At 33.6% G+C, this 144,179-nt stretch overlaps 5 protein-coding genes and 4 long non-coding RNA genes across 15 annotated transcripts; 5 read left to right on the forward strand and 4 right to left on the reverse strand.

Moving 5' to 3' along the window:
* Positions 1-1,848: 1,848 nt before the first annotated feature.
* Positions 1,849-2,357, forward strand: LOC142229377 (uncharacterized). Its single transcript, XR_012720394.1, has 2 exons — positions 1,849-2,086; positions 2,144-2,357. It is a non-coding gene; the product is annotated as an uncharacterized LOC142229377 (long non-coding RNA).
* A 5,346-nt stretch (positions 2,358-7,703) lies between these two features.
* sl (small wing phospholipase C gamma 1) lies at positions 7,704-13,326 on the forward strand. Its single transcript, XM_075302837.1, has 4 exons — positions 7,704-8,355; positions 8,412-9,817; positions 10,873-11,726; positions 11,786-13,326. The coding sequence occupies exons 1-4, from the start codon at positions 8,012-8,014 to the stop codon at positions 12,890-12,892; spliced, it is 3,711 nt and encodes a 1,236-aa protein (XP_075158952.1). The 5' UTR covers positions 7,704-8,011; the 3' UTR covers positions 12,893-13,326.
* Positions 13,327-16,151: 2,825 nt separating this feature from the next.
* LOC142232123 (protein groucho-like) lies at positions 16,152-17,904 on the reverse strand. Of its 5 annotated transcripts, none has more exons than XR_012721034.1 (5): positions 17,751-17,891; positions 17,340-17,580; positions 16,950-17,266; positions 16,569-16,774; positions 16,152-16,494 (listed from the first exon to the last, which is right to left on the reverse strand). XR_012721034.1 is itself a non-coding variant. In XM_075302839.1 (5 exons), exons 3-4 carry the CDS (start codon positions 17,058-17,060, stop codon positions 16,604-16,606), a joined length of 282 nt encoding a protein of 93 aa, XP_075158954.1. In that variant the 5' UTR covers positions 17,061-17,266; positions 17,340-17,634; positions 17,751-17,904; the 3' UTR covers positions 16,152-16,494; positions 16,569-16,603. The 5 variants fall into 5 exon arrangements, 2 of the variants coding, with proteins under 2 accessions (XP_075158954.1, XP_075158953.1); XR_012721033.1 differs by having other exon boundaries at positions 16,152-16,498; XR_012721035.1 differs by having other exon boundaries at positions 16,152-16,498; positions 17,340-17,670; positions 17,751-17,885.
* A 3,659-nt stretch (positions 17,905-21,563) lies between these two features.
* On the forward strand, positions 21,564-24,146 carry LOC142228237 (27 kDa hemolymph protein). Its single transcript, XM_075298620.1, has one exon. It carries the CDS (start codon positions 21,954-21,956, stop codon positions 22,854-22,856), a length of 903 nt encoding a protein of 300 aa, XP_075154735.1. The 5' UTR covers positions 21,564-21,953; the 3' UTR covers positions 22,857-24,146.
* Positions 24,147-59,172: 35,026 nt separating this feature from the next.
* LOC142229268 (uncharacterized) lies at positions 59,173-59,556 on the reverse strand. Its single transcript, XR_012720372.1, has 2 exons — positions 59,431-59,556; positions 59,173-59,368 (listed from the first exon to the last, which is right to left on the reverse strand). It is a non-coding gene; the product is annotated as an uncharacterized LOC142229268 (long non-coding RNA).
* A 7,069-nt stretch (positions 59,557-66,625) lies between these two features.
* Positions 66,626-99,854, reverse strand: gbb (TGF-beta family member glass bottom boat). 3 transcript variants are annotated; one of them, XM_075299215.1, is made up of 6 exons: positions 99,731-99,854; positions 98,020-99,648; positions 88,739-88,920; positions 79,498-79,940; positions 79,279-79,443; positions 66,626-66,963 (listed from the first exon to the last, which is right to left on the reverse strand). In XM_075299215.1, exons 2-6 carry the CDS (start codon positions 98,289-98,291, stop codon positions 66,703-66,705), a joined length of 1,323 nt encoding a protein of 440 aa, XP_075155330.1. In that variant the 5' UTR covers positions 98,292-99,648; positions 99,731-99,854; the 3' UTR covers positions 66,626-66,702. The 3 variants fall into 3 exon arrangements, with proteins under 3 accessions (XP_075155330.1, XP_075155331.1, XP_075155329.1); XM_075299216.1 differs by having other exon boundaries at positions 98,020-98,446; positions 98,520-99,777; XM_075299214.1 differs by having other exon boundaries at positions 98,020-99,777.
* Positions 74,050-75,611, reverse strand: LOC142228719 (uncharacterized). The gene is made up of 3 exons (XR_012720251.1): positions 75,409-75,611; positions 74,596-75,331; positions 74,050-74,208 (listed from the first exon to the last, which is right to left on the reverse strand). It is a non-coding gene; the product is annotated as an uncharacterized LOC142228719 (long non-coding RNA).
* LOC142228902 (uncharacterized) lies at positions 82,425-84,272 on the forward strand. The gene is made up of 3 exons (XM_075299432.1): positions 82,425-82,536; positions 83,849-83,970; positions 84,031-84,272. Exons 1-3 carry the CDS (start codon positions 82,425-82,427, stop codon positions 84,121-84,123), a joined length of 327 nt encoding a protein of 108 aa, XP_075155547.1. The 3' UTR covers positions 84,124-84,272.
* A 4,554-nt stretch (positions 99,855-104,408) lies between the features above and the next one.
* Positions 104,409-104,839, forward strand: LOC142231734 (uncharacterized). The gene is made up of 2 exons (XR_012720890.1): positions 104,409-104,631; positions 104,696-104,839. It is a non-coding gene; the product is annotated as an uncharacterized LOC142231734 (long non-coding RNA).
* The last annotated feature ends 39,340 nt before the right edge of the window (positions 104,840-144,179 follow it).

Raw genomic sequence — 144,179 nt, forward strand, 5'->3', positions numbered from 1 at the left:
TCCAAACATATTATATGTTCACATAATAACATATTGTTTTTTGGAAGACAACATTATTGAATTTGGATGCAAAAATACAAAATGTTTGGAACTTAGACTGCCCAAACATATATTATTTAGACCAATATGCTTTCAAACATATTATATATTTGAAGAGATCAAACATATAAATGTTTGGGCAATACCCAAAAATGTATATGCTTGAAGCAAAATATGTTTGGGAGCATATGTTACAGAAGCGATTTTTTGTGAGCGTGTGGACACTAATAATTGTTAAGAATAAAACGCCAGCCGCTCTACTCCTGGTATCTTACCACATTCGGCAACAGCTTTAACGACATGTGGTACATTGTCGTCTTCTTCAGCTTTTCCAAATGGATACCGTCAATTTGTAACGCCCATCTAACAAACATATAATTCCGGTGTTATGCTAACTTTTACATCATGCGCAGCAATGGACTCATTCATCAACAAACTTAATTCGTTGGTGTCCACAATATCTACAGAATCGCATTGCAATACCAGCGGACAAGAGTGTACTTATGCCCATGCTGTTGCCGCCTCACTAGCAATTTCAAATCCAGTGGTCACCACCACGGTTCCCACAAAGGATAATAACGCTATTTCATTTGCCAATGTTGTTACCACGCGGGGGGGGGGGGGTGGGGACAACATCATGGGGTGACCAGTTAAAACACGTACACCATACAATAGCTATAGTCAAAGTGAAACTTTTTGTTCAATCAACATAAGCCTATAACTCACGTTCAAAGGTAGTTCCTAAGCAAAAGTCACTGTTCCCGACTTATATTTCGCAAGATAATTCGTCACAAAGGGATGTTAGTGTTCTATACCAGGAACTCTTCGTTGACTGAAATTAATACATTGAGATGCAAAGTGGTTGGTTTACTGAAGAATGTTTCTTGTTATACTCTCCCAATGTATAATTTGATAACTATTTCAGTCACGTTATAAAACCAGTGTTTTGAATCGATAAAATGCAAGATATATGCATAATTAATTTTTACATTTTATTTTTGGAACATAGCATTTTATTCTTGTGATTCCATTCGTAGCTACCATAGTACTGCAACATCAATCGCATTGCCTTCTTTATAATTACGATGCACGGCCAGCATTTGTGTTTATTATCCCTATACCCAGTAAAAAAACGATTGTAAAATGAAATTCACTAAATAGAACTTTATTTTGTTAACACTTCTATAAATGTCATGTTATGTACATTATTTCTATTCTATCATGTAGTAGGGAGTAGAGATGTGCACGTGACACGAAATTGTCGTGACTCACGAAAATTTTCGTGATTCGTGCGTGAGTCGTGAGTCACGTTCATGACAACAGCGTGAGTGTGCGTGAGCGTGATTAACAAACCAAAATGTCGTGCGTGAGCGTGAGTTACGAAAATAATATCTTCGTGAGTGTGCGTGAGTAACGAATTACACTCACGAAAATATTTCTGCTCAACAACATAAAACGCTTAAGAGTTAAATTCAATAACAATTTTAGTGACACCTGGGATGTTAAGAGTTTAATAACACTCTCGATTTTAATAATGCTCATGTTTTCAGACACTTCGGTAAGGTAAATTAATCATAAAATTATTCGTGAGTCACGATATTTTTCGTGAATCACGATATTTTTCGTGAGTCACGGTATTTTTCGACGTTTTCGTGCGTGAGTGTGCGTGAGTACAAATTTTCTTTTCGTGAGTGTGCGTGAGCGTGAGTCCTACCAAAAAAGTTCGTGCGTGAGTGTGCGTGAGTATGATTTTTCAGTCGTGAGTGTGCGTGAGCGTGAGTAAAATATTACTCACGTGCACACCTCTACCCTGCCAGCATTTCAAAGTTCCATTTCAACCTCATCGTTACCACAGACTCGTAAATGTCACTTCAACCATCATGAAAAGGTACATCAAAAAGTACATGCAAGTAATTTGCCATCCCTACTGTTAAAAAAGCCATTTTTTTTGTGAAACGCCAAGCGCAACCAGCTTGTTATATTTTAATTAAATAAAAACGAAAATAAAGTTCTGAAAACATAGATTATACGCTTAAAATTGTGAAAGGTATATTGGTGAACAATTTGGTGATTTTCCAAATGGAATAAAGTGATTGTTTTTCAGATATTTTACAGACACGCTGCCTCCATGGAATAAAAACACTGGTTGATAGACGCAGCAACATGTAACTCGCTACTTGTAACTCAACATCATCATTAATGCCAAAAATTATGTTAAATGTAATGTGATAGTGGTATAAATGTTATATTTTTAAGAATTAGTAATTGTTTAATCAAATTAATAAATATCTAAACAAACGTGTTTTACTCGACCACAATGATTCTTTTACAACTATCTTAAAATGCACTTTTTCTGATTGTTTGGAGGGTCCCTTATTGGCGTCGTTCTAAATTGATCTATAAAGGCACCTAATAATTGCACTCATGCGAAACATTTTTGTAGTAACTTGGCGTGGTACAACTTCTCAATAGTGACGGCGCTTTTCCGACGAGTTTTTGATGTCGTATATGATTGTTTTCGACGTAGTGGGGATTCTCAAAAGAGTCCCCAAATTCAAAAAATGTTGGCAGGGTAGTAGGGAGCCGTTAGATGGTGGCTTTATTACGAAAACACCACTCCAAGTTATTTTTATTTTGTCAATCGATCTTATTGCATTTTTAAATAAAGGCCGGTACTCTGTTCGGTTTTCGCGTTGAAACTCCATACAAAACCAAAAAATGCGAAAATTTTGCGAAATTTTTTCCATTTGTGATACTTTGTTTTTTCGTGTTGAAAAACTGACGTTTATAGCACGGCGCCATTTGCAATGTGAATTAAGAAATAATTTATTTATTAAAAACTATTTGTGCGGGTTTATAAATCAAACACGGACCATATTTTTGTTCCGAAACTATACAAAGGATCAAAGGAATAGCAGATCAATTGCCCAAGGAAAAATAAAATGTTATATTGTAAAAACAAGCAACAACCACCAACTTAATCCAATTACGCTCCCTGTAAAATAGCGCTCCAAGCTACCTAAAAAAACGCCGCTTTCTATGTGCGAAATAATGGTTTCCATAAAAATTTTTCGCAAGAATGAACATAGCAAATTGTTATGCAAAGAGCATATTAACCAACACGGTTACAGATGACATGTACCAAAAAATTATGGACAAAGAGAATGCCTATGAAACATGGGTGGCATTGAAGAACATTTTCGAGGCAACTTCAAAGGATCAATTATTTAAAATTTGTTCGGACATGTTTTCATTTGGATGGCAAGATAATCTAGACTCATCAACACATATTGCAAAACTAAGAGGCCTATGGGAATGCTGGTTTACGATTGATAGGGCAAAATATATTACCAGATATGCTATTGATCTGCAAAATACTCCACATTCTTCCTCCATCCCATGAAATGTTCCGGTCTAGTTGGATGATGCTCACGAGGGATACAGACAAATCCATAGACGAGCTAATAATGCAAATCTGTCTTTTTGAGAGAAAATTTAAGAAAAATATTCAAGATTCAAATAACAATCCAGAAGCTTTAATGGTGAAATCTAAGAAAAATTACAAGCAAAAAGTAAGAAGCAATGTGTCAAAGAAGGAGGACGTGTGCCATTATTGCAAAAAGAAGGGACATTGGCTGAAAGATTGCCGAAAATGGATTGAAGATGGAAAACCGTCCAAAAAGACTGCCACCACAAATATCAATCTGACATTAAATACTGAAAGCAATGTGGAACGTGCCTCAGTGTCTACAGAAGTTTGGTGGATTGACAATGAAGCTATGATACATGTAGCAAATTCGTATGAATTCTTTTCTGAATTTAATAGTTTCAAAGGGCCTCATGTTATTCAAGCAGCAGGAACAGAATAAATTAAAGCATATTGTACAGGAACTATCCAAATAATTACGCTGAGAATGGAGCTCAGAGATGTTTGGTATGTACTTGATATATCAATAAATTTGTTTTCTGTACTTGCAACACAAGATAGAAATCCAAACAGTAGTTTCAACTCAACAGTAACGGAATGCTGGCTATCAGTAAATAATCAAACCGTACTCTATGGGAGCCGTTCAAGAAATGGAAGCCTTTATAAAGCCTACATGCAACCAATAATACCAAAGGTGAAATAAAATATTTGTTTGGCAGTATCAGACAGCTCTATGCTTCAGCTTTATCATGAAAGATGGGGACACCAAGATATACGCCATGTGAAAGAAAAGTTGGAAAAGGATTTTCATACACAAGTCAAAATGAAACAAGAAAAATCCGACGTGGTAGATACACTTAGAGAAATGTTAGTTCACACAAAAACACAAGGTCATATTGTGAAAACTTTTCTAAGTGACAATGGGTTGGAATTTAATAATAAAGAAGTGAATAGAATTTTAAAAGGTTTTGGCATAACTCACAAGTTAACGGCACCATATACTCCAGAGCAAAATGGTCGGTGTGAAAGAGATAATAGGACTATAGTTGAAATGGCAAGAACGTTTAAATATGCGAATTTAGAAGCAAATTTTCCCGATTCTATGTGGGCAGAATTGGTAAAATCGGCGATATATTTTGAACAGGACTTCGAAATCCTCTATTCCTGGTATAAGTCCTTATAAGAAAAAACTTCACAAACAAAATGGAAATAAATTGTTACTTGCCCTATAGTCGACGACGGATTAGTTGCCGCCACAGACAAAGAACAATTAAACGAATTCATAGAGAATTTAAAGAAATAATTCAAAATAGTAGCAAAAGAAGCTAGTTACTTTATCGGCTTAGAAATTGAAAGAACACAAGATTTTATCAAAATAAATCAATCATCCTATGCAAATCGAATTTTACAAAAGTTCAATTTTTCAGAATGTAAAGGTGAGTACTATGGTCGGGTTTTTCACCAAAACACTAAATTAAAAGTATAAAAATATTTATGAAGACTATTGTATTTTTATCAAGTCTTATCAAATAATGGATTGAAAAGATCCAATGAATTGATTGATTATATTATATTTCTAAATTAATTAATTAAGAAAAGTAAACGTGAAAAAAGCATGTTTTCATCTTGAAAGCTGAACATAGTACTCAGCTTAAGGCTGTTTCTACGCCTATGGAGAAATCGAAAGTCAGTTCTAAAGCTGAGTACTATGTTCAGTTTTCAAGCTGAAAATCTGCTTGTTTTCACGGTTACTTTTCTTTATTAATTAATTTAGAAATATAAAAGTATTTGCAATCAATTCCTTGGATCTTTTCCATCCATTATTTGGCAAGACTTGATTGAAATATAATCGTCTTCATAAATATATTTGTACTTTAACTTTGGGGTTTTGGTGAAAAAACAGAACATAGTACTCACCTTAAAGGTGGGTATTAAGTTCGAGTTTAGCCGCTAAAAACATGATTTTTTCACGATTACTTTTCTTTAATAATCCATTTTAAGGAATACAAACTTTGTGAAAATTTGCTTTGGGCTTTTCCCCATCAAGTTATAATAAAATTTGCAACAAATATGTATAATTTCATGCATTTTTCTTACTGATTTAGTTTTCACTTTAGCGATTTTAGCGGCTAAACTCGAACTTAATACTCACCTTAAAGCAAAAAATCCTGTAACCGATTTTCCATACAGACAGGCTGTGGGAGCCTTAATGTATCTAATGGTTGGAACAAGACCTGACCTATCCTACAATGTTGGTTATTTATCAAGACATCTGGAAAATCCAACTCAAGAAGATGTTACTAAGTTAATAAGGGTACTTAGATATATTTTTTGAACAAAAACAAAAACATATTACTTACGAAAGAAAAGGACAAAATGTATTGAAATGTTATAGTGATACAGACTTCGGAGGGTGTACGGAGACAGGAAGGTCTACTTCGGGTGTTGTATCAGTCTATGCTGGTGGAGCATTTCAAAGTTCCATTTCATCCTCATCGCTACCACAGACTCGTAAATGTCACCACAACCATCGCGAACTGTGATGGGGGAAGCATATCAAAAAGAACAAAATGTACATGAAAGTATTTTGCCATCACTACTGTTAGAAGAGCCATTTTATTTTTTGTGAAACGCCAAGCGCAACCAGCTTGTTATATTTTATTTAAATAAAAACGAAAATAAAGTTCTGAAAACATAGATATTACGCTTAAAATTGTGAAAGGTATATGGTGAACAATTTTCGACTTTCCAAATAGAATGAAGTGATCGTTTTTCAAATATTTTTCCAGGCACGCTGTCTCCAACGAAAATAAACAAACTGGCTGATAGACGCTGCAATATGTAACTTGCTACTTAAAACTCAACATCATTCTTTTATTAATGCAAAAAATTATGTTAAATGTGATGAGATAAACCGAAAACTGTTATATTTATAAGAAATTATAAATGTTTAATCAAATCAATAAACATCTAGACAATCGTGTTTTACTTGACCACAATGATTCTTCTACAATTACCTTAAAATGCACTTTTTCTGATAGTTTGCAGGGGTTCTTATTGGCGTCCTTCGAAATTGATGTAAATAGGCACCTAATAATTGCACTGATGAGAAACTTTTTCGAAGTAACTTGGCGTGGTACAACTTCTCAATAGTGACGGCGCTTTTCCGACGAGTTTTTGATGTCGTATATGATTGTTTTCGACGTAGTGGGGATTCTAAGAAGCGCCCCCAAATTCAAAAAATGTTGGCAGGGTTATAGCTGCAAATGAAGCGTGCAAAGAATTAATTTGGCTTAGACGATTGTTTAAAGAAATAACAAATTTAGAAGATATACCTGTATTATATATTGACAATAACGCTGCATTACACTTAACTCAAAATCCAGAATATCACCAAAGAACCAAACACATCTCTATCAAGCACTTTTTCATCAGAACTATCAGTTATTCCGGACGGAATGTCGGTGTTTGTAAAGAATCTTACAGTGTGGCGTATAGATACGACTTGTCGGCGATGACTAAATAATCGGTAAATGTATTATCGATCACATAAACATGCAGCAGTATCGATTATGCCTTCGGACTTAACTTATAATGTGGCAAATATATGGGATATGTTCGACACGAGTACTGTCGTCCGGAATAACTGATAGTCTGTAATGCGCTTTACAGACTATCAGTTATTCCGGAGGGAATGTAGGTTTTTGTAAAGAATCTTACAGTGTGTCGGAACGACACGACTTGTCTGCCATGACTAAATAATCGGTAAATGTGTTATCGATCCCATGAACATGCAGCTGTATCGATTATGCCTTCGGACTTAACTTAAAATATGCACAATATATGGGATAGGTTCGACATGAGCACTGTCGTCCGGAATAACTGATAGTCTGTAATAGCGCATAATGCGCTTTACAGACTATCAGTTATTCCGGACGGAATGTCGGTGTTTGTAAAGAATTTTACAATGTGTCGGATCGATACGACTTGTCGGCGATGACTAAATAATCGGTAAATGTGTTATCGATCCCATAAACATGCAGCAGTATCGATTATGCCGTCGGACTTAAATTATAATGTGCACAATATATGGGATATGTTCGACACGAGCACTGTCGTCCGGAATAACTGATAGTCTGTAAAGCGCATAAGACGCATTAGTGTGATAATACCGGCTTGAAGAGGAAGTGGCAACACTGCACTGGATGCAATCAGATAATAAGAAGAAGAATTCATTCGTCTGTTTTTATTTCGTTGTTTTTTTACTTTCTTTTTTCCAGACTGATCATTTTATTAAATTGAGTGCCTTATAGTTTTACAAAATGCAGTCTAGAACAATCGTTAAATACTAAAAGCCTATTTTTTTTAATTATGAAGCAAAAGGCAACACGTTAAAGTTAATTTTGTTAAATTGTTGACATATGTAACCGATCATTTCACTTGTTGCTTGTGACAAACAGGAAATACATTTTTTTTTGAGATAGAGTTGTTTGTTATTACACCGAAACAGTTGTTTAATATTTGAAATTTAGCACATTCAACGCAATGAACTTCTTTAGCTCTCTAAGTATCCCAACTTTAGGGGAAATGGAGCAAACCATATGTATGTTGGAAAGAGGCACAATTGTAACTAAACTATACAGCAAGCAGAGGAGGCCAGAGCAGAGAAGACTTATGTTGATAAGAGAGACACGGCAACTACTGTGGTCTCAAGTTACAGCAAACACAAGAGTGGACTACGAAGGATCCTTAGAGTTGAGAGAAATCAAAGAAATTCGTGTTGGGAAAAATTCGAAAGAATTTCGCAATTGCCCAGATGATGCAAAAAGATTTGAATCCGGCAAATGTTTTGTGGTTCTACACGGCAGCTCGTTCAAACTTAAAACTTGGTGAGTACATACAAGGCATGGAACAAATTTCAACAATTAATTTTTCCCTTTTTTAGTTCTTTGGTTGCCCTATCGGAGCACGAAGCAGAAAATTGGGTGAAAGGCCTACGTTATATGGTGCAGGACACTATAAATGCCTCATACCCGCTGCAAGTAGAACGTTGGCTGCGAAGAGAATATTATGCGCTTGAAAATTCCAGTTCACAGTCATCCAAGGATGGAGGTCAAGTGACTGTGAAAGACTTCAAATCATTCCTGGGTAGTATTAGTTGTAAAATGACCACATCCAAACTGATGGATTGTTTTACGGAAGAAGACATACGAAGGAAAAATGATTTACGTTTCGACGATTTTGCACGTCTATATAGAAAGTTGATCCAACCAGCAGGATTTTTGGAAGACTTATTTCACAGTTTACCTGGAGGAGAATTTGCCTATTCGAAAGATGGGCAAATTGTAACGTTGCGCGAGTTCGAAATGTTCTTACAAAAAGAGCAGGGTGAAGTAATAGGACCGGATAGCGCAACTGTATCAAATTTTATAAGGGAATTCCTACAAGATATTGAACGTGAAGTGCACGATCCGTATTTTACAGTAAGCGAATTCTTGGACTATCTATTTTCGAAACATAATGACTTGTGGGACAAAGATTGCGATCGCATCTACATGGATATGAAACAACCGCTTTCGAACTATTGGATAGCTTCGTCCCATAATACTTATCTAACAGGAGATCAGTTCTCTTCAGAATCCTCCTGTGAAGCATATGCCAGAGCCTTACGGATGGGTTGCAGGTGTATCGAATTAGATTGTTGGAATGGGCCCGACAATTTACCTCACATTTTTCATGGTCACACTATAACATCAAAGATAAAGTTTAAAGATGTCATAAAAACAATAAAAGAGCATGCGTTTGTAACATCAGAGTACCCTGTCATATTGTCTATAGAACAGAATTGTTCTTTGGAGCAACAACGAAACATGGCACATGCTCTTTGCGAGGTTTTCGGAGATATGTTGCTCACACAACGTTGTGATCGTGCTGAGACCCAATTGCCATCGCCGTATCAATTAAGGCGGAAGATTATACTAAAACACAAAAAGTTGCCGGAGTTTGAAGAGTCTGGTTCGTCAAATTCATCTACTTTACTTACATCATCGGGAAGTCGTGGTTCAATTTCTGGATCGGATGATCAGGGTGATGGTTTACGCAATGTTTTGAAGGAGGGCTCATTGTATTTCAAAGATCCCATTGATAAAGCTTGGAATTTGTATCATTTTGTTTTGACACAACAAGAGTTAATTTATACCTCAAAAACTGAAGACACCAATTCGGGCGGAGGTGATGATGATGATAATACTGTGACGTCTTCTACTAATATTTTAATGCCAAAGGCCAAAGATAACTTCATCAATGATGAATTACATTTCGGAGAGAATTGGTTCCATGGGAAATTAGAAGGTGAGTTTGATAGCATAATAACTTTAATATTGACGAATATGTTGTAAAAAATTAGATTTTCGCACAGAGCAATACTTTTGACTGTCTTATCCAAGAAAACTGTATGGCTTTATATACATATATGAGCTAAGTTATGGTCTATAATAAATATGGTTTCGGATAAGTAAAATGTATTTTGAAAGAAAAGCGTGTTCAGCGGATTTATATCAATCAATTAATAAGTTCTGAAAATCTGGAATATATTAACACAACACACTTTTAGAACTCGACAAAATAAAGACTAAAACAGCAGGAGTGTTTTTTTGTAGCAACTGGCAGAAGCTGAGGCCCTTAAGCTCTAGCGAAATTTCGTTTGCGTGCCAGTAACACAGTTTTGCCGTGTATTTCATAGCAAAATGTTAACATTCGATAAAAACGCCTCGGGAAATTTTCGTTACATGTAGATTTCCAAAAATCGGATAATAAATGAGGATAAAGATTCTAAAGTCGGGTGCCTACTAATCAGCTCAAACCTACTAAAACATCAATCGTATATGCTGTTATATTTGTAATTCTTAGTCTATCGCACAACAGCAAACATTTGAAAAAAATTCAAATGTGTTAAGCAAATATATGGCATATTCTTAATAAGTATATTGCTTTTATTGTGTTGCAGTAGGTCAAACGTGCTACATTTTCGAAATTGGTTGCAATATATAAACAGCTTTGACAAATCTTTTGCACTTAAGAATCCTCACGATATTATGAACTGATGATAGCATTAGAACGACCTCATCATTTTTAAAGAAAGACAACGAGGCAAAGGTAGTGTAACACTAGGGCAACACTTTTTCACAGAAACAAAATCGCCATAAAATTTCAAAACTTAGAACGTTTAGATGTATTTAAGTAGAACACCTATTGCTAGATGTGATGATCTATTTTCACAATATTTTTATAGAAATCGGGCAAAAGAAATACCAAAGCTGAATTTTCGTAGTGTTCAATTCTTTTTGTTCTGCAATTTCTAAAATATTGTAAGCATATTTGCTACAATTTTGGGGTTTCCTTTCCAGGTGGTCGCAGTGAGGCCGACCAACTTTTGGAAGCATATAAACATCTAGGCGATGGCACATTTCTGGTACGAGAGTCTGCCACATTTGTTGGTGATTATAGTCTGTCCTTTTGGAGACGGGGGCCAAACCATTGTCGTATTAAGTTAAAACATGAAAATGGAACTACGAAATATTATTTGGTCGACAACTTTGTATTTGACTCCTTGTATTCTCTGATCGTTTACTATCGTAAAAACATGCTAAGGAGTGCTGAGTTTTCAATAACACTGAAAGAACCAGTGCCGCAGCCAAAGAAACACGAGTCGCAAGAATGGTTTCATCCCCATACGACTAAGGAACAAGCAGAACAAGTTTTGATTAAGATGGATGTTGGCTCATTTTTGGTGAGACCATCCGTGCAAAGTGCAAACGCTTTTGTAATATCCTTCACAATTAATCGAAAAATAAAGCACTGCCGTATTATGCAAGAAGGACGATTGTTTGTAGTGGACACCCAGCAACATGAGTCGTTAGTATCGTTGGTGAAACATTATATGCGCAATCCTCTGTATCGCAACGTAAAGCTAGTCTATCCAGTTTCTCAAGAGTTACTAAAACAAACACTTTTGGCTTCTCAAGCTTCGATGGAACATCATGGAAATGGTGATTTCAATGATGCTTCAAGCTATATGGACCCCAGTCTCGAGGATACAGTTACATGTAAAGCTTTATACAGCTATAAAGCTGATAAATCCGATGAACTTTCCTTCCCCAAACATGCAATAATAACAAATGTTCAAAGAAACAATACTATGTGGTGGAAGGGAGATTATGGAGGCATGAAGCAACGACATTTTCCAGCAAATTATGTGAAGGCAAGTTAATGAAGTTTTTGATATATCTTAGATACCAAAAATTGTTACTATATTTTTAGGTCATCGATTCGGTTTGCGACGATTACAACACATTCAATGATGAGTCAACAAATGAACAATTTTCCCGTACAGATTCCATAGAAATACACGGAGCCGTGGCCTCTTTGTTTGAATGTAGTGAACCAGGTATATTGCTGAAGCTACAAATCCAAACACCAACAATGCAAAATTCATTTGTGGTGGGTTTTGACAATCAAGAGCAAGCCTACGATTGGTTCAAAGCCATACAGGAAGCAGCTGTAATAGCCAACCAGTTAGCATCTGAAAGGAGGAAAAAGGAGCGTTCAGCTAGAGTCGCCAAAGAGATGTCCGATTTGATTATTTACTTCCGCAGTGTTCCTTTCAGAGAACATTCCTGGGTCTTTTATGAAATGTCAAGTTTTCCCGAAACAAAAGCTGAAAAGCAATTTGTTCAACAGAACACTCTGCTCTTCATTGCTTATCATCGCCATCAAATTAGTCGCGTGTACCCCAAGGGACAACGTTTGGATTCGTCGAATTTCAATCCAGTGCCATTTTGGAATGTCGGCTCACAAATGATTGCTTTAAACTATCAAACTGGCGATAAAGCCATGCAGCTGAACCAAGCTAAATTTCGAGATAATGGAATGTGTGGTTATCTATTAAAGCCTACATTTATGCAGCATGAAGGTTTTGATCCCAATAACCCACTAACAATTAGCCCTCTGGAGGAGAAGATAGTCACCATTCGTATCATTGCTGCACGACATCTCTTTCGAGCAGGTAAATGCAGTAATCCCTTGGTTGTAGTGGAAATAGCTGGCGCCAGTTTCGATACCGGTATTAAGCATCGTACCAAGTTATGCGAGAACGGGTTTAATCCAGTGTGGAACGAGATGTGTGAGTTTTCGGTACGAAATCCACACTTTGCCCTATTACGTTTCGAAATCCAAGACGAGGATATTTTTGCCGAAACGCACTTCATAGCTCAAGCATGCTATCCCCTAAATTGTATTAGATCCGGATACCGCAGTGTTACATTGCGAAATAAATTTAGCGAAGAGTTAGAATTGTCTTCCTTACTGATACATGTCGACATTAAACAAGCTACGACCACTGAACCACACGCCGTATTGGAAATTTAAATGTGTAACTTGTCACAACGAAATAAAAACACAAGCATGAGTATTTTAAGCTCGACATTTAGTCGTAGTGCATAGGTTTACATTATTGAGCACAATAATGCACAAATATTGTAATGTGTTATCTGTACCACGTTTCTTGTAAACTAATTAACTCGAAAGACTTATTTTTATTTAATTGTATTTTTAGTCCATACTATATTGCATTTTAAATACTTATTTCTATCCTGAAGCCAATTTAACAATTTTTTTTAGCAAATTTTCTCAAATGCTTCCAAAGTTGAAAACACAGCAAGAGCTATATAAAACATAAGCATATTTAATTGCATTTTTTGTGTCTAACATTTCCGCCATATATTGAAATAATCAATATTCCATAAGAAAATGTGTCTATTAAACAATAACCGATTTATTAAATAATATGCATATAATAATAATTGTACTGTGAAGTGTTTATTTCCGCAAGAAATTTATATGTTATTATTCAAAAGTGCTTGTGTGTAAATGACACCCAATTTTTCAAAACAAATTGAATTTTTACATCTTTTTCCATATGCTCTGCATCGAAGTCGGCATGAAGTGCATTGTATTTGGAAATAGAAGAACCAAAATCTATTTCCTATCGTCTAAAATACGAAAGAAAGCTTTAGTATGGGATAGGGGAAAGGGCATAACAAATTCATCGAAGTTAATTAAGTAACTTTCTATGGGGACCTTCTGAAGAACATTCGGACAATACTTGTTCTAATTCCCAGAATCTTTTTCGTCTGGCATCACTTCCTTTCTATACTTAGGCAATATTAAAAAAGAGGATACAATGTCCTTACGATTATTGCCTACATTGAAGCCAGAACGACGTCAATGTGAACTTAAGAATTATCGCCAGATTATCGGACATCTCTTCTGCTAACTACTACAACAACAACGTAAAGACAAAGTGAATCTTTGCAATTGTCAATAGATATAGCAAAACCCCATTTTCATCTTAATTGTACACATTTTCGTCTGTGAGAATTTGACTGATAACACTTACATAGAAAGGAATAGAAATGGCGTCAACAAGGACGAAGCGTTTATTAGCCTACGGAATTGAAACCATGATCAACTTTGTGCAAACAGGATGTTCTAATTATTATACCGGAAGTTCCTGTGATGAGTATACAATTGTATCCCATTTGTTAAAGCCGGTATGTACCTCTAGCGTAAAATTTCGCACCCATAAGAAATGCATTGCTATTTATGCTAACGTAATTTTCAGTAGCGTTCAATTTCGTAAGCTGGTGCGCTCCTAATGAAAATTTTTGTTCATAACAGATTGTCAAAAGCATATTTCGGAGCGATGTTGACAACTCATGGCAGCAAATATTTAATTTATTACAATCATGTCTAAAAGTTTTAAGAGGTCTGTAAATAATCAACAATTTATTTGAGGATTATTTGGAACAAATTGTTTGGATAATCAATTAATTCTTTTGATACTAATTTATTTACAAAAATATTCTTCCTTATATACACTTACAAACTAAACTGCCTGTGCATCAGACCAACTGATCGTAGCACACAACTATCTCTTATCTACTTTGTTACATTAAGATCCTAAGTACACATATGCGCTCTTATCAGCTAGTGCAATGATTTTATTGCGAATGCGTCCCTAATCTCTATCTAATGATAGGGACCAATCCTAAGATATTTTTATTGTTGCCGTTATCGCATTCATGTTCAAAAGATATTTATTTTGAACACAAATATTATGCACCTCTCGCAAAATTTTCGGTAGCAAAAATTTATCCAAGTTAAATTTTTTCTTCAATTTGAAATAGAATAAATTATACCCACCACCATAGAATGGTATAAAAAGTTTATCATTCCGTTTGTAACTCATGGAAATAATAATAATATGATATGAAAATGAAAAATATGCCAATTGAAATTTGAAATCTATTATTATTGGCATACCCCTTGGGGGTCATGGGCTTCTTGAAACCTTAGTTTCGTCCGATTTGCTGAAATTGGAATTCTAGTGGTATCTACTCAATAAACACAAGTATTGGAGAAATGTTTATACTCAATACACTTTCAAACTTTTTTTTCAAAGAATTAGCTTAGAATTCAATTTGAAAAATTGTTGAGAAAATGGCGTTCTCAACAAAAAACAGGCCTCAATAGTAGAATTCAAGGCATATTAAAGAGGTAAAGTCATGCAATCAGGTGACTAATATCGACACTCATCTTGTCAAAAGCTTTGTTTACGTTTAGTAGGTTTGTTTACTTTCTTTGTTTACATACATATTGTTTATTATACACATTGTGTTATTTGTATGGGGTTGGTTTTATAAAAGAATTTTCTTAAAAAAACTTTTATTTATATATTCTATGTTCCCAAAAAACCGAATTCAAAGTACACAAAATTACAATTACATATTGAATCGAAGCATTAAGGAATCAAAGAGATGCAATAAATCATATGGGACTTCTGGCAAATCTTAGTGATCTCATACAAGGTATATCAGCCGTTTATTTGGATCAGGAACGACCCAACATACAAAAGGATTCATTGTTATTCTTAGATGTTTTGCTAATACGCATATACACCCTAGTGGCGACTCATAAAGCAAACATTTTACAAAATTGTCTATAAATGATATATCGAGTTAGGGCCAAAGGTGACAAAGCTGGTCGAATGTTAACAAAAATATGGACCAAAAGCAGAAAAGTATAAATAGCGTTCCAAGGTATTGCAGCATTTAAAACAAATGCTTGAAACATTGACCGTATTCAAGCTTAAGCAATAAGATGACTTGAAATCTGTATTAAAAACAGCAATAGCGAATCCATAGTTATGTACAATACGAAATCCCAACATTATGGAATAAAACGTTTATTTTACCAAATTTACTGCTAAAACCCTCGGTGAATATATACTGCCTGCTAGCCATGAGTTAATTGGGCGAACAACAAAATATGATTTTCATCAGTGCACTTAAGAATGTCCTCTACAAGTAACGTTGCTGAATCAAAAATAACAGATAAAAGGATTGCAGGTTACTGCAAAAGAGAAATGAGTGCGCCAAATTAGCAATAGTTTTTCACGATAGTAAATTGATATCTCACCATAGTAAATAGTTTCAGTTTTAAACAGGCCCCAAGTGTTGCTCGCAGTTGTAATCTAATTTAATACAAATTTGACCTAGTTTTACGTTTATGTACTTTAAATTTTTGTCTTATATATACTCACATGACCACAAAGAACAAAGATTGATTCTGACTTACTTAATATTTTGAACATTTATATTACAGTTATTGGTATATTTTAACACTTTAATTAAATTCTTAAATTTAATAAAATAAAAACAAAAATAAAATAAAAATAGTTTCTTTTTGCTGTAGCTAAAGAAAGAAATAAAAAGGAAAAATATGCGGAAGTGTGAACTTCCATAAGGCGGATCAGAGGGTGGTCTCTGGTAAGGATCACCTGGTCGCTGGTATGGAGATGCTGAATAGCCATCTGGCGGTGGGCCACCTTGTGGCATTATTTGCTTGGGACTAACACCTGAGCTGAGGTGTGGGAGTTCGAGCTTTGGCTCCCGTTGTGCCAGGTTTATCTAACTTTTCGAAAAAAGAAACATAATTTTAAATCTTACATACAAAACAATTCGATTTGAAAAGCTATTCTTACATCTTTTGTATTAAGGCTGGGAGTTGATCTTGATCTCAAATCGTTCTCCATTTAGACTTTTCCTGTCCCGACCTTCCATAGACATAGTTCGCCATTTGGTCGAGGTGAATGTGATTCCTACAACAATAACAAAAAAGAAAAACCTCTATGCCGAGGGAAGAGCGTGTACGGTATTTTTCACGATCTGTTGGAGAAACGGAGTTGCGCTAAAATGAAAAAAACATAGTTAAAATGAAATCAAAACATTACAAAAGCATTCAATTAGCAGCTCTCAATCAAACGCTATGTGTGACAAACATTAAAAACTAATAGAAAATATAACGAATAATCCGGTAATTACATTGATGTTTTCCACACATATCTTCCAACATATGAACTTACTATTCGTTCTTCTGCACACGCTGGACCTTCCAAGCCTGTTGGCTTTATATCGGGTCTATGGAGCTCCGGTGGGGCTTTTAACAGACCCTGTGGTCCATAGGGTAAACCCATGGAAGCACCCAATGCACCAAATGGTCCTCCTAGTGGTCCTAAACCAGTCTATAGGGCTTTGCCCAAATAAATTTGACAAAAATTCTTTTCCTCTGTTTGTTAAGCTACACAAAAGTTTAAAGCGGAAATCAACAACAACAAATAAGATTCCGTCCTCGTCATAACTTCGCCATCTACCTACACTACAGTAAAATGTAGCAATTATCCTAGAGTTGAAGAAATGTTTAAATTAGTTCAAGATTGCATTGTGCAACATGTAAAAAATTACTTGTTACTTACATAATACGGAAACAAAATGCGCTTTTTGTGGTCCTGATAGATTTTTCGTTGGATGCTGATTCCAATAAATGAGTAATGCCCAAGATATTACCCTTGAAGTCCAGCTGAGTGAATGCTTTGTGGGGTTGGCTTTCAATTGGCCATCTGCTATTGTCGTCTTGTCGGGCAGCAATATTTCCGCCAGTCAGTACAGAAGAATGTTTATTCTTACTCTTAAGGATGGCTTTAAGATAGAGTTTAGCTGCCAAAATCACCAGTTTTCTAGTATTAATTTTCTTTTATAATCCATTTTAATCTTTGTGAAAAGTTTAAAAAGATATAATAAAATTTGCTTCACACAGGTTTAATTTTATACTGGTTTTTACATATTTATTTTTGATTTTGGGGGTTAAAGTCAAACTTGGCACTCACCTTTATCCATCATCAGTCCATATCCATTTCATCCATCCATTATCGATATAAATCAAAAAAATTGGGCTCTTAATTACTTGATATTTAATGTAATGTCGTTCAACAATACAACAACACTACACATACACAAAATGTCAACTTAAGTGATGTCATTTTAGTTTGACTTTATAAATATCATGGGGTGTACACACGTTTGCTCGTGACTTTACCTTTAATTAATATGCCTTGAGTAGAATTGAACACGTTAGCTACAATTTCTCAACATATTAGCAACAACTTTTCAAACTAAATTTCATTTTAATGCTTCAAACCTATTTGAAAATTTGTTGAAGGCAAGCAATTTGCAAGGCCATTTGAATTGATGATGAAGAAAAATGCCAATGAAAAATGCTCATCCTTGTGTTTGTTGGGTAGGGACCACAAACGGGTGTGCCGAGTATGGTGCATATCGTCCATGGTTTGGTATAGCCCCGTTATAGACCGATCCCTGAGTTGACTTCTTGGGCTTCCAGAATCCGTAATTTGTATCCGATTTGACTGAAATTGAAAATCTGGAGGTATTTTAGGGTCACAAATAGGTATAACGAGTTTGTGTGCATCAGTCCATGCTTTGGTATAGCCCTTATATAGACCGATTTCCCGATTATACTTCTTGAGCTTCTAGAAACCGTAGTTATTAACCAATTTGCCTGAAATTTTAAATCTGCAGATTTTTCAGAACCACCGTGGTGCAATGGTTAGCAAGGCCGCCTTGCATACACAGTTTCGTGGGTTCAAACCCTGTTTCGACCAAACACCAAAAAGTTCAGCCGTGGATTATTCCACCTCAGTAATGCTGGTGACATTTCTGAGTGTTTCAAAGCTTCTCTAAGTGGTTTCACTGCAATGTGGAACGCCGTTCGGAGTCGCTTATACCCTGCCAGCATTTCAAAGTTCCATTTCATCCTCATCGCTACCACAGACTCGTAAATGTCACCACAACCATCGTGAACTGTGATGGGGAAGCATATCAAAAAGTACAAAATGTACATGAAAGTATTATGTCATCACTACTGTTAGAAGAGCCATTTTATTTTTTGTGAAACGCCAAGCGCAACCAGCTTGTTATATTTTATTTAAATAAAAACGAAAGTAAAGTTGTGAAAACATAGATATTACGCTTAAAATTGTGAAAGGTATATGGTGAACAATTTTCGACTTTCCAAATAGAATAAAGTGATCGCTTTTCAAATATTTTTCCAGGCACTGGCTGATAGACGCTGCAATATGTAACTTACAACTTGTAACTCAACATCAATCTCTTATTAATGCATAAAAATGTGTTAAATGTGATGTGATAACCGTATAAATGTTATATTTATGATGTTTCTTATTAAATGTCTTATTAAATGTTTCATAAAATTAATAAACATCTAAAGAATCGTGTTTTACTTGACCACAATGATTCTTTTACAACTATCTTAAAATGCACTTTGTCTGATTGTTTGAAGGGGCTCTTATTGGCGTCCTTCTAATTGTATACAGAAGGGCTCCTAATAATTGCACTCATGCGATACTTTTTTGTAGTAACTTGGCGTGGTACAACTTCTCAATAGTGACGGCGCTTTTCCGAGGAGTTTTGGATATGGTATACGACTGTTTTCGACGTAGTGGGGATTCTCTGAAGCGCCCCCAAATTCAAAAAATGTTGGCAGGGTTGCTTTAGGATATTCCCCATCAAATTTTTCATCAAAGAGTTACAATTTTATACTATTTTTACTGATTTAATTTCGGTTTTAAGGTAGGTACTATGTTCGGTTTTCGAGTTGTAGTGCTTACCTTTAGCGGCTAATGCTTAGTACTAAGTTCGATTATGCGAAAAACGAATATCTTCATCTATCTCCGTAAATAGGGTCTCAAACCCAGGGATGTTAACTTCCCTGCCAGCATTTCAAATTTCCATTTCATCCTCATCGCTACCACAGACTCGTAAATGTCACCAAAACCATCGCGAACTGTGATGGGGGAAGCATATCAAAAAGTACAAAATGTACACGAAAGTATTTTGCCATCACTACTGTTAGAACAGCCATTTTATTTTTTGTGAAACGCCAAGCGCCACCAGCTTGTTATATTTTATTTAAATAAAAACGAAAATAAAGTGGTGAACAATTTTCGACTTTCCAAATAGAATAAATTGATCGTTTTTCATATATTTTTCCAGACACGCTGTCTCCATCGAAAATAAACAAACTTGTTGATAGACGCTGCAATATGTAACTTGCTACTTAAAACTCAACATCATTCTTTTATTAATGCAAAAAATTATGTTAAATGAGATGAGATAAACCGAAATATGTTATATTTATAAGAAATTATAAATGTTTAATCAAATCAATAAACATCTACACAATCGTGTTTTACTTGACCACAATGATTCTTCTACAATTACCTTAAAATGTACTTTTTCTGATAGTTTGCAGGGGTTCTTATTGGCGTCCTTCGAAATTGATCTAAATAGGCACCTAATAATTACACTGATGAGAAACTTTTTCGTAGTAACTTTGCGTGGTACAACTTCTCAATAGTGACGGCGCTTTTCCGACGAGTTTTTGATGTCGTATATGATTGTTTTCGACGTAGTGGGGATTCTCAGAAGCGCCCCCAAATTCAAAAAATGTTGGCAGGGTTATTTACGCGAAATAATATGCCTGCCCATTTTTTCGTGCGAAAAATCCAGGGTTGTATAAATATGTGTCTGAAAATGCGCAAAACAAAGATTTCGCATTTATTCCGCGCTAACGTTTTTTATATGGAGGATAACAGGTTTTCGTGCGAAGACGTGATCTTAGTACTAGGCTTAAACTCGAACTTAGTACTCACCTATATGCGAAAAATCGACAGATATGTAATTGAAACTGAATGTGGTTGATTGGAAACATACCAACGATAGCGGGGATGAGCGAAATAATGATTGAATTCCTGAAGAGTATGAGATATGGACTGTATTTTTGTATAGGCCAATTTATTATTTCTCAAATTAATGAGAAATAAAAAATTAAAATCCAAAAGGAAAATTAGCAATGAACAATAGAAAATAAACTTAAGGCCGGTATGCACCTCTAGCGAAATTTTCGGTAGCAAAAATTTATTTAAGTCTACAACAAAAAAAGAGGGCTGTGTACAACAAATTTTAAACCAGCTAATCGCTTTTAAAAATTGTTAATATATGTTCCAAATATTCCTCAAATAAATTGTTTATTATTTACAGACCTTTTAAAACTTGTACGCACACAATGATTGTAATAAATTAAATGTTTGCTGCCAAAATATGCTTTTGACTACCCTGTTATTTTCATTAGAGGTGCGTACCAGCTTACGAAATTGAACGCTACCGAAAATTTCGTTAGCATAAATAGCAATGCATTTCTTATGGGAATGAAATTTTTCGCTAGAGGTGCATACCGGCCTTTAAAACCAACTAACTTAGTGTACTAAATTTTAACTTGCAATAATTCATCATAGATTTTAATTCGGCAATTTGACAATTCAAAATATTAATTTAATTATGATTTTATGAAAAGTTACTGTTGAGACTAATGTCTGTTTATTGAGAACGCGATTTTCTCCACTTGAATATTCCCTAGTGGTTTGAAAAAGGTTTGAAAAACTGTTGAATTCTAACATTTTGCAAACGTTTATTGGGATGTTATTGAAGATATTGAGTACTCATTTAATAGTTAGGAGAACTCAAAAAATTAGTCAATACTTGTAATCAAATACTCGTTACTTTCCCAACACTACAATGGCTGAGGTGCTGAGTTAAAGAAGTCCATAAAACACTAGTAGTAACTGATTCATTAGCTAACGAAAACATTGTAATTTAATTAACGGTAGTGGTAGTGTATCAGAATTCCAACGTTAGAGTGTAAAGAGGGGGCGCTTTGTGGTTTAGTATCAGTCGTCGTTCATTCAATCGCAGACGGCAGCTATAGAGAGACAGAACAAAAGTCAGACCACAAAACTAATAATCGAGCTGAGCAGCCGTTTTCAGTTCTTCAACAGCACTGAAGTGAGTAGCTGAATTGCACTGCTTTCGCAAAATCCTACTGTTCCTCAAGTCAGCAAATTGCGAAACGGGTTCCGTATAAACAACAAAAGCCAGTTGTGTGTGTCACACATATATTATATATAGAAATCAAAGGTTCATCAAAGCCTACAAATATGAAGGTGTTAGCGGTTTTAGTGATTTTTTCTGTTGTGTGTACCACAATTCTTGCTGAGTTGGATTTAAGCAACATTAACGTGAATGAACTGCAAAGTCAATTGCCCGGAGAACTGCCAAAAACCAATCTTACCTTTGAGGATGCGAAAACATTGATTAAGGATAAATGTATTAACCAGGCCGGCGAGAAAAAGGGTACCGAGGCATATCTCAAAGTGGAAGAATCGACGATCACATTAGCTGAATGCCTTAATGGCATCATTAACTTCACGGCCATACAGCAGGAGATCGCTGTTGCCTCTCCCAATGGAGATCTTGATAGTGTATTCAACAAGTACTGTGCCAAGAAACCCGAAGCCGTTGCCTGCGTTGAAAAATTCAGTGACAATTTAACCCCATGCTTGGACGAAGAGGAGCGCGAAAGCCAGATCGTTGCAATGCGCATAGTGAAAAGCCTATTGAACTTTGTGTGTCATAAAGATGGAGATCAAATCGCACTTTTCATAGCGGAAAAGGGACCTGAATGCTTGGAGGCCAATAAGGACGGAATACAGAACTGCATCAATAGCACATTCTCCGGATATTTACCAGCTGAGGGCATAGACAACATTAAAACTTTACCTAAGCTTGTCATTGGTATGCAACAATGCGATGATATTGAACAATTGGAATCCTGTATTGTCAAGAAATTGGAAACCTGCAATGATACAACACCCGCCAATATTGCTGAATCCATGTTTAGATTTATCAAAAACGAAACCATTTGTCGTACAGCAAAGGCCCACAAACAGACGGGCACCGGAGCCACCAATGGTGCTGGAGTATTAAGCTTGCAATCGATTTTCGTCATATTGTTCATACAGATAGTAACGTATTTGCAGCGTAAACAGATGCTGGCTTAATAAGTAGATTTTATTACCCTTTCGAAAACAAATTCCTTCGTTTTTTGGTTTTGTAGCCTATACTCAATTTTCGTAATTTCAGGATTAGATAACGGTTAATAGTACTAATAGTTTATAAAAAAGTTAAGAAGATCGCAAGTAAGTGTGAGTTAGTAGAAAGACGGGTGGGCTCGAGAATGTAACGGTCGTTTGGTTTTGATAAAAGCTAATATCGAAAATAGCTATGCTCATGCAAACCTCTGGTGTAACGTTGTAGTTTTTTAATGATTTAAAAATAAGTTCCGCTTAAAGTCAATTAAATCCAATAGTAATCGCTAAGAGCTTACTTAACGGAAATATTAATAATTTATACTTGTTCGTACTTGAAATTGAATTGCATAAAATTTCATTTCGTTAAGAACTTTGCTAGAGTTTATCACCACAGAATTATAAAATATGCACTCGTGATTTATTGATGTATACATTCAAGTCGCCAACATGTTTAGGCACCAAGTCCAAGTATATGGTAGATTTCCAAATTTTAATAATATTTTATTGGCAATCAAAACCGACCTTGCACCTCTGTACAAATATCGCAGCAGCTTTGAGCGAGAGCATAGAGAGCCCATCAGACTGATGTTTTTATTGTGACCAAAACTCACACCTTCTTCCGTCTGTTCACATTAGGACACATAAAAATAATTAAAGTAGAATAAGTATCAAAGTTTACTTAATTTAAATAGATATCAAATAAGACATTTCTACGTCGTAAAAAAAAACATGAAATGCTAGAATAATACAAATATTTGTAGTTGATAGTTAATATTAACCACATTGTAGAGTAACAATTCAAGTTTTAAATTAGTTTTCCTTTACTCTTCCAAGAATCTGAGAATTTCAAATGTTTAAAAGTAGAAACGAAACAAAAACATTTTTTTTATTTTATTTCTATATATACATATATATGCATAGTGAATGAAATCTCCTTATCAATTAAATTCTCTTTATGTTTCACAATTATAATCTCGAATATTTCCTTTAATGAAAGTAATAGCATATGTCAAGCATTCAACGGTCATTCTTTTGTTGAAGCTGATGCTTTGTTTTACGACAGAATTGTAATGACTAATACCAGCTGGGCTGTATCAGCTAATCGAATATACATTGAATCACTGTTTTAAGATAATTATTTGCGCTAAAATGTATTCTTACAATCTATTGATTTTTTATATATTTATAAATAATTTCAATTATTTTTGGTATTATGTATTTGAAAATAGAATTCTTGAATAAATTGAAGTTAAAAGATAATTATGAATTTACCAAGTTTTGTCTTTTTTGGCTATTTAATATAAGTTGAGCGAGTGATGTTGACAGGCAACAAATTTGCTTATTGCATTTTAAATTGTTTCACCACAATACGATTTCAAATAAATCCAGAAATCCAGTATTAGATATTTTGTTCTGTTTATTATACCCACCACCATAGAATGGTGACGGGGGTATAATAAGTTTGTCATTCCGTTTGTAACACATCGAAATATCGATTTCCGACTATATAAAGTATATATATCAGGGAGAAATTATAAGACGATATAACGATGTCCGTCTGTCTGTCTGTTGTAATCACGCTACAGTCTTCAATAATGAGTCAATCGTGCTGAAATTTTGCACAAACTCGTCTTTTGTCTGCAGGCAGGTCAAGTTCGAAGATGGGCTATATCGGTCCAGGTTTTGATATAGTCCCCATATAAACCGACCTCCCGATTTGGGGTCTTGGGCTTATAGAAATCGTAGTTTTTATCCAATTTGCCTGAAATTTGAAATCTAGGGGTATTTTATGACCATAAAGAGGTGTGCCAAAAATGGTGAGTAGCGGTCCATGTTTTGGTATAGCCCCCATATAGACCGATCTTCCGATTTTACTTCTTGGGCTTATAGAAACCGCAGTTTTTATTCAATTTACCTGAAATTGGAAATCTAGAGGTATTGTAGGACCACAAATACGTGTGCCAAAAATTGTGAGTATCGGTCCATATTTTGGTATAGCCCCCATATAGACCGATCTCCCGATTTTACTTCTTGGGCTTATAGAAACCGCAGTTGTTATTCAATTTACCTGAAATTGGAAATCTAGAGGTATTGTAGGACCACAAATACGTGTCAAAAATTGTGAGTATCGGTCCATGTTTTGGTATGGTCCCCATATGAAACGACCTCCCGATTTGGGGTCTTGGGCTTATAGAAACCGTAGTTTTTATCCAATTTGCCTGAAATTGGAAATCTAGAGGTATTTTAGGACCATAAAGAGGTGTGCCGAAAATGGTGAGTATCGGTCCATATTTTGGTATAGCCCCCATAAAAACGATCTCCCGATTTAACTCCTTGGGTTTCTAGAAACCGTAGTTTTTATCTGATTTGCCTGAAATTGTAAATATTGTGGTATTTTAGGCTCACAAAAACGTGTATCGGATTAAGTTTTTATCGGTCCATTTGGTAATGCCTTCATATAGACCGACTTCACTTCTTGAGGGTGTAGAAGGCGCACTGATCATAAAATTTGCTTGAAACTCAATGTAAAATTTCCAGATTTTACTTCTACAGATTTAAGATTTCAAATCAAGACGTTATTTTATAATTTTCTTGCACACTTACAAGAGATGTTAATGATTCCTCTAAAACTCAAACAAAAATGGTTCTTATAAATCCAGAATCTTTAAATTTATCTTCGGAAAGTGTCCTCAAGCCCTCCTGAAATTTCAAAGGAAACCCTAATATTTGGTTCATGGTGGTGGGTATTTAAGATTCGGCCCGGCCGAACTTAGTGCTGTATATACTTGTTTTTTTTTTTTTTTAATTTTACTCCTTTACTTTATTATGCTTATACATTGACCCACAAAAGTATTCGTTTTTGCTTTCTTGAAATCAAATGTAATTTTTTGTAAACCGTGTAACATTTTTATTAAATAGTTTTTTGAAATGTTTTCATGGACATACATAAAAGCAAAACGTAAATAAAAAATCAAGAAATTATATTTTTTGCTTTGAACGGTCCCATCGACCACTTTCCCGCCCCTTCCGACCGTGAGGGCATCGTCCCCATGACGTTAGAAAGATATTTTAGAGAAAAACAAAAAACACCAAAATTTTTAAAATCTTTTATCTTTACTTTTAATCCAAAGTACATACATATGTACAAAATTTTTTCTTCTAAAATACGTATCCGCCTGCTAGGTAAGGTTAAAGTGGCAGCCCGCTCACTTAGACTATTCAGTCCATTGTTATACCACATTTACTAAAAGTACCTATTACATATGGGCACTTCTAGTTTTAACCGCTGAACCTTCTCGATTATATTCTTCTGTTGAACCAACCCGATTGTTCCAAAAACATTAGCAGACTGCTTAAATTAACGTTTTCAAGGTCCGCCAGTAATCTAAAGCTATATGCCCCTAAAACTTGCTTACGCCCTACACAAAATGCAGGACACTCACACAAGAGGTGTTTGATTTCTTTTCCTCCCCATCATGACAGCTCATACAATAGTCATTAACATATACTTCGTGCCAATAGTTTTTGCAAAATCGCCTATCAGGCAGCGATAAGTTATAGCAGATATTAATAGTGATATATGACGTCTCGAGAACACTAGGTTAGGTTAGGTTAGGTTATGTGGCAGCCCGATGTATCAGGCTCACTTAGACTATTCAGTCCATTGTGATACCACAGTGGTGAACTTCTCTCTTATCACTGAGTGCTGCCCGATTCCATGTTAAGCTCAATGACAAGGGACCTCCTTTTTATAGCCGAGTCCGAACGACGTTCCACATTCCAGTGAAACCACTTAGAGAAGCTTTGAAACCCTCAGAAATATCACCAGCATTACTGAGGTGGGATAATCCACCGCTGAAAAACTTTTTGGTGTTCGGTCGTAGCAGGAATCGAACCCACGATCTTGTGTATGCAAGGCGGGCATGCTAACCATTGCACCACGGTGGCTCCCTGGAGGAGAACACTAGCATATCTAGTGTGCGGTTTAAGTTTAAATGGCATCATATTTGCTTGGTGTCGTTACAACCCTTGCAATTCTCCAATTGCACATTTGCCATCATAACAGCCTTCTCACACAGTATGAGCTTGCAGGTAGCCCTGGCTACCTGCAAGCCCCTGCAATATGGGAGTGCCCCTAGCCTTGCTAACTCATCCGCTTCGCAGTTCCCCGGTATGTTCCTATGGACAGGCACCCATATTAGGTGAATATTGTGCTGCTCAGCCATCTCATAGAGAGATTTGCGGCAGTCTATGGCCGTTTTCGGGTTAAGGAACACAGAGTCCAAGGATTTTATTGCAGGTTGTCTGTCTGAGTATATATTAATGTCAACATTTTTGGAACATTACTTCTCAGTCAATTCGCCACCTCTCTTATTGCTAATATTTCAGCCTGATAAACACTACAGTGATTAGTTAATCCTTATACTCATTATTATAATCCTTATTAATCCTTAGTTAATCCTTATAATTCCCAACAATGAGGCACCACGCCACATTGTTGGGAATTAGAGTTTCAAACTTTTGGTAGGAAAGTGGTTTCGCCAGAGTGTAATCCACTACGTTTGGCAAATCAGGCATTATTTTGAGAACCGAACTGTAGCCTTACCTTTTTTCTGAATGGGCGTGAGATACACCTGAGTGGAGTTAGTGGATGCTAGTACCTTCAGTAGTCTGGAAGCCTCAGCTGTATTTTAATCATTCAAGAGTTATGCTGAGCCTTTCTTAGTTCTCGCTGGTATCCTCTCAGATTCTTCTTGTAAGCGTTCCAATCCTCCGGAGCTCTGATGGACTTTGCTTTTTTAAAGAGCTTCCTGCACGATTTCCTCATATTACTTAACTCCGTAGACCACCATGGCGGTCGAATTTTCCCCCTTGGCTTCCCTCTAGGGAATGCTTTCAGTGAGATGTTGAAGGCCTTAGTAATCCTCTCCCCTGCGTGTTCGATATCTTGCACAGTGCTCATATTGGTCTCTGGTATTTCCGGTATCATCATATTGAACGATTCCCTATACCTATTCCAATCAGCTTTCCTAACATTTGCCGGAAATGTGGTCTTGGTCGTATGAACATCAAATTTGAAACTGATGTAGCAATGATCTGAGAAGCTATGTTCACTTAAAACCTGCCACATCAGCCGTTTCAATCGAGTCATCCAGAATGTCCTCTTCACAGATCTCGGTGACTCTCGCAATAACCATCGGTTCAACTCTGGTGAGTTTTGAGGCAGTAGAAACCTCCTCTCGCTTACTGTGTCCATCCATGTCTTTGGTATCTCCCTCGACTTCGCACAAATGTCTGCTTATTTCTGATTCAGACAGGAGCTTGTAGATTTCTGAATCCTCTAGCTGATCGTTTTTATATACCTTCATTTGGATACAATGAAAGCCATAACATATACGGCCCTGGGACTTTGCCAAATGTGGCAAAGACTAAGTGTTCAATATAAACACTGCATGTCGTCTTGGTCCATCCAAACGGTCAACCTTCCAATCAGCTGTTGGAAGATCTGGATTGCATTGTTTCAGTCTATTTAAAATAGTTAACATAGATTCAGGGTCAGGAGGGTTGGCAGGTATCCACGCATGTGCCCTAGGTGTGTTTGCGAAGCAAATTGGGTTGGGAAGCTCTGGTCTAGTCGGTATGTCTTTATTCTCGACTAACTCTAGAGCACCTCCTTCCCAAACTTCACCAATTAGTATCAACGCAGTTTTAAGACCGTTCTATAGACCTCTGGTCCTCAAATGCGACTAGCTTAAATCGTCCTTGATACCAACCAGCCTCTTGGTGTCGAGGATCTGGGCCAGGGAACTTTTCTAACGCAAGACAAAGCATTCTCAATTTTCCCCCACTTGTGATTTGGAACAATACCGTCCACTACTCCCCTGTTAACAATCACCATCACAAGACTGTTTTTTGCCACTGAGGCAAACGATTTTTGATTTCTTTTGGAAGATGGCAGTTCATACGGCGATCTTTCCCCCTTTCCAGCTTCAAGAATTCTTTGCGCCCATTTTAAGGAATTGCTAATCCTAATTTCTTTAGGATGAACAAGGCATTTCTGCGTTCCTTAAATCTTTTTCTTGAGGGATTACCTCCTTTTGATGTCGTTACCTTAGGAAAGGTTCGACTTGTCATATTATCGCAACCTGTCGACCCGTCTGCAGTTCGACTAATTGGGCCTAACTCTTGGTCATTGCCCAAATTTATAACTTCAGTCGATACCAGTCCACTGTGACCTGAAGTTACCAACCCAGTGGATGACTTTGAATTTCGGTGCATGGTGGCTTAATTTACCACCACACTTACTTATTACGATGAAATAATCCGCTTTAAAAAAAAAGTCCCCACTTTCTAAAAATTTCATACACCCGAAGTGATTAACTTTCAACGTCTATGGGGCAGCCCATGGATCTATTAAAACACCGTAGCTTTCACGCAAAGCATGTGAATATCTTTATCCGTTCAAAAGTTACAGAATTATTTCCAAACAGTGATTTGGAACCATCGCGAATCAATCAACACCATCTTAAAAATTGTCCAGATTATTTTTACAATTACAAATAACTAAAACTAAAATAGAGAGAATAGCACCATTTGCCTAAAAACTGAAAAAATTATTCAACCTAATTTTCAGGACTAGGGGAAAAACATTAAAATAATGCCAAAAGTATTAACCATAGCAGATAATATTTTAACGAAACCCAAAATTCCATCGTCCTTACCACACACCCTGCATACGCTGTTGTTGGGTACTTCTATTCTGCTCAAATGTGACCTGATGATTGCCTTCCTCATGCTGCAAGTAATTTTGCCTACAAGCCCGAAAATTATTACAAAGAAAATGACAGTAATGCGAATGATGATTTACCCAATGGTACTAAAGATAATGTTTTTGTAGAAAAGAAAACTTCCCGGAAATTCCCGCACTTAATTCCCGGGAAAGCGTGAGCGAAAAATAGCGAATTCCCGGGAACGGGATCCCGAAAAAACCCTAATTATGGTTAGACCCAAAGATTATTGAGATATTGGACTTGTTCTTGCTTTTTCTTCAAAAACCAGAGATTAGTACCATACACGTTCCATGAGAGGTTTCAACATTTTTTCAAGTTTCACTTTTCATTTTGCACTCGTAACATGATTTATTTAACTAATTTAAGGGTGTGAAGTTAAGTTGTTTTCTAAAGTTGTTTTAGCGAAGACAATAATTTAAATTTTTGTTGCGAATTTAAGACTTTTTGGCAAGAATTTACATATATTTTGCTTCATTACACATTTTTTGAATCCAAATGCGTGTATTCTTAACATGATTTTGAGAAAAAAGTTATTTTGAGTAATATAGATGCCATTCAGAAAATATGGAAAGAGGGATTTTACATTCACTAGACTTTTTCGGGCATTTGCAAGGAGAGTTAAAAAGCAAAAGTGGGTATGGCGCATTAGCTCGGAGATGGGAGAACACCCCGTAAAGAGGGCAGAGGCGTAGGTCATCTAATTAACGAGATAAAGAGGGGCAAATTCATGTAAATTCTAATAATCATAAAAAGTTTCTGGGCACAGTTAAAAAAAAAACATTAATTGATTCCATTAGCTTTAAGGACGTAGAAGACTATTCTGGAGATTCCATGAGCGTAAGTCTGAGGGGGGGTCAATTATATTTAGGCATATTTTATGGGTCGATTTTCGGGCATTTATAGGAAGAGTTAAAAGGCAAAAGTGGTTATAGCACATTAGCCCCAAGCTAGGAGAATCCTATCCCCCAAACGCCAGAGGCGTAGGTCATCTAGTTAAATAGATAAAAAGGGGGAAATTAATTTATTGTCTACAACCCAAAAATCATTGATGGGACACAGTTAAAAAAAATGTAATTGAATCTATTAGCTTTAAGGGCGTAGAAGACTATTCTGGAGATTCTATGAGCGTAGCTGGGCGTTATGTCTGAGGGGGGTTACTTATATTTAGGCATATTTTGTAGGTCGATTTTCGGGCATTTGTAGGAAGAGTTAAACGGCAAAAGTGGGTATGGGATATTAGCCCCAAGCTGCAAGAACCCTATCCCCCAAACGCTAGAGGCGTAGGTCATCTAGTTAACGAGATAAAAAGGGGGAAATTAATGCATTTTCTAAGAGCTAGAAAATACATTATTGTCCACTTTTGCCTTTTAACTCTTCCTAGAAATGCCCGAAAATCGGCCCACAAAATATGCCTAAATATATTTATGCCTCATTAACGCCCAGCTACGCTCATGGAATCTCCAGAATAGTCTTTTACGTCCTTAAAGCTAATAGAATCAATTAATGTTTTTTTAAAAACTGTGCCCTAGGAAGGTTTTATGGTTATTAGAATTTACATGAATTTGCCCCCCTTTATCTCATTTACTAGATGGCCTACGCCTCTCCCCGCTTTACGGGGGTGTTCTCCCATCTCCGAGCTAATGCGCTATACCCACTTTTGCTTTTTAACTCTCCTTGCAAATGCCCGAAAAAGTATAATTAATGTAAAATATCTCTTTCCATATTTTATGAATGGCATCTATATTACTCAAAAAAACTTTTTGCTCAAAATTATATTAAGAATACACGCAGTTGTGTTCAAAAAATGTATAATGAAGCAAAATATATTTAATTTATTGCCAACAAGTCTTAAATTCGCAACAAAAATTTAAATTTTCAAAATATGTAAAGTGGTTTGTGTCTTCGCTAAAACAACTTTAACTTCACTCCCTTTACTTTTCTTTCAAATAAACTTCCTTGATAGCTTCATTATTGAAGGCAGTAGCGTGAATCGATATTTCGTTGTAACACGTCGAACTGAGTGGCAAACTTATTATACATCTAACACCATTATCGTTCTCTTACATTCTAGTTTGCGTTCATGCTTTATTTAAGAAAACTATAATTGGGTTGGTTTTACATTAAAAGCTGGTCTATATGTAATTGGGCCTGAATGCCTAGGTGAGACTGAAGTAACGGACTCAGGTTATAGTAACTTAACCAACCATCCTTTGTACCAAAAACTCATCTAAGCCAAATTTCATTTCAATGCTATGATATTTGTGATCTATATCGTGCGGACAAAAAATATATGGAGACACGGAGGAATGTATGGCCAGGACTGGATAAACTGCTGTTTTGGATCAATATTTAAGACAAACATGCGTGTTATCAATTAAATTAAAGAAAATTTCATATTTCTTAAATCTCATGTTATCCTCATTTCTGTGTGACAATTTAAGAAAATGTTCATGAACAATTTTGTAGCGAATATACAAAAAAAGTATCCAGACATAATGATACTTTAATAGACCCGATTTACGATGATTGTTGTTATTGATAGTCAGACATATCTATCATTTAGAACCGTAGCAATGAGTAACTATGGTTCAAACAATGAGTAATTACAAGTTCAAAGTCCACTCCGACTGTTTGTAGGGGCGTTAAGAGAAGGCTTTGTTAAAGCGCCGCGTAATTTTCCAAACAAAAGAAAATTCTTAGTAATTGTGAATATTGTTGCATACTTTCGCACCCATAACAGTATACACTCGAACAAATTTGTTAGTACTTCGAAAACATTTTCACAAATACTACACCCAGAAAAAAAGTGACCCCTTCCTTAAGTTAAAATGAACTAATTGTGAAGAAAGTTGAACTTCGTATAGCTCCAAAGACATTTTTATTTTTTTGAACGATGTGATTTTCGTTGAAATTAGGTAGAATGCATTCCATATATTAATTAACATTTTCCTATATTTATGTATCTTTATACTACAGAATGAAAAAAATAACTGAATTGAATTCATATATGGAATGATTTTATTGAACTTTTTTCATTCATTGGGTACAAATCTTACATATTTGTGGTAAACACTATTTCCAATTTCCATTAAATGTTAACAACTGTAAACCGCATTTTTTCTTCTTCTTATACCTTTCACTTTTAATAAGTTGCTTCGTAACGATTTTGTCCTCCTTTTACAATTTCAATACCTACAAATATAAAAAATCATAAACCAATTTTTTCCAAAAGGTTAGCGTCACTGAATGTTACCTGTTAATTGAAGATTCCAAAATGAAGACGAACTTAATTTTTTTCTCACTAATTTAAAATAACAAATATTTTATATATTTTATTTTTATTTATTATATTATTCTACTATATTATTTTTCAACAATCCCTTCGTATACCATAACAACGCGATTCCAACTAGAGGTGTGCACGTGAGTAATATTTTGCTCACGCTCATGCACACTCACGAAGGAGAAATCTTATTCACGCACACTCACGCACGATATTTTTTGTTGGGACTCACGCTCACGAAAAGAAAATTTGTACTCACGCACGAAAATCTTTTAAATGTCGTGACTCACGAAAAATATCGTGACTAATGAAAAATGTCGTGACTCACGAAAAACCTCGTGACTCACGAATAATTTTATGAGTAATTTACCTACAGAACCTGACTGACAACATGAGTATGATTAAAATCGAGAGCGTTATAAAACTCTTAACACATAGGATATCACAAAAATTATAAATGAATTCAACTCCTAAGCATTTCATGTTCGTAAGCGGGATTATTTTCGTGAGCGTGTTTTTCCGAAATTCGTTACTCACGCAAGCCCACGAATATATTATTTTCGTGAATCACGCTCATGCACGACATTTGGTTGGTTAATCACGCACACCCACGCCGTTTCCCTTAGCGTGACTCACGACTCTCGCGTGAGTCACGAAAATGTTCGTGAGTCACGAAAATGTTCGTGAGTCACGTGCACCTAGTGGGTCACAGCCTAAAGGTGAGTATTAAGTTCGAGTTTGGCGGCTAAAATCGCCATTCTTTCACGATTACTTTTCTTTAATAATACTTTTTAAGGAATATAAACTTTGCGAAAACTTGCTATAGGCTATTCCCCATCAAGTTATAATAAAATCTGCAACAAATATGTATAATTGTATACCTTTTTTTACTGATTTAGTTTTCACTTCAGTGAAAAAACTCGAACTTAATACCCACCTTAAAGGAAAAAAAAGATGCGGTCACCCCCCAGTTTTGTAGCATATTCGAAGACAATTTCAGAACACCCAAACTTTTTTTCCGTGCACCCTACGACCCCCCGAAATACAATTTATTGTGCTGTGTCGTCATTTGCAGTCCGATCGAAAAGAAACGCATATCGTTGTTCGTGGTTGATCAGGGGCTATATTTCGTGCATTGGTCATTTTTGACTCCGACGTCAAATTTGGTTTTTAATTTTTATACCCACCACCATAGAATGGTGACGGGGGTATAATAAGTTTGTCATTCCGTTTGTAACACATCGAAATATCGATTTCCGACTATATAAAGTATATATATTCTTGATCAGGGAGAAATTATAAGACGATATAACGATGTCCGTCTGTCTGTCTGTTGTAATCACGCTACAGTCTTCAATAATGAATCAATCGTGCTGAAATTTTGCACAAACTCGTCTTTTGTCTGCAGGCAGGTCAAGTTCGAAGATGGGCTATATCGGTCTAGGTTTTGGGGTCTTGGGCTTATAGAAATCGTAGTTTTCATCCAATTTGCCTGAAATTTGAAATCTAGGGGTATTTTATGACCATAAAGAGGTGTGCCAAAAATTGTGAGTAGCGGTCCATGTTTTGGTATAGCCCCCATATAGACCGATCTTCCGATTTTACTTCTTGGGCTTATAGAAACCGCAGTTTTTATTCAATTTACCTGAAATTGGAAATCTAGAGGTATTGTAGGACCACAAATACGTGTCAAAAATTGTGAGTATCGGTCCATGTTTTGGTATGGTCCCCATATAAAACGACCTCCCGATTTGGGGTCTTGGGGCTTATAGAAACCGTAGTTTTTATCCAATTTGCCTGAAATTGGAAATCTAGAGGTATTTTATAAAGAGGTGTGCCGAAAATGGTGAGTATCGGTCCATATTTTGGTATAGCCCCCATAAAAACGATCTCCCGATTTAACTCCTTGGGTTTCTAGAAACCGTAGTTTTTATCTGATTTGCCTGAAATTGTAAATATTGTGGTATTTTAGGCTCACAAAAACGTGTATCGGATTAAGTTTTTATCGGTCCATTTGGTAATGCCTTCATATAGACCGACTTCACTTCTTGAGGGTGTAGAAGGCGCACTGATCGTGAAACTTGCTTGAAACTCAATGTAAAATTTCCAGATTTTACTTCTACAGATTTAAGATTTCAAATCAAGACGTTATTTTATAATTTTCTTGCACACTTACAAGAGATGTTAATGATTCCTCTAAAACTCAAACAAAAATGGTTCTTATAAATAAATCCAGAATCTTTAAATTTATCTTCGGGAAGTGTCCTCAAGCCCTCCTGAAATTTCGAAGGAAACCCTAATATTTGGTTCATGGTGGTGGGTATTTAAGATTCGGCCCGGCCGAACTTAGTGCTGTATATACTTGTTACGAAATTTAATTGTCCAAATCTTAAATTTTCCATTAACACCGCCTAATTCTCTACTTTTTAAGACTTGTTTTATTTCGCTTCGTATACCCTTATGATGCCCATTTCTGATAACCATTATAAAGATCTTAACAAAGTATGAAACTTTTGCTTTTGAAGTATTTACTTATATTCATAAACAAAAAAGTTACAGAGATTTTAAAACAGCGTCATTTTTGGTTGAGCAGGTTTTGTATCATTAAGGGCCAGTTTCTCAATGTCTTGTTAATATTTATCGTGTCGATAAAACAGCTGATCCCATACAAAAAATTTACTAACCGTAGGTCTATCCACCGGTTAAAATTAATCGGAGGATAAGAAACTGGCCATTAATTTGTTAAAACAACACTAATTGTTAAGTTCAACAAAACATCAATAATATACTACAAAAATGCATACATACCATTCGTACATTTCGAAATTTTCATTTATAACCACAGTGAGAGAACAATAAAAGTTACATGCAATTCTATAATTTGTGGTAGGTTTTCCATTATTAGTCGTTCACTTTATTTGCAAGAGCTAAATTTCTTGCTAAAATATCAGAACCAGTACCCACTTTTGTATTCACACATTTTAAAAATTTTGAAACCATTTTCGTCACTTTTAGACATAAAGTCAAAATATCTGTCTTGCCTTCATGTTGAAACTGATTTAAGGCGTACTTTATCAGTAATAGTACCAAATATTAAAAATCTAGCTAATGAAAGGAACAATTGCCAAATGTTCCACTAATTATATTATTATTATTATTATTCATATTATTATTCCTTAACATTTTTATTTTTAATTATTAAATTAGTTATTGTTGATCATATTTTCAGCTTTAGTTAATTGAAACGAAATTGATACATTTTTGGGGGGCGCGAAGCAAATTGGGTTGGGAAGCTCTGGTATAAAAGATGGGTACTAAGTTCGAGTTTATCCGTTAAATCGCCATTTTTCACGATTACTAATATTCCATTTAAAGAGTATAAACTTTATGAAAAAATCTGCTTTGGGCTATTCCCCATTTAGTTATATTGAAATTTGCATCAAAGACGTATTATGTTATACTTTTTTGCTGATTTATTTTTGATTTTAGCGGCTAAACTCCAACATTAGGAAAAAAGAGATTCAAAAAGGTGTTTTCATCTCCAACCTGTGATTCAGATGTATAGTAAATATAGATCATCCTATTACCACTCATTATGTATATTTTTCATGTAAATCAATTTTAAATCCGCACTAATTTTAAACTATTAACAGAAATATACTGATCCTTAATCTGTGATTTGTTTTTGAGATATTTATTTTTTATCTATATAAAGCGTTTTTGTTTTATTTAACATCACACCATTCACTTCTCAGTTTTTAAAACGCAAGCAAAATTTTGCAAAATTAAAACCACGTGTACACTTCATAAATACATCAACAGAACAGAATGTAGCAATAAAACTCAAAGACACAAATAGTCATCAAAGGACACATACCTGCCGTAAAGAAACAAAAGCAGCAAGAAAAACAACAACTCCACACATACGATCCCTTTCTGATCTCGCTATGGCAACAAAACAACAAACAAATATACCAACAACACACAAGGAACATTCCAGAAATTCATCCACACTGTCTCTAGAATCAAAACAACCAACACCAGCATAAAAGACGCAATAACAAACACAAACAAGTAAAGGGTGATTCTTTTGAGGTTAGGATTTTCATGCATTAGTATTTGACAGATCACGTGGGATTTCAGACATGGTGTCAAAGAGAAAGATGCTCAGTATGCTTGACATTTCATCATGAATAGACTTATTAACGAGCAACGCTTGCAAATCATTGAATTTTATTACCAAAATCAGTGGCAGAAAATCCGCTTTTTTATCGACAAATTTTGTTCAGCGATGAGGCTCATTTCTGGTTGAATGGCTACGTAAATAAGCAAAATTGCCGCATTTGGAGTGAAGAGCAACCAGAAGCCGTTCAAGAACTGCCCATGCATCCCGAAAAATGCACTGTTTGGTGTGGTTTGTACGCTGGTGGAATCATTGGACCGTATTTTTTCAAAGATGCTGTTGGACGCAACGTTACGGTGAATGGCGATCGCTATCGTTCGATGCTAACAAACTTTTTGTTGCCAAAAATGGAAGAACTGAACTTGGTTGACATGTGGTTTCAACAAGATGGCGCTACATGCCACACAGCTCGCGATTCTATGGCCATTTTGAGGGAAAACTTCGGAGAACAATTCATCTCAAGAAATGGACCGGTAAGTTGGCCACCAAGATCATGCGATTTGACGCCTTTAGACTATTTTTTGTGGGGCTACGTCAAGTCTAAAGTCTACAGAAATAAGCCAGCAACTATTCCAGCTTTGGAAGACAACATTTCCGAAGAAATTCGGGCTATTCCGGCCGAAATGCTCGAAAAAGTTGCCCAAAATTGGACTTTCCGAATGGACCACCTAAGACGCAGCCGCGGTCAACATTTAAATGAAATTATCTTCAAAAAGTAAATGTCATGGACCAATCTAACGTTTCAAATAAAGAACCGATGAGATTTTGCAAATTTTATGCGTTTTTTTTTAAAAAAAAGTTATCAAGATCTTAACAAATCACCCTTTATATACGGCCGTAAGTTCGGCCAGGCCGAAGCTTATGTACCCTCCACCATGGATTGCGTAGAAACTTCTACTGAAGCCGATGGCTAGGTATCTTAAAACTTCCTAACACCGTAATATATACCACATAGTCCATACGTGGTATATATTAAACTAAAAAAAGGTCGATTAAATACGTATATAATTATGTTTAAAGTTTCTATAGAAATAAAATTTTGACAAAATAAAATGTTGACAACATTTTCTATAGAAGTAAAATTTTGACAAAATTTTCTAAAGAAATAAAATTTGGAAAAATTTTTGACAAAATTTTCTATAGAAATAAAATTTTGTCAAAATTTTCTATAGAAATAAAATTTTGACAAAATTTTCTATAGAAATACAATTTTGACAAAATTTTCTATAGAAATAACATTTTGGCAATGTTTTCTATAAAAATAAAATTTTGGTAGATTATTTTTGGCTCGAGTGGCAACCATGATTATGAACCGATATGGACCAATTTTTGTGTGATTGGGTATCGGCTATGTATAACTATAGACCTATAGACTTATACTAACACCACGTTGCAAATTTCAACCGGATCGGATGAATTTTGCTCCTCCAAGAGGCTCCGGAGGACAAATCTGGGGATAGATTTATATGGGGCTATATATAATTATGGACCGATATGGACCAATTCTTGCATGGTTTTTAGAGACCATATACTAACACCACGTACCAAATTTTAACCGGATCGGATGAATTTTGCTCCTCTAAGTGGCTCCGGAGGTCAAATCTGGGGATCGGCTTATATGGGGGCTATATATAGTTATGGGTCGATGTGGACCAATTTTGGCATGGTTGTTAAAGACAATATACTAACACCACGGACAAAATTTCAATCGGATCGGATGACTTTTGCTCCTCTTAGAGGCTCCGGAGTTCAAATCTGGGGATCGGTTTATATGGGGGCTATATATAATTATGGGCCGATGTGAACCAATTTTTGCATGGTTGTTAGAGACCATATACTAACACCATTTACCAAATTTCAGCCGGATCGGATGAAATTTGCTTCTCTTAGAGGCTCCGCAAGCCAAATCAGGGGATCGGTTTATATGGGGGCTATATATAATTATGGACCGATGTGGACCAATTTGTGCATGGTTGTTAGAGACCATATACTAACACCATGTACCAAATTTCAGCCGGATCGGATGAAATTTGCTTCTCTTAGAGCAATCGCAAGCCAAATTTGGGGGTCAGTTTATATGGGGGCTATACGTAAAAGTGGGCCGATATGGACCAATTTTTGCATGGTTATTAGAGACCATATACTAACACCATGTACCAAATTTCAGTGGAACGATATGGCCCATTTGCAATACCATCCGATCTACATCAATACTACTTGCGCCAAGTTTCAAGTCGATAGCTTGTTTCGTTCGGAAGTTAGCGTGATTTCAACAGACGGACGGACGGACATGCTCAGATCGACTCAGAATTTCACCACGACCCATAATATATATACTTTATAGGGTCTTAGAGCAATATTTCGATGTGTTACAAACGGAATGACAAAGTTAATATACCCCCATCCTATGGTGGAGGGTATAACAATCATACGATATATTCACAAAATGTCTCTACAAACTCCCTCACATGATGCAATGATTTCATTACTGTCTTCTTACTTCATTTTCCAGTAGCACGTTTATTGATTAGTTGGTATTCTATCTATAGGATAAGGTAAAATATATTCCAAATTTACGAGGAATCTATAAAAATCACGTACACCCCTCAAGGATTATATTAACTACTTTTTATTCTACTTTATCAAAAATTTTCAATGTGAGGAAAAATACTTCAACTTATAATAAAAAGGGGAATAAGCTGTAGGAAGCCATCATACGAATCGGTGGTGTGGTTAAGTTAATTTTTACTACAAAAATTTTTCTTAGTAAATTGTCCACATTTCGTAGTAAGTTTTTTATATTGCCTATGTATTTTTATAATACAACCCACGATGCATTAAATTTAGAAATTTAATTAAGGAAAAATCCTTCCCATTTCGTAGTTTTCGTAATTTTCGTTGTGGTTACGAAAAATTAACTATATTACAGTAAATTTTTTTAACTGGTGGAAGTTAAAATGGTCTGTAAATTTACAAGACACATTTTTTTCTGTGTATAGACAATTTCTTTTATATTTCCAAACAAATATTTTTTGTTCATTATGAACATGGCATTTTTAATCAAAATTTCTTTAAGGAATCATAAATATTGTTCGCTTTAAGTATAAATTGTAATTGTTAATTTCAAGAATAATTATTGAGGTACGTTATAAATGTGTTCGACTGTATTTGAAAATTAAATAAGATCGGTTAATACGTTAGGGTAATATACCCACATGAAGAGACGGACGGATAGCACATTTGCACGTTTGTCAAAGTTAGTTCATCCTGATCAATTTGGTGGATTAGAGCATTTGTCAAAATTAAAACAAACAATATTTGTAAAGGTTTCCTGAGATAAAATTAAAAACACGTTTAATGGGAAACATTACTTAAAAGTCTAGTTTGCTTTCTTTTTAAAATTTCCCTAAAATTTCACTCATTCTATAAAAACTTTGTAGCTATATAACTTAAGTGAAAGAAAGAATTAATAATATAATTTTTTAAATTGTGTATAGAAAGTAAAGAAAGTCATAAAAAACACAACACCACATTTATGCTCTATTTTCACATAGAGAATTATTGTTTATAAGAAGAAATAACATGTTACATATGTATGTATATAAGAAACTTCTTTTCTATAGTTTATAAAGTTTCGGATTGGGAATGAAAATAAAAAAAGGAAAATAGGGGTAAAAATAAAGTTGCACTTTTCGAAGTAGTTAGTTTCGTAATTGTTCCCTAGGGTTTAGAATATCCTTTCATTGAACGAATAATATATCTATCTTATATACATTTCTTTTCAAATTTGAAACAATCTTTCTTCATCAGATTTCTGTTTGTAAAAATGCAGTTGAAAGAAAACAGTCCATAGTTGCCGTGGGTGATTGCCAAAGTTATCAACTTTTTCTTATATGAAACATATTTCCAACCAAAAATGCCAAAGGCGTATTGTTTTGTTATACGTTCATTTGTGTTTTTGTTTTCTTATATGAGATGTGCTTACTGTTATGGAATGCGATCTAGAAGTTTCTGAACGATTTAAATTTAAGGTTAGCCTTGATATTATTTAATTATAATACCATGCCCGCCTAGCACACAAAGCGTCCTGGGTTCAATCCCAATTGCCACCGAAGACCAAAAAAAATTTTCAGTGGCATGATGATAATTCTGAGCATTTCAAAGTAGTGTTTCTCTAAGTGTTTTAATTGTAATTTGAAACGCCGGTCTTACTCGGCTATGAAAAAGAGGTACCTTGTCATTGAGCTAAACATGGAATCGGGCAGAGGGCTGCCACTATACCTAACCTTCCAGACTAACTTTTTGATAAAAGTTTCTAAAAACCTAACATTTATTTACATAATCAATGTTTTCGATTTCATTAAATAATTGATTGATATTTGTCGCATAATTAGAATAAATCAATTAAACTAATAAATACCTTTTGTGCCAAAAGTTGACTGATTTTGGTATAAAATTCGTCTAATTGAAAAAATATTATGTTTTCACTACATTGGTGATTGCAAATATAAATTTTGTAATTGTAATTACAGCATTTTTTTAATTAAAAAATAACTTGGTAAATTATTTTCCGGAGGAAAGTATTTTTTCTTTGGTTGTAGAAGTAGAATATTCTGATTTAGAACATTTTGCTTGACATATGTGCTAAATCTTGGTTATTTTGACTGTAATTTCGAAAAAAAAATCGCTGTTTTATAAAATTTAACAAGCTTCTTTCTAAAATTTTTATAATACGTGTTGTAAGAATTGCGTAGGTTGAGGGAAAATTTTAATTTTTTATAACAACCTGTAAGTGTTGAACTAACTTGAAGTTCAAAGTGTACACATTACACATAAAATCCACATTTTCGAGATTTGAAATCGTTTTTATAGGGCATATGACAGTTGAAATCGAGTGAAAGCCGATTTGGAAAGTGTAATGTGAATGTCATATAAAATGGTGGAGGGTGGTGGATGTCGGGTTTTGTTATCATTTTATTTTTCGATCAATTGACACAGGTAACAATGTAGTTTAAATATTAACTGGTATTACTGAATTATTCTGTGAGGGTATAATATAGAATGAAAAATTCAAAACTACTGGAATAAGTATTTGTCCGTATTATAAGGTTTAGATAGCAAACAAATGAGTTATCGAAGAATGAACGTAGTTAGAATATTTAATTATTTGCTCTAACTTTTTTTCTATGTTACTCATGAGCTAATTTATTAGGTTAGAGAGAAAAGAAATCTTTAAAAAATTAATCTATGTAATTGATAATTAAGGTTACACCCAACCAAATAATTCTTTCCTCCCAAACGAAATTTTAGACAAACAAATATCGTTTCCTGTTCGCTCTTCGCTGTAAGGAAGTTTGTTTGGAAGAAAAGCATATAATTTTTGTAATAAACGCCGATGCGTTTATAGGATGTAAAAGCAATTTCATAAAGACTAACTCAAAAAGGAGAGAGGTTTCTCAACCGTCGAACTGAACGGACGTGTTTTTTAATAGCGGATTATTTCATAGTAATAGGTACTTATTACGAATTTCACGTGTGGTGGAAAATTAAACCACCATACAGCGAAATTCAAAGTCATCCACTGGGGTTGCTAACTTCAGGGTACAGTGGACGGGTATCGACTGAAGTTATCAATTTGGGCAGTGACCACGAGTCAGGCCCAATTAGTCGACCTGTAGACGGGTCGACAGGTGGCGACACTTTGGAAAGTCGCACCTTTTCTAAGGTAACGACATCAAAAGGAGGTAATCCCTCACGAAAGAGATTCAAAGAACGCAGAAATGCTTTGTTTATCCTAAAGAAATTAGGATCTGTCGACCCAAGCACGTTGTCGGCTAAGCAAAGCGATTCCTTAAAATGGGCTCAAGGAATTCTTGAAGCTGGCAAAAGGGAGCGATCACCGGATGAACTGCCATCCTCTAAACGGGATCAAGGATCGTTTGCCTCAATTGCAAGAGAAAGCCTTGTGATGGCTATCATTAATAAAAGAGCATTGGACGGTATGGTTCCAAAGACAAAAATGGGGGAAAATTGAGAACGCGATGTCTGGTGTCTACTCAGAGGTGTGAAAAAAGTTTCCCGTACCAAGTCCTCGACGGCAAGATGCTGGATGGTATCAAGGACGATATAAGTTAATAGCATTTGCGGGATCAGAGGTCCGCATTAAATTGCTTTAAAGCTGCTTTGATGCTAATTGGTGAAGTTTGGGAAGGAGCCGCTTTGGAGTTAGTCGATAGAAAAGACATATCGGCTAAACCTAGAGCACATGCATGGATACCTGCAAATCCTCCTGATCCTGAGTCAATACTAAACAGACTAAAGGAATGTAACCCAGATCTTCCAACCGCCGATTGGAAGGATGGTCGTTTGGATGAGGTGGATGTACAAAGACGAGATGCGGTATTTATATTGAACATTGAGTCGCTGCCACATCTAGCCCAGACCCAAGGACGTGTAAGTTATGGCTTTCATGATATCCATATGAAGGTATACAAAAGCGATCAGCCAAAGGATTCCGAAACGAAAAAGCCTCCGGCAGAGTTAGAAGAAGAAAAATCTTGCGAAGCCGAAGAAGACATAAAAACTGCAGACATTGACGAACATCATATGCGGGAAGTTCCTACAGGCTCAAACCTCACCAAAGCTGAACCGCGGGTTGTGCGAGAGTCACCGAGATCTGTGAAGAGGAAGCCCTTGATGACTCCATTGAAGCGGCTGATGTGACGGTGGTTGAAAATTTGGATGATTCTACGGTTCCTCCAGATAAATCTTCACCATTGTAAGGCCGCTTGTGCTGCCTTAAAGGTTCTCCTGATTAAAGGAGACATAGCTATAGATCTTATTCAAGAACCATACATATATAAGAACAAGATCTGTGAATTAAGCACTCCGGCTTTCAAACTTTTGCATAATACCGGTAAAGATATAAATCGAGCATGTATGTTATAATTGTTAAAAACGAACTAAACTTGATTCTGCTTCCTTCATTGAGCAATGCAGACACTGTCGTAGCCAGTGTAGAGATATCCAAATGCAAATATCTTCGGTATCTTCGGTCTACATGGGACATGATAGGGAGATGCCTCCATGTGCCGTTAAGACCTTAGTTGAGGAGTCACTGAAAACAAAGACAAAACTCATTATGGGATGCAAATGCACATCATAGTATTTGGGGAAGTAGTGATACTAATGCAAGGGGAGAGTCGCTAATAGAGTTTATTTTGCGTACTAACCTGGTAGTTTGCAATAAGGGAGTTGCGCCAACCTTCGTCACTGAATGATAAGATATCTGAGTGGCAAGTTTTGAGGGAACATATCTTCTCAGATCATCGCTTACAAGAAGAATCTGAGAAGATACAAGCGAGAACTGAGAAAGGCTCAGCATAAGTCTTGGAATGGTTACTGCAGCGGTATTGAGAATACGTCCGAGACTTCCAGACTACGGAAGGTACTACCATCCATTAACTCCGCCCCAGGTTTCATTAAAACATCGGAGGGCAATTGGACAACGTTCAGTGGGGAGACGCTGGAGGTAACATTGGACACACATTTTCCTGGGAATCAGACGGTTGAACCATGTTCTGGCGGTGCCACAGTGGCTCAGCGGTCATTTCCTATCGAGGAAATTGTATCGGAATCTAGAATAAAATGGGCGTTAAATAGCTTTGGGCCATTCAAATCCCCCGGCGGAGTTACAAGCAGTGACTGAAAGAATTATCCCCTGGTTAACGATGATATATAAAGGATGTATAAACTTAGCATATATTCCAGTAAAGTGGAGGGAAACAAAAGTCGTTTTCATACCGAAAGCGGGAAAATCCTCTCACACGAGTGCGAAGGATTTCCGACCAATCAGCTTATCCTCATTCCTACTTAAGACTTTGGAGAGGATGATAGACATTTATCTTAGAACTAGCGTCGATTCAAGTTTGCTCTCGAAACGACAGCATGCATACTCGAAGGGCAGGTCTACTGAGACCGCTTTGCATGAACTACTCAGCTTTATTCAAAGCTCACTATCTGTCAATGAATACACAATCGTGGTGTTTCTAGACATCGAGGGGCATTCAATAACGTCCATCCGAGCTCGATATTAAATGGACTGGCAACTCTGAATGTTGATCCAGGTATACTTAGGCTGCTAGACGAACTGATAATGGGGAGACGTATTTCGGTCACACTATGACAAGGTAACATACAAAGGTATGTGAAAAGAGGTACTCCCCAAGGAGGAGTTCTATCACCTCTTCTTTGGAATGTTGCCATAAACAACCTTCTGGTTTCCCTAGAAAAAGAAAGGATAAAAGTGGTGGCATACGCAGACGATGTGGCTCGTCAGTCAGGTCAGGGGAAAATTCCCATCCACAATCAGAGATGTTATACAGAGAGCCCTCCGGATGACTGAGAAATGGGCGAAAGAGAATTGTCTTGGAGTAAATCCTGCAAAGACAGAATTGGTCATGTACTGCAAAGATCGCAAAACTCCCTCGGTTAAGCCCATATCCTTAGAGGGTATTTAAATTCCCTTTGGTGAGTGTGCAAAATACCTTGGCGTTATTCTGGACAGGAAGCTGAACTTTAAGCTTAATATTGAAGAAAGAGCGAGAAAAGCCACGACAGCTTTGTACTCGTGCAAAAAGGCAATAGAAAAAAGTGGGGACTAAAACCGAAAATTGTGCATTGGCTATACACGGCAGTGGTTAGACCTATAATGCTAACATATATGGTGTTGTAGTCTGGTGGCCGTCACTTCAGCAACCGACAGGTTTAGATAAAGTTCAGCATATGACGTGCTTGTGTATCTCAGGCGCATTCAGCAAGACAGGAACAGATTCCCTTAATGTCATACTGCATCTATTGCCTTTAGACATTTTGACCAAACAGTCAGCTGCAACAACGGCTGTGCGGTTGCGCGAGCTATCGCTGTGGTCGGAAAAAATGTACGTCACAGTTCGGTCCTTAAAATAATGCCAGATGTGCCTAGGTTAGGTTAGGTTAGGTTAAAGTGGCAGCCCTATTAAATTTCAGGCTCACTTAGGCTATTCTGTCCATTGTGATAGACTATTCAGTCCATTCTGATACCACAGATGTGCCTAACGTAGTGGATTACACTCTGGCGAAACCACTTTTCGACAAAAAGCTTGAAACTCTAATTCCCAACAGTGAGGCGTGAAGTACACAGACCCCGGGGAATAAAAGATATATAGATTTCTACACTGATTACCTAATCACTGTAGTGTTTTTTCAGGCTGAAATATTAGCAATAAGAGAGGTGGCGAATTGGCTGAGAAGCAATGTTCCAAAAAATGTTGGCATTAATATATACTCAGACAGTCAATCTGCAATAAAATCCTTGGACTCTGTGTTCCTTAACTCGAAAACTTAAAAGTCAGTTAATGAAACAAATTCTTTAATACAACGAAACATTTCGTTATTATAACGAATTTTCTGTTAATCAACGTGGCGTTTCGTATTATTAAGGAATATTTTCGTTGTATTAATGAAAATGTTTCGTTATATCAATGAACATTTTTCGTTGGCTGACTTTTAATGAAATTTTCTTTGTGTGTAGTATTAGCAGTGCATGGTGTTAATAGATAAATTTTGTTACTTCTGGTACAACCGGAAGTTAAATTTTTGACGTTTAGAGAACAAAAATGTTGCGTTTGCAGAGCCGTGCTATGCCTATATCTGTCATTTTCTTTCGTGGTGGATTCACTTTTCTTGAGTGTAGGTGTATGACATTTAATATTTGTGTTATTCTGCTTTTGCTTTGGTTATTATACTCGTACATGATTTTGCAATTATCGATTGCATTATGCATTATATGCAGTCAAATAAACATATGTACGTCGTAATGCCGTTATGATGTGTCGTTACCAGTTACAGATTAGTTTTGTAAGATCCTATTGTATTACATTTAAAAATCAAAATCAGTATATGAACCCCAAAAGACTACCCAGAAATAGAAACGTTCCTAATAAGTATTAGGGCATTCATAACAAAAACAAAACAAAATAAATTTCATGCCGATGAAATTAGTTAGGTATGGTGACAACCCTTTATTTCAGTCTCACTTAGACTAGACTATGTGATATCACAGAGGTGAACTACTCTCTTATCACTGAGTGCTGCCCGATTCTATGCTAAGCTCAGTGACAAGGGACCTCCTTTTCATAGCCGAGTCCGAAACTTTTTGGAAGTTTGGTCGAAACTTTTTGGAGTTTGGTCGAAATAGGGTTTGAACCCATGATCATGTGTATGCAAGGCGGTCATGCTAACCATTGCACCACGGTGGCTCCTGTGCCGATGAAACTTTATCATAACATATACATGTGTGCATATTAAAGGAGCTAGGTTAGACGCAGATATAAAGGATTAACCTCTCTTAAAATCATGGGCTTATACGCCATACGAGCATACACATCAATGTTAAATGGTCACCATCTAAATATAACATTTTGTTCTTGAAACATATCCGATTTTTAAGGTGAGGCTAATTATATTGCCGTAATAATTACATAAAGACATTTGTAAACTCAGTTTTTGTTATTTTGGGTTTATAGATATTGCATAGAGGTGTCTAGAAACCCAAGAAGTCAAATTGGGAGTTCGGTCTATATGCGGGCTACATCAAAACATGGTCCGATGTACCTCAAGATTTCTGATGTTTCCTTATTCTCCCCTGGCGCAAAAGTTCAATAGATTGAGATCTGAAGATTTTGGTCGCCATTGAAATGAAGCGAAAGCCCTATTTTTTAAGAATGGAAGTAACCAATTGGCGCCTTAAAAGTATATATACACAAAGAAAATAAATTAATAATTATTTTTTTTGCTACCAGTATATACAAACAATATTTTCTTTGGACCAATCCTGAAAATGTACATATGCTTGAAGCAAAATGTGTTTGGGGTATATGTTACAGAAGCGATTTTTTTGAGGGTGTACCAGGATTTGGTAAATTAAACAGAAATGACACTATTATTTATGTGATTCAAATAAATGTTCCTGAGATATTTCATGTGTGACGAGAATGTTCTAGCACCACTCGTGAATGGTGTACCACTCGTGAGTTTTTAAAAGTACTTGGATCTTCACTTCATAAGTGTTGTGAGTCTAACCATCAACATCCTGCGTGAGCAAAAATTTTCCTTCGTGAACGTACCACAAAATATTCTAACCTTTTTTCAAGTAAAGGATGCAAATTTTACCGACAGAATGGATAGGGGTTCACATGCTGTCTTAGATATGATAATTCCAAATTTAAGCGATTCTATTTTGCATCAACTAAAATCTACTCTTAGTGTCATGTATATCTTCAATATCATTCCATTACAGTGGAATTTGAACTGTTTAAGCGTAATTAGCTTCAGGTATTTTAAAGGTCTTAGCTTGTTTAAATTGCTCAATGAAATTATTATTAGTAATGTTAAAAGACAACAAATTTATACCGCAAAAGGTGACGTCGAACCTTACACCCTCAAAAAAAATCGCTTCTTTAACATATGTTCCAAACATATTTTGCAGGAAGCACATATATTATTGGATACTGCCGAAACATTAATATGTTTGTTTTATGTGAACATATTATATGTTTGAAAGCGTTTTGAGCCCAAAAATATTATATGCTTGGAAGAATTTTTCCCAAAGACGATTGTGCTCCCTAACATACTCGTAATTTTCACTTCCACGAAATATTTTAGTTCTTGGCACCTTTTTCTGTAATACAAATAATGTTGAAGAAATTATTCACTTTTTTATTATTCGCATTATATTTATACTATATTAAATTTTTATAATGAAACTTCGAAATGTAAGTTATTAAAGATTTATAGTCACACTGTTAGAAAAATATGTTTTTCATATGTTTCGATATAAACAAAATGTGTTTCGGGCACAATTTTTAAACACAATATATTTAAGTGTAATGTTCCTAAACTAACACTAAATGTTTGGGACACATATGTTAATATGTTAGAATATATTATGTTTGGGGCATGAGTGTTTCATAAAAATAATATGTGTGAATGTAAACATATATAAATTTACAAATTTCGAGTAAACATATATATGTTGTGATATTTTATTCAGGGAGCAACAGAGAGAGAGTATAGAGAAAGAAATAGAGATGAAAACCGGGAGGGTTGACGAAAGATATCAACATAACACAGCGAGAGAATCAAAAGAGAGCAATTTCTGTGAAACCGCTTATATGTTGTTTCGGAAACTGCTTTATGATAAGGCCAAAAATTGTATATGCTTAAGTCTAAATATTATTTAATTTAAGCCTAATTATTATTTAATTTGTCTATATTATAAAATTATTTATGTATGTTTATACTCGACCCCACGTTCTTCCTTTGTTAGAATTTTTGAATTCCTTCCAAAATTTCAAACTTTTATACAAAAACCAGTTTTTTATTACAAAATTGTTATTTTTGCAATAAAAAAAATAATATCTTAGCCAAAAGCTCAGTCCATTTCGTTTATATCAAGCACTGTTTCTGACTGTAAATCTTTAATAACCCACATTTCGAAGTTTCATTATAAAAATTTAATATAGTATAAATATAAATGTGTAAATTAAAAAAAAAGGTTCGGTCGGAGCAGGGATTGAACCCACAACCCTTTGCATGCAAGGCAGACATGCTAACCACTGCTCCACGTTGCCAACACATGTATGCTTCTGTTAAATAATGTTATGTTTGCATGGGCTCTTGGGCGCTGCAAACTATGCTATATAAATGTAACTTATAACGATAATTATCTACTGGTGACTATAACAGCTACGTAGTCCAGTGGATAGTGTGTTGGCTTACAAACTGTATGGTCCTCGGTTCGATTCTCCGTCCAGGTGAAAGGTAAAATTTAAAAAATTATAAAATTGAATAATTTCTTCAACATTATTTGTATTACAGAAAAAGGTGCCAAGAACTAAAAAATTTCGTGGAAGTGAAAATTATGTTAGGGAATGAGCACAATCTTCTTTGGGGAAAATTCTTCCAAGCATATAATATTTTTGGGCTCAAAATGCTTCCAAACATATTATATGTTCACATAAAACAAACATATTAATGTTTCGACAGTATCCAATAATATATGTGCTTCCTGCAAAATATGTTTGGAACATATGTTAGAGAGGCGATTTTTTTTTTGAGGGTGCAGTAACAGTGCTTGATATAAACGAAATTGACTGATTTTTGGATAAAATATTATTTTGTTATTGCAAAAATAACAATTTTGTAACAAAAAACTGTTTTTGGTACAAAACTATAAAATTTGGAAGGAATTCAAAAACTCTAACAAAAGAAGAACGTGGAGTCGAGTATAAACATACATAAAGAATTTTATAATATAAAAATAAATTTATTTAGGCGTGAACAGTTTTTTAATAGCATTTAACGCCATCGCTCTAAAAACCCTTTCATTTTTCTTTAATAATTAATTTTAAAGAAAATAAACTTTTTAAATTGTTTTAGCTGCAAAACTCGAACTTAATGCCAGCTTTTATATTTGAAGGTATTCGTCAACACCTCGTGGACTACTTATTAATAAAGAGGAACTAAACTTTATTCATTTTACTGTGTAATTTTTCACTATTTCCTCCTTATTTCATTTTATTGTCCCAACTCTAAAAAGAGTATAGTGCCCTTTCGTTATTTTTATGAAGACCTCTGATTTCTTTTAACGAACCAAGAAAAAAATTGTGTCCATACTGCCAAAATGATAAACAAAACACATGCCCACACATACATAAAATTATGCTCTCAAGGCGAAAACATATGCTGTTTGTTTTTCAAATGTCTATTCTCTTGGTTCCGATTGTCTATTCTCTTTATTCAAATTAAATAATATTTAGACTTAAGCATATCAAATTTTTGGCCTTATCATAAAACATACAAGCGGTTTTCTTGTATGTTTCGCTGTGTTATGTTGATATCTTTCGTCAACTCTCCCGGTTTCCATCTCCATTTCTTTCTCTATACTCTCTCTGTCGCTTTGAATAAAATATCACAACATATGTATGTTTAGTCGAAATTTGTAAATTTATATATGTTTGCATTCACACATATGATTTTTATGAAACATTCATGCCCCAAACATAATATATTCTAACATATTAACATAGATGTCCCAAACATTTAGTGTTAGTTTAGGAACATTACATGTTTGTTCTTAAATGTATTGTGTTTTAAAATTGTGCCCGAAACACATTTTGTTTATATCGGAACATATGAAAAACATATTTTTCTAACAGTGTACATACCCACCACCATGGAAAGCATACAAGAATTTGCTATGAAAATACCTCCTCCGGTTAAAATGGTACGGTTGCTGAAGTTTGAAACTTGCAATATTATACTTTAGGGAATCTAAAAAATCTCATTTAAGCTTTTAAGAAAATCGTATGAAAGTCACATAATTCGAGACCAATATCTTCTGACTTATATAGTAGAAGGTTCGGGGCTTTATACAAATAAACGCCAATATTAATCACATTTATAGCCCATTATGTGACCAAAATAAATTTGGGACAGGTCAGGCGAAAATTGTGATTTTTTGGGGCCAAAACATAAGATATGAATTAGCAAATTTTTATATTTTGCAAATATAATAATTTGCAAATTTATGGATCTTTCCAAAAAAAAAACACCCACTGTTATCGGAAAAATAACTATCTTGTGCGACAATTTAACTAAATTGCATTCTATTTTTTTAACTACCATTTACGAAATGATCCTTCTTGAAAAAGCAAAAATAAATTAAAAATAAAGAAAACTTAGAAGTCAGATCATTAACATTTAACCACGCTTTAGTTCATTCTTACTATTTTTGATACTTATTCTGATTTAGTTAGCATTGTATTTATTTGTATGTCATTTAAATTTTACTAGCATTTAGTTCATAAAATTTTTAAGACATTCTGGGAATAAAAAAAAAATAGTTGGGTTGAGGAAACTTTCTTACAATTCTTTAAAAAATAAACTAAAGCAAAATAAATTTTATGCAACAATTATAAGTTTAGAAGAATTTGTAATAGTGTGCTCGTACATCGTACATCTTTCTAGGTAATACCTATCTGTGTTGACATTTGGTCTTCTCATTTTAGTTTAAGTTTATAAAGAAACATTGGCAGGCAAAAATAAAATTTGACATATGTATCTACTTATTCGTCTAAATTACCTCCAGATTTAAAGTTTCAGCCCAATCGAATAGAAATTGCGTCTTTAAAAATATTAGGATAATACAAACTTAATTTCGCATAGCTCTTTATGGTTTTTGTGGGAGCTATATCCAAACTTAAACCGATATATACCAAATTTGGACCTTAAATAAATATATATTTCAATGTGTTACAAATCAAATGGCAAACTTATTATACCCACATTTTATGATGGCGGACACAAAAAAAAAAGCAATTGCAACACAAAACAATGTACGAGTACATATCTAAACGAGATATTTTAAGTTTAATATTTTTACGAGCCAACCTGCTTGTACACGTAGTTTTCCTACGAGTATCCATCAATCCATCCGTACATGATTTGACCATTCAAAGTTCATACGAGGCATTCGCATTGGAAGACGTGTGCAATTCAGTTAACAACGATTAAAGTGTTATTATTATTTTTTTAATTATTATTTACTTAGAAGTACAAAACGGTGAGAAATTAACCTTGTCAATGTTAGAGTGGATTTGCAAGGGGGGGGGGGATGTAAATAATTCATTTGATATGGCATGAAATCTGATGCTAGCAATGTTATATCGGTTAGGCACTTAGTACATGAGGAGATAGACGAGCAATCCGCGATAATTTTAATATTTATCAACCAATTATAATAACCAAGTGTTAGAAAATCGAATTCCGCAATTTGGGTTCAATGTAGTTGAAGTTTTCTGGGTAAATATTCATTGGCAACTGAGACAAAAGGTCTTATGGTATGGTCACACTAGGCAAATATTTGCCCAAAATTAGGAGAAGCGTCGAAATATCTGGGCTCCGTTTTTGTAAAATACTCTTATCGTGAAAACGTTTGCTGGTTTGACTGTGACGAATAATTCTTTTTTTGATTTCTGTCAAATATTTGGCCAGTGTGACCGCACCGCTAGACTTTTCTTAGTTTTTTATCCGGTTATATAAAGTAGAGGTGTGCACGTGACACGAAATTGTCATGACTCATGCTAATGGCAACGGCGTGAGTGTGATTAACCAACCAAATCTCGTGCTTGAGTGTGAGTCAGGAAAATAATATCTTTGTGAGTGTGCGTGAGTAACGAATTTCGGAAAAAACACGCTCACGAACGCTCTCAATTTTAATCATACTCGTGTTTTCAGTCAGGATCTAAAGGTAATTACTCATAAAATTATTCGTGAGTCACGAAATTTTTCGTGTGTCGCGACATTTCTAATCGTGAGTGCGCGTGCGTCCTACCAAAAAATATCGTGCGTGAGTAATATTTCTCCGTCGTGAGTGTGCGTGAGTAAAATATTACTCACGTGCACACCTCTACTATAGAGCCCATAGAGATCGTGCGTGCTTGAAGTGTTTAAAATGCTCGACCCCTCAAATTAAATGATGACGGTAAAATCTATTTTGTATTAAATAAATACCTAGATGATAATGTTTGTGGCGTATGTGGTAAATAACCTATTTTCGCCGCAAAATTGACTGCAGTTATCAGAGAGTTGAGTGGTGGATTTTATTTTTGTATTAGGGCTGTTTTCTTTTAGCACTGGATATGCTAAGCCATTAAGGAGTACTCGTTTATCCAGGACATCTCCAAATACATGCAACACTGTTTAAAAACAATCACAGGAAAGAAGTGAAATCTTGCATTTTTAATGTATGAAATGCTCCAATTAGCAATAAATATTTACTGCTGCGATTATTTATGACACTGTATCACTTTGAATTTCATGTTTTTCGATAAAAGAGTCACAATAAATTGCTATTGTGAATCGAAGAAGCGTCACTTTATCCAACTACAATCTGGCAACATCGGCGCGACTTGCACTGATGAGATGTTCTGGATAGAACACCAGTGCAACGATGTTCTGGATAGCCCATACAAATGTTGCATCCAGTGCAAAAAGAAAACAGCCCTATTATTCAAAAGTAGGTTTTTGTGGTAAAGGCATATTATCAACTTTTGTGTTTTGCTCATGGCTTCCTCGGTACATAACACATGCTTAAATCTCCATTACCTAGAATAAAAGTTAAAAATTCGGCTATTTTAAAAAAATTGCTGCTTATACTTTAAGCCTAGTACTAAAATCACGTTTTCGCACGAAAAACTGTTATACTCCATATAAAAAACGTTAGCGCGGAATAAATGCGAAATCTTTGTTTTGAACATTTTTAAACACATATTTATACAACCCTGGATTTTTCGCACGAAAAAATAGGCAGACATATTATTTCGCATAAATAAGTTTTCTCTCAAATATAATACAGTTTGCGTCGGCGTCACCCAGTTCTGTTCTCTGCAGGCCTTACGATACTTAAGCAAAATAGGATTTAGAACCTACTTTGTAGTAACAAATGTTCTTTTTTTATGCTACGTTCCCACTGACTCGTTTTCCTCATTCGTTTTTCTAAAACATTTCACCGTTCACACCGAGTTGAGGTGTTTTAGTTTCACGGTTGCCATGGAAAGTCGAAATTCAAATTTACTCTAAATTCAAATATACACTGAAAAAAAAGCATACCCGATTCCAAAGATTTTGTCTTTACTTTAAAAAATTTGGTATTGATTCCGAGCCAAAGAAGCGGAGAATACAAGTAAGGATACTTTTAAGACACAATTCTCTTTTAAAATCGGGGTTTGTGTACTTGCTTCCTAGAAGCAAATTTTAATTTTTCGCTTTTCAGTTTTCTTCATATGCTATCAAAGTCCTTTAAAAACAAGTTAACGACGACTTTATTTTCCATATTAAGACTCGACTTCTAGTAGAAATTATGCTGTGTTTCAAGTAAAAAACGTCTTTAAAATAAAGTGTTGAAAAACATGTCCTATATTTTAACGATTTTTTGCTTTGTAGTCAAGATGCAAAAAGACAACAAATTTAAACACAATTTCATTAAATTTAAAGATTTTTTCAAAATTATTAAAGTCAAGTTGACTAGCCCAAACATTTTTTCTTTCATGTTATGATATCCATTTTTAAATCAAATCACTTAATTATAAGGACAATACGACTTCATTGAAAAGTTTATCGACCTTTGGTCAAGGAAAAAACTTTATACTAGAGAAATGCGTCTTCTATGCTAAGCAAAATTTGCATTCGTATTTTAAAGACATGACATCTTTGACCTCACGACAATATTTTTTTCAGTGTACGCACCGTTTGTTCAAATAAATACCGCGATCACAAAGGAAAAAAATAAGTCATTTTCACGTCCCTATGTTCTTCAAAGCCTTTGTTTATTCGTTTCTTCTATGAAATTTATTTTAATAATTTGACATATATTTTGAAAAAAGTATGTTCAGTCAGAGCATATTCCAAATTAGGGGTGTTTACATTGACGTGCTTTGGAGGAAAACTTGTGTTTTGAACTTAATTTTATAAATGTTTTCATTCTATTAAATTTTTTTTGTCAGAAAAATTGAAATTATAACTGCCGATGTCTTTATAAACAATTTATCAAAACAGCGCTTCTTAATTTCAAGAACATTTTTAACCCAAAGGTGCAAAAACTTCAAAACAAATATTATCATCGCAAGATCGACGCAGAATTTCACCACGTTCATTTCGATTACTCATTACTCTTTTAAACATCGTACTTGGAGTTTTTCTTTATCCAGAGTAATTGGTTGAGATGTATTCATACTACAGTGAACCCCTTTCAGAAGTGGGCACCCACACTGAAAGAAATATTGTCGTGAGATCAAAGATTTCATGTCTTTAAAATACGAATGCAAATTTTTCTTAGCATAGAAGACGCATTTCTCTAATATAAAGTTTTTTTCCTTGTCCAAAAGTCGATAAAATTTTCAATAAATTCGTATTGTCCTTATAATTAATTTATTTGACTTAAAAATGGGTATCAATAAATTCGTATTGTCCTTATAATTAAGTGATTTGACTTAAAAATGGGTATCATAACATGAAAGAAAATTTTTTTTGGCTGAGGTCAACTTGACTTTAATAATTCAGAAAAATTCTTTAAAATTAATGAAATTGTCTTTAAATTTGTTGTCTTTTTGCATCTTGACTACAAAGCAAAAAATCGTTCAAATATAGGACATGTTTTTCAACACTTTATTTTAAAGAGGGTTTTACTTGAAAAATAGCATAATTTCTACTGGAAGTCGAGTCTTAATTTGGAAAATAAAGTTGTCGTTAACTCGTTTTTAAAGGACTTTGATAGCGTATGATGAAAAACAAAAAACCGAAATTTAAAAGAGAATTGTGTCTTAGAAGTATCCTTACTTGTATTCTCCGCTTTTTTGGCTCGGAATCAATACCAAAATTTTTAAAGTAAAGACAAAATCTTGGGAACCGGGCATGCTTTGTTTTCAGTGCACGGTCGCCTAAATGTTGTTCACATTTGGCAGGTGTCCAATCATCAGAAATTAATTTTAATGTGTTTATATAGCAAACGTCTCAAGACAATTGTCCACTTTTGGGAAGTTTTCAGAGTGTACAATTTTATGTTAATATTGCAGATTATCCTCACTTCTTAATAGATTCTTCAAATTTGTTATAAAAATTCTGTATTATATTATTCCATGTGTATACCCAAAGAAAAAATACTTTCCTCGGGAACGAAATTTCAGAAAATCGAAATTCTCTATTGTTACAAAATATTTTCTTTAGCAACAAATGGAGTCGAAGTTATGTCGAGCAATGCAAAACATGTCTCTAATCTTTTTCAAAATTAATTAATTTTATTACTTTTTTCGAAAATTTCCACAGTCCAATAAAATTTTGTCTCAATCATTTTAGTTGTGGTCTTTTACGTACTACTAGTTGCTACTTTTACTAGTTTTTACTAGCAACCGTTCCTCAACCCCAAAAAATAGTAAAAGTATTAAACAATTTTAAGAGAACAATGTCAAAATGCATGTCTCTTTTAAAATTTGTTTACTTCAAGTTACTCGACAAATTCTTTCGAGTAAAAGTAGTAGATATGTCATGACAAAAAAATTGTTTCTTTATAAATTTTACAAACCAAATCGTTTTTTTTTTCATAATTCTGTAACATTTGAATGAATTAAGATAACAACATAACAACATTTTTTTCTAAAGTTGTTTTTGTGTGTGTTGTTTTTTGCAAAAATAACGGTTGTATCTTAAAAGATACTGTAAACAAAGATTTTGTTTACAAATAAACAATTTTATTTTAAGGCCGGTACTCTTTTCGGTTTTCGAGTTGAAATCACTTTATTTTCGCGATTATTTTTCTGAAATAATCAAAATTATACATGAAAATAAACATATTCCTGTTAAATCTTTGTTGTCGAGATTGACAAAGAAAATGCGTATCAATAGAGTTAAATTTTCTGCTTTGAATTAAGCTATTTTAAGCTAAAGTAACCGCCAAAATTTCAACGCGAAAAGGGAACATAGATATTTTTACACTACACAGATTTTTTACCAACCTTACTTTTATCTCTGCTAAATTTGTAGGACAAAATTTGATTTTCAATTTTGGTTTCAGATTACTATAGATTTTCCGGAAAAACATATTTTTTAAATTGTGTTATGATGTTTTAAATGTAACAAAGTTGATTTCAAAAAATTCGGTCAAACAAATTTAAGACGTAAGAATTTTTGTTTCTGATTGTATCCAAAAAAACTAAAAAGCTTTTATACATAGTACATTTTTTCAACACTTTACTTGAAACATACACTCAAAAAAAGTGAACTCTCTATTTCACTAAAGCCAATTTAACTTTCGTTTAGTTCATGGAATTATTATGTTTGGAGAAAGTTTCCTCTACTCTAATAATTTTTTGTGTACGTTAGTTAAATTAACTAAAACCGAGGAAAAAATATACACAAATGAATGATAAAGATTAACTAAATTCGTGTCTTCCACAAAATAGTTCAATATTTCTTTAAATTTGTAAATTTTACTATAAATACGTTCATCATGAACTTCGTATGTCACTAAAGACATTCTTGCAATTTTGAACTCCAATTTTTTCCTTCAAACTACAAAATTGTCTTTAACAAGTGAAAAAACTTAATTATGTCTAATAAATTTTCTTGAAGTTGTCGAAAAATATTTACTTATTTTTATGACTCGGCGTGATGCCAGCGTTTGTTATACTGGTTAGTAAAAATTTTCTAAAAATATTCAAAATTTTCTAAAATTAACCGAAAATTTTCTTCCTGGTGGGTTCACTGAATTTGGAAATTTAAATGGCCATTAACACGGTTAGGTGGCAGCCCGATGTATCAGGCTCACTTAGACTATTCAGTCCACTGTGATACCACAGTGTTGAACTTTCCTCTTATCACTGAGTGCTGCCCAATTCCATATTAAACTCAATGACTAGGACCTCCTTTTTATAGCCGCGTCTGAACGGCGTTCTATGTTACATGGCAGTGAAACCACTTACACGCAAAAAAATAATTCTTTCCTCCCAAACGAAATTTTAGACAAGCAAAGTTCGTTTCTCATTTGCTTTTCGCTGTAAGGAAGTGCACCCAGAAAAACGTGACCCCTTCTTTAAGTTAAAATGAACTTATTGTGAAGAAAGTTGGACTTCGTATAGCGCCAAAGACATTTTTATTTGTTTGAACGATGTGATTTTCGTAGAAATTAGGAATAATGCATTCCATATATTAGTTAACATTTTCCTATATTTATATACCACTATACTACAGAATGAAAAAATTTAACTAATTTGAATTCATATATGGAATGATTTTATTGACATTTTTTCATTCATTTCGACAAATCTTACACATTTGTGGTAAAACTTTTACTTCATAATTAGAACTGCTTACCTTCGTTTTTAAATACAATTTTATTTATTTCTATAAGCAATTTTATCTTCAATAAAAGACATGTTTTATTAATATATTGAATATATTTATTAAGAATCAACAGCATCGAATCTCTTTGAAATATTAGTTTATTATTCCACTATTTCCAATTTCCGTGTGATATTATCAACTAAAAAAGGCACTTTTTCTTCTTCTTGTACTTTTCACTTTTAATAAGTTGCTGCCTAACGATTTTGTCCTCCTTTTACAATTTCAATACCTACAAATATAAAAAATCATAAAACATTTTTGTTGCAAAAGGTTAGCGTCACTGAATATTACCTGATAATTGAAGATTCCAAAATGAAGACAAATGAAAGGGTTGTTATTCTGCTGGTGTTTTCTTTCTTTATACACTATCACGAACATTGATAGATTTATTTAAAAAAACGAAAATTTTTCTCACTAATTTAAAATAACAAATATTTTATATATTTTATTTGTTATTTATTATATTATTTTACCATATTATTTTTTAACAATCTCTCCGTATACCAAAACAACGCGATTCCAACTAAAAAAACAACCGACGCGCAAATATATCGATTACACCCACGCGCAAACACATCGATTACGATGACAGGTATCGATTACAGGTAGACAATAGAAATTTAGGAAAATTTCCTATATTCTAACAAGTGTGTTTCCTTAAGTTTTGAAAGGATTGCATACTTCTTAGTACGAATGAACTAAAATATTTTTCTATGCCAAGTGTTGTTCGTATGTATGAAAAACTTTCTATTATAAAGGAAGTCGCAATTATCATTTTATAAGAAATTTTACTAATTTTGAGGAAACTTGGTTTTAGTTCGGTTTTTGTTTATTTTTACGAATGCTTTGTTATCGGTGAATAAAATTTTCTTTTTCAGTAGTAAATTCTTATACCCAGCGAAGAAAATAGTATGAGTAAAATTCCATGCCTTATTATAGTTAATGAACTATTCCTAACTGCTTACAGTTTAGGATTTTTTTACTGAAACGAGTAAATTTTATTATTTTTCACAAAAATTTACCTTATTGGAAATAAAATGGATAAACTATATTGATGAAAATTTTTTCCTTTAGTTTCGAAGGCACTTTTTTCTGGGTGTGTATTTGGAAGAAAAGTTTATACTTTTTGTGATAAACGTTTATTTTTTTCCAGGATGTAAAAACAATTTCATAAAGACAAACTCAAAAAAAAAACAAGTATATACGGCCGTAAGTTCGGCCAGGCCGAAGCTTATGTACCCTCCATCATGGATTGCGTAGAAACTTTTTCTAAAAACTGCCATCCACAATCGAATTACTTAAGTTGCGGTAACGCTTGCCGATGGCAAGGTATCTTAAAACCTCCTAACACCATCTTCTAAATTGTATGTAAGTCCATACGTGGTATATATTAAATCAAAAAAGATCGATCCAATACGTATATAATTCAGTTTGACAAAGTAGACATAAAATTTTGACAAAATTTTCTACAGAAATAAAATTTTAACAAAATTTTCTATAGAAATAAAAATTTTGACAAAATTTTCTATAGAAAGAAAATTTTGATAAAAATTTCTACAGAAATAAAATTTTAACAAAATTTTCTATAGAAATAGACTTTTGACAAAATATTCTATAGAAATAAAATCTTGGTAGATTATTTTTGGCTCGAGTGGCAACCATGATTATGAACCGAATAAAATTTGAACAAAATTTTCTATAGAAATAAAATTTTGACAATGATGAAAATTTTATTGTGAACCGAAAAAAATTTTAACAAAATTTTCTCTAGAAATAAAATTTTGACAACATTTTCTATAGAAATAAAATTTTGACAAAATTTTCTATATAAATAAAATTTTGGTAGATTAATTTTGGCTCTAGTGGCAACCATGGTTATGAACCGATATGGACCAATTTTTGAGTGATTGGACCAATTGTTGTATGGTTGTTAGCGACCATATACTAACACCACGTTCCTAATTTGAACCGGATCGGATGAATTTTGCTCCTCCAAGAGGCTCCGGAGGTCAAATCTGGAGAACGTTTTATATGGGGGCTATATATAATTATGGACCGATATGGACCAATTCTGGCACGGTTGTTAAAGATCATATACTAACACCATGTTCAAAATTACAACCGGATTGGATGAAATTTGCTTCTCTTGGAGACTTCGCAAGCCAAATCTGGGGATCGGCTTATATGGGGGCTATATATAATTACGAACCGATGTGGACCAATTTTTGCATGGTTATTAGAGACCATATAACAATACCAAGTACCAAATTTCAGCCGGATCGGATGCAATTTGCTTCTCTTTGGGGCTTCGCAAGCCAAATCTGGAGATCGGTTTATATGGGGTCCATATATAATTCTGGACCGATGTGGATCAATTTTTGCATGGTTATTAGAGACCATATACCAACATCATGTACCAAATTTCAGCCGGATCGGATGAAATATGCTTCTCGTTGAGGCTCCACAAGCCAAATCTGGGGATCGGTTTATATGGGGGCTATATATAATTATGGACCGATGTGGACCAATTTTTGCACGATTGTTAGAGACCATCTACCAACACCATGTACCAAATTTCAGCCGGATCGGATGAAATATGCTTCTCTTAGAGGCTCCACAAGCCAAATCTGGGGATCGGTTTATATGGGGGCTATATATAATTATGGACCGATGTGGACCAATTTTTGCATGATTGTTAGAGACCATCTACCGACACCATGTACCGAATTTCAGCCGGATCGGATGAAATATGCTTCTCTTAGAGGCTCCACATGCCAAATCTGGGGATCGGATCATATGGGGGCTATATATAATTATGGACCGATGTGGACCAATTTTTGCATGGTTGTTAGAGACCATATACCAACACCATATACCAAATTTCAGCCGGATCGGATGAAATATGCTTCTGTTAGAGGCTCCACAAGCCAAATCTGAGGGTCCCTTTATATGGGGGCTATACGTAAAAGTGGACCGATATGGCCCATTTTCAATACCATCCGACCTACATCGATAACAACTACTTGTGCCAAGTTTCAAGTCGATAGCTTGTTTCGTTCGGAAGTTAGCGTGATTTCAACAGACGGACGGACGGACGGACGGACGGACATGCTTAGATCGACTCAGAATTTCACCACGACCCAGAATATATATACTTTATGGGGTCTTAGAGCAATATTTCGATGTGTTACAAACGGAATGACAAAGTTAATATACCCCCATCCTATGATGGAGGGTATAAAAACATTGTTTTCTTGCTAATTGCATTTTCCCTCACATCTTTCTCACATCCACGAGGTTTTTTAGTTCTTAACACCTTTTTCTTGTAATACAAACAATGTAGAAGAAATTATACGATTTTATAAATTTTTAAAATTTTTTTACCTTTCGCCTGGACGGAGAATCGAACCGCGGACCATGCACTTTGTAAGCCAACACACTAACCACTGAGCTATGTACCTGTTATGGTCATCAATAGATAAATATCCATATAAGTTATATTTATATAGCATAGTTTGCGGCGCCCACGAACCGAATAAACAAAGTTTATTTAACAGAAACAAACATTTAGTTTGGGACCGTGGAGCAGTGGTTGCTACGTCCGACTTGCATGCCAAGGGTCGTGGGTTCGATCCCTGCTTCGGCCAAAGTTTTTTTTTTTTACATATATTCCAAATATGTTCGGAAGATTCCGAAAAAATGTTCAACATTACATTGTAGTATATTAAATTTTGAACTGTAAAATGTGTCTTATTAAAGACCTAAAGTCAGAAAAGAACAGCGTTTGATATAAACGAAATGGACTGTGTTGTTGTTTCAAAAATAACTTTTTTTATTGAAAAAATAAAAATTTTGTAACAAACGAATTTTTTTGGTGATAAAAGTTTAAAATTTTCGAAGCAATTCAAAAAACTCTAACAAAAGAAAAACGTTTTCGGTACACGTTTTCCAAACGTTTTTTTTCTTTGCGTGTAGAGAAGCTTTGAAACACTCAGAAATGTCACCAGCACTACTGAGGTGGGATAATCCACCGCTGAAAAACTTGGTGGTGTTCGATCGAAGCAGGAATCGAACACACGCTAACCATTGCACCACAGTGGCTCCCATTAACATGGTTTTAAAGGAAAAAATTAGAAAAAAACGAATAAATTCAAATCTGTCTCCTAGTATCGAGTAGTGGGAACTCAAATTTTAAAGGACAATTGTGTCTTAAAGTTATGTAAGCATGGCTTAAAGAGAATATTGTTTGGGAGTTTCGTTTTTTTTTTAATTTAATATGGTGAACCGTTCTTAAGTTATTCCAATATATGTAGGGAAGTGCCTTAATTTTGAACATACACACGCAAAAAAATAATTCTTTCCTCCCAAACGAAATTTTAGACAAACAAAGATCGTTTCTCATTTGCTTTTCGCTGTAATGAAGTTTATTTAGAAGAAAAGTATATACTTTTTGTGATAAACGTTTATTCTTTTCCAGGATGTAAAAACAATTTCATATAGACTAACTCAAAACAACAATCTTTTCTGGATAATTGCATTTTCCCTCACATCTTTCTCACTTCCACGAGGTTTTTAGTTCTGAGCACCTTTTTCTGTAATAACAATGTAGAAGAAATTATTCGATTTTATAAATGTTTACAATTTTACCTTTCGCCTGGACGGAGAATGGAACCGCGGACCATGCAATTTGTAAGCCAACACACTACCCACTGAGCTATACAGGTGTTATTGTCATCAATAGACAATTATCCATATAACATAAGTTATATTTATATGCATAGCTTGTGGCGCCCACGAGCCTATTAAACAAACTTTGTTTAACAGAAACATACATTTAGTTGGTCACCGTGGATCAGTGGCTGCTACGCCCGCCTTGCATGCCAAGGGTCGTGGGTTCGATCCCTGCTTCGACCAAACATCAAAACAATTTTTTTTGTTTGTTGTTTTTTTACATATATTCCAGATATGTTCGGAATATTCCCAAAAAAAAAAGTTCAACATTACATATTACTATATTAAATTTTTACTATAAAATGTGTCTTATTAAAGACTTAAAGACTGAAAAGAACAGTGCTTGATATAAACGAAATGGACTGTGTTGTTGGTTCAAAAATATTTTTTTATTGAAAAAATAAAAATTTTGTAATAAACGAATTTGTTTGGTGATAAAAGTTTAAAATTTTCGAAGGAATTCAAAAACTCTAACAATAGAAAAACGTTTTCAGAACACGTTTCCAAACGTTTTTTTTTTTCGTGCACCCTCAAAAAAATCGCTTCTGTAACATATACTCCCAAACACATTTTACTTCAAGCATGTATATTTTCAGGATTGGTCCAAACAAAATATTGTTTGTATTATTCAAACATATTATGTTTTACCTTAGGCATACACTGGTAAAAAAAAACTTTTAATTAAATGTTCTTTGTGTATATATATTTTATGGTGCCAATTGGTTACTTCAATTCTGCTGCATACTCTCTCGGTCTCTCTTTCTAAATACATAAACATATTTGTAGGCAATTGCTAAATTAATATATGTTTGCATCCACACATATTATATTAAAAACTGTTGTGTCCCAAAGATAATATGTTCTAACATATTAACATATATGTCGCAAACATGTTATTCTAGTTTATGAACATTATATGTTTGCACTTAAAAATAATGTGCTAAAATTTGAGTTCTGAAACATATGAAAAACAATCTTTTTCCGTGTCCGTGTAACGGTATATCTCGAAAATTCGAGCTGATAAAAAAACCAAGTGCAGATTTGGATTCAGCGACCTCAAATTAGTAAAAAAATTTGCTATAAATTTCAAATCAACACAAAAAAACGTTCAATTTTCTTACCTTGTGCTATTATCGACACAGGGGGCTAATCACGGTATTCGATATCGAATTCATAATCGTATCGAAAAAATTGCCGATACGATTAAAAGTTTGAATCACGGCACTCGATCGAAATTTGATGCAATTTCTCTAGCATTGCCAACAGCAAAAAACGAAACGACAAAAATTAAGTTAGAGGCACAAAATAGAATGTAGAAAAACACATATGTTTTTGAAGATTTCAAAGTAAAAAGTAAATTGTATTGAATTATATCTTATTTCTTTTTACATTCCTCCGAATTCCTTCCTAATTGGAAGATGAGATGAATATAAAATAATTTGGCGACAAATAAGGAAAGTGCACATTGTTATTGGTGTAAGTACATAGGTTTGAAATGGTGTGCACTGTTAGAAAGTCACCTTTTTGCAGGCTCAATGGACGATTTCTGCTAACGAAGCAGGCGTTCAAATGGAATATATCCCCATGTTCTGGATTACGAATTCGCAAAATTTTCCTCAACCTCTATTTTCCGAACCACAAAGACGTATAATATGAAATTTATACACACTGTTCTTATGGATAAGGAATTTATTTGGAAGAAGATGGAAGTGTTCAGATGTTATTGGCAATCCAAAACTTTGCGTTTTGCGCTTTTGCCTTCATTCATTTTGCCTTCATCATTCACTATTCATACAAGGTTGACCAGAAGCGTTATGTTGTCACGGAATGTTACGGTAGTTAGTTGATCACAATCTCTTTGATATCGATCTAGCATGTGCACTTTTTATCTGGTTCTTTGCCAAGCTAGGGTGCTCGCTCCCGAACTCGACTATGACCAATTATTGGAGTTACATTTGTCCTAAATATTCAAAATATGTTCATTATATGTAAATTTACTACAAAACTAATATATTTACTATTCCCATATGGTGAAAACAATGTAAAAAAACAAGTAAAAAATGTTTTACGATTACAATTTACCAATCGAAAAAATTGTCGATCAAAAAAACTCGATATCGACTCCCGTGATCCGAAAAATTTAGATTTCGATCAAAAGTTCTCGATATCGAATGCTGAGAATAGCCCCCAGATCCGCATTCCTGGAGACGCTTTTGTCGCCATTGAATTTGACCAATTAAAAAATTAATAAATAATGAAAATTGGAAAGAGTTAAAATGGCAAATGCCATAGATTTTATTATCGTTGCCATTTTTTGTTTAATTTTGATTTGTTTGTTATCCTTGTGCAGGTATCCACGTCAAACTTATTATTTTTTCTGGATTTCTCGACTCAGGATTCTTCGAAAATAGAAATATTTTTAATCGAAATAATTATAATAAATTTTTTGCCCGGTAGTAATCGTCGTCGCCTCTGTACAGGAATACCAAATTAGTAATTTAGTTAGGATGAAATAAATTGATTGAAGAAAATATATATTTCTTCTGTGCGAACCACTAGCTACTACGATGCTACTACAAGGTTGTAAATACCAAACCAATGTTATTTTTTTTTAATGTTCGACATCGCATCGTCATAGATAAAGTCGACTTTTTAGTAAAATATTTGATCAATAACAAATATCAATCTCACCTATTCGCAATTATAGGGAAAAATAATACATTTTTTCGTTTCAGTAAAAAATAAAAAAACACAATTTCTTTGATAATCTTACACAAAATATGGCTTAAATTTAATCTCAGTATAATTTCATGAATAGCATCTTCATTTCTTCTAATGGCAACCACAACTTCGCACTACCATATTTTTGTATTTTTTCAAATTAACACTCTCTTCATTCAGATGATACAGTACGGGAAGTGCACCCAATCGTGTTGGAGCACAGCAAGGCTTCGGAACTTTACTTCTCTCCAATAAGTGCACTAAAGTCTGGACGATTGCATGGTTGGTAGCGTTCATATGGGCATTGAGGGGGAAATTGCATTCACCACTGCAATAATAAGCACCGTAACCTTCGGGAGCAATAATCCAGTCCTGGAATAAAGAATTTTGAATCAATTAATCAAAATTAATACAAATATGTGATTTTAATAAAGAAAACTATTCGAACGTGAAAAACGTATTGGGCTTTGGAATTCGATCGTAGCAATTGAAGATCGACTTTTTCCTTATTGTTTATTTTTCTACCGATTGAAATCAGTAGGCTGTCCAATAAAGGGAACTTGTGACCCACAAAAACAATGAAAATGGTATACACAAAAAAAATTTTTCGTAAATTTAAGAAGATTTTTTACAATCATTTATTACATTTTCCAGAATTTTTTCAATTTTCGTATCCTCAACGAAAATTAACTACTCGAAAGAAAATTTTACAAATTTTAAGTAGCAATCGTTTAGTTCATGACCTACAAATTTCCTTAAAATTGTTCTTAAAACTTTTCTTAAAAATTCGTTTGTCATACTATAAAACTACTTGTGAAATGTACACGCACAGAAAAAACATGTTTGGACATAGTTGCCGCATCCATTTAATGCTTATGTAGAGCACGTAATTGTCGCGAAAACCATGTATTTTGTTTTTCTTGAAAGAATTTTTTAGCCAAAAAATGTTTGCTGGCAATAACCATTTAAATGGTTCTCAAATGCTAATAAATGATAGAATTTCAGACCATTACATGGTCAGGGAAATCATGTACCTGATCATTCAATTTTTTTACTTTTTTGCAGGGAAAAAAGTATTTTTATAAATTACGTATAGATATGTCTAGAACCATTACATGGCCGTAAAGACCATGTAAATTTTTTCGTGACCATTTATTATTTTAACTTTTTTGCAGCGAAAAGAATTTTATAAAAACATGAGCAGGTACACACGATTTTCATTATGCGCGTCAGACGTGTTTTGATTGTTTCTTCGAATGGACGGATTGAATTTCCGTATTGAATTTCTGTGTTAATTTATTTATTTATACAGAAGTGACACGTGGTTTTATATGAACACAAAAAAGGAAAGTGTAATTGAAAAAATGTGTTTTGTTCTACATTTTGATATATGGTATAATTTATTTTTATTTGCAGTTACATGATGTGGGCATTGGTACATTTGATGGGCACAAAGTAAATATGGAATGATTACTTCTTGTTGAAATTGAACCAAAATAGAGTGTGTAAAAATATGTGATGTTTGCTTGCACGACATTGTAAATACAAATAAACAATGAATTAGTTTATAAATAAATAAAAACGATGATTTGACAGTGGCATAGGAAAAGAGATATGTTTGTTTCGAATTTATTTCGGCATAAGCCGGCTATCAATGTAAAACCTTTTTTCGGAGGGTTCAAGTGTGGTTTTTGTTGGGTTTAATAAACTGCCTGAATTTATTCTGATAATTGGTTGATAGTTTTGCTGCAAGTAGAGGATGCTGATGAGGAATGTGGAAATTCCGAAACGTGCGTCCATCCAACCATCTTGCAGTCTATAGGGCTTTGCCCAAATAAATTTGACAAACATTCTTTTCCTCTGTTGGTTAAGCTACTCTTGTAGTTTAGTCAATGTATGGTTTTAAGCTGAAATAAAAAACAACAACAATGCTTAAAGAACAAAACAAACAATAACAAAACAAAACAAATGGAAAAAGAAGAGGAGGCACGCTCAAAATAAACCCAGCCATGTGAATTCAAATCGATGATTTGACAGTGGCATAGGAAAAGAGATATGTTTGTTTCGAATTTATTTCGGCATAAGCCGGCTATCAATGTAAAACCTTTTTTCGGAGGGTTCAAGTGTGGTTTTTGTTGGGTTTAATAAACTGCCTGAATTTATTCTGATAATTGGTTGATAGTTTTGCTGCAAGTAGAGGATGCTGATGAGGAATGTGGTAATTCCGAAACGTGCGTCCATCCAACCATCTTGCAGTCTATAGGGCTTTGCCCAAATAAATTTGACAAACATTCTTTTCCTCTGTTGGTTAAGCTACTCTTGTAGTTTAGTCAATGTATGGTTTTAAGCTGAAATAAAAAACAACAACAATGCTTAAAGAACAAAACCAACAATAACAAAACAAAACAAATGGAAAAAGAAGAGGAGGCACGCTCAAAATAAACCCAGCCATGTGAATTCAAATCGATGATTTGACAGTGGCATAGGAAAAGAGATATGTTTGTTTCGAATTTATTTCGGCATAAGCCGGCTATCAATGTAAAACCTTTTTTCGGAGGGTTCAAGTGTGGTTTTTGTTGGGTTTAATAAACTGCCTGAATTTATTCTGATAATTGGTTGATAGTTTTGCTGCAAGTAGAGGATGCTGATGAGGAATGTGGTAATTCCGAAACGTGCGTCCATCCAACCATCTTGCAGTCTATAGGGCTTTGCCCAAATAAATTTGACAAACATTCTTTTCCTCTGTTGGTTAAGCTACTCTTGTAGTTTAGTCAATGTATGGTTTTAAGCTGAAATAAAAAACAACAACAATGCTTAAAGAACAAAACAAAACAAATGGAAAAAGAAGAGGAGGCACGCTCAAAATAAACCCAGCCATGTGAATTCAAATCGATGATTTGACAGTGGCATAGGAAAAGAGATATGTTTGTTTCGAATTTATTTCGGCATAAGCCGGCTATCAATGTAAAACCTTTTTTCGGAGGGTTCAAGTGTGGTTTTTGTTGGGTTTAATAAACTGCCTGAATTTATTCTGATAATTGGTTGATAGTTTTGCTGCAAGTAGAGGATGCTGATGAGGAATGTGGTAATTCCGAAACGTGCGTCCATCCAACCATCTTGCAGTCTATAGGGCTTTGCCCAAATAAATTTGACAAACATTCTTTTCCTCTGTTGGTTAAGCTACTCTTGTAGTTTAGTCAATGTATGGTTTTAAGCTGAAATAAAAAACAACAACAATGCTTAAAGAACAAAACCAACAATAACAAAACAAAACAAATGGACAAATAATTATAGTTAATTTTGTGTTTTATTTTCACAAGTGGCGTCCTTTTTTCGACGACGAATAAAGTTTTTTCATAAAGATCAAAACATTTTAGGTTGTGACCATGTTCTTTTAACTGGAAGAATGGCCGCCGCAAAAATAGCTCCTATCATATTATTTTGCTCTTCGAATATGATTGTGACAATCATGTTTCTTATCTGCGTGTAAAGTACATTCTAAATAATAAGTGCAATTTACTATAAGATTTTTATACCCTGTGCCACATTGTGGAAGTAAGTTAGTGCATATGTTTGCAACACCCAGAAGGAGACGAGATCGACACATGGTGTCTTTGGCAAAAATGCTCAGGGTGGGCTCCTGAGTCGATATAGCCATGTCCGTCTGTCCGTGAACACATTTTTGTAATCAAAGTCTAGGTCGCAGTTTTAGTCCAATCGACTTCAAATTTGGCACTAGTATGTGTTTTGGCTCAGAATATAACCCTATTGATTTTGGAAGAAATCGGTTCAGATTTAGATATAGCTCCCAGAAGCCAGATTCTTACCCTAATTTGCTTAAAATTTTGCACAAGAAGAACAATTAGTACTATAGCCAAGTGTGCCAAATTTTATTGAAATCGGTTCAGATTTAGATATAGCTCCCATATATATCATTCGCCCGATTTACACTCATATGATCACAGTGGGCAATCTTTTACTCCGATTTAATTAAAATTTTGCACAGGGAGTAGAATAAGCATTGTGCCAATTCTATGCGTGCCAAATTTGGTTGAAATCGGTTCAGATTTAGATATAGCTCCCATATATATCTTTCGCCCGATTTACACTCATATGACCACAGATGCCAATTTTATGCTCCGATTTAGTTTAAATTTTGCACAGGGAGTAGAATAAGCATTGTGCCAATTCATAAATAAACTTTTGCGAAGTTTCCTTAAAATTGCTTCAGATTTAAATGCTCCCATATGTTTTTACTAACATTGTGTTCCACCCTAGTGCATTAGCCGACTTAAATTTTGAGTCTATAGATTTTGTAGAAGTCTATCAAATTCTGTCCAGATCGAGTGATATTTAAATGTATGTATTTGGGACAAACCTTTATATATAGCCCCCAACACATTTGACGGATGTGATATGGTATCGAAAATTTAGATCCACAAAGTGGTGCAGGGTATAATATAGTCGGCCCGCCCGACTTTAGACTTTCCTTACTTGTTTTGTATGAGAAAATATTTTTTACGAAAAATGAACATGAAAGCGGATAGCAATTTCTTACTGGCAATTCCTATAGTTAATATGTTAATAGTTGGTAGAATATTTCTCAATATTTTAGCCCATAAACTTAATTACATGTGAAATTAAGTTTATGGACATTTTTGTCAAAAATGGGTTGATAACATTTCATGAAGGTTTTGTTAATTTTAAGTTAAATTTTCGTCGTTCTTAAACTGATGTGCCTTTACGAATATTGTTCTTAGAGTAAATTGTCAGCAGATGCGATGAACTAATGCGTAGTACAGAGATCTTTCTCGGCAAAGTGGAATGTGATTAATGTAAAGATGATGTTACTTGAATTTTGTTTGAGAGTGAGAGCATTCAATGCAATAATGAGAAATGGTAGCGAGTGCTGTGTGTATCTGAACGTGGGGTTGTTTTTATTTTTGTCCTTTAACTAAGTGGTTTGTGCGTGTGTGTTTTTTATTCGCGGATGGTATATTTGCTGGATGAGGTGTTGTTTTCAATGAAGGCACATGTATTTGAAGGCACATGTGTTAAGAATGTTCAATATTAAAAAAACATGTTGAAATGGAAAGTATATTGAAATTGTTTTATAGAAATCTAATTTAATATTATTCCATGTAAAAAAAAAAATATTCAATTTCAGAGTAATCCGAGATGAATTTGGAAAGTTTTTTGTTACACCTCAGCTTATAGTTTAATCGTAAATTGGTAAGTTTTCTTTTTAAAAATATGCCTTTCCTTTAAAGAGATGTTTTTATTCATATTATTATTTATTAGTTAATTAAATTTTTTTGGAAACCAGTTTAATGTTTTTCTTATAAAAAATATTTAATTTCAGAGCCCCCCAAATGGATTCGGACAAATTTTTATATTTCGGCGTATAATTTAATAGAGGATTGGTAAGTTCTCTTTTAAAAATTTGGCTTCTTTTAACTAAAATATTTACCTAATTATGACCTTTTAATCGCCAACAAGTATATACAGTAGTAAGTTCGGCCGGGCCGAATCTTAAATACCCACCACCATGAATCAAATATAAAAGTTTCCTTTGAAAATTTCAGGGGGTTTGATGACAGATATTTTCCCAAGCAGATCAGTTCAACCAGTACGCTTCCAACAGATAAATGTAAAAGGTTTCTCACAAAATAGTTCATTATTTCTTTAAATTTGTAAATTTTAACACAAACGTGTCCATCATGACCTTCATATGTCACTAAAGACATTCTTGCAATTTTGAACTCCAATTTTTTCCTTCAAACTGGAAAATTTTCTTTAACGAGTGAAAAAAATTAATTATGTCTAATAAATTTTCTTGAATTTGTGGAAAAATATTTACTTAATTTTGTGATATCGGCGTGATGCCAGTGTTTGTAGTACTGTTTAGTTAAAATTTTCTAAAAATTTTCCAAATTGTCTAAAATTAACCAAAAGTTTTCTTCCTGGTGGGTTCACTGTTTTTTCAGTGTATAAACTTTGTTATGGGTCTAAAATGCCAGTATATTTTCAATTTGTGGCAAATCGGATAAAAACTACAATTTCTAGAAACCCTAGGAGTTAAATCGGGAGTTCGGTGTAATGGGGGCTATAACAAAACATGGAAGGATACACACATTATTCATCACATTTAATTGTAGTTCTAGAATCCAGACCCCAAATCGGAGGGCCGGTTTATAAGGGGGCTATATCAAAAATTGTACCGATACTCAATATATTCGGCACACCCCTTTATGGTCCTAGAATACCTCTAGATTTCCAATTTCAGGCAAATTGGGTAAAAACTACGGATTCTAGAAGCCCAAGAAGTAAAATCATGAGATCGGTCTATATGGTGGCTATATCAAAACTTGGACCGATATAGCCCATCTTCGAACTTGACCTGCCTGCAAACAAAAGACGCATCTGTGCCAAATTTCAGGACGATAGCGCCATTATTGAAGGCTGTAGTGTGATTACAGCAGACAGACGGACATGCTTATGTCGTCTTAGAATTTCTCCCTGATCAAGAATATATATACTTTATATAGTCGAAAATCGATATTTCGATGTGTTACAAACGGAATGATAAACTTATTATACCCCCGTCACCATTCTATGGTGGTGGGTATAATGAAAAAGAAAAATCTGGAAAACGGGTATCGCAAACGTTGTTGTTTTGTTACAGTTGTTTGAAACCAAAAAATGTTGTTTACAAAATGTTTATTTTTATATGAAGCAATGTTTTTTTTCTGACTTTAATCACATTTAATTTTTTTGAGATAAAGCAAAATGACAATCCCAAATGAAAAATACTTTCCTCCGGAACGAAAATGTAGACAAACGGAATTTCCCTTTGGGTCTTATTAAGAGCAAATAAGACCCGATTTGTATGTATTGTATTTGAGAACATTTTTTCGTTTCTCAGAAAAGAAAATTCTTCTTTCAGTGTTGGTCTTATCAAAAATTATAAAGATTTATGTCTAGGTGGTTAGTGGCGAGAGAATTTATATTATACCGTATATACCGTAGTCCGAGCTGCACTGAAAACAAGTAAGTAAAGTAGAATGACGGGCGGAGCCGACTATATCATACCCTAAACCACCCCTACTGAATATATATATATACATAAGCATTTGTGGTGTATCATTGAAAGAGGTTTGAGAAATAAACCGTATTTTCTTATTTAAGAAACTTGAGGGGTACCTGTTTATGGGAGGTTTATTTCAATCCGAACAGAAATTTCTGATATGAGGAGCTATACCCAGCAGTAGCATGTAGTTGTTTCAGCAAAGATTCGTTAGTTGAAACATTTTTTACAGCTAAAATAGCAAACAAATGCTGCTGAATTAGCAAACGTGTTTGAAATAGCTAAAATTTTTACTGCTACAACAACTACAAATGTTTGTTGTCCCAGCAACAAAATTTGTCGTTTTTTTTTTAAATAAAACCCGTAAATCGTTTAATACTATAACTTCCACATTTATTAAATGTGTGAAATAATTTGAATTCCACCAAAGTATTGGAAGTTGAGTTGGATTGTTGTCCAGGATTTATTTTCATTTGCTTTTCTTCTTTCGCCTTATACACGCGGATAAAACATAACAATGTTAAGACAATCTGTAATGAAAAGTAAAAAAAAAAACAATTAGTAATTATACTAGTTTACACTAAAATTTACATTTTATGAGAGATTGCTTTTTATGTGTTTTCATCTCCTGAATTCGAAAATAGAGGTTAAAATTTTTTTAATGAAACAGTTTCTGAGATATCCTTATATTTTTATAGGGATATCTCAGAAACATGACATAACAAACATTTGATTTTGTAAACAATTTTTATTTATAGGAATTGTATTGAACGATGTCATCAAAGTTGACCAATAAAATAGGTGCTTTTAGAAAAAAATCAAATTGATTCATACTAAAAGCATACATTATTCTCTTAAGGCTGTGGCATTATTTCACTAAAATAGCAACGTAATGGTATCCTGATTTTAATACTCACATTTAACTTTGCCAATTGTGATACATTCGGGTACAGTTTAGGTTAGCTATAGTGGCAGCCCGTTATTTCATACTGCGTTCGCACTAGACACGAAATCCTCGTAAACGGGGATTTTGGCAGAAATCCTCCTAGATCTCAGTAGATTTGCAATAGGCAAATATCAGCTGGATTTCAACAAAACCACTTTAAAAATCCCCTATACTGCCTTGTACAACTGTGGTTTTAGTACTAAAAATGCGCTTTTTGCAACCCTGCCTCAATTTTCCTTGTAGATGAATGTGTGTGTGTGCGTGTCCACATACGGGTTTGTGTTTGTATTGATATATTTACAAACAACTGTTAAATCATAAAATCTACGAAATCTCGTTATTTTGCCAGTCTGAACACTTGAGATTTGTAAAGAGATTTTGGTTCTAAATAGCGAGATTTCGTGTCTAGTGCGAACGTAGGTATCAGGTTCCCTTTGACAATTTAGTCCATTATGATACAGCAGTGTTGAAGGAATCTCCTTTTTATAGCCGAGCCTGAACATCATTTCCCATTGCGATGAAAGTAGCTTGAAACACTCAGAAATGTCACCAGCATTACAGAGGGAGTAATCTACCAATCCTCCGTTGCAAAACTTTATGGTGTTTGGTCGAAACTAGGATTGAATCCATTACCGTTTGTATGCAAAGCGGGCATGAATCATTGTACGACGGTTGCTCCCATATATCAATGTATAATAGTAATTTTTCTAAAAATTATTAAAACAAATTATTAAAAACAAAAGGACTTTAAAAGGAATACAATATTATACAATACAATACTTACCAAATATAATAAAAAAATTTGGAAAATATATTCCAAAACAAATAATAATTTTTCCATTTCCTCGGCTTGTCTCGTGTTTTTGTTTAAAAGTTATCCTTTCACGACGTTGGCGTTTGACATATCGACGTTGACATTTGTCAAAACCAACAATAAGTCTGTCCGCGTACTTTTCTAGCAGTAATTATCCAATAAAAACTAGGAAGAGAGCAAAAGTGCATTTTACTCTCTTTGCTTAAAATTGCAATCCAGAGAATGCAATCCAGTAACTATTTGTATATTCAAAATTTGAGCTTCAAAGTATAATTGCGGACATGTACATTTTACTTGTGTAAATAGCAAAAACTTGCAATTTCTCAATCTGATAACTGTCAAATGTAGTCTCACTCTCTCTTTTGTCGGCTTTTTGGGGTAATCAATCGACTTCTTGTAAAAAATTGTGATAATTATCAAAAATTATTGGATTCTCGAACGGAACACTAAATAAATATGCTATCAAAGTAAGACCAAAGCAAAGTACATAGTTGGAAATTGGCAGAGATTTTATTTTTTTAATGGAAACATAGCTGCGCTGCTCCCTTTGTATTCGTGATTCAATAACATATGGAGGAAGTAAAAATAATTTTTTCTGTCACAGAATCCGGATTTTCATCGGAAAATCATCTTGAGGTTCATTTCCACCTCGGCATATATGTCAAAATGCAAAATTGTTTTATCTGAGGGTCCTCTATTCTCAACGTACGACTATTTAGTTTGGTTAGTGGCCTTGCGGATTTTATCACAAATGAACTTGTTTTATGGTTGGAGCTGGTTGGTGTTGATCTGGACAACGCTAACTTTTAACAGTTACGTGTCACACGAGCAACTCTTTTGCAGGAAACGTTTCCAAGCTGGGCAATCATAATAAGCCACCAAGATATTGCGACTTTAAAATCTTCCTGTCGGACCATGTGAAAGAATGCTATCAACCCGGAGTCGAATCACAGCCTCAACGATAGAATTCACATGAAGGAATATGATCACCTCAAACATGTTTTAAGAGCAAAATGTTATTTTTGGATAGTGACCATGTAACATGGTTTTCGCAACCATGTAATTTTCTCGGAAACCATGTATCTGATTTCGGCAAGCAGGTTATATTTGACGAGAAAATAACATTTTAGTGACAAACATGTTACATGGTCACCATACAAAAATAACATTATGATCTTGAAACATGTTTGAGGTGATCATATTCCTTCTCTGTGTGTGCTTTTCATTATCAATTGCATACTTTTCGCTTTATTATGAAATAAACACCCGAACATTTATCTCAAAATATTAAATTTGTCTTCGAATACGAAAATACCAGCACTTATTGGAAAATACTTTACAAAAATATAGAGAAGCCATATATCGACTATCGAAGACATTGACATGTTAGATTTGTGGTTCGGGACAAATATTTATGTTAGCCACATACACGCAAAAAAATAATTCTTTCCTCCCAAACGAAATTTTAGACAAACAAAGTTCGTTTCTCATCTGCTTTTCGTTGAAAGGAAGTGTATTTGGAAGAAAAGTATATACTTTTTGTGATAAACGTTTATTCTTTTCCAGGATGTAAAAACAATTTCATAAAGACTAACTCCTAAATTTTTTTCTGGCTAATTGCATTTTCCCTCACATCTTTCTCACTTCCACGAAGTTTTTTAGTTCTTAGCACCTTTTTCTGTAATACAAACAATGTAGAAGAAATTATACGATTTTATAAATTTTTAAATTTTTTTTTTACCTTTCGCCTGGACGGAGAATCGAACCGCGGACCATGCACTTTGTAAGCCAACACACTAACCACTGAGCTATGTACCTGTTGTGGTCATCAATAGATAAATATCCATATAAGTTATATTTATGTAGCATAGCTTGCGGCGCCCACGAACCGAGTAAACAAAGTTTATTTAACAGAAACAAACATTTAGTTTGGCACCGTGGAGCAGTGGTTGCTACGTCCGACTTGCATGCCAAGGGTCGTGGGTTCGATCCCTGCTTCGACCAAAGTTTTTTTTTTTTTTTTTTTTACATATATTCCAGATATGGTCGGAAGATTCCGAAAAAATGTTCAACATTACATTCTACTATATTAAATTTTTACTATGAACTGTAAAATGTGTCTTATTAAAGACCTAAAGTCAGAAAAGAACAGTGTTTGATATAAACGAAATGGACTGTGTTGTTGGTTCAAAAATAACTTTTTTTATTGAAAAAATAAAAATTTTTTCACAAACGAATATTTTTGGTGATAAAAGTGTATACTTTTCGAAGCAATTCAAAAAACTATAACAAAAGAAAAACGTTTTCGGTACACGTTTTCCAAACGTTTTTTTTTCTTTGCGTGTATTCATACAAGTTAAGCGTATACAAATCCCATTTAATTAAAAAAATGTAAATTACTAAAAAGGCTAGTTTGTTCACAAATGTAATTGCATAATCAAAAAATAGGAATTGTTTTTAATTTTTGATGTTATATAATGTGTACCATTATACTATTGTCCATTTGACCGGAGTGAATTTATAATTTTATTCGGATCAGTGGAAAATTTCAGCAGACAACTGACTTTCCTGCAGTATGTTTGCTGTTCCAAAATAACAGATTGCATTTGCTATTAACAACGGACTTTTTCTATGAGTATATACTTGATTTTGCACCTATATCTAAACTGCTAAAACAGCGGCATTTTGTTTGCTGAAAAACAGCAGACAGCATTTGCTATTAACAACAGACATTTTCTACTTGATTTTGCACCTACAGAGTTAGTTTGCCACTAATATTGCGTCCATTATTAAAAAAATTTTGATCATCAAGCTATATATTAATGTAAAATCTTTATGTAAGTTTAAACAAGATGGACTAATACATCAAATTACTTTGTGCCAAACTTAACTTTTTTTGGCATAAAAACTCCATGTACCACATTTCATCAAAATCAAACAATACATATATAAGGGAGCTATATTTAAATTTGACCCAATTGTTTTCCAAATTCAATAACATAGCATTAGTCCATCTGCCAAATAAATCTCAGTACACCAAAATTTCATCGGAATTGGTTAATAATTGCGATTGAAATCCTGCGAACAACAAATACATGGATAAACGGACGGACGGACACCAAGAGTTAGATCTACTCAGGAGTTGATTCTGAGTCGATTGGTATACATATATTTCGTGGGCTAAGAGAAATCATATCTGTTAGCACATTTTTAGGCAGATCAAACTACTATACCCTGACCACTATGTGGTTTAGGGTATAAAAAGCTTTCCTTTTCCCAAGATTTTGTTATTACATAATGATTTAATTTCAGTTTTGCATGCTTGATAGGAAATATTAATTTAGGACCAACTTCAAGTAGAAATTATGCTTTCATATAAAAAAGTCTTTAAAATAAATTGATGAAAGACTAATCTATTTTTGAACGATTTTTGTACTTTACAGTCAGGATACAAAAAGGGAACAGATTTAAAAATAATTATTAATTTGAAAAAAAATCTTCAGAATTATTTGAACTTATTTGAAGTTGAACTTTTTGCAACAAAATTTTCTTTCATGTAAATATACCAATTTTTAAGTCGAATTACTTAACTCTAACACAGAATAACTTCGTTGAAAACTTTATCGGCTTTTGGACCAGGATAATAACTTTATATCAGAGAAGTTCGTATTCTATGCTATGCAAAACTTGCATTCATATTTTAAGCACATGAAATCATTGGCCTCACAGCAATATTTTTTCAGTGTAGGTAAGAATATATTTTACAAAAATTAACTGCTTATTTTAACATAAGCGGTTAGCAAGAAACATATTTTGGTGAATCAAGTTGATGATACTTACTCGCCAACCAAGATCCTTAAAATCGATGTACAGTGTTTGCATTTGACAACTACGAGTTCCTTCTCCAGGGCCATCCATAAGTGGATTGCCCATATCAGACTTCTTTCTGCGCCGTGAGTGGGTGTCGCGCTTTCTGCGGCTGTGATGCTTGGCCTGCTTAAGAAGCTAAAATTTGGATGAATTTTATGAGCAGCACTTTAAAATCTTACAAATACTTACCTCGGGTCCACGGAAGAAGCCAATCATAAATGGTTGGTACTCATCATCGCCCTTGGGATGTACTAAACCTATATCGTCCAGTTTTATTTCCCTCTCTGGTTTGTGCAGTGGATGGGCACCTATGTATATTCCTTTATTAGTTTCTCTAGGCTGTTGCAACCATGCACTTAGACCTTCAGTAACATTCATCTCCAGCCAACCTTGGTAATCGGCTGTTGTATTGACAGATGATAAAATCTCCAAATCTAGATCATGACCATTGGTATTTGCTATGGAGTACACATTAATTGTGAACTCTCGTCCGCTGGTGGCCCATTTGCCTTGGGCAGGATTTTGGTAGATACGCAGTTCGGCCATCATGAGGTAATTATCTTCGGGCACCTCAGAAACATCAAACCACAAACGACGTCCATGCTCATGACGTATCTCATCAACATGGTGGTCTGCAACGATTTAAAAAAGAAAAGAAGTAAATAAAAAAATCCTTACAAATTAGTCCACAGGTAAGTTAATGGTCGTCATAGAAGAAAACAAAAGAATACGGGTGTATGAAGGAAATACAGACTCAACGTTGATTGGTAAAAGTGAATAGAGTAGGTGGCAGAACGTCGTCCATATAGAATCGAAATCAGACATAAACTCACGCACACACTCGCACTAATACAAACTGGTTCATGCTGGGTTTAAAATGAGATTTTCTTTTTTTACTGTAGACATTCCTTTCATCAGTTATTCTTGGAACTCACCATGTTATTGCAGGTAGAAGAAACATGAATTTCGTGACTCAGGAATATAAGGCGCCTGATCTTTTAGCTCAACACAGTCAGTGAACACCGTCACAGGCGCCATTGCCAATGGGCACATAGAAGGTTGATTATCCCTTCCATTTAGCAGTTCTTGATTACGATTATCTTTATTTTTAGTGGTCGTAATTAAGTCATTATCGAGTAATGGAAATATGGTTGGATTTTGTGTTCATTTTTCAATGTTCCTCGAGATTCGACAGAAGGCATCCCACTCAGTTCGATCAATTATTCGTAATAATCGTAAATTTACTAACAACAATCTGCTATAATCGCAGATCACATGGTACTTGAATTTTGGTTGTTGTAGCCCTTGTGATTTGGAAATATTTATTTAAAGAGTTTTATGGGAGGAGACGAAAAAATTTATCACTGAGTTAATTTGAGTGGAGCATATAATTGGCGAATACGGAAATAAGAGATTATTGTTTAGGTACCTACACACAAAAAAATAATACTAAACTAAATTGAGTTTTAAATTCTTGATTTTAGCCCAGATTTGTACTTAAAATTTTAAGTACGTCTGTACTATTTTGTACTTTAATCAAGTTGAGAAGAGATCATCTAACGAAATCAAGCTCAGGGAAGCTAAAAATGAGAAATTAGTGCTCACTGAAGTGCAAACACTCTTGTTTTTAGTTCGGAAAAAATAGAGAAAATAGAGGGAGAAAAAATATAAAGTTTACTCTCATTTGTACGCTCACAGAATACAAAGTCAGTGTTGCCGCTTTTTGAAATTATGTAAAACTAAAAAACTTCCACAAGTCAATTAACTATCCGTAAATTTCAAATGTTTATTTTCATATCAAACATAAGTTATACCTTATACACATTAGGCTTGAAATCTATAAAAAGTGAATTTTAAATCCCTTATTTATAAGGCAAATGACAGTTGAAATCTAGTTAAAGTGGATTTTGGAAGTGTAATGTGAATGAGGTTTTAAATAATTGTTTATATATTCTATAAACACTATTTGGATGAAAAAATACAATATTCCCAATTAATTACCGTTTTCAGACATATTGAAAGAATCTATGTAAACGATGATGCATTATGTTCCTATAAAAATTTTCATAAAAAAGAGCTTGGTGACAGAGTTAATAAGAAATGAATTTATATTACAAAATGATGCTACCATAAAGGACGCATAAAATACATTTAGTAATAAACTACCGATTATCAAAAAATGCCATGCGAGCTTTCGAAGTGAAAGTGAGAAACAAAAGCAAACATTTTATATTGGAGAATCAATTAATACGAACAATCTCATAATTTTATTTATTTATTAAAATCTTTCTCATAATTTAATCTATATCCATCATTCAAGAAGAAAATTGTCAAACGGCAACACTGCTTTCATCCCCTAAAACTAATATGATAATACTGCTGTACTCAAGTAAAGCTTATGTTTGTAAGAATATACCTCCTCTCTCTGCCTCTTTACTCTCTTCATAAGCGCATCATACTCGATATATGCGCCAGGGATGGAAAACATTGTATCCAAGAACTTTTCTGGACATGAATGGAACTAATTAACTTCATTACAAATGGTAAGAAATTTTATTTGGGGTTTGCTAAGAATTGGATCATTTCGAGTTATCGAACTCAGAAAAACATAAAAATTTAAATTTTTATATATATTTTTGTGGACAAAATTTTAGTAACAAACTTTTGTTTCTGTGTTTAGCAAACTATTTAATATTAAGATATTCAACAGGTAGTAAATTGCGAATATCTTCTCTCCGGTTTATGCAAATTTTTTAACAGTTAAGTTCCAAACTGACATATAAGTATATAGGCGGGATGACTGATATATCCGTTGATTCGATTAAATGTTAGCTAACCGTGCCCTAACGGATCTTGATATAAACAAATAAACATTTTTATATTAATCGTAAGGATTTATATCTAGAAAAATTTACTTACAATTTTCTCTTTCAAATACCCTATCCTACCTCAAAAACAAGTATTTGGACAAAAGTGAGTTTGTCTGCTTTAAGGTACGATCTAATTAGCAAAAGTACGTTTTTAGTGCTACGGTGTATATTTTCCATCCCTGTTCTACTTAGCTCAGGCATTTAGACTTTTGCTTTTAGTTTCAGTTTTGGAGTCATAGTGAAAAGATGAGTGCGGTTGAAGTAAATACGGACGAAGCCCAACAGGAAGATGGAGACAAAGAATTAAAACAAATTTTAAAAACAATAAACTGTTGTGCGGCTTTCCCATACCTAAAAGGTAAGTATAAATTTAAGTGAAAGTGAGTGAAAAAATAATATAAATGTGTAATGGTACAAGTATATATGTATGTGCAAATGCATATTTTAAATTGGTATGTATGGCATGTACGTGAAATATGTGTTGGTAGAAATGTTTTTAGGAGATATGTTTTCTTATTTGTGTAATTGTGTACACAATAATTTACTTATTAGGAAAGATCGCTTTTTTGTTTCTAAACTTTTTTTTTACCAACACATATTTCACGTACATGCCATACATACCAATTTAAAATATGTGAATAAACACAAACTCTGGTTGGCACCCACCCATGCATGCCTAAGCTTACAAAAATAAGTATGTATACACATTTTCTCAAACACAAGCCTTTTTTCGTTTTATGTTTGGTAGTATGTGCATATACATATTTTAAGTTGGTATGTATGTACGTAAAATGTGTTCGGGTTTTTTTAGCTAAGAAAAAATTGTGCGAAAACGTTTGGTACACTATTTAGAAAATGTAATATTTGTCGTATGCAGAGCAATATTTGTGTGCGCTTGTACCAATGTATATAGTGCCTTTATTTGATTCTCTCAAAGAGTTTACTAGAATTGGTCGATTTATTATTTGAAATAAGAAAGTATGAAATTAAATAGGAAATTGAAAAAATGTGAGTAATATTGAATGTGATGTTTTCAAACAATTTTTTTCATACATACGTACATACTACCAAACTGAAATATGCATGTGCACATACATCCAAACTTAAAACGAAAAGAGACTTGTGTTTGAGAAAATGTGTATACTTATTTTTGTAAGCTTCTTCATTATAGTGTATTAATGAGGCATGTGTGGATGTTTGTGTTTATTCACCCCCAAAAAGTGAACTCAACATGGAAGAAAATGTAGATTTATTTTGACAAGTTTAACAAAAATATTTACTAATAACAGCATGATATAAATAAGTTAATAGATTTGTCTAATTAAAAATAAATATTAAACATATTAAATTTTTCCTGTAGTTTAAAAATCATATTTTGAAGGAAAAAATTGGAGTTTAAAATTGTTCAAAAGTAAAACTATTTAAAATGAGCCTGTTTTGAACTTTCGATAGCGTTAAAGACATTCAAAAAATTTTTAATTCCTATATTTTTGTATTTATATTCTTTATTATATCATATAATAATTATATCATGCTACTATAAGTGAAATAGTTTTGTTAAAATTTTAGAAATAAATCTACATTTTCGTTAATGTTCACTTTTCACTACCTAATAACAAACAATTTTTAAATAGAATATTATTTATAATTTTTATCTATGTGTTGTGTAGACGCAAAAATAAACAGCTCAAATTTAATTTATTTGCAAAACGAAGACATAAAGGAAGCCATTCCAGTTCTCGGACTTCGAATTGAATTTCGAGAAAAACTTTACAAATGGAGAAATGAACAGGTAACACTGGACCATTAAAAATAGCTTTATTTAAATTTGAAAATATTTCTTTTCATTTAGGTACACCACGATGAGGTACCAATGCCAATCGCGGGTCCTCAAGCGAAAGATGTCCACAAGAAGAATTGTGATTTTCGTGGGAAAAAAATTTAAATAGGGTAAAATTAAACTATTATTTCTTACACAGAAAAAAGTAAACTGTTATATAGGAAGAATGAACAACCTGGTGGCAAAATTGCACTAAAATGTGCACCCTATTTTGAGATTTAAACAAAGCGTTTTTAAAACAAGAAAATTTAATAATTTTTTGATTTAATTTTAATTTTTTACTGTAATTTACGAAATAGAGAAGAAATAAACTAAAAGTAAAGAAAAAATCATTGGCGCAAATCATGACCATTTTAACCATAAAGTAGTGCATTCTTACTATTTTTGGAAACCGTATGAAACTTTATTGAGCCGTGCAAAATTTCGAAAAAAAAATTTAAATTTAACTAAAAACATATCATTTAACTAAAAACATGTATGTTAAATTTAGCGTTAGTTGAACTACGGACTTTTTTTCTTTAGAGCTTGGCGGACATATTATGCGAAAATGCTATTGGAAGGGCAATTATTCAATATGAACGCAAGTATCAAAGTCTGACGAAAGACTATCGAGATGAACTTATAAATATAATTGCAAACGAGGCTGTATCTAATGATATAAAAATTAGGATTAATGAATTCACTTTGCTCCTTGATGAAATTGTATGGGTTTTGCCGTCTGAGGAATCTCTGAAGGTATATATTTTATTCTAAAATAAAATATTTTTTATCGCCTTATTTTTTAATTTATTTTCGGCAACTAAAATAAAGTAGAATAAAATAAATAAAACTAGTAAATAAATTGATAAAATAATAAAGCAAAAAATACGTAATAAATAAAATATTAAAAAATTAAATAATTAAAATAAAATATTAAAAAAATAAAAAATATTAAATTATTTATTAAAATATATTAAAATAAATAAATAAAAAAATATTAAATTATTATTAAATTATTTATTTTTTCTGTTTCATTTTATTGTCTCTTATTTTATTTTATTTACTATTTATTTCATTCTTAATATATTGTGTTTGTTATATTTTTATTTCAATTATTTTAATTTTATTTTCATATTAAGGATTATTATTTTATTCCCCGTGATGGGAAAGAGAACCCAAGTGGAAAATTATATTCAAAATATAAAAACCGCCGGGCAAAACGACTTAAGTGCGATAAAAGCGCCGCAAAATTTGAGGAAGCTGAAATGGATATGGATATACGCGAGATTCCAGAAGTGGATGAGAATGTAGCGACGTCCATTAAAACCAGTCTAAATCGGGGATCATTAGACTGGGAGGAAGTAACTGAACAGTGGAAGAAAACTTTTCTTCTTAGACGAAGCGAACTGCTAAAATTATCGCATACAGAATTTTTATCTTCGTGGACTAAATTTGCTCATGCCAAAGCGGCAGACTTGGTAAGAATATATATATATATAAAAATATAAAATGTATAGTAAATTAGGACTAAATTAAAGCTAAAACTAAAATAAATATAAATTAAATTAAAAGTTTTAATTATATTTTAATTTAATATTAACTTAATTTTAATTTGATATTTATATGAATTCATTTTCAATTTTGAAACTAAATCTAATTTAATTTAATTTCAAATAAAATTAAATACATTTTTATCACATTTCATTTCATTCATTCTTCATTTACTCTCAATAGATTGAAATCGACTTTGAATTGTTGTACCCAGGGAAAGCCCATATGTTGTTTTCAAAGTGGGAAACTTTTAAATCCAAAATTATCACTTACTATCAATTAAATCTAAATAATGACTTCTGCAAGCAACAATTGTCGAAAGCAAAGAGGACCTGCAATATAGGTATTAATTCTAAATTATATATCTAAATATCTTAATTATGTTTATATTAATTATCACAAGAATGTTAATGACATTGAAAATGTTTTTATTTTATGTAAAGAAATTTCAATTAAAAGTTTCGATAAACACTTCAGAGCCTATGAAGTTGGTTCAGTTAAAGAACAAATTCAAATGAAAAATATCAATGAATTCAATACATTTCCAATGCATTTGTATCCTATCAATAATGGGAAAGTATATGCCAGACCCAAACATGTATACTAGCCTTTTTTATTTCATTGACTACTTATTGTATGTATATAATTTAGCCATAAAACTTTTGTTGTAAATAAAAATGTGATCTAAATTAAACGCGTTTTATTTATGGGGTTTGGATACGGGATTAAATTATACTTAAATTATGATTGTTTCCGACTTATATCGAATATATACAAAACTTAAATTAAATATTATTCTCTCTTAATTTAAGTAATTTCTCGGATTGAATTGCGCTTATAAAAACTTCAAATATAATTTTTTCTAGCTTGAATTAAGTGCAGAGTTTTCCTAAATAAAGTACGATGAATGATTGAATTAAGAAAAGGTCGCTCTTAAAATAAGCAATGTGTGTACATAACTTAAGTACCTTTCATACTTAAATTAAGAACTGATCATGACAAATTTGAGACATTTTCAGGATTGAATCCAGTACTAAATAGATTGAATTGATAACTGGTTAACGTAAATCAAGAACTGAGCCGGCATAAAATAAGAATTAAGAAAGCTTAAAGGAAGCATTTTCGGGATTATAATGAAAAGAGCTTCGGGATTAATACAAGCATTATATGTCTTAATTCAAGATAGCTCAAAGATTGAATTAAGTGTGATTCGTAGCTTGAAATCAGTATTCCGTTTCTTAAAAAATACTAAATTTAAGCCACATGTACTTAAAAATTCTATACTTGAATTGAGAAATCTTAGCTTGGTGTTAGAAAAACCGTACTAGCTATACTTCTGACACCGCTGCGGCTTGAATTAAGAAATCTTTTCTTATTTTTTCTTTGTGTGTAGAAATACCAGATGGTAGCTGGGATGGCACCGATCTGGGCTCTCTGGCTGACGGGTAGTGGTCTTCCCCACTGATATCGATTTCTGAACCGCCTAACTTATTCTATTCTCACTGTTGATTGAGTGCTTATTTATCCCTACCGAATCGCATGACCTTAACTCTTTCAAACCATGTTCTTGAGACTGTTGTGTGTGAGGTGTTTGCAGCATTTTGGACTCGAGCTGAGAATGCCTTTCCAGTATCTTGTGGTGAAATCCTTAGGCAATCCGCAGTCCGTAATTTTACGCCGTCTTGAGATTGGTCCATTGAGTTCGAAAGCAGCACCATAGACAAGGGGATGACCAATAGACACGTTAGTCTGTTGAAATGTCTCCTTGTCTTTCTACAAAGTGCAAGCAGCCTATGTCTTAAGAATCGTCTTTCTGCTTCTAACTATTCTGCTCAGTAACTATTTCCGCTAACTAACCATTGCACAACGGTGGGTCCCGAATGATAACTAATTTCGTAATTCCCTTTCCTATTGTCCAAAGGAGCCACCGGGGTGCAATGGTTAACATGCCCGCCTTGCATACACAGGGTCGTGGGTTCGATTCCTGCTTCGACCGAACACCAAAAAGTTTTTCAGCAGTGGATTATCCCACCTCAATAATGCTGGTGACATTTCTGAAGGTTTCAAAGCTTCTCTAAGTGGTTTCACTGCAATTTGGAACGCAGTGTTCGGACTCGGCTATAAAAAGGATATCCCTTGTCATTGAGCTTAACATGGATTCGGGCAGCACTAGTGATAAGAGAGAAGTTCACCAATGTGGTATCACAATGGACTGAATAGTCTAAGTGTGCCTGATACATCGGGCTGCCACCTAACCTAACCTTCCTATTGTCAAAAAATACATTGGAGGAAATTGAAACATCAAAGCTAATTTTCAATACTTCCAAATTATTTACATGCAAGAGATGAAAATTCAAATTTGTTCAAAACTTTGTAATTGGATGTTGAACATTCAAGAATATAGGGTTCCTATTTCACATTTTTCGAAGTGGTTTACCTAAGAATGTCAAGTGAAGCGGTATCGTTCAAAAGGAATATTCCGATAATAGGTTGACATTACGTTAGCACCCTGTCATAAATGACAAACTGAACTAAAAGTGAAGAAAAAATCATTAGCGGCAAATCATGATTACATTAATCACACAGAAAAAAAATCACGAACATTTTTGCAATTAAAGTCTTAAATGAGTTTTAAAAATTATTCAATTAAAAATTTTATTGATTCAACAATTTTTTTAATTGAAACAAAAAACAATCACAAAAATTAATAGTATCAATTAATTTTTTAATTAGATAAATTAATTTTTTAATTTTTACTATCATTTCTGTGATTGAAGACATTTCAATTAAAAATTAATTGGATCAATTAATTTTGTGATTGAATCAGAAAAAAAATTGCGTGCATGTAATTGTACATTTATAATATTTTTGGAATTTGTACGATGATTTGTTCCAGATTTATTTTGATTATCTTATTTAACTAAACGACAATTTATTTGTTTATCAACGTTTAGTTCTTAAAAATTAGGAGACATAATTGCAATAATGTAAATTAAAAAAATACACAACCTAACACAAAAAAAAAGTTTTTTGCAATAAAAAAAAAAATTATTGAGAGACTTTTTCTGTGATCATATAAGAATACTCATAAACTAACCGTTTGACATAACAGACTTCACCAATATCAGGATTTCAGACTTAGAATATCATCAATTCTAGTTACATAATAAATACATTCATTGTTACTTACTTTTATTTAGAAATGTCATTATTATATCACTCTGATCAATTGCTCTTTTGTCGAGATCTGTTATAAAATTTTCCTGTTCTTGCAAATCACGTTTTGAACGAACTGAAGGCGGTGGTCCATCTTCATTTTCTTCTTCTTTGAGACGGTGGTAAACATCCAAAAGAAATTGCGGTGCAGATTTCCTATAACAGAAAATATGTTTTACTTTACTCGTAATTTTATGATGTACGATACCATGCAATGTCGTTGGTAAGATCAATAAAAATAAAAAAATGTTAGAACTTCGTAAATAATCCCACTTTATTCCAAACTTTTTGCAAAAATAAATGATTTCATTATGGTACACCATCGAACTATTCACCTCAGACCCCCTGACGTATATAAGCTCTTGGTCGTCGTTAAATGTTGAGATTGATCACATTGAAACTCAGCAAAAACTTTTTTTTTAGTGAAATATGGGCATATTGGGGCTGTGGGTTTAATTCCAATCCTTAGTCTTATTTTAAAAAAATTTAGGAGAGTGAAATTGGTGTTCAATGCATTAACATAGCTACCTTATATTTACATTTAACAAAACTTCAATATTATACAGTTTGTATGATCTATTTTTTTGATACTGTTGAACTATTGATACCAGAAATGTTTAACTTTTAAGATTCTGGATTTTTTAGGATATGTCGCAGGTTTTTTTTCAGTGTAGATACCTATTTCTCACGAACATGCCATGAGAGACATACAGATACCCAGATGTTCTTTTTGGATCCGGAAGTAGTAGTTACACTGAATTTTCATCACTTCTTAAGGTTTTTGTTTTGGATGTTTTGGATGTGAATTTAAAAATTTTGTCATATTTTTCGAAATAAATAATTTTTATAATTCTTTTATGATTTTTAATGCATTCTAACGCTTGTCTGAAACGTTTAACCCAAAATATTTGATAAATTCGCAATATTTCTCACATGGATTTAGCATTTTTGGACCAGATTTTTACTTAATTGTACCATATTATTAATTCTTACTCTCTTTTTAACCTTTAAAAAAATGTTAAAATTACCTACTAAAAATAGAAAAAAGTGAGTAATAAAAAAATGTATTAAAAGAACTTCCTGTGTTGTTAAAATAAAGAACATCTTTGGGAGTACATATTTCGGAAGTGCTTTCAAAGTTGTGCCTTTGGAAGAACTTCCAATTTTTTTGCTGCACTCAAAAAAAGTGAGCTCTCTATTTCACTAAAGCCAATTTAACTTTATTTTAGTTCATGGAATTATTATGTTTGGAGGAAGTTTCCTTTATTCTAATAATTTTTTGTGTACGTTAGTTAAATTAACTGAAACCGAGGAAAAAAATATACTCAAATGAAGCATAAAGATTAAGTAAATTCGTGTCTTCAACAAAATAGTTCGGAATTTCTTTAAAATTGTAAATTTTATCAAAAATGCGTCCATCATGAACTTCGTATGTAACTAACGACATTCTTGCAATTTTGAACTCCAAGTTTTACTTCAAACTACAAAATTTTCTTTAACAAGTGAAAAAAACTTAATTATGTCTAATAAATTTTCTTGAATTTGTCGAAAAATATTTACTTATTTTTATGAAATCGGCGTAATGCCAACGTTTGTAATACTGTTTAGTTGAAGTTTTCTACAAATATTCAAAATTTTCTAAAATCAACCGAAAGTTTTCTTCCTGGTGGGTTCACTGTTTTTTCAGTGTGGGTACTTCTCTCATATCAATGCATACAGATAGTTTTAATTTTAATCTCAATGGTAAAGGACCATACATTAATACACTCATATAAAAAAGTCTGTCAAAAGCAGCGGGTCCATGTCTACTGTAATTCATGGTATCGTAAACAACAGATCGTCAAAACTTTAGGTCGTAGGGTTTTACCCAAAGTATTTTCAAGAACTCAAAGTAGTTTGTTTTCATATATTCCTGCTCTCTAAAAAAATTAATTGATTAAAAAAAGTAACCGTGAAAATAAGCTGCTTTTCAGCTTGAAAACTGAACAAAGTACTCAGCTTAATATGTTTAAAACCTCCTAAATGCGATCAGCAAACAATTTTTTGTTGTTTTGCCTTAATTTGGAAACGATTGAGACAAACTAAATTTTTAGTGTACACAAGTTCAGAAGATAGCAGACAATGTTTGCTATTACAGCAATCAATAATTGCTTTGCCTTTTCCAGCTTACGTTTTACTGTTTTAGCTGATATTTCACAGTTTCCACTAAATTTCTTTGGGTGTAGAATTCTGAGAAATGTATTTCGTAGGGGTTTGGCCGTTTGTATGGGTATTATAGCGCTCATGGCTCTCAGTGTGATCTATCTGCAGCATTTGGTTTTCGCGATTTCTTGAAAGACAACTAGCAAACAATAAAATTTGAAGAAAAATCCCTTTCTAAAAAAAATCGCCATAATCGGCACTTGCATATTAAAAATCGGCAATACAAATAATATCGATATAAGACATATTTCTTGCTTATAGTACACAATTATAATACATGTTTGCATACACATCCTGTGTAAGTCATTGTAAATTTTAATATAAAAAAATTTGAGTTATTCATTTTAGGTATTCTATTTAATACTCGCAAAGTATTCCTTCCAAGGAATCATTCTCATGCTAGCTTCTAATGTTAGTTTTGTTAAGGTTTACCTGACAAAAAATTCGTTTCACATTTGCTGTGGAATGTGGAAGAACCATGATTCTTTGTACGAATTTTCACAAAACTGCAGGACTCCACCTCATGTTTTATGGGCAAAATTTAATTATTTTCTTGCTCTTTTTTTTCTCAGATTAAGTCATTCATAAACACAACAGAAAAAAATTTAAATTTATATATGTCAAAAACTAACCCCCATATTCATAAAAGTTAACGTAAACTTTAAGCCTACTATTACCATACAAATTCCTTCGATAAACTGTCAGTAAATTATTATGAATATGGGCATAAGTGTTTTACATACACCCTCAAAAAACATCGCTTCTGTAACATATACCCCAAACACATTTTGCTTCAAGCATATATATTTTGCAAACAAACTATTGTTTCTATTGTTCAAACATATTATGTTTTACCTTAGGCATACACTGGTAGAAAAAAAATTAATTAAAGTTTTTTTGTGTTTATATATTTTTACTACTTTTACTTGCAGCATACTCTCTTCGTCTCTTTCTAAACACATATACGTTTATAGGCTATTTCTAAATTAATATATGTTTGCATTCAAACATATTATGTTTACAAAAATGTTATGTCCCAAACATAATATGTTGTAACATATTAACATATATGTCCCAAACATGTTATGCTAGTTTATGAGCATTATATGCTTAAAAAATGTGTTAAAAAAATTTGAGTTCCAAACATATAATTTTTGCACCCAAACATATGAAAAACAGTCTTTTTCTTCCGTACAGTCGACTGCTTTCGGGCTCATAAGTATAAATGAATAACTGATCACCTGTCACGATATCATACACGTGTTTTGAAAGTCCCCAAACTTTTTTGGAGCATTTCTTTCGAAAATTTTTTGACGGTCAAATGTTCATGCATTATTGAATGTATGCTGGTCCCACTAATGCCAAAGGTTTTCTCAATCTTCCCGATAGGTCATATGATGATCTTGCAATATCAGTTGGCGTAAAACATCAATGGTTTCCGGAACAACAACTGATTTTGGATGACCTCCAAGAAAATTCGACTTGGAGTGAACTACCACCTCGGTTGAATTCACCATGCCATCGATAAAGAGTGCACTGTTAGAAAAATATGTTTTTCATATGTTCCGATATAAACAAAATGTGTTTCGGGCACGATTTTAAACCACAATATATTTAAGTGCGAACATGTAATTTTCTTAAGCTAACACTAAATGTTTGGGACATCTATGTTAATATGTTAGAATATATTATGTTTGGGGCATGAATGTTTCATAAAAATCATATGTGTGAATACAAACATATATAAATTTACAAATTTCAACTAAACATACATATGTTGTGATATTTTATTCAAAGCGACAGAGAGAGTATAGAGAGAAATAGAGATGGAAACCGGGAGAGTTGACGAAAGATATCAATATAACACAGCAAAAGAGTCAAAAGAGAACAATTTCTGTGAAACCACTTGTATGTTGTTTCGGAAAACTGTTTTATGATAAGGCCAAAAATTTGATATGTTTAAGTCTAAATATTTAATTTGAATAAAGAGAATATACATTCTGAACCAAGAGAATAGACATTTGAAAAACAAACAACATATGTTTTCGCCTTGAGAGCAGCATTTTATGTATGTGTGGACATGTGTTTTGTTTATCATTTTGGCATTATGGGCACAATTTTTTTCTTGGTTCGTTAAAAGAAATCAGGGGTCTTCATAAAAATAACGAAAGGGCACTATACTCTTTTTAGAGTTGGGACAGTAAAATGAAATAAGGAGGAAATAGTGAAAAATTACACAGTAAAATGTAAAAAAACAAACTTTAGTTCCTCTGTATTAAAAAGTAGTCCACGAGGAGTTGACAAATATAAAAGCGGGCATTAAGTTCGAGTTTTACAGCTAAAACAATTTAAAAAGTTTATTTTCTTTAAAATGAATTATTAAAGAAAAATAAAAGGAATTTTAGAGCGATGATGTTAAATGCTAGTAAAAAACTGTTCACTCCTAAATAAATTTATGTTAATATTATAAAATTATGTATGTATGTTTATACTCGACTCCACGTTCTTCTTTTGTTAGTTTTTGAATTCCTTCCAAATTTTAAAGTTTTGTACAAAAACAGTTTTTTATTACAAGCATAAGCGTAGGAAGGCCTCTGGGGAGGGGGCTTAGACCCCCCAGAAAAATTTTAGCCCCCCCCAGAATTTGAAACTCTATTTATGATTTTCCATTTTTCAATAAATGTCAATAGTTTTTTTAATTTTTATAAAAATTAAACAAGAATATACAATCGCACAAAGTTCCGCTAAAGACTTTCATTAACAATCGAATTACTTGGGTTGTGGTAGCAGTTGCCGATGGCAATGCTTGAAGTCAGATTTTTATGAAATAAAGCTGTGGTTGAACTTATGATTTAGTTTAATTTAATTAAAAAAATAGTAATTGATATTAAAATTATTCTTTCATAAATTAATATCTTAATAATGCTGCGAAAAAGCGTTGCCAAAAAAGTAGTGAAAATGGTGCAAAATTGGCGGAGAAGCAATGAATGTAATATGAGCTTGTCATAGAACAAATGTCCACCGTTTCAACAGACGTTGCAATGAATTTGCATCACTTCTTAAGATGAGATTCAGTGTTTTGAATGTGAATTCAAAAATTTTGTGATATTTTCCCAAATAAATAATTTTTATATTGTTTTTATAATTTTTAATGCATTCTGACGCTTGTTTAAAACGTTTTTCCTCGAATAATTTCCAAAATTATCGATTTTTCTATAATAGATTTAGCAGTTTTGTGCCAAAATTTGAATAATTTGTACCAATTTATTTATTCGTACTCTTTTTTAAACTATTTGAAAAAAAAGAAAACAAAAATTACACATTAAAATATGAAAAAAATGAAGTAAAAAAACGTCCTGTGTAGTTAAAATAATTGAGGACATTTTTGGAAGTACTTTTAAAGTTGTGCCTTTAGAACAACTCACAATTTTTTTGCTGGGAAAAGTGTGGAACTACTTTTAGTTGCTTTATTATAAATTAATTGTCGAGTTATTTTGATGTCTAATTTTTTATTCAATTTTATGAAATAAAACATTAATTGAACCTATAAGTTCAGTCTATACATTTTTAGCTAGGGGGGCTATAGCCCCCCCTAGGAAAATTGTCTAGCTACGCTAATGATTACAAGATTGCTAGTTTTGCAATAAAAAATAATATTTTATCCAAAAATCAGTCAATTTCGTTTATATCAAGCACCGTTACTGACTATAAATCTTTAATAACGCACATTTCGAAGTTTCATTTAAAAAAAATTAATATAGTATAAATATAAATGTGTAAATTAAAAAAAAAAAAAAAAAAAAAAAAAAAAGTTCGGTCGGAGCAGGGATTGAACCCACGACCCTTTGCATGCAAGGCAGACATGCTAATTCAATAATGTTATGTTTGCATAGGCTCGTGGGCGCTGCAAACTATGCTATATAAATGTAACTTAAAACGATAATTATCTACTGGTGACTATAACAGCTACGTAGCCCAGTGGATAGGGTGTTGGCTTACAAACTGTATGGTCCTTGGTTCGATTCTCCGTGCAGGCGAAAGGTAAAATTTAAAAAATTTATAAAAGTGAATAATTTCTTCAACATTATTTGTATTACAGAGGTGCCAATAACTAAAAAATTTCGTGGAAGTGAAAATTACGAGTATGTTACGGAATGAGCACAATCGTGTTTGGGAAAAATTCTTCCAGGCATATAATATTTTTGGCTCAAAATGCTTCCAAACATATAATATGTTCACATAAAACAAACATATTAATGTTTCGGCAGTATGCAATAATATATGTGCTTCCTGCAAAATATGTTTGGAACATATGTTAAAGAAGCGATTTTTTTTGAGGGTGTGGTCATTAATGGAGCTTCATCGCCAAAAATTAAATTGTGTTCATCGTGTTAATTCACGTCGAAAGTTGTAAAAAATAAACGCACTAAAATGTTCGCGATTTAATTCCAGTTTTTGGTTGAAATGAATCGTTTATATTGCCGTAAACAACACAAATAACGCTCGTATGCGAAAATGTTAGGAATACGTATAATCTCAATAACATAATTTCAAATCACACTGAGCTTGGAGGGTATCAAGATTAAGTTCAATCAATTCAATCTTAATGTTTAAATGGATTGAATTTCCAGGTGACATCTTAAACTCGTACACATGTTTCTTAATGCATAAATTTTATATGCAAATATTTGCTTATTGTCACTATTTGTGTTTTCATTCTTTTTTGTTATTTATAGCTCGTTTTTATTCTTCACTTGATCTTGCCTAATTTACATTCTGGTTTGTTATAGAAAAATGATCACTGGTTTTGTGGCTCCGTTTTGTCTACGAATCATTTTTGAATTAAGAACCAAATTCGTATTTGTATTTTGTGTCAATTAACAGCTGCTTTGGTGATACTCAATACCATGGATGTTGTAATAGTGGGTTTCTGAAATTTGTACATAATCAATAAATGATTTAGGGTAGACCGAAAAATCATAATATTGGATGCATAATACACTCAAGGAAAGATGGATTTGAATCTTTTATTGGTATGGTTCTTTTAAGTTAGCATAGGGAGGACATACACGCAGAGAAGCAATATGATCACCTCAAACATGTTTCAAGAGCAAAATGTTATTTTTGGACTAGGAACATGAGTTTTTATACTTACTATGGGATTTCGACTAGAGGTGTGTACGTGACACGAAATTGTCGTGACTCACGAAAATGTTTGTGAGTCGTGAGTCACGTTCATGACAACAGCGTGAGTCGTGAGTCACGTTCATGACAACAGCGTGAGTGTGATTAACAAACCAAAATGTCGTGCGTGAGCGTGATTCACGAAAATAATATCTTCGTGAGTGTGCGTGAGTAACGAATTACACTCACGAAAATATTCCTGCTCTATATTGGTGAGCTTAAGAGTTAAATTCAATTACAATTCTAGTGACACCTGGGATGCTAAGAGTTTAAGAACAGTCTCGATTTTAGTAATGCTCATGTTTTCAGACACTTCGGTAACGTAAATTAATCATAAAATTATTCGTGAGTCACGATATTTTTCGTGAGTCACAACGTTTTCGTGCGTGAGTGTGCGTGAGTACAAATTTTCTTTCCGTGAGTGTGCGTGAGCGTAAGTCCTACCAAAAAATATCGTGCGTGAGTATAATTTTTCAGTCGTGAGTGTGCGTGAGTGTGAGTAAACTATTACTCACGTGCACACATCTAATTTCGACAAAATTCAGCTTAAGAAGCAAACTTATAGAAAATTTTCCAATAAGAGGTACGATTATTCGGATTCAATTACACAAACCGAAAAAATTGGCACATTCGGTTAACCGCGAAATCCGGTTTTCGATAATCGGTTAACCGGTTTTCTGTATTTCAATGGAATTTCTATTTACTTTGTGATATGTTTCTTCTGAAATTCGAACTTTTTGTTAAGAAATACTGAAAATGAGAAACAATTGACTACTAATAACACTTTTGACTAAGTAGCACAAAATAATCGGTTACTCTACGATGATTTCACATTCATCGATAAAATGTAAGAGATATATTGTGTATTGCACCTAAAGAAACAATTGTTTTCTTCGGAACGAAGGTTTTGTTAAATGAAATTCCGCTTTGTTGTAAAGACCTTTCTTTGAGAAAAAAATAGACCCGGATTTATTAGCGTTGTGATGAGTGGCTTAAATCTTTTTTATTTGCTTCTAAAGATAATTTTTAGTCCGACATTTACCATCAATAAACAAGTACTCTCAGCGTCAAGTTAAAAATAAACGAAAATATTGTTTGCAAAGGGAGCACCTTAACAACATTCAATTTTTCTATCACACTGGAAGTACAGCATGAATAAGTCCTTAGATTGTTTTAAAATGTATTACAAGGAATTGTTAATTCTTTTATTTTTTTAATAAAGTGAGTGTTTAAAACTAACCAGTTAAAAAATTTCGGATAAACCGAAAACAGACTTTTCGAAAGTATCGGTTATTTGGACACCCTATTTCCGGAGCAAAAAATACGTGTTTATGGCTCAATATATTATGATGTTTATAAATTAGTATAACATGTTTGGGGCACATCTGTTAATATTGTTAGAATATATTATGTTTGGGACATCAAATGTGTAACAATACACTGAAAAAAGCATGCCGGATTCCAAAAATTTAAGGATACATTTAAGACACAATTATCTGTTAAATTCGTTTGAGTTTCGCATACTTAATTTTAGGAAAAAAAATTTATGTATTCGTTTTTTAACTTCTTTCTTCATGTGTAATGAAAACCCTTTAAACCCGTATTAACTACAATATACATTTTCAAGCTCACATTCGACTTGAAGTAGAAAATATGTTTGTTTCAAGTAAAAAAGTATTTAAAATAAAATATTGAAAACCCTCTCCTATTTTTAAACGCTTCAATCAATCAATCAATTTAAAAATTTCACTAGTTTGAAGAAATTTTCTGAATTATTAAAGTCAAGTTGATCTTAGTCAAACAAAATTTTCTTTCATGTAAAGGTACCCATTTTTAAGTCGAATCACCTAACCATAACGTTAAACTCACCTTAAAGATAAATGTCCATGCTTCCGCCTCGGTCGATCGGGTAATCCTAAAAATTCTAGGATATCATAGGCTGCTGCCATTTTTTCCTCTTCGTCCAGTATGTGATGTACTACCGTTTGGTCTCGTCCATTGTCTACGTATATACCAGATTGAGCAGCACTGACGATAATGCTTGAGGAGGACGGTTTCAAACCTATAGAGTCAATAATTGAGTTGACCAAAAACAGGTACAACAAAGCCTTTGGAAAAATCAAAGATTTTGATAATCCCATCACGCCGAATGAAGGATGTACTACAGTCTAAGATGTTTCACTTTTTATGCAGATATTTGGCATCCAATGACACTGATTGTAGACTTTTAAGGATCACTAATTGTTGTCTAGCTCGTTATTAATTTGATGCGGATTCGGGTGCTTGATTTCTTATGCTATGACGTAGTGTATAGTAAATATTTTTCAATTAGATCACAAAAAGTGTGTATCGGACGGATTGATAATCACCTCCTATAATTGATTGTTGAGTTAACTGAAGATGCGACGGCGTAAGACGAAAGAGTTGAGGAGAAACGTAATAAGGTGTCCGTACATACGAATGAGTACATAAAGTAGTTGATGGTGGCTGGCTTGATCGTCGCTTTTGTAGATTATCCGGTTCTAGGGGATTGGTGGATGTTTACATTTAAATATTTCGCCAATGTTGTTGTTTCTTTTTTTCTATCTAAATTTGCACGTACTTATTCTTTTTGTTATGTTGACTGGCTAGATTTGTTTAGAAATCTCGCACAATATTTATTAGCATTCAATTGCGGAATCTTCATAAATTCTTCACACGTTCAAATGGCAAGTGATCGACCACCCACTGACCGGTGGTAGGTGGAGGCCAGTTGGCAAGACGAAAAGTCAAATGGGATGGGATTTCTGGGAAGCGTCAAGGCCATAAAATAATTGACAACCCACTGCCGACGATGTGGCTTGGGTAGAACGGAGGGAATTCCAATGTAATACAATCCTCGCGGTCACCGATCCAATACGTTTGACTCTGTGCGGGCGCGTGTAAGACAGCCAATATGAATTTCAGAGAGAGAGCTTATGGAACGAGTGTAAACAAAAAAATGTAATGCTTTTTTTTTCTCGAGCGAGAGTCCGTATTGCTTACTCGCGCTTAAGCAATCACCATGTGTGAGTCCGTTTAATCAATTTTTTATGTTTTTGTTTAATTAAAAGAAAAAAAAAGACGCGTTAAGATTTATATTTGGGGTTGATCAGTCAGATTCTCTATGTCGTTGAGGTCAAATCGTCAAACATTTCCCAGTTTATGGTGTTTCGACTTGCCCTCTGCCTGTTTGTCTATCGGTGTACTATGTATCTATCCACCAATCGGTTGCTCAGACAGATCCAAGCCATGCAAAATATTTACACAAGAAGAGCTTTGTTTGTTTCTTCTCGACTTTTTTCATTTTCTTTCAATAAAATTTCGAGAATAAACTGGTTTTTGCATTCGCACAGTTTATGGATTTCTTTTGTGATTCCTTTGAAAATTCTTCGATTTGTATTTATTTATAGTTTGCACAGTAATTTGTTTTGTTTTCTCAATAGTTTTCTTCTTATTTTGCGTTTTAAATTACAATTTCTATAAGGAAAAACACTCTTTTCAAGTAATATAAAAAAACACACAAATTGAATAAAACGCGTTTTATCCGCTAAATGCATACAATCCGTAATCCGTGCATCACTCTCGTAACTTCAGCAACAAACTGAGAGCTAAATACCAACATTTTGCTCAATACACATTGCACAGTCAAACTAAACGATTCGGATAATTTATCTATTGATCAGTCACATAGACAGTAGTCTCTGATATCCAGTAACGCCGTTCGATTAGTATCCATCGTCATCGCCTTCTTCTTTATTTCAGGCCGGCCATTGTATCTCAAAGGCATTGAGAGTAAAGTACTGAGAGCATTTAGCGTGTGTTTATATTCTCGTATATCTCTCGCATTCAATTGTGTTTTGTAAATGAATGGTATCTCCCAGATACACCACATTCACTCAGATCAGTGTTGCCAGGTTGGGGGTTTTCCCCCAAATTTAGGGGTTTTTTACACGTTTAGGGGATTTTTAGGGGTAACATTTATTTGGGGGATTTTTGGGGGTAACAAAATATCTTAGATCTTATAAAGTGGAGCAATTCTCAACAAAATTATGAACAATTCTGGCATGAATTTTGAGAAAAAATAAGGGAAGTCAACCCATGTTCCTAAATACAAGCAAGTATGCAATGACATTCTTTTTTAAACGCATCTGTTGAAGGGTCATTTTTAATATTTGATACAATTAAAAACAAGGTTAGGTTAGGTTAGGTGGCAGCCCGATGTATCAAGCTCACTTAGACTATTCAGTCCGTTGTGATACCACATTGGTGAACTTCTCTCTTATCACTGTCCGATTCCATGTTAAGCTCAATGTAAAGGTACCTCCTTTTTATATGCACATTGCAGTGTAACCACTTAGAGAAGCTCAGAAATGTCACCAGCATTACTGAGGTGGGATAATCCACCGCTGAAAACTTTATAGTGTTCGGTCGAAGCAGGAATCGAACCCGAATTTGTGGCAAGTGGTGTAATGATTGTTATTTACTTCAAAAGAAATTTTTAGCATTAAAAAAAAAACTTATTTTCTCTAAAATTTTGTTCCTCAAAAAAAATCTTCTTTCAGTTTATATATTTGTGTTAAATTTAATTTTTAAAGTGTATTTTTTAACCAAATTTTGGGGTTTTTTTGTACTATTTACCTACTTAAAATTTTTGGGGGTTTTTGAAAAAAGACTAGAACAATTTAGGGGTTTTTTCTTAAGATTTGGGGGGAAGAATCAAACATTACATGGCAACACTGACTCAGATCGATTTTTTTATACTCACTTACTATGGACTATCGAAAACAAGAACAACAGTGTGGTGTGGTCATTGTTCGCATTGATCATAAATACACTACCGACCAACTGAATAGGGTAACTAGGTCTTTAGAGATATGGGTTTATGGCGCCAAAGATTTTTTTATCTCTTCTTAGGATTCTGCTATTGATTACTACACCCAGAAAAAAAGTGAACCCACCATGAAAGAAAATGTAAGTTTATATTTTTACTAAAATATTTTTACTAAAATATTTTGGGAGCCACCGTGGTGCAATGGTTAGCATGCCCGCCTTGCATACACAAGGTCGTGGGTTCGATTCCTGCTACGACCGAACACCAAAAAGTTTTTCAGCGGTGGATTATCCCACCTCAGTAATGCTGGTGACATTTCTGAGGGTTTCAAAGCTTCTCTAAGTGGTTTCACTGGAATGTGGAACGCCGTTCGGACTCGGCTGTAAAAAGGAGGTCCCTTGTCATTGAGCTTAACATGGAATCGGGCAGCACTCAGTGATAAGAGAGAAGTTCACCACTGTGGTATCACAATGGACTGAATAGTCTAAGTGAGCCTGATAAAGGGTGATTTGTTAAGAGCTTGATAACTTTAAAAAAAAAAAAACGCATAAAATTTGCAAAATCTCATCGGTTCTTTATTTGAAACGTTAGATTGGTCCATGACATTTACTTTTTGAAGATAATTTCATTTAAATGTTGACCGCGGCTGCGTCTTAGGTGGTCCATTCGGAAAGTCCAATTTTGGGCAACTTTTTCGAGCATTTCGGCCGGAATAGCCCGAATTTCTTCGGAAATGTTGTTGTCAAAGCTGGAATAGTTGCTGGCTTATTTCTGTAGACTTTAGACTTGACGTAGCCCCACAAAAAATAGTCTAAAGGCGTCAAATCGCATGATCTTGGTGGCCAACTTACCGGTCCATTTCTTGAGATGAATTGTTCTCCGAAGTTTTCCCTCAAAATGGCCATAGAATCGCGAGCTGTGTGGCATGTAGCGCCATCTTGTTGAAACCACATGTCAACCAAGTTCAGTTCTTCCATTTTTGGCAACAAAAAGTTTGTTAGCATCGAACGATAGCGATCGCCATTCACCGTAACGTTGCGTCCAACAGCATCTTTGAAAAAATACGGTCCAATGATTCCACCAGCGTACAAACCACACCAAACAGTGCATTTTTCGGGATGCATGGGCAGTTCTTGAACGGCTTCTGGTTGCTCTTCACTCCAAATGCGGCAATTTTGCTTATTTACGTAGCCATTCAACCAGAAATGAGCCTCATCGCTGAACAAAATTTGTCGATAAAAAAGCGGATTTTCTGCCAACTTTTCTAGGGCCCATTCACTGAAAATTCGACGTTGTGGCAGATCGTAAGTCTATTCATGATGAAATGTCAAAGCATACTGAGCATCTTTCTCTTTGACACCATGTCTGAAATCCCACGTGATCTGTCAAATACTAATGCATGAAAATCCTAACCTCAAAAGAATCACCCTTTACATCGGGCTGCCACATAACCTAACCTAACCTAACCTAACCTAACCTAACCTAACCTAACCTAACCTACTAAATATTTTTGTAATTGCAACATAATACAAATTAATTAATAACTTTTGTCAAATTGATGAAATATTATTAAAAATAATAAATTTGTTTCTGTTGTTTTATAAAATTTCATATGTTGAACGAAAAAAAAACTGTAATTAAAAATTGTTAAAATGTCGCTATATGAAGTTCTGTACAGACAGTATTTAATTAAAATTTACTCATTTGAGAAACTTATGAACTCAATTTCAGCAAACTTCACCTATTTTAGGAAAATATGAACTATTTTCATATTTAATATAAAACTTTTTTCTTCTTTTTTTTAGTTCACGTTAGTAAAGTAAGCAAAAAAAATTAAATTAAGAAAAAATTTCTCCCATTTGGCACAATTGAACTAAAATCACCAAATTTTCATGAACTAAAATAAAGTTAAATCGTCCATAAAAAATTTCGTTGTCTTTTCTGGGTGTAGTTAAAGATGCTGCTGATGGTTTTTATGAAGCTATTTATCATTATATCTAGGCTCTATAAATTAAAATTAGGATACACGCAACGAAAAAACATGTTTGACATGGTTGCCGCATCCATTTAATGCTTATCTAGAGCATGTAATTGTCGCGAAAACCATGTATTTTGTCTTTGTAAAAATAGTTTTCGAGCAGAGAAAAATGTATGTTGTCAATAAGCATTTAAATGATTCTCAAATGCCGCAAACATGTTCTATTATTTAAATGATAGAATATGAGACCATTACATGGTCGGGAAAATCGTTTACCTAACCATTCAAATTTTTTGACTATTTTGCAGGGAAAAAAGTATTCTTTTAAGTTACGTAAGATATTTTTTTCGCCTTATATATCAATGATATAAAGAACCTGGATTCATATGGGAAACTATTTATGTATGCAGACGATGTATGTATATTTTATCCATATAAACATGAGACAGTGCTGAGACCATATATGGAACGAGATGCAGCATTAATTTTTGAATTCATGCGTATAAAAAACTCCTTATTAATGAGAAAAAGACAAAACTCATAAGATTTAGACCACATGCACGTTTTGAATCTACGTTTACTATAAATGTAGGGGGGGGGAAGAAAATAACAGAAGTAGACTCTGTTAAGTATTTGGGATTGTATTTACAATCAAACTTATCCTGGGATCGACATATTCGTAATGTGAAGACAGAAATATCGCCGGTTTTAGGTGTGCTATATAAATTTAAATACAAACTTAATCAAGACACGAAGCTTTTGTTATATAACTCCCTAATTCAGAGTACTTTGAACTATCTTGCAATAATATATGCTCATAAGAAGACATCTGAACTGAAGTCACTACAACGCCTTCAAAATAAATCCTTAAAGACCGTTGCGAACTTGCCTTTAACTTTTTCTACCAAGGACTTATACGTTGATGTTTTTCCCCATGTAATGCCTATATATGGAATATATAAATTACAAACTGTATCCTATGTTTTCAAATGTGTACATAATGTGGGACATCATACTATCAAATTTTTGCAAAATCAGAATCATTTCAACACACGGAACAGTCAACATTTTAGAGTAGCTTTGTGTCGTACTGACGCGACAAAACGGCGAATAGAACACGCTGGTAGCAGAGAGTTTAATAACTTACCACAGAATATTAAATCTTGCCTAACGATTTCTGGATTCAAAAAGTTTGTTAAAGAGCACATTAAATCACAAATGGAAAATATTTTGTCGTAATTTTCCCTGCTTCTGGTATACTTTGCGTTATGTAAATATTTTTGTATATATGGAATTTTATTTTTCATTATTATAATTACTAATTTTCTTTTTCTTATTTATTTATCTTTTTTTTTCTTAATAATTCGAAAGATTATGTTTACTATATACTTGTTTAATTATATGAGATGAACAGTTTGCCAACAAGCCTCTATCATGCCTCTTGGCGCTGAGGCGCGTATATAGCATAGTATATATTCTTCTATTGTTACATTATTATCAAAATAAAAAAAATATGTCTAGAACCATTACATGGCCATAAAGACCATGTAAATTGTTTTCGTGACCATTTAATTTTTTAACTTCAGTGTCAGTGTTAATTCATTTATTCAGGAGTGGCACGTGGTTTTATGTGAACACAAAAAAGAGAAGTGTAATTGAAAAAATGTACCTGTTTTTTGTTCTGCATTTTGCTACATTGTATCTTTTATTTACAGTTACATGATGTCTGCGTTTGTACATTTGATGGGCACGAAGTAAATATGGAATGATTACCTATTGTTGAAATTGAACCAAAATAGAGTGTGTAAAAATATGTGATATTTGCTTGTTCGGCATTATAAATACAAATAAACAATGAATTAGTTTATAATTAAAAAACAAGTAAGGAAAGTCTAAAGTCGGGCGGGGCCGACTATATTATACCCTTGACCACTTTGTAAGTCCACATTTTCGATACCATATCAAATCCGTCCAATGTGTTGGATGCTATATGAATCCATACACATATATTCTGTATATCTGAGCAGATCTGTACAGAGTTCTGCAATACTTATAGATTTTACATTTAAGTCGGCTAATGCGCTGAGGTGGAACACAATGTTAGTAAAAAAATATAGGAAACATTTAAATATGAACCAATTTTGAGGCAACTTCGCAAGAGTGTATTTATGATTTATCGGTCGATAGATGTGTAATAGAGTAATAGGAAAATTTGAGTCATTTTGATAAGTTTTCGACTTAGCAGTGGCGATTTGATAAGGAAAATGTAGGTACTTCGGCCAGTTTTGCCTAAATAGGAAAAACATATATATGGAATCTATATCGAAATCTGAACCGATTGCAATCAAATTTCACATGCATAGTTACTATGTTGAATCTACTCCCTGTGCAAAATTTCACGTAAATCGGATAACAACTTTAACCTCTGTGGTCATATGACAGAAAATCGGGCGAAAGATATATATGGGAGCTATATCAAAATCTGAACCGATTTCAACCAAAATAAACACGCATATGCAGAACCTTAATTCTACTGCCTGTGCAAAGTTTCAAGTTCAATTCTACTCCCTCTGCATAATTTCACGTAAATCAGAGTAACACTTTTGCCTCTGTGGGCATATTAGTCCAAATCGGGCGAATGATATGGGAGCTATATCTAAATCTGAACCGACTTCAACTAAATTTTGCACAATTAACGATACTATAAAACGTACTCCTTGTGCAAAATTTCAAGCAACTCAGGGCAAAACTCTGGCTTTTGAGGCCATAAAAATCCAAATCGGACGAAAGATATATATGGGAGCTATATCTAAATCGGAACCAATTTTAACCAAATTAAGCACACTTAACGATACTATTAAACGTACTTGTTGTGCAAAATTTGAAGCAAATCAGGGCAAAACTCTGGCTTTTGGGGCCATATAAATCCAAATCGGACGAAAGATATATATGGGAGCTATATCTAAATCTGAACGTATTTCAACTAAATTTGGCACAATTAACGATACTATTAAACGTACTCATTTAATAGTATCAGGGCAAAACTCTCGCTTTTGGGGCCATATAAGTCAAAATCGTACGAAAGAAATATATGGGAGCTATATATAAATCTGAACCGATTTAGCTGATATTTTGTAGTTTTTACGGGACTGACAAAATATTCAGATGTACAAAATTTGAAGAACGTCGGTTCATTAATACGTGAATTATGATCAAATCGGTGATAACTATATATGGCAGCTATATCTAAATCTGAACCGATTTTTTCCAAAATCAATAGCGATTGTCTTCTACCCAAAGAAAGACGTTATGTCAAATTTGAGGACGATCGGACTTAAACTGCGACCTGTACTTTGTGCACAAAATTCCATATACAGACAGATGGACGGACAGACAGACAAACAGACAGACGGACATCGCTAAATCGACTCAGAATTTAATTCTAAGCCGATCGGTATACTAAAGATGGGTCTATGACAATTATTTCTTGGCGTTACATACAAATGCACAAACTTATTATACCCTGTACCACAGTAGTGGTGAAGGGTATAAACAAAAAAACAAATAAATAATGTTACGAAAGACGAAAAAAGTTTTTTCCATAAAGATCAAAAGAAAAACATTTTTGAAGAATACCACAACATTTTAAATCGTCACCACTGTCTTTTGATTCGAACAAAATTCTTTTTATCAATATAGCCACCGTGGTGCAATGGTTAGCATGCCCAACTTGCATACACAAGGTCGTGGGTTCGGTTCCTGCTTCGACCGAACACCAAAAAGTTTTTCAGCGGTGGATTATCCCACCTCAGTAATGCTGGTGACATTTCTGAGGGTTTCAAAGCTTCTCGAAGTGGTTTCACTGCAATGTGGCACGCCGTTCGGACTCGGCTATAAAAAGGAGGTCCATTGTCATTGAGCTTAACATGGAATCGGGCATAAGAGAGAAGTTCACCAATGTGGTATCACAATGGACTGAATAGTCTAAGTGAGCCTGATACATCGGGCTGCCACCTAACCTAACCATCAATATAATAACATTTTAGACGAGGACAATTTTATTTCTCTTAGAACCATGTTCACTGAACCAACATGATTGCATTTGAAAATGTTACATGGTCGCCGCAAAAATATCTCCTATCATATTATTTTGCTCTTCGAATATGATTGTAACGATCATGTTTCTTCTCTGTGTGTACAGATCTTATGTATCGAATTTTCATTCCTTTTTGAAAGAAATTAATAAAGCTATTGACGTCAGTTTAAAATCTATATTATAAGAGATACACTCAAAAAACAGTGAACAATTTTGGTGAATTTTAGAAAATTTTGGTGAGTTTTAGAAAATGTTAACTAAACTGTATTAAAAACGCCAATATTACAAAATTAAGTTAATATTCTTTGAAAAATTCAAGAAAATGTATTATATATAATTAATTTTTTTACATGTTTAAGAAAATTTCGTAGTTTGAAGGAAGAAATTTGAGTTACAAATTGCAAATATGTGCCATACGATTTCCAAGACGGGCGTATTTGTTGTAAAATTTACAAATCTTAAGAAATTCTGAATTATTTTGTGTGAAATACGAATTTAGCAAATCTTTATCTTGTGGCACTAAAGTCAATTTTATTATAGGTTAGTTCACACAGAAAAAAAAGTGTACAGCCTTATAGAAAGAATGAACTACCTTGTGGGAAAATTGAACTAAATTGTACTCCACATTTTGAGATCTCCACAAAACGTTGTTAAAACCAGGAACATAGCCCTGGTGTACTTTTCAACTGCAATTCACGGAATTACATCCTTTTATAGAAGAAATAATGAACAAAAAGCAAAGAAAAAATCATTGGCGCCAAATCATGACAATTTTAACCACATAGTAGTTCATTGGGGATCGTACAAAAATTTTTTGGGAATCGTACGAACATTTTCTTCTGCTTTAGTTCATATTGAACTTATTTGTAAGCTCATTGCACTATAGAATGTTTCAGACTTTAAGTAAAATTTCATTTGGCCGTGGGAAATTTCGTAATTTTTACCAATAATGCGTCCATCATGAGCTTCGTATGGTTCTATAGAAATTTTTGCAGATTTGAACTCCAATGTTTTCCTTCAAACTAATTATGCCTAATAAATTTTCTTGAAATCGTCGAAAAATATTTACTTATTTTTTTAAACCGGCATGACGTCTGCGCTTGTAATACAGTTTAGTTATTTTCTAAAATTAACAAAAAATATCCTTCCTGCTGGCTTCGCTGTTTTTTGAGTGTGGATTAACTGACACAAACCCTTATACTAAGGAACTGTAAAAACTGTGGCGTCTACCTGAAGAAGATCAAAGTGATTTGAGGACTAAAAATGGTCCACATAAAAAAGACATTAGACGTACTTTACAGGTCTTAAAAACAAGAACAAATATCTTTCAGACTGGTTACATATATAAGCAACCCAGACGATTTGATTTTTTAATATTCAAATTTAATTATTTTAAATCTTGGCATGTGATTTTGGTCAGAATAGAACCCTATTGATTTATGGTAGATATAACTCCCATATATATTTTACGCCAGATATGCACTTATATGGTCCCAGAAGTCAGAGTTTTAATCCGATGTACGTGAAATTTAGCACAGGGAGTAGTATTAAAATTCTTACTATGCATGCCACATTTGGATGGAATCGGTTCGAATTAATACATAGCTCCTGTATATACCTTTCTCCCGATTTACACTCATATGAACAGAGGTCACTCCGATTTACGTTAAATTTTGCACAGGTAGTAGAATTAAAATTCTGGATACGCATACCAAATTTGGTTGATAAATATTGCTCCCACATATCTTTTAAACCTATTAAGAATACTGGATGTAGATTTAATATTTTCCATATTTGTTTATTAACATTGTGTTCCGCATTAGCTGATTTAAATTTTAATTCTAGAGATTTTGTAGAAGTCTACACTGAAAAAACAGTGAACCCACCAGGAGGAAACCATTGGTTAATTTTAGAAAATTTTTAATATTTTTAGAAAATTTTAACTAAACAGTATTACAAACGCTAGCATCACGCCGATATCACAAAAATAAGTCAAGTTTTTTTCGACATATTCAAGAAAATTTATTAGACCTAATTAAGTTTTTTCACTTGTTAAAGAAAATTTTGTAGTTTGAAGGAAAAAATGGAGTTCAAAATTGAAAGAATGTCTTTAGTGACATAAGAAGTTCATGATGGGTGCATTTGTAGTAAAATTTACAAATTTAAAGTAATAATGAACTATGTTGTGAGAAATACGAATTTAGTTAATCTTTATGCTTAATTTGTGTACATTTTATCCCGTTTTTTAGATAATTTAACTAACGTACTCAAAAAACTATCTAAACATAATAATTCCATGAACTAAAATAAAGTTAAATTGGCTTTAGTGAAATATAGAGTTCACTTTTTTGACTGTATTTTGTCCAAATCGGGTCAGATATGGGGACATAAACCTTTAAATATAGCGCACAACAAATTAAAGGAAATCTTTGGAAGGCGCAAGACTTATCCAAACGTGATGTCAACACATGCCTTCTAACAATCGTGCCAAAATTGATCCATATCGGTTCATAATTATATATAGTCCCCATATAAACAAAGAAAGATCAAATTTCATTCCATGCGGTTGAAATTCGGTACGTGGTGTCCGTATATGCATTCTAATAATCATGCAAATAAATTAGTCCATATAGGTTCATAATTTTATATAACTCCAATATAAACTGATCGCCAAGATTTTACTTCTTAAGCCACATGGGGGAACATATTTCACACAATCGCGTTGAATTCATTGAATGAATGGACTCTACTATTCGAAAATTGGTTCATTTAAATTCATAATTATAGGCACCTCTGTATAAACCGATTTTAAGAATGCTTAAGATACGTTGCCATCGGCAACTGTTACCACAACCCATGCTATGGATGACAGTGTTTAGTGCAACTTTGTGCGCAGTCCATGATGAAGGAACATGCACTCAAAAAAAAAATGTCGACCTTTCCTTAAGGATTTTGGTATTGATTCCGGGCCAAAAATGAGTTTTTTTTTTTAATAAATACATTTTTAGCGACCTATCTAACTTTAAATCTATGATGAATAAAATTAAAATTACGATATAAATCTCATTTAATTTTTTAATTTTATCATTTTATCATTTAGTTTTAAATATTTTAATAAATCTAATCACGTACAAACAAATGCTATTTTTAAAATTCCAAATTATAACCAAAGTCCTCAAAATAAGATTTTGCCTTTATGTGAAGCGTTTTTATCTTAAATCTATAGATTCAATATTTCAGTTAATTTAAAGACGATTTCTTTAAATCAACAAGGTGCTTCTTTACTTTCAAAGACGTACGGCTTAACGAAAGTATACACATTTTCAAAATTTGTGTCTAGGACACAAGTAATCCTCTCATTTACGTACTTAATTTCATATGTTTTGAAGTCTACATTCCATATTTTTACCTGCATTACTCGAATAACCATGACAGCTCTGATAAAAATTCCGATTTCGTGAAGATCATGATGTTAAATCGGGAGATCGGTCTATATGGGGGCTATATCAAAAGATGGACCGATCCACACACCTATTTGTGATCCTAAAATACCTTTAGATTTACAATTTCAGGCAAATCGGATAAAAACTGCAGTTCGGGAGATCAGTGTATATGGGAGCTATACCAAACCATAGACCGATACACACCATATTCGGTGCACCTATTTGTGATCCTAAAATACCTTTAAATTTACCATTTCAGGCAAACCAGATGAAATCTACGGTTTCTTGGAGCCCAAGAAGTAAAATCGGAAGACCGGTCCATATGGGGGCTATACCAAAACATGAGCCGATACACATCATTTTCGGTACACCTATTTGTGATCCTAAAATACCTTTAAATTTCCAATTTTAGCCAACTCGGATTTAAAATAGGTTTCTATAAACCCAAGACCCCAAATCGAGGGGTCGGTTTATATGGGAGCTATATCAAAACCCGGTCCGATATAGCAAATAAAAAAACGAACACGTGCAAAATTTCAGGACGATACTACCATTATTGGAGGCTGTAGCGTGATTAAAACAAACAGACGGACGGACATGGTTATATCGTTTTAGAATTTTTCCTTTATATTGTCGGGATGGCAAACTTATTATACCTCCATCACCCCCATCACCCCCATCTATGATGGTGGGTACAAAAAAAAAACGTTGAAGCAAAGATTTTTTCTTTAATATTTTGTAAATTAGGCATCCTAAAATTTTGGTTGCTTGATCTTTAATATCACGTAAATATTTTTTTGGTGTAGAATCGGCCTGGGCGTATTTACTTGTTAGGTTTTATAGTGTTACCCAAGAAATTTTTAAGAGCAAAAAATAAATAAATAGACTCTAACCTTCTTAAATTTAACTTTTTAAACTTTTAAATGCGACCAGCAAACATTTAGTTGCTGTTATGAGCATAAACCAGAATTTGAGTAAACAAGACATATTCACCCAGAAAAAAGTGACCCCTTCTTTACGTTAAAATGAACTCATTGTGAAGAAAGTTGAACTTCGTATAGCGCCAAAGACATTTTTATTTGTTTGAGCGATGTGATTTTCGTAGAAATTAGGTAGAATGCATTCCATAAATTAGTTAACATTTTCCTATATTTATGTACCACTATACTACAGAATGAAAAAAATTTACTGAATTGAGTTCATATATGGAATGATTTTATTGAACTTTTTTCATTCATTTGGACAAATCTTACATATTTGTGGTAAACCTTTTACTTCAAATTAGGATCTGCTTACCTTCGTTTTTGAATACAATTTTATGTATTTATATAAGCAATTTTTTCTTCAATAAAAGACATGTTTTATTAATATATTAAATATATTTATTTAGAATCAACAGCATCGACTGGCCTTGAAATATTAAAACACAGTTTTTTCTTCTCCTGGTGCCTTTCACTTCGAAAAAGTTGCTGCCTAGCAATTTTGTCCAACTTTTACAATTTCAATACCTACAAATATAAACAAAAAAATCCTAAACCAAAATTTTCGCAAAAGGTTAGCGTCACTGAATATTACCTGATGATTGAAGATTCCAAAATGAAGTCGAATGAAGGGGTTGTTATACTGCTGGTGTTTTCTTTTTTTATAAACCAATTTTCTAAAGACGAACATTTTTCTTACTAATTTAAAATAACAAATATTTAATATATTTTTTTTTTATTATATTAATTTACTATATTATTTTTAACAATCTCTCAGTATACCATAACAAAGCGATTCCAACTAAAACAACAACCCACGCGCAAACACATCGATGACAGGTAGATAAAAGAAATGTATGAAATTTTCCTATATTCTAACAAGTGTGTTTCCTTAAATTTTGAAAGGATTGAATACTTCTTAGTACGAATGAACTAAAATATTTTGCTATGCTAAGTGTTATTCGTATGTATGATAAGCTTTCTATAATAAAGGAAGTCAGAATTATCATTTTTAAGAAATTTTACTGAATTTGAGGAAACTTGGTTTTTGTTTATTTTTACGAATGCTTTGTTATCAGTGAATAAAATTTTCTAGTTCAGTAGTATTCAGTATTATATCGCTGGGTATAATTTTATATATTATTTCACACAAAAATTTAACTGAATGGAAATAAAATGGCTAAACTAAATTGATGAACATTTTTTCCTTTAGTTTCGAATACACCTTTTTCTGGGCGAATTCTTAATATAATACTTTTATTGTGTTACAATAGCCCTTCGCTTACATGTTTGGTTTGTTTCAGCCAAATTGAAACATTAGTCAATTAGGGTTTAAATTATAACAAAAAGATAGACAAAATTTGTTATTTTAGCAAACTACTTTCCCATTACCAGCAGACTTTTTACTGTTTTAGCAAATATTTCTGCTATTTTATCTAACGAATTTCTTTGAGTGTAGACCCTAGTCGTATTTCATTTGAATTTAATGTTTATTTATATTTCTAATTGTCTTTAAAAAATTTTTTTCTCGTGTGCACAAATATAAAACATAACACGTTGCGTGTTACACGTTATAAGGGATTTTCTTCAAATTTATAAGTAAAACATTCCGTCCTTCATCCTCATCCCTCATCACAACATCTTAAGAAAACACTTGAAGGCGACACCATTTAACCCCGCCAAAGAAAAGTAATTGTTTGATGAATCCGAACTTAAACACACCAATGTATACCATAATTTTCAATACTGTTAGAGCAGATAAAGGCCATGCAATTTGTTAGAGAAGGCGCAATAAATTAACATAAGGTGTTGACGATGAACATTTGTGTATATTGATTTATTTTGGAAATATAAGCGGATTATTTTTCAGATATAAGATAGGTGTATTCAACAACGCGCCGATTTCAATACGGAAATAGGGATCACAACAAGGAGTTTTTCCTGAGCTTTCCCCGTACCCGGGAAAGCGGGAATTTTTTCGAATTTCCCGGGATCCCGGTCAAAGGGAAACTTGCTTCGATGTGGCGTATATTTGACATTTGAATAAATTAGAAATCGCCTAAAGCTACGGTTATAAGGCGCTGTCTGGACAACTAATAAAAAATCATACACCCAGAAAAAAGTGTCTTCGAAACTAAAGGAAAAAATGTTCATCAATTTATTTTAGCCATTTTATTTCCATTCAGTTAAATTTTTGTGTGAAATAATAAAATTTAATTGTTTCAGTAAAAAAATCCTAAACTGAAAGCAGTTAGGAATAGTTGTTCATTAACTAGAATAAGGCATGGCATTTTACTAATACTGTTTTCTTCGCTGGGTATAATACTGAATACTACTGAACTAGAAAATTTTATTCACTGATAACAAAGCATTCGTAAAAATAAACAAAAACCGAACAAAAACCAAGTTTCCTCAAATTCAGTAAAATTTCTTAAAAAATGATAATTCTGACTTCCTTTATTATAGAAAGCTTATCATACATACGAATAACACTTAGCATAGAAAAATATTTTAGTTCGTTCGTACTAAGAAGTATTCAATCCTTTCAAATTTTAAGGAAACACACTTGTTAGAATATAGGAAAATTTCCTACATTTCTTTTATCTACCTGTAATCGATACCTGTCATCGATGTAATCGATATGCTTGTCGTGGGTTGTTTTTTTAGTTGTAATCGCGTTGTTATGATATACTGAGAGATTGTTAAAAAATTAAAATAATATAATAAAAAATAAATAAAATATATATAATATTTGTTATTTTAAATTAGTGAGAAAATTTTTCGTTTTTTGAAAATTGGACTATAAAAAAGAAAACACCAGGAGAAGGTTAGGTTAGGTTAAAGTGGCAGCCCGGTTAAGATTCAGGCTCGCTTAGACTATTCAGTCCATTGTGATACCACATTAACTCAAAGTACCTATTATATATGGTACCTATTATATACGGTTTTAACCGTTGAACCTTCTTGATTATTTTTCTTTGTTGAACCAACCAGATTGTTCCAAAAACATTATCAGACTGCTTAAGTTAACGTTTTCCAGATCCGCCAGTAATCTGAAGCTACACTGAAAAAACAGTGAACCCACCAGGAAGAAAACTTTTGATTAATTTTAGAAAATTTTGAATAGTTTTAGAAATTTTTAACTAAACAGTATTACAAGCGCTGGCGTCACGCCGATATCACAAAAATAAGTAAATATTTTTCGACAAATTCAAGAAAATTTATTAGACATAAATGATTTTTTTCACTTTTTAAAGAAAATTTTGGAGTTTGTAGGAAAAAATTGTAATGGGTTAAATCATACAACATTCAAAACACCACCAAGCACATATATTTTTTCATCGTACATACTACTTAGTACCAATCAGAGGAAAAATTAACTGTTTTATAGGAGAAATTACTGTTTGAGAGAATTGAATTATTTTTGCGTTTACTTTTGATGTTTCCACCATGCGAGGTTAATGAGGAAAATGTAATTAAACTCTCGCATAAAGGAAACTGTGAACTAAAAGTAAGGCAAGGAATATATAACTACAAATAATCACTATTATATTCACGAATAGTTCATGGAATTCATGGAATTGTTGAACCATACTGGAGATAAGGGTAATTTCCAGGAATAATTAGATTTCACTATAATCCAAATAGGTTTTTTTTTTACAATTTTTTACAAGGGAAAGTAACGTGAATTCGACGATGGTCTTTATTTTTTTTTGTGTACAAAAGTATTATGATGTGTTTGTATCCAGCTTATAATATATACCTACATTTGTTGCTTGCAACAAATCACTTACTTGCGAGAGAACATGTTTAGCTACATGTTGCCACGATTATTTTTGTGTAGACAAGTAGTCAAAATTGAGACTGGAACTTTATGGTACCGGTACGCGAAGTCGTACTATCATTGAGTGTGTACATAATCGTGCCCTGGGGCGATTCCTATACTGCGAGTTGCGGTCCCCGTATGAGTTATCGCTTTTCGTTTGACAAGCGAGTCAACCTTACTTCCTTTGTAATTTAGACTTTTATAGTTACAGAAGCGTGTACCAATCTTGAAGCTCTTAGAAATCCGGAATTAATTGAGGAATCCATTTAGGATTTCCTTTGATTATTGTCAAATTCAACTTATTATAAAATTACATTTAAAGGTAATTTTGAATTTTGGAATTGATTTGTGTATTAGTGGAATCACGAATTGTGTATTGTACTTAGGAAAACGTTTTATCTCTGGCTCAAGGAGCCGCCCAGCTTTGCCTTTGGAGTTTGAGCAAACAGGAAATTGTGTGAAAAACAGCGAACAGAAGAATTATTCCGGCATTTGCCCGGAATTCTCGCATTATCCATCTGTTCGAAATCATCAAGTTCTGACATTCTTCGAATCACCAAGTTCGGAAATTCGTCAATCACCAAGACCTGAAATTCGCCAATTCCCCAAGCTCTGGAAGTCTTCAGATAGCTAAGCGCTGCAAGTTATTCGTTATCAGGAAGCCACATGCGATCAGGGGACCTACGTAGAATAAATTCCCAGGTGGATGACAGTACAGTGAACATACACGTGATTTTACATGCCAGTGCGTCACCCAAGAAAAACAAATTGTCCCTTACTCGAATTGTTTCTGCTTTGCACTCGCTTAACAATAGTCGGGTAGGACACAAATAAAAAGAAAAATTCTCAATCAAAGTCTGTCCACAACCTCCCGAAAATAGATTATTTCGATGTGCTAAAGTCACACACATTCACGATTTAAGTCCAGATTTAAGTAAACTACGTAATATAGAAACGGGGGCATACAAAATATTCTAATACTTGCTCTCTCGTTAAATGCTAAGTTTTTTTATGCAAAAATTGTATCGAGGCTCCCGACATAACAACCAAGTCATTTGATGAAATTTGCCTTTAATACTTTGATGAACCCAATTAAATTATGAAGCGAATCAATTAAGGCATTAAATTTATAATGTCCATAAATTAAAAAAAAAAAAAAAAAAACACGGTAAAACGTAAATTAGACATTAATTTTAGTTAAGAAATATTGAAGTTTTTTTTTTACAATATTAATATGTGGCGGTATGGCATGTAATGAACACAAAATTTACATTACTTTTAAATTTTCGTAATAGTCCAGAGAATCAAAAAAAAAAAAAAAAAAAACAAAACAAAACTACAAGAGTAAAGAAACTCAAGCCAACAATTCTACACATCGTTGAGGCCTCGTCGTTGTTGCTGGAATTTGGTGAGTACTTTTCAATATGAATATACATGTGTAATGTGAACCAAAGAACTTCTTTACTGATCATACCACACACCTTATACCAAGAGACAGAGAGAGAGACATAGTAAAAAGAAAAATAAAATAACATTGCATATCGTATCACACATTAAGTTTGAATGGAAATCAAAAATCAGTAATAATGAAAGTAACGAGTAATATTTCGTAGTAAAGTCATTCATATTCTATGATCTTCTTCGTATTTTTTGCTGCTTTTGATCAATAAAATTTTACTAGTCTCTCTTTCCACCTTCATAGTTATTTGTTTACGTACAGCGTTAATAAGTGCATAAATCGGAGTAAGCGTAAGAAAGTAAATAGACAGTGTGACAAAAGAATTTTTGAATTTATATATTGTAATTCTCTAAAATGTTAGAAAAAAATTTACAATCTGAGTGAATTTGTTTCGTAGATATATAAATCTTTGTACTACTTTAATTATGTTGTTAATTTCGGACGGTAGGTTCATGAATTATGTTCAATAAAATTGACATGGATTGTTAAGAAAATCATAAGTTTTTTCCTGTAGGCATGAGTTGAGAGGGTTTTCAATTTGGGTTCCTATAACAAACTTTATGTCGCCATTAGGATTTGGAAGGAGAGGGTTTCGAGGCGAGAGTTCCCATAACAGCAGGGAATTCGCTTTATTCAGAATGTGATCGATAATTTCTTTTAATTTTTGGTAATCATTTAGGGGTTTTAGTTTATTGATTGCTTGGTCCACTTAATGCTCACATCAATATTTAAGTTGTTAGGGAGTCTAAAATAATAATATCTGTTTTATACATGAAGTTTATGAAAAAAAGATCCGAACCCCCCCAATTGTAGACTGAAGCTAGCTTCCAAATGGCTCCCGCTATCTTTTTTTTCATTTTCTTTTTTTTTGGAACTTGGATTTCTTTTATTTGTTGAGGAAAAGGTATCCTAGTTCTTAAGCCTAGGAGGAACAGGCTGACATGTTCCTGGACAGTACATTACAGAGAATGGCGCCCAACGTGGGGCCGAAATGTCCTTAACCCAAAGGATTTTTCGGTCCTGAACCTGTTCCGATGATAGATTTTACATTTTAAACTCAACACCCCCGAAAAGTTGTATGTAACGCTTTCTTGGAAATAAATGAAAAAGCTTCTCAGGATATTTGGATACTTGAGACTTCCATCGAGTAGTCTAACCGACCAGCCACTTTTCGTTCTTTTTTCGAGCTTAGAATTACATGTTAATGGATCGGCGATGTTTGAGAAAATTTTGGTTAGATATGTTATTGAAAAGCGAAGTAACTTAGTCATCAGCGCTAATTCTTATAATGGATTTATATATATATATATATATACTGCAATCTGCGGATATATATCCGATAAGTTTTAGATAACGGAACAGACATTTTCGCTGGTTTGTTAGTTCTCTTTTTTTTTCATGATAGCCAAAATTTCCATAGTCCAGCATTGTTTCCTTTATCGATCACTATTTTGATATTACCCAATCTCTTATACTCTACAGGAAAAAACGACCATAAGATATCATTTTGTCAAATTATTAATTACTGTTTAAATATTTAATTTGTGATCTCAAGAGGAGTTTGTTTTTTTTTTTAACAATGTCGCTCAGACATAGTCCTCCAGCTTCTGTCCAAGGACAGACTCAAAATAACCATATGGCCCAGTCGCAAAATTTACCTTTGGACCCCCCTAGTGACTTAGCCACACCTAATTCCGGTAACATGGAGTATGTGGCTGCTGCAGTTACCAATTCTCCAGGTTCGAAAAGACCACAAGCTGATCATTACTGTCCTCTTTGCCATGAGATTATGAATGAGAAAATTGAATGCTTGATTTTGTGCAAATGCAGTCATGTGTTCCATAGGGCTTGCATAGAGAATTTTCTTCTTAGTGGAAGTGAATGTCCGGAATGTCACCAACCGTGTGAACTGTCCGATTTACAGAAGGTATCCCTTCCGAAGAAGACATTTAAACCCAAAGGTAAACCTCGTGGAGCACTCTCCAAGCAGTACTATACCAGAAGCGTAAGTCGGGAGGTTCTATCGGGGAAGCAACCCCCCCAATCATCGCTTCTAGATTTCAGTAACCACGAGGCTCAATCTGAGGCTAATACAGTCAACAACACTCCTGGGGAAACCGAACGGGCGGGTATGGCGTTAAGTAACACGAATCCGAATGGTATCGACTATAATGCTATTAACCGCATGATAGAAGATAATCTTCAAAGGATGTTATCACAAATGAATTTAGTTCCTACTAGGCCACCCAGCAATATCCCACGTAGTAATAATCCCCCAAATTTTTGTGAACCTCATTCCAACCGGCTCAGTTCTCGGAATAATAATCAAAACTTCTCACCGGCTTCCCAGCAAAGTTCATTCAATAGTAACTCAATTTCCTCAAATTTGGCGAACGATAAAGTGACGTCAATTATCCAGAATTGGGGCCTTAAATTTGATGGCTCGCCTAATTCACTTTCTGTTGAGGAATTTCTCTACAGATTGAGTACATTGACTCAGGAAACTTTTAATATCAGCAGTTATTTCCGACGCCAACGACCAACGTTACTACGCGAAGATTTCTTTTTTGCATTTTAATGAATATGGCTTACTGGATACAGGGGCTAGCATTAGCTGCATTGGTGCAGATTTAGCAAAGACTGACTTTTCGAAATATCCGAACTTTTCAAAATGCAAATCGTTTGCACGAACTGCAGATAACAAGTCGCAAAGAGTTGTTGGTTGGCTTGAAGCTGATGTGACATTTAAAGGGAAAACTCGATCATTGCATTTGTTTGTGATTCCATCTCTCTCCCAAAGAATAATCTTAGGGGTAGATTTTTGGCGTAAATTTAATTTGATACCAAGTTGTATAGAATCGATAGATATCGTTGATAGGGCTATTGTGAATCAGAATTTGATTGAACGAAATGCTGAGTTCCGTCTTCATCCCTCTAACGACGAGTTAGAGGGCAATCAGCATAATTTTGGAACTTCGGATAATTCTGACGTACCACCACTCTATCCACTGAAGTCCAATGAGCGTCTACAATTAGACACAGTTATTGGCCTTTTCCCTAGTTTTGAGAAGGAAGGGTTAGGTAGAACTACTCTAATCAAGCATCATATAGATGTGGGAAATGCCAAACCCGTGAAACAGAGGTTTTACCCGGTTTCACCTGGAGTTGAAAAAGCTATGTACCCTGAAATTGATCGCATGTTGCAATTGGGGGTCATAGAACCTTCGAATTCCGCATGGAGTTCTCCAATTAGAATGGTTATAAAACCAAACAAGGTTAGGCTCTGTCTGGATGCCAGAAGGGTTAATGCTGTCACTCGGAAGGACGCTTATCCGCTACCTTCGATTGAGGGGATTTTTGCCAGATTACCCAAAGCCAATCTGATTACTCAATTAGATCTGAAAGATGCCTATTGGCAAATCGGTCTGGATGACGAATCGAAGGGGCTAACCGCATTCACAGTCCCTGGCAGACCGCTATATCAATTTGTGGTCATGCCATTTGGACTGTGCAATGCACCCCAAACGATGTGTCGTCTAATGGATGACATTATACCAGCCGACTTGCGATATTGCGTATTTGGGTATCTGGACGATTTAATTGTGGTATCAGAGGATTTCCAACATCATCTGACAGTGCTAGTACGGATCGCCGACCAATTTCGGAAAGCTAATTTGACATTGAATATTTCTAAGAGCCGATTTGCAGTTACACGCGTGAAGTATTTGGGGTATATCATAGGGGATGGGGGAATTAGTACGGATCCGGAAAAGGTGAGTGCTATTAGAAATTGGCCTATCCCACGTAATTTGAAACAGGTAAGAGGTTTCTTAGGTCTTGCAGGGTGGTATAGGAGATTCATACAGAACTTCTCCACCGTAGTTTTTCCTATCACCGAAACCCTGTCAAGTAAAAATAAATTTATTTGGACCTCAGAGGCTCAAGCAGCTTTTGAACGAATAAAGGACCTTTTGAGTTCATCCCCTATCCTGGCAAATCCCGATTTTTCGCGAAAGTTTTTTGTTCATTGTGACGCCAGTGATTATGGCATCGGCGCTGTGTTGGTACAGTTAGACGACAATGGGGAGGAAAAACCCATTGCCTTTATGAGTCGGAAACTGAACACCTCACAGCGCAATTATAGTGTGACTGAGCGCGAATGCTTGGCGGCGGTAGAAGCCGTGCTAAAATTCCGCTGTTATTTGGAGCTTCAAGAGTTCGAAGTGATAACCGATCATTCAAGTCTTCTTTGGCTGATGAAGCAACCAAATCTCAGCGGAAGATTAGCTCGGTGGGCACTAAAGCTACAAGCGTTCAAATTTTCTATTAGTCACCGAAAGGGGAAGAACAACGTCGTCCCCGACGCCTTGTCAAGAGTGGACTATGATCAAATTTCTTCTTTACGACTGGACGGGCCAGAAATTGATTTGGATTCGGATTTCTTTGTAAGTGGTGAATATGAAGCATTACGAACAAAAATTCTTAAGGAGGCCGAACGATGGCCTGATGTCAAGGTGGTCGATAGATTCATATACATTCGGACAGATCCTTACAATGGGGTGGAATCGGACGAGGATAGATGTTGGAAGTTATGGGTTCCAGTCGGTTTACGCATCGATGTTATGGACCGTTTTCATCGTCCCCCCCACGTAGCACATGGTGGCATGGCGAAGACTATAGAATTAGTACGTCGATGGTTTTTCTGGCCCGGAATGGTAAAAGACATACGAGACTTTGTAAGGAATTGCGAGACCTGTAAGACTACTAAGGCACCAAATTTCCTGATGAAACCAGAGATGGGCAAACAATCAGTATCTGAAAGACCTTTTCAGCGGCTCTATGTGGACTTGTTGGGTCCATACCCTAGAAGTAAATCGGGTCATATAGGTTTGCTGATAGTGCTGGATCATTTCAGCAAATTTCACTGGCTGAGGCCGCTGCGCAAATTTACTTCTAGTGGTATAAAGGACTTTTTGGAGAAGGATATTTTTCATTGCTACGGGGTACCCGAATTTCTCGTGAGTGACAATGGGTCGCAATTCAGGGCTAATGACTTTAATGCTTTTCTGACATCGTACGGCATTACACATATATACACTGCTTTGTATTCGCCGCAGGCTAATGCCTCCGAGCGGGTGAATCGCTCGTTAATAGCAGGTATCCGTGCGTATTTAAAAGAAGATCACACCAGGTGGGACGAAAACCTAAGCGCAATTAGTTGCGCATTAAGGAATTCGTACCATCAGGCTATTGGGACTTCTCCATATCATGCACTGTACGGGTTGAATATGATGACGCATGGGTCCACTTACAAATTACATAGGAACTTGTACCTAGTCGATGAGCCAACCTGTAGACTTGCCCGGGAAGACGAATTACAGCTTATTAGGAGTGATATTAGGAAACATATCAGACAAGCCTACGAGATCAACCGGCAAAGATATAATTTGAGAACCAGGGTCAAATCATTTAAAATTGGTCAAGAAGTGCTACGACGTAATTTTGTACAAAGTAGCCATGAAAAGCGATTTAACGCAAAATTTGCGCCTATGTTTGTAAAGGCCCGTGTAAGGGAGAAACTTGGCAACCATTATTATGCTCTTGAAGACCTATCGGGGAAACCCATAGGAACTTTTCACGCTAAAGATATCCGAACATAGCCACAATACTTACCACTTCTTCTTCCTATTGCATCCGTATTATTATTTGTTTTCAGTATATTCTGGCTAATATGGATCCTAACAGTTCCATATTATCCAGTTTTGTAATGGGTTAAATCATACAACATTCAAAACACCACCAAGCACATATATTTTTTCATCGTACATACTACTTAGTACCAATCAGAGGAAAAATTAACTGTTTTATAGGAGAAATTACTGTTTGAGAGAATTGAATTATTTTTGCGTTTACTTTTGATGTTTCCACCATGCGAGGTTAATGAGGAAAATGTAATTAAACTCTCGCATAAAGGAAACTGTGAACTAAAAGTAAGGCAAGGAATATATAACTACAAATAATCACTATTATATTCACGAATAGTTCATGGAATTCATGGAATTGTTGAACCATACTGGAGATAAGGGTAATTTCCAGGAATAATTAGATTTCACTATAATCCAAATAGGTTTTTTTTTTACAATTTTTTACAAGGGAAAGTAACGTGAATTCGACGATGGTCTTTATTTTTTTTTGTGTACAAAAGTATTATGATGTGTTTGTATCCAGCTTATAATATATACCTACATTTGTTGCTTGCAACAAATCACTTACTTGCGAGAGAACATGTTTAGCTACATGTTGCCACGATTATTTTTGTGTAGACAAGTAGTCAAAATTGAGACTGGAACTTTATGGTACCGGTACGCGAAGTCGTACTATCATTGAGTGTGTACATAATCGTGCCCTGGGGCGATTCCTATACTGCGAGTTGCGGTCCCCGTATGAGTTATCGCTTTTCGTTTGACAAGCGAGTCAACCTTACTTCCTTTGTAATTTAGACTTTTATAGTTACAGAAGCGTGTACCAATCTTGAAGCTCTTAGAAATCCGGAATTAATTGAGGAATCCATTTAGGATTTCCTTTGATTATTGTCAAATTCAACTTATTATAAAATTACATTTAAAGGTAATTTTGAATTTTGGAATTGATTTGTGTATTAGTGGAATCACGAATTGTGTATTGTACTTAGGAAAACGTTTTATCTCTGGCTCAAGGAGCCGCCCAGCTTTGCCTTTGGAGTTTGAGCAAACAGGAAATTGTGTGAAAAACAGCGAACAGAAGAATTATTCCGGCATTTGCCCGGAATTCTCGCATTATCCATCTGTTCGAAATCATCAAGTTCTGACATTCTTCGAATCACCAAGTTCGGAAATTCGTCAATCACCAAGACCTGAAATTCGCCAATTCCCCAAGCTCTGGAAGTCTTCAGATAGCTAAGCGCTGCAAGTTATTCGTTATCAGGAAGCCACATGCGATCAGGGGACCTACGTAGAATAAATTCCCAGGTGGATGACAGTACAGTGAACATACACGTGATTTTACATGCCAGTGCGTCACCCAAGAAAAACAAATTGTCCCTTACTCGAATTGTTTCTGCTTTGCACTCGCTTAACAATAGTCGGGTAGGACACAAATAAAAAGAAAAATTCTCAATCAAAGTCTGTCCACAACCTCCCGAAAATAGATTATTTCGATGTGCTAAAGTCACACACATTCACGATTTAAGTCCAGATTTAAGTAAACTACGTAATATAGAAACGGGGGCATACAAAATATTCTAATACTTGCTCTCTCGTTAAATGCTAAGTTTTTTTATGCAAAAATTGTATCGAGGCTCCCGACATAACAACCAAGTCATTTGATGAAATTTGCCTTTAATACTTTGATGAACCCAATTAAATTATGAAGCGAATCAATTAAGGCATTAAATTTATAATGTCCATAAATTAAAAAAAAAAAAAAAAAACACGGTAAAACGTAAATTAGACATTAATTTTAGTTAAGAAATATTGAAGTTTTTTTTTTACAATATTAATATGTGGCGGTATGGCATGTAATGAACACAAAATTTACATTACTTTTAAATTTTCGTAATAGTCCAGAGAATCAAAAAAAAAAAAAAAAAAAAACAAAACAAAACTACAAGAGTAAAGAAACTCAAGCCAACAATTCTACACATCGTTGAGGCCTCGTCGTTGTTGCTGGAATTTGGTGAGTACTTTTCAATATGAATATACATGTGTAATGTGAACCAAAGAACTTCTTTACTGATCATACCACACACCTTATACCAAGAGACAGAGAGAGAGACATAGTAAAAAGAAAAATAAAATAACATTGCATATCGTATCACACATTAAGTTTGAATGGAAATCAAAAATCAGTAATAATGAAAGTAACGAGTAATATTTCGTAGTAAAGTCATTCATATTCTATGATCTTCTTCGTATTTTTTGCTGCTTTTGATCAATAAAATTTTACTAGTCTCTCTTTCCACCTTCATAGTTATTTGTTTACGTACAGCGTTAATAAGTGCATAAATCGGAGTAAGCGTAAGAAAGTAAATAGACAGTGTGACAAAAGAATTTTTGAATTTATATATTGTAATTCTCTAAAATGTTAGAAAAAAATTTACAATCTGAGTGAATTTGTTTCGTAGATATATAAATCTTTGTACTACTTTAATTATGTTGTTAATTTCGGACGGTAGGTTCATGAATTATGTTCAATAAAATTGACATGGATTGTTAAGAAAATCATAAGTTTTTTCCTGTAGGCATGAGTTGAGAGGGTTTTCAATTTGGGTTCCTATAACAAACTTTATGTCGCCATTAGGATTTGGAAGGAGAGGGTTTCGAGGCGAGAGTTCCCATAACAGCAGGGAATTCGCTTTATTCAGAATGTGATCGATAATTTCTTTTAATTTTTGGTAATCATTTAGGGGTTTTAGTTTATTGATTGCTTGGTCCACTTAATGCTCACATCAATATTTAAGTTGTTAGGGAGTCTAAAATAATAATATCTGTTTTATACATGAAGTTTATGAAAAAAAGATCCGAACCCCCCCAATTGTAGACTGAAGCTAGCTTCCAAATGGCTCCCGCTATCTTTTTTTTCATTTTCTTTTTTTTTGGAACTTGGATTTCTTTTATTTGTTGAGGAAAAGGTATCCTAGTTCTTAAGCCTAGGAGGAACAGGCTGACATGTTCCTGGACAGTACATTACAAAATTGGAGTTCAAAATTGCAAGAATGTCTTTAGTGACATACGAAGTTCATGATGGGCGCTGTTGTTTGAGAAGTACGAATTTAGTAAAACTTTTTACTTCATTTGTGTATAATTTTTCCCGTCTTTTAGTTCATTTAACTAACGTACGCAAAAAATTATTAGAGTAAATGAAACTTTCTCCAAATATAATAATTTCATGAACTAAAATATAGTTAAATTGACTTTAGTGAAATAGTGAGTTCACTTTTTTTTGAGTGTATATGCTACTAAAAGTTGCTTGCGCTTTACACAAAATGCAGGACACTCACACAAGAGGTGTTTAATTGATTCTTTTTCCTCCGCATCATGACAGCTCATAAAGGGTGATTCTTTTGAGGTTAGGATTTTCATGCATTAGTATTTGACAGATCAGACATGGTGTCAAAGAGAAAGATGCTCAGTATGCTTTGACATTTCATCATGAATAGACTTACTAACGAGCCACAACGTCGAATTTTCAGTGAATGGGCCCTAGAAAAGTTGGCAGAAAATCCGCTTTTTTATCGACAAATTTTGTTCAGCGATGAGGCTCATTTCTGGTTGAATGGCTACGTAAATAAGCAAAATTGCCGCATTTGGAGTGAAGAGCAACCAGAAGCCGTTCAAGAACTGCCCATGCATCCCGAAAAATGCACTGTTTGGTGTGGTTTGTACGCTGGTGGAATCATTGGACCGTATTTTTTCAAAGATGCTGTTGGACGCAACGTTACGGTGAATGGCGATCGCTATCGTTCGATGCTAACAAACTTTTTGTTGCCAAAAATGGAAGAACTGAACTTGGTTGACATGTGGTTTCAACAAGATGGCGCTACATGCCACACAGCTCGCGATTCTATGGCCATTTTGAGGGAAAACTTCGGAGAACAATTCATCTCAAGAAATGGACCGGTAAGTTGGCCACCAAGATCATGCGATTTGACGCCTTTAGACTATTTTTTGTGGGGCTACGTCAAGTCTAAAGTCTACAGAAATAAGCCAGCAACTATTTCAGCTTTGGAAGACAACATTTCCGAAGAAATTCGGGCTATTCCGGCCGAAATGCTCGAAAAAGTTGCCCAAAATTGGACTTTCCGAATGGACCACCTAAGACGCAGCCGCGGTCAACATTTAAATGAAATTATCTTCAAAAAGTAAATGTCATGGACCAATCTAACGTTTCAAATAAAGTACCGATGAGATTTTGCAAATTTTATGCGTTTTTTTTTTAAAAAAAGTTATCAAGCTCTTAACAAATCACCCTTTATAATAGTCATTATACTTCGCGCCAATAGTTTTTGCAAAATCGCCTATCAGGCAGCGACCCGTTATAGCAGATATCAGGAGTGATATCTGACGTCTCGAGAACATTAGCATATCTAGTGTGCGGTTTAAGTTGAAATGGGGCCATATTTGCTTGATTTCGTTACAACCCTTGCAATTCTCATTTGCCATCATAACAGCCTTCTCACGCAGCATGAGCTTGCAGGTAGCTAGGGGCATACCAACAAATTCTAGTTCCCCTGGAATATGTAAGGTAGTCTCTAGCCTTGCCAACTGATCCGCTTCGCAGTTCCCCGGTATGTTCCACCAGGAGAATAACCACCCCTTCATTCGACTTCATTTTGGAATCTTCAATTATCAGGTAATATTCAGGGACGCTAAACTTTTGTGAAAAAAAAAATGGTTTAGGATTTTTTTGTTTATAGTTTTAGGTATTGAAATTGTAAAAGGTGGACAAAATTGCTAGGCAGCAACTTATTCAAAGCGAAAGGTACTAGAAGAAGAAAAAAATGTGTTTTAATATTTCAAGGCTAGTCGATGCTGTTGATTCATAATAAATATATTTAATATATTAATAAAACATGTCTTTTATTGAAGAAAAAATTGCTTATATAAATACATAAAATTGTATTTAAAAATAAAGGTAAGCAGTTCTAATTTTGAAGTAAAAGGTTTACCACAAATATATAAGATTTGTCGAAATGAATGAAAAATGTTCAATAAAATCATTCCATATATGAATTCAATTCAGTTAAATTTTTTCATTCTGTAGTATAGTGATATATCGTTCAAACAAATAAAAACGTCTTTGGCTTTATACGAAGTTCAACTTTCTTCACAATGAGTTCATTTTAACTTAAAGAAGGGGTCACTTTTTTTCTGGGTGTACAAAAATAAGAAGTATTTTGTAATACACAAAATACAAAAAAGAACTTTTACAATGGTTACAATGGACAGTCTCTTCCGATATAGTGGGATTTTTTTGTAACATTAAAAATATGGAAATGAAAACTTAATGGAAACTTATTTCGATTTCACCATCGTAAGACAGAGTCACTATATTACCCTCTACGCACATGTTCGGTCAATATTCCCAAAAAGAATACACCGTCTAAATTTGAAATTAAAGTAAGTACATGTCATAATAAAAGTTGCCATTTTCATATTTAATAAAAACAAAAAATATTGAAACTGTTTGAAATCATACAATTGCAAAAGTGGTTATAGATAACGTAAAATGGCCCATTGTTTATAAAGGTTTACTTAGTCTATTAGACTATTCGAATGTCGGTTTATAGAAATATGACGATAATAAATTATGAAGAACAACCTTCTTTTAAACAATTGGGAGGTTAGAACCTGGACTAGAACTCAGGTATGTCGGTCAATGAAACTATTACTACTTGGTACCATATTCAAATACACTGAAAAAAATATTGTCGTGAGGCCAAAGATTTCATGTCCTTAAAATACGAATGCAAATTTTGCTTAGCATGGAAGACGCATTTCTCTAATATAAAAATTTTTCCTTGTTCAAAAGTCGATAAACTTTTCAATGAAGTCGTATTGTCCATATAATTAAGTGATTTGACTTAAAAATGGGTATCATAAGAGGAAAGAAACATTTTTTGGGGTAAGGTGAACTTGACTTTAATAATTCAGAAAAATTCTTTAAAATTAATGAAATTGTCTCTAAATTTGTTGCCTTTTTGCATCTTGACTACAAAGTGAAAAATCGTTCAAATATAGGACATGTTTTCCAACACTTTATTTTAAAGACGTTTTTACTTGAAACATAGCATAAATTCTACTGGAAGTCGAGTCTGAATTTGGAAAATAAAATTGTCGTTAACTCGTTTTTAAAGGACTTTTGGGATATGAAGAAAAAAAGCTGAAAAAACGAATAAATAAAATTTGCTTCCTAGAATCAAGTACACAAAACCCAAATTTAAAAGAGAATTGTGTCTTAAAAGTACCCTTACTTATTACGGAATCAATACCAAAATTGTTAAAGTGAAGACAAAATCTTTGGAACCGGACATGCTTTGTTTTCAGTGTAGGATATTAGGATATTGCAAGTAATTGAACATTTTTACTTAAATTATTTTATTTCATAGTTTATTTTATCTAACGAAAAATACCAAAAACAATTAAATTATTTTGTATATTCCACTCGACTTAGGTTAAATTATATCCCGTTCACATTAAACTCGCAATCTACTAAAGTTGGATTTGAAAACCCTTGTTTACAAAGAAAATGACAGTTGAAACCAAGGAAGGAAAGTCTAAAGCCGACTATATTATATCCTGCACCACTTTGTGGATGCACATTTTCGATATCTTCTCAAATCCTTCAAGTTTGTTGAGTTCTATATATAAAGGTTTATACATATATTTAAATCTGACCCGATCTGGACAAAATTTGTAAGAGTTCTACAAAATTTATAGATTTTAAATTTAAGTCGATTAATGCCCTACACCGAAAGAATTCTCTTCGTTCATTTTAAGAAGTATTCTTCATTAACTATTCTTCGTGAATTCTTCATTAAAACAACGAAATTTTCATTCATTTTCGTAAATTTTACGAGCAACATTTTACGAATATACGAAACGAGTACGAAATTTTCTACATTAACTTTTCTTCGTAAAAAGTTCGTACTTTTAACGAAGCTTTTTTCAAATTTCATGACTTTTGTGAAGAAATTTTTATGAATTTATGAATATTTTACGAAACATTCTACGTTATAATTTCTTCAAAAAAAGTACGAACCATTTCTTTGATAATGTGCTTTAGTACTTTTATTCAATTTTTGGGTGACAGCATGCTATGAATAAAAAAGTGAAGCTACCATACTAAATGTTATTCAAAAACTTAACATGTAAAGTAGTGATGACATTTTTCAAACTTGTTACTACAACCAAATTCACTTTGGACTATAACATTTTTTCTAAAAGTTCGAACATTTTTACAAAAAGTACGAAAGTTTTTTATAAAAATTGCGCATTACAGACTATCAGTTATTCCGGACGGAATGTCGGTGTTTGTAAAGAATCTTACCTTGCCGACTCTCCACCACATCACTCCGGAATAGAGCGCACACTCACGACGTAAAAATCTTACTTACGCACGCTCGAAGAGAAAATTTGTACTCACGCACGAAAATTTCGTGGCTCCCGAAAAATACCGTAACTCACGAATAATATCGTGAATCACGAAAAATATCGTGACTCACAAATAATTTCATGAGTAATTTACCTTAGCGACGTGTCTGAAAACATGCACCGAAAAAAAGTGAACTGTTTTATACACTGAAAAAAATATTGTCGTGAGGTCAAAGATTTCATGTCTTTAAAATACGAATACAAATTTTGCTTAGCATAGAAGGCGCATTTCTCTAAAATAAAGTTATTTTCCTTGTCCAAAAGTCGATAAACTTTTCAATGAAGTCGTATTGTCCTTATAATTAAGTGATTTGACTTAAAAATGGGTATCTTAACATGAAAGAAAAAATTTATAGACTAAGGTCAACTTGACTTTAATAATTCAGAAAAATTCTTTAAATTTAATGAAATTTTCTTTAAATTTGTTGTCTTTTTGCATCTTGACTACAAAGCAAAAAATCGTTCAAATATAGGACATGTTTTTCAAAACTTTATTTTAAAGAAGTTTTTTACTTCAAACATAGCATAATTTCTACTGGAAGTCGAGTCCTAATTTGGAAAATAAAGTTGCCGTTAACTCGTTTTTAAAGGTCTTTGATAGCATATGAAGAAAAAAAGCTGAGAAAGCGAAAAATTAAAAATTGCTTCCTAGAAGCAAGTACACAAAACCTAAATTTAAAAGAGAATTGTGTCTTAAAAGTATCCTTACTTGTATTCTCCGCTTCTTTGGCTCGGAATCAATACCAAATTTTTTAAAGTAAAGACAAAATCTTTGGAACCGGGTATGCTTTTTTTCAGAGTAGGAAGAATGAACTACCACGCACGAAAATTGAACTAAATTTTACTCCACATTTTGAGATTTCCACAAAGCGTTGTTAAAACCATGAAATTTAGTGCCCTGTTGTACTTTTTAACTACACTTCACGAAATTACATCATCTCATGGCGCCAAGTCAAGACCATTTTAACCATACAGTAGTTCATTCTTACTATTTGTCTTCTTTTGCTTTAGTTCATATTGAACTTATGTGTACGGCCATTGAACTTTATACTCACGTTTATAAAAGTTCATAAAATTTTTGAGGCATACTTAAAAAAAGTAAGATTTCATTAAGCTGTGGAAAATTTAACTACAAGCAAATAAATTTTTTCCAATAAAAATAAGTTAAATTTAGCGTTAGTTTAACTACTGAAATTTTTTTCTGTGTGGGTATGATTAAAATCGAGAGCGTTATTAAACTCTTAACATCCCAGGTGCCACTAAAATTGTAAATGAATTAAAGTCGTAAGTATTTTAAACCCGTGTGTGGGATTATTTTCGTGAGCGTATTTTTCCAAAATTCGGGTCTCACGCACACTCACAGAAATTATTTTCGTGACTCACGCTCACCCACGACATTTGTTTTTTTAATCACTCTCACATCGTTGCCATCAGCGTGCCTCACGCGTGAAAATTTTCGGGAGTCACGACAATTTCGTGTCACGTGCACACTATGTTAAGCACAATAAGGGACCTCCTTTTTACAGCCGAGTCCGAACGGCTTTCCACATTGCAGTGAAACCACTTAGAGAAGCTTTGAAACACTCAGAAATGTCACCAGCATTACTGAGGTGTGCTAGGTTAGGTTAGGTGGCAGCCCGATGTATCAGGCTCACTTAGACTATTCAGCCCATTGTGATACCACATTGGTGAACTTCTCTCTGCTGCCCGATTCCATCTTAAATTCAATGACAAGGGACCTCCTTTTTATAGCTGAGTCTGAATGGCATTCTACATGACAGTGAAACCACTTAGAGAAGCTTTAAAACATTCAGAAATGTCATCAGCACTACTGAGGTGGGATAATCCACCGCTGAAAAACATTTTTGGTATTCGGTCCAAGCAGGAATCGAACCCACGACCTTGTGTATGCAAGGCGGGCATGCCAACCATTGCACCACGGTGGCTCAAAACATCATAACTGCGACTGGGTGTCCAGTCGGATAGGTGTCCAGTGAGTAGTTAACAATTTCCAATGTTCCACACTTTTAGGTGTTGTTCTTAAGGCACAACTTTAAAAGCACTTCAAAGATTGTCCTCACAAAGAAGTTAATAATTTTATATGTATTTTATATATCATTTTATATGTATATTAGAACACAATAAACTAAACAGAAATGTAATTATAAAGGGTGATTCTTTTGAGGTTAGGATTTTCATGCATTAGTATTTGACAGATCACGTGGGATTTCAGACATGGTGTCAAAGAGAAAGATGCTCAGTATGCTTTGACATTTCATCATGAATAGACTTACTAACGAGCCACAACGTCGAATTTTCAGTGAATGGGCCCTAGAAAAGTTGGCAGAAAATCCGCTTTTTTATCGACAAATTTTGTTCAGCGATGAGGCTCATTTCTGGTTGAATGGCTACGTAAATAAGCAAAATTGCCGCATTTGGAGTGAAGAGCAACCAGAAGCCGTTCAAGAACTGCCCATGCATCCCGAAAAATGCACTGTTTGGTGTGGTTTGTACGCTGGTGGAATCATTGGACCGTATTTTTTCAAAGATGCTGTTGGACGCAACGTTACGGTGAATGGCGATCGCTATCGTTCGATGCTAACAAACTTTTTGTTGCCAAAAATGGAAGAACTGAACTTGGTTGACATGTGGTTTCAACAAGATGGCGCTACATGCCACACAGCTCGCGATTCTATGGCCATTTTGAGGGAAAACTTCGGAGAACAATTCATCTCAAGAAATGGACCGGTAAGTTGGCCACCAAGATCATGCGATTTGACGCCTTTAGACTATTTTTTGTGGGGCTACGTCAAGTCTAAAGTCTACAGAAATAAGCCAGCAACTATTCCAGCTTTGGAAGACAACATTTCCGAAGAAATTCGGGCTATTCCGGCCGAAATGCTCGAAAAAGTTGCCCAAAATTGGACTTTCCGAATGGACCACCTAAGACGCAGCCGCGGTCAACATTTAAATGAAATTATCTTCAAAAAGTAAATGTCATGGACCAATCTAACGTTTCAAATAAAGAACCGATGAGATTTTGCAAATTTTATGCGTTTTTAAAAAAAAAAAAGTTATCAAGCTCTTAACAAATCACCCTTTACAAAACAACTACTAATGGCTACGTAAAATAAGCCCTTAACATTTGACAATAGTCGCAGCACGAATAACATGTTTCTAATAAATATTTTGACCATAGTTCTGGATGATTTAGACATCGACGTGCCAGTGTAATATTATTTCATGTTTGGTACGAGGGGCCTGATGTTTTTTTTTTAAATTGCGAAAACAAAAATGTGTTTTTAATCTTAAAAATTATCTTTCTACATTATACTCACATGGTAGGATCAAATAGATAATCCCAATTATTGTCAATGAAATGGAAAATATGTGTTCTCCAGTATCCATTGCGATTGAGAGATGGTAAAGAGTTAATGTGATGATCAAAAGCCTTTTGACTTGATTGAGAGATTGTAAAGAGTTAATGAGATGACCAATGACATCAACTATAATACAGAACATAAGGTTGTTTATTAATAATTTTCAAAATGTAAATTTAAAGAGATTTTTTAATGGTACATATTGGCGTTACATTTGTTGTCTTTTTGTTTATATTAAAAATACTTTTAAGTGTCTAGTTGGGGTAATTAACAAGTGATTTACTATACACTGAAAAAACAGTGAACCCACCAGGAAAGATAACTTTCGATTAATTTTAGAAAATTTGGAACTTTTTTAGAAAATTTTAACTAAACGGTATTACAAGCGCTGGCATCACTCCGATATGGCAAAAATAAGTAAATATTTTTCGACAAATTCAAGAAAATTTATTAGACATAACTAAATTTTTTCGGTAGTTGAAGAAAATTTTGTAGTTTTAAGAGAAATCTTGGAGTTCAAAATTGCAAGAATGTCTTTAGTGATATACGAAGTTCATGATGGACACATTTTTGGTAAAATTTACAAATTTAAAGAAATAATGAACTATTTTGTAAGAAATACGAAATTAGGAAATCTTTATGCTTTATTTGTGTATAACTTTTTCCAGTTTTTTAGTTCATTTAACTAACATACGCAAAAAATTATTTGACTAAAATAAACTTTTTCCAAACATAATGATTATATGAACTAATATAAAGTTAATATGGCTTTAGTGAAATAGAGAGTTCACTTTTTTTTGAGTGTATGTTTTTATTATTAATTTACATATGTTAATATGAATAACGTTTACGGCCATTTTCATGTAGCTTAGGCTTTAACTGCCAGTTAACAGAAAGTAAATTGCAAATATCTTCTCTCCAGTTAACTTTAACTGAAAAATTTTCGTCAGTTAAGTTCCTAACTGGCATATGGAATATATATGCAAGATGACAGCTTCGTCCATAATACGGTTCAAAAGTTGGTTAGTTAACAGAACACTAACGGAGCTTTATGAAAATGGGGGTTATACAGATAAATATAATTGGTGTATGTAAAAAAAAAGTACGTTATGTACTCTTCAAATAAATCTAAAATTACAAAGTATGTTATTCTAATTCTACACCCAAAAAAAAGTGAACCCACCATGGAAGAAAATGTAGGTTTATTTTAGAAAATTTTAACTAAAATAGTTTTCTAATTGCAACATGTTACAAATAAGTTTATAATTTTTGTCAAATTCAAGAAAATTTATTAAAAATAATTAATTTTTTTCTGGTATGTAAGAAAATTTCATATGTTGAAGGGAAAAATTGGATTTAAAAATTGTTAAAATGTCTTTAGCGCTGTACGAAGTTCAAGACAGGTACAATTTTAGTAAAATTTACTCATTTGAGAGACTTATGAACTCAATTTAAGCAAACTTCTGCCATTTTAGGAAAATATGAACTAATTTATTTTTTAGTAAAATTGTGCACTATATTTGTATACAACTTTTTTTCTTATTTTTAGTTCACATCATTAAAGTTAGCAAAATATTATTCAAATAAGGAATATTTGCTCATATTGTGCAAAATCTAACTAAAATCAACTAATCTTCATGAACTAAAATAAAGTTTAGTTGGCATTAGAGCCCCTTTTTTCTGGGTGTATATTCATATTTATTGAGATTGGAAATAGTTTAGAATTGTGGTTTGTTTTCTATTTACAAGAATTTTTTTTTATAATTTACTTTCAATAATTTCAACGGAACTATATAAACTCTCTGATATCAGAACCCCCAAATCGTAAATACTGTTTTAATGTGTGCACCACACTCAAGGTTTCTGTTGGAATTTTGATGGCTAGTTGGAATTTTGATTGGCTCATCTTCGTCATCTGGTTCATTATCGCTGTGAGTTTCATCATTTTCTTTAGTGTTCTCCACTATTTCTCTCAATGAAGGCTCTTCTGATGTCACGACGTTGTCATCGACATTTACGAACTCATCCCAGTCCTGGTTTGAACTCGAACTCATCCCAAACTGGTTTGAATATTCCTTCTTTGTCATTTGCACCAAAGATTATAAAAGAGGAAGATGGGAGATTGGCTACAGAGCACATCAAACCATTTACCACATTAGTTTAATACTCGAACCAAACGCGTATACGACAAGTATTGACATAGCATTAAAATGCAAATAAAAAGAAACTAAGAGCACGAAATAAATTTCCATAAAGGGGAAATGTAATTTTTTTGTTGTTGCTTAAAATTTAACATTGTTTCATTAAGAAAATTACATTTTTCATTTAAAAAATAAAAACGAAAAACAACTAAAACATTACAAACATGTATTAAACTAATCTGGTAAATGCAACATTTGGTATGACGCAAGCCAATCTCCCATCTTCCTCTTTTATTATCTTTGATTTGCACCTCTGTTTGGGATAGTCAAATTATGTGATTCCCCGCAGTATATGTTTCTTTATTTAAGGCCGGTATGCACCTCTAGCGAAATTTTCGGTAGCAAAAATTTATTTAAGTCTACAACAAAAAAAAACAGGGCTGTGTACACAAATTTTAAACCAGCTAATCGCTTTTAAAACTTGTTAATATATGTTCCAAATATTCCTCAAATAAATTGTTTATTATTTACAGACCTTTTAAAACTTTTACGCACAAAATAATTGTAATAAATTAAATGTTTGCTGCCAAAATATGCTTTTGACAACCCTGTTATTTTCATTAGAGGTGCGTACCAGCTTACGAAATTGAACGCTACCGAAAATTTCGTTAGCATAAATAGCAATGCATTTCTTATGGGAATGAAATTTTTCGCTAGAGATGCATACCGGCCTTTAGTATTGGCTGACGACAAAAAATGGAATGAAAAAATAAAAATTAGTACACAGAACTTACATCGTCGTTATTGCGCTTTACAGACTATCAGTTATTCCGGACGACAGTGCTCGTGTCGAATATATCCCATATATTGTGCACATTATAAGTTAAGTCTGAAGGCATAATCGATACTGCTGTATGTTTATGGGATCGATAACACATTTACCGATTATTTAGTCATCGCCGACATGTCGTATCGATCCGACACACTGTAAGATTCTTTACAAACACCGACATTCCGTCCGGAATAACTGATAGTCTGTAAAGCGCATATAACCGAATGTCCATTCCAAAGCAGACGTGCAAATTGGTCGTTGAAAGCAGATGGTCGCTAAAACCGGAGTCGTTCTAAACGAATGCTTGCGCATGTACAAATTATTATGAACCAAACTTGCTTTGAAAATCCGTCGTTATAAACGGATGGTCGTTATAACCGAGGTCGCTATAAATGAATTCTACTGTAATTTCTTTTAATTCCTCAGAATGGCCCTCCATTTTGGAAAATTCTCTTGTAAAATAATTTTTGTTGTTATGAAGATTTGCGTGATTATAATCATTACAAAGAGCATATTTAAGTTTTTTCCGTAAACCAATTGAAAAAGTTCCGGTGGTTGTTGTGGTGAATAGACATCAATCAATTTGCTTTCTGCATTTGTTTATGGCACGAACGATATCCAATAAACAATAAACACCGTGGGGCAGTGCGATAGGAGGGATTGTATTATCATACTAAAGGACATTTTATAAAAATTACGTGGTTTCAATTTAAGGCCAGTTTGTGTTTCATCCGATATGCTACACACGTTTCTTAACAAATCGGAAACGTAACATAACGGTTTGAAACCTGCCTTCCCAACCTCATCCAGAACTGATTTCAAATTGCTGTAAATTGCACTGGCACTAACGTTTCTTGTCAGTCGATAAAACGCTATAAGAATGGTCCACCGTTCGACGAAAGACGTCATTGAAAACACTTGCAGTCGATGAACTGAATTCAACTCTCCTCCAAACGCAGTGACGTGTATCTCGTCGCTAGCGATTGCTATAACTGTATAGTTATGGATTAGATTTTTGAATCTAAGAAGTCAGGAACCAGCACTTTCTGATGAAACAAACATCAAATATGGAAAATTCAATCCGACAATTAAAGCGTACCAAGCAATTGACGACAAACTTAAAAAAGAATTTAATTTAACTTTATTATGAGCATCTAGGGCTATCAAGAAAGTACAGCTGGATGAAAAAAACGGTTCTAAACTACATATCAAAATATAGAGAAGCCTCAACGTACCCATTAAGGATTTTTTCTAAAGTTTCGTAAGTACAATTACTATTCAAGTGAAGAAATGATTTAATTTTATTTCTTATTGTATGCTAATATACCCTGCCAGCATTTCAAAGTTCCATTTCATCCTCATCGCTACCGCAGACTCGTAAGTGACACTGCAACAATCGCCAACTGTGATAGTATTTTGCCATCACTATTCGCATGAAAGTATTTTGCCATCACTGTTGTTACAAGAGCCATTTTATATTTTGTGAAACACCAAACACAACTAGCTTTTTATAAATTATTTAAATAAAAACGATAATGAAGTGCTGAAAACATAGTTATTTCGCTTAAAATTGTGAAAGGTATATTGGTGAACAATTTTTGACTTTCCAAATGGAATAAAGTGATAGTTTTTCAAATATTTTTCTAGACACGCTGCCTCCATTGGGAATAAAAGCACTGGCTGATAGACAACATGTAACTTGTAACTCAACATCAATCTTTTATTAATGCATAAAAATATGTTAAATGTGATGTGATAGTCGTATAAATGTTGTATTTATGAGAATTTATAAATGTATAATAAAATTAATATACATTGTGTTTTACTTGACCACAATGATTCTTTTACAACTATCTTAAAATGCACTTTCTCTGATTGTTTGAAGGGGCTCTTATTGGCGTCCTTCTAAATGTATCCAGAAGGGCACCTAATAATTGCACTCATGCGATACTTGTTTGTAGTAACTTGGCCTGGTACAACTTCTCAATAGTGACGGCGCTTTTCCGAGGAGTTTTGGATATCGTATACGACTGTTTTCGACGTAGTGGGGATTCTCAGAAGTGCCCCCAAATTCAAAAAATGTTGGCAGGGTATGATCCCAACAACAACAATCCACCATTACCGAATATTTGAAAACCTATTTAAGATTTTGCATTGTGGTAGCAGTTACCGATGGCAATACGAGTATATAATTTTATTTCTTAACATTGACTTCTAAATTGTAAGTTATTTCCTTTATTATAAAGTGAATTAAAAAAATTCGTTATATTTTCCCGAAATAAATATAAAAAAAAAAAAAAACAGTTATAAAATATTAAATTAAAACAACTTCCGGCGTAGTTAAAATTATTAACTTCTTTGTGAGGACAATTTTTGAAGTGCTTTTGAAGTTGTGCCTTAGAACAACACCTAAAAGTGTGGAACTGCTTTTAGTTGTTTTTTTATAAATTAATTTATATTTTTATTTTATTATTATTTTTTTATATTATTATTTTTTTTTTATAAATTAACTGTGAAGTCTGATTTTTTATTAATTTTTATAAAATAAAACATTAATAGAACATACAACTTAAGTCTGTTAATTTTTTGCTACCTCCATTGGGAATAAAAGCACTGGCTGATAGACAACATGTAACTTGTAACTCAACATCAATCTTTTATTAATGCATAAAATATGTTAAATGTGATGTGATAGTCGTATAAATGTTGTATTTATGAGAATTTATAAATGTATAATAAAATTAATATACATTGTGTTTTACTTGACCACAATGATTCTTTTACAACTATCTTAAAATGCACTTTCTCTGATTGTTTGAAGGGGCTCTTATTGGCGTCCTTCTAAATGTATCCAGAAGGGCACCTAATAATTGCACTCATGCGATACTTGTTTGTAGTAACTTGGCCTGGTACAACTTCTCAATAGTGACGGCGCTTTTCCGAGGAGTTTTGGATATCGTATACGACTGTTTTCGACGTAGTGGGGATTCTCAGAAGTGCCCCCAAATTCAAAAAATGTTGGCAGGGTATGATCCCAACAACAACAATCCACCATTACCGAATATTTGAAAACCTATTTAAGATTTTGCATTGTGGTAGCAGTTACCGATGGCAATACGAGTATATAATTTTATTTCTTAACATTGACTTCTAAATTGTAAGTTATTTCCTTTATTATAAAGTGAATTAAAAAAATTCGTTATATTTTCCCGAAATAAATATAAAAAAAAAAAAACAGTTATAAAATATTAAATTAAAACAACTTCCGGCGTAGTTAAAATTATTAACTTCTTTGTGAGGACAATTTTTGAAGTGCTTTTGAAGTTGTGCCTTAGAACAACACCTAAAAGTGTGGAACTGCTTTTAGTTGTTTTTTTATAAATTAATTTATATTTTTATTTTATTATTATTTTTTTATATTATTATTTTTTTTTTTATAAATTAACTGTGATGTCTGATTTTTTATTAATTTTTATAAAATAAAACATTAATAGAACATACAACTTAAGTCTGTTAATTTTTTGCTACCTCCATTGGGAATAAAAGCACTGGCTGATAGACAACATGTAACTTGTAACTCAACATCAATCTTTTATTAATGCATAAAAATATGTTAAATGTGATGTGATAGTCGTATAAATGTTGTATTTATGAGAATTTATAAATGTATAATAAAATTAATATACATTGTGTTTTACTTGACCACAATGATTCTTTTACAACTATCTTAAAATGCACTTTCTCTGATTGTTTGAAGGGGCTCTTATTGGCGTCCTTCTAAATGTATCCAGAAGGGCACCTAATAATTGCACTCATGCGATACTTGTTTGTAGTAACTTGGCCTGGTACAACTTCTCAATAGTGACGGCGCTTTTCCGAGGAGTTTTGGATATCGTATACGACTGTTTTCGACGTAGTGGGGATTCTGAGAAGTGCCCCCAAATTCAAAAAATGTTGGCAGGGTATGATCCCAACAACAACAATCCACCATTACCGAATATTTGAAAACCTATTTAAGATTTTGCATTGTGGTAGCAGTTACCGATGGCAATACGAGTATATAATTTTATTTCTTAACATTGACTTCTAAATTGTAAGTTATTTCCTTTATTATAAAGTGAATTAAAAAAATTCGTTATATTTTCCCGAAATAAATATAAAAAAAAAACAGTTATAAAATATTAAATTAAAACAACTTCCGGCGTAGTTAAAATTATTAACTTCTTTGTGAGGACAATTTTTGAAGTGCTTTTGAAGTTGTGCCTTAGAACAACACCTAAAAGTGTGGAACTGCTTTTAGTTGTTTTTTTTTATAAATTAATTTATATTTTTATTTTATTATTATTTTTTTATATTATTATTTTTTTTTTTTTATAAATTAACTGTGAAGTCTGATTTTTTATTAATTTTTATAAAATAAAACATTAATAGAACATACAACTTAAGTCTGTTAATTTTTTGCTAGGGGGGCTATAATTTATGAATATTTTTTTTTTGTTGGGGTGAATGACATATAAAGGCCGGTACTCTGTTTGTTGGTGCGAAAAAGTTCACCTAAATTATTGTTTCGCGTTGAAAAATGATAGTGTTGACAATATATTTTGAGGGAAAAAAACAGCCATTTTGGGACTTTTTTGCGTTTATTTCGTCAAAATATATTGACAACATCGCAGACTGTCACGAAATGATTACATATACATACGCAACTAGTGGCTCGATTTACACACACACGCATACAAAATAAATAATTTGAAAAAGAAGAAGCAGGCGAAGTTATTTTCTAAATATCTTTGGAATTAAAAAACTAATTTTACAGTGCTGCATTTTATTTTTTGGAACATAGCAATTAATTCTTGTGATTCCATTCATTGCTACCTCGGTACTATACATGTTGGCTGAAGTGCTAATTCTTGTTTGGAACATCAATTGCTGTGCCTCCTTTTGTTTAAATAATGTTTTGTGTTCATTATCCCGATGCCCAGTACAAATGAAACGATTGTAAAATATAATTCACCAAATAAAGCTTTTATTTTGTTAACATTTGTGTTTAAATTTCATATTATATAAATTATTTATATTCTACCATATAGTAGGGAGCGGCTAGATGTTGGTTGCTAGTTTATTATGGAAATACAACTCCATGTTATACTTTGTTTTATTAATCATCAGATTACATTTTTAAATAATAATCAGATCCACTTTTGTGTTATAAATTCACAAAAATCAGTTTAATAAATAAATTATTTCTTAATTCACATTGCAAATGGCGCCATGTTATGAAAATACTGAATACGCGAGTTACGTCAGTTTTTCAACTCGAAAAAAACAAAGTACCACAAATGGAAAAAATTTCGCTAGTTTTTCGCATGTTTTGGTTTTGTATGGAGTTTCTACACGAAAACCGAACAGAGTACCGGCCTTAAAGGCCGGTACTCTGTTTGTTGGTGCGAAAAAAGTTCCCCTAAATCATTGTTTCGCGTTGAAAAATGATAGTGTTGACAATATATTTTGTGGGAAAAAAACAGCCATTTTGGGACTTTTTTGCGTTTATTTCGTCAAAATATATTGACAACATCGCAGACTGTCACGAAATGATTACATATACATACGCAACTAGTGGCTCGATTTACACACACACGCATACAAAATAAATAATTTGAAAAAGAAGAAGCAGGCGAAGTTATTTTACAAATATCTATGGAATTAAAAAACTAATTTTACAGTGCTGCATTTTATTTTTTGGAACATAGCAGTTAATTCTTGTGATTCCATTCATTGCTACCTCGGTACTATACATGTTGCTTGAAGTGCTAATGCTTGTTTGGAACATCAATTGCTGTGCCTCCTTTTGTTTAAATTATGTTTTGTGTTTATTATCCCGATGCCCAGTACAAATGAAACGATTGTAAAATATAATTCACCAAATAAAGCTTTTATTTTGTTAACATTTGTGTTTAAATTTCATATTATATAAATTATTTATATTCTACCATATAGTAGGGAGCGGTAGATGTTGGTTGCTAGTTTATTATGGAAATACAATTCCATGTTAGTTTTATCAATCATCAGATTACATTTTTAAATAATAATCAGATCCATTTTTGTGTTATAAATTCACAAAAATCAGTTTAATAAATAAATTATTTCTTAATTCACATTGCAAATGGCGCCATGTTATGAAAATACTGAACACGCGAGTTACGTCAGTTTTTCAACTCGAAAAAAACAAAGTACCACAAATGGAAAAAATTTCGCTAGTTTTTCGCATGTTTTGATTTTGTATGGAGTTTCAACGCGAAAACCGAACAGAGTACCGGCCTTAATACACGATAACAAAAAAGGTAAAAAATAAAAAATGTAAAAAAAACGCATACAAAAAAAACGCATAGCAAAAAAAAGAAACGGTTCATAAAAAACGCATACCAAAAAACGGTTCCAAAAAAGCGCATACCAAACAAACGGTTCCAAAAAAAAAAACACCCATCCCAAAAAAACTTGGCATGAATTGCTATAATAATTGTACTCTCTGTACAAAATTACACTTAAATCGGATTACAAATTTGACGTCTGGGGTCATACGAGTGTAAATCGGACGACAGGTATATATGGGAGCTATCCAAGGTCCCCTTAAGATTCTTTAAAAACGCAGGCATTCCGTCGGAAAGTTCTGAATTGCTAAAAATTTGTCTATAATTGGTTCGTGTTAACATGCCTTAACTTTTGCTGAATTAGTTGGCAACGCACCTCATTATTCTTATTAGCAACATCGATTATGGTCGATTAGCGAATGTTATTTGTAGAACTGTAATCGATTACAGCAACTAACAATCGATTGTTAATACCCCTTCGTTGTCGATTCGCCATTCACTAGCCAACATTCGCGATTTAGAAAAAAAATCAATCGCGTAAAAAGATTTTATTTTTTTGTGTTTAAAAGGTAATATTTTATAAACAAAATATCACAAAGAACCTATTCAACCCAAAGTTGGACACAATACCAAATTAGTGTTGAAACTATCGTGTACTCTGACAACAAAATGGAAATGTTTTTCATGGTGTTTTCTGGATTGTGTAGTGTGTGTGTACATACAAGAATATGAGGAATATTTTCACCTGACAAATGTAATAATCGTGTACAAAGAAATAGAGATTGGTGAAAATGATATTCGATTGAAAATACATAGTAATAATATGAGATATTAATAAAACATTTTATTTTGTGCGGAATTTGTTTTGTGAAAAAGTGAAACATGCATTGTGTTTCTTTTTGTCGTATCCGTGGTTGTATTTCCCCCTCTTTGTGTTTGCTAGGCTATTTGTATGTTAAAAGTACAAGGTTATTGCACGATTGCTTTTTTCTACTTTTCTGGCATGCCATTCGTTTCCATTTCCAATTGGTGGCGCTTTTATTGGAATCGTCAGAGTGCTCGCAACAACGAGTGGCGAGTGAAGAAAATAAATAAGAAACAGAATGCAATTCGGCGTAAAACTGCGATTTTTTGGTATTGTTGTTGTTGCTATCATTTCTATTCGGTGTTATCCCCCTTTATATGATTTCATGCTATCGTAGATTTTTTCTACGATTCTGGTTGATTGTATTGTGTGTGTGTGTTTCTTCGCAAAATGTGTGTGTTTCTTCGCCACTAGAGTTTAGGAAATTATTGCATTTTCATAAAACGGAAGAGCGCGAGATTAGTTAACTCCAAACTGGCAAAATAAGATTTTCCAATGAGATGCTTGAGATATCAAGCCAACTTACTTTAGCCTTTGTATGCTTTATAATGTTGGCCTCTGTTTGAATGTGTATGTTTTGAATGTGGTATTTCAGGAATTTCACAAATTCCATCATAAT

This window comes from Haematobia irritans, chromosome 3 (genome assembly GCF_050003625.1).
Source record: "Haematobia irritans isolate KBUSLIRL chromosome 3, ASM5000362v1, whole genome shotgun sequence".
In the NCBI taxonomy this organism is placed as follows: domain Eukaryota; kingdom Metazoa; phylum Arthropoda; class Insecta; order Diptera; family Muscidae; genus Haematobia; species Haematobia irritans.

What these genes read in the sequence shown, in the direction of transcription:
- LOC142228237 (XM_075298620.1), top strand. Translation starts at nt 21,954, where the DNA reads ATGAAGGTGTTAGCGGTTTTAGTGATTTTTTCTGTTGTGTGTACCACA.
- LOC142228902 (XM_075299432.1), top strand. Translation starts at nt 82,425, where the DNA reads ATGAGTGCGGTTGAAGTAAATACGGACGAAGCCCAACAGGAAGATGGA. An exon ending in GGCTTTCCCATACCTAAAAG is followed by an intron (nt 82,537 to 83,848) that starts GTAAGTATAAAT and finishes TGTGTTGTGTAG; the next exon opens with ACGCAAAAATAAACAGCTCA. An exon ending in ACAAATGGAGAAATGAACAG is followed by an intron (nt 83,971 to 84,030) that starts GTAACACTGGAC and finishes CTTTTCATTTAG; the next exon opens with GTACACCACGATGAGGTACC.
- LOC142232123 (XM_075302839.1), bottom strand. Translation starts at nt 17,060, where the DNA reads ATGGGTTTACCCTATGGACCACAGGGTCTGTTAAAAGCCCCACCGGAG. An exon ending in CGTGTGCAGAAGAACGAATA is followed by an intron (nt 16,775 to 16,949) that starts GTAAGTTCATAT and finishes TTTTCATTTTAG; the next exon opens with CGCAACTCCGTTTCTCCAAC.
- gbb (XM_075299215.1), bottom strand. Translation starts at nt 98,291, where the DNA reads ATGGGATTATCAAAATCTTTGATTTTTCCAAAGGCTTTGTTGTACCTG. An exon ending in CATGGACATTTATCTTTAAG is followed by an intron (nt 88,921 to 98,019) that starts GTGAGTTTAACG and finishes TTTCTGTTATAG; the next exon opens with GAAATCTGCACCGCAATTTC. An exon ending in GCTTCTTCCGTGGACCCGAG is followed by an intron (nt 79,444 to 79,497) that starts GTAAGTATTTGT and finishes TCCAAATTTTAG; the next exon opens with CTTCTTAAGCAGGCCAAGCA.
- sl (XM_075302837.1), top strand. Translation starts at nt 8,012, where the DNA reads ATGAACTTCTTTAGCTCTCTAAGTATCCCAACTTTAGGGGAAATGGAG. An exon ending in TCGTTCAAACTTAAAACTTG is followed by an intron (nt 8,356 to 8,411) that starts GTGAGTACATAC and finishes TCCCTTTTTTAG; the next exon opens with TTCTTTGGTTGCCCTATCGG. An exon ending in TTCCAGCAAATTATGTGAAG is followed by an intron (nt 11,727 to 11,785) that starts GCAAGTTAATGA and finishes CTATATTTTTAG; the next exon opens with GTCATCGATTCGGTTTGCGA.